Genomic DNA, 120,189 nt, shown 5'->3' with positions numbered 1-120,189 from the left:
TCGTTCTGTAACGAGTTATGAGTTATGATATATGAGTTAATGAGGCTTTTCGAAAATTACAGATAAACACGTGCCAAGAGATGACAAAACGTTATGGATGATCAACGTACTGCCTGCCAACTACGTCATCCGTAAATTAATCACAAGTAATGAATCATATGATATATGTTTATGGGATGTGTCGACATAGATTACCTGACAGAAATGCAATCACATTAGAATGTTAAGTGCTGAAATAGTGATGTCGACAGGGACACAAATTAGAAAATATTTTTTGACAGTTTTGTTTAAAATGTTCATCTTGCTTTAAGACGAACCGAAACTTAAACTAGGTTAATGTAGGCATTACGTTAGAAAATCATGACATAATACAAGGAAGCATTGTCAATGACGTCATTGGTGGTTTACCTGACGTTTATAGATCAGTGGCTACATTGTTGTGCTGAAAGATATCATTATATTTAGCTGATACCGCTGAACCATCAACAAATATACCAAATCGATACAGGAACGGCATATTGCCTATCTGGAGAATTCAATTCACTCGCGATGGAAAATCGGAGACTCTGAGATTCCTAATATATAGATTGGGTGAGTTAACTAGTATGGAGGGTACCATTATACATCATTTCAGTTAATTCATGGTGTGTCAGTTCAGTGTGTCATGAAAGTCAGAGCTGAAGTAGTTCTTAGACTTAATAAAAAATTCATTACCGAGATTCGAACCCACGATCTGTGCATAACGCAAAACTAGTTCTTTGGACTCTCGGTGAACGGAATTTCAAAAATGGAGGACCCATTTAAAAGAGGAATTTCATTAAAATGTTTAGAATATGTCTGTGGAAACTGTTCAAGAATTCAATGTGTTGTAATACATGTATGTGGAAAATAACTTACTGTAATAACGTAAGAAATAAGCTCATCCATTATCCATATTAACCCCTTATGTTTAGAATATATCTGTTGAAACATAACTGTTCAAGAATTCAGTGTTATAAGATACATGTAAGTAGAAGATAAGGTAATGTAAGGAACAAGCTCATTCATCATCCATATCAATTCCTTTTCTGGAACAGAAGAACGTGTAGAACCAATACTTATGAATCATAACTCGTGCCACGCAAATGGATCATATCTCTCTCAGCAGGAAATGCTGACCCAAAATGATCTGAAGTTATTTGTCGCTCAGCGCGTGGAGTGCTCTCAAGCGCGGGACTTAGCGCGAGAGTTGGGCACGTGCACACACACTCAATAACTCAAGATAGTCCCTGTGCAGCCATTCAGATGTCAGTGTCTTTTGAGAGGGTGTCTATTTCGCTATTTTCCTAACTGAAGAGTAGCTCGATCCAAACATAATGTACGTTTCGTCGTAATTTGATAGAATCATCTATCAAACAAACGCAAAATGGGAAAGGGCCCATCTCTAACATCAAAACACCATTTCCTACATTTTTCATTTGGGTATGATTACTATGTTCGACACCGTCCTTAACAAAATTACTTTGAATTATATCAATCATATATTGTTTTTAATCACTGATGCGTCCGCCCAGACAGGTGGTCATTTATCAGTGACACATAGAAACAATTTGTCAGAATTGCAGTCAGTACCATCTGATGATATCTGTTTTATTAATAAATGCAAGTCCTTGCTATGTTGGTTTAAAAGGTGGACACTGTTATGAAAAAACATATAATTTGCCAGAGAAATCATTAAAACGATCATGTATTGTACAGAGTAAATACTAGTATTCCAAGTTTGTGTAACCTCCACTAAAAATCTTCCCTAAACTTTTATCAATTTTGTTAAGCACCTGGTAAGGTTTTAATGATACTAACGTGTTTTGAAAGAAAACGTGAATTACTTCAGCAGCATCAGTGATGTTGGTAGGTGGGTGAGTGTGGTTTTACGCCGCTTTTAATATTATTCAGCAATATCAGGACACCAGAAATGGGTTTCATCCATAGTCCCCATTTGGGGAATCGAACACGGGTTTTCGGCGTAACGAGCGAAAACTCTAACCACATGGCTAACCTAGCGCCACCTTAGTGGGTTATTGGAACCTGCATGCAGTTATGATGTATAATTATGAATGTTGGAAATGTACATGTTTGAAAAGACCTTCGCTTTTACATTTTAACTACGTTAGTTATTTGCTACAAAACAAATTTTCAGCTTCAGTATACCTACATCACAGAATATGTCATCACATTTATTTCAGATTGAAAGTACAATAATCAATAAAACAATGGTGATTTTTGTCAATTTCCCAAAGCGTCACTGCTGGGTGAACAGAGGCAATTTTGTAATAAACTCACTTGCCTATGGTGAGACCAGGTGTCATATGTTCTTTGTTGCGGGGCAGGACTCTTTGGAGTCAAGCTGCCAAACACGGTCCTCCTTCCAAAGACTCACTGCGACCAACGTTACTAATCTTCAGCTGATTTGTGACCTATGTTCTTTGCACAAGGGGTGGTGGGATAGCCTAGAGGTTAAAGCGTCCGCTCGTCACACCGAGAACCCGGGTTTGATTCCCCACATGGGTACTCGTCAAGCAGGAGTCCCGGGTTCCAATCCACAAGTGGATATAGTGTGTGAGGCCCATTTAGGGTATACTCGCCAGGCCCAGGCTGAATCTCCCTTATCCTTTGGGCTCCTTTTCAATTTAAAAGGAATTGTTATTTTCCATCAAAATTATGGACAGTCAGAGACGACTAATCGCTGTATTGTAAAATCGGTGTAAGTAAATATACAGTCTTACTCTGTTCAGTTTCTTTCCGCTAACAATTGCATGACAATGTATCTTGTACGTGAAGAACGTGGTAGTGCCAATATTGCCCATAAATGTCACAGTGGTAGAAACAAGACCGCTGGTGTACAATGTCAACGTCAAACAGGTCTAAGAAAACAATATTTATTGTGAAATGAAAGTAACTGAAGTAACTAAGGTTTTCATTCCTTCATCAACCTTTTGCTTTCGTGCTTAGTCTTTACATTCTATCCCACAATTTCAGTCTTGATGAACATGTCATAAACTAGTGCCCAGTTAGAACTTGGATACCATTCGAGGACCATGTATTGATTGAGTCAAAGTACGGGTTATAGTGTTTGGATTCACAGGACTTTTCGAGAATACGGCCATTAGGATAAGGACAGCGAACGCCAGCTGTCAATGTGCACCACGTGTCATCGAGTTGTAGATGTATGAGGTCTGACATGTCCTGCTGGCCCTGTGTGTGTAACTATGCTCCATGGAACCGTTGATTGCGTTAATGGATTCTTGGACACGTACGAACGTCGTGGTGTATGTAAGAATACGAAAGTATATGTTTTTTTGTGATTTGAGTAGTGGAAAGCACAGTAATAAGATTTAAGGGTGTTGATCACATATTACTGTTTGGAAGGAAATTGAGTGAGTGATTGTTTCTTTGTGGTAGCTGATTTCTATTCTTTCTATGTTAGTGTGTGTATTGAGTAAGTGAGAGGCTTTGAAAAGCAAGATTGTATGGATGTCAACTTCTTTATTGTGAATAACACGACGTTTCGGAGTGTATGCTTGCTCCTTCATCAGGTGAATGGTAGGGAGTATAAGGGGGATATATATATATATATATATATATATATATATATATATATATATATACAATATATATAATATATATAACAAGTTTAACAATGCACTTACAAAGAAAAACATGTAACAAGTTTAACAATGTTGAGGAAAGAATATGTAATAACAACATGAGGCCAGTGATACATTAAAACAACATGATAAGAACCAAGCCAGCATTGACGTCACATTCTCTAGCAGCAAGACCCTCAAGAATCTTCTCAGGGCCAACGGCAGAGGATCCAGCACTGCAAGCCTCAACCCAAGAGGGTGCATCTACCAAATTCCATGTAGTTGTGGACAACTGTACATCGGGGAAACGCTGCGACCTGTCAACACAAGACTCAAGGAACACCAATTATCCTTCAACAAGCTGGACCAGAAGTCTGCCATATCAGAACATATACTAAAGAACAAGGACCACACCATCAAATGGGAAGCCACCAAAATCCTGTCGACAAACAACAACAACTGGCGCCAAAGGAAGCTTCAGGAAGCCATAGACATACGGAGATGTCAGCCAGCAATCAACCATGACCAAGGAATCTACCTACCATGTGCTTGGGACTCCCTCATCTAATTACATCACTATTGCTTATCACTACCTCATCAGCCCACTGGCCTCTTGTCTGTAGTGCTCACTGCCCTCCCTTACCTCGTGTTTGTACGGTATCACTGGCTTCCCTGTGTTATTCTACCCCCTATCAATTACCATGTTGTTTTCACCGGCCTCTTAGTGTTTGTATTACATCCAATCAATCTATTATCATGTTGTTTTAATGTATCACTGGCCTCATGTTGTTATTACATATTCTTTCCTCAACATTGTTAAACTTGTTATACATGTTTTCTTTGTAAGTGCCCATGTATGTATGTATATATATATATATATATATATATATATATATATATATATATATATATATAGCCCCCTTATACTCCCTACCATTCACCTGATGAAGGAGCAAGCATACACTCCGAAACGTCGTGTTATTCACAATAAGAAGTTGACATCCATAAAATCATGCTTTTCCTATGTATTCCACTTCTAAATGCCCTTCAAAGATTTAAGTGAGTGGGTTTTTTCGTGGTAGCTAACTCTGATCTCTATTCTCTCTCTGTTGGTGTGTGTGTTGAGTAAGTGAGTGGGTTTTTTCGTGGTAGCTAACTCTGATCTCTATTCTCTCTCTGTTGGTGTGTGTGTTGAGTAAGTGAGTGGGTTTTTTTCGTGGTAGCTAACTCTGATCTCTATTCTCTCGCTGTTAGTGTGTGTGTTGAGTAAGTGAGAGGGGTTTTTCGTGGTGTTTTCGTGGTAGCTAACTCTGATCTCTATTCTCTCTGTGTAAGTGTGTGTGTTGAGGGAGAGTGGGTGGGTTTTTCGTGGTAGCTAACTCTGATCTCTATTCTCTCTCTGTTGTTGTGTGTGTGTTGAGTAAGTGAGAGGGTTGTTTTTCGTGGTAGCTAACTCTGATCTCTATTCTCTCTCTGTTGGTGTGTGTGTTGAGTAAGTGAGAGGGTTGTTTTCGTGGTAGCTAACTCTGGTCTCTATTTCTCTCTGTAGTATGTGTGTGTTGAGTAAGTGAGAGGGTTGTTTTCGTGGTAGCTAACTCTGATCTCTATTTCTCTCTGTTAGTGTGTGTGTTGAGTAAGTGAGAGGGTTGTTTTTTCGTGGTAGCTAACTCTGGTCTCTATTCTCTCTCTGTTAGTGTGTGTGTTGAGTAAGTGAGAGGGTTGTTTTTCGTGGTAGCTAACTCTGGTCTCTATTCTCTCTCTGTCAGTGTGTGTGTTGAGTAAGTGAGAGGGTTGTTTTTCGTGGTAGCTAACTCTGATCTCTATTTTCTCTCTGTTAGTGTGTGTGTTGAGTAAGTGAGAGTTGTTGTTTTCGTGGTAGCTAACTCTGGTCTCTATTCTCTCTCTGTAAGTGTGTGTGTTGAGCAAAGTGAGGGAGGGTTTTTTCGTGGTAGCTAACTCTGATCTCTATTCTCTCTCTGTTGGTGTGTGTGTTGAGTAAGTGAGAGGGTTTTTTCGTGGTAGCTAACTCTGATCTCTATTCTCTCTCTGTTAGTGTGTGTGTTGAGTAAGTGAGAGGGTTGTTTTTCGTGGTAGCTAACTCTGATGTCTATTCTCTCTCTGTTAGTGTGTGTGTTGAGTAAGTGAGAGGGGGTTTTTTTCGTGGTAGCTAACTCTGATCTCTATTCTCTCTCTGTAAGTGTGTGTGTCTTGAGTAAGTGAGAGGTTGTTTTTTTCGTGGTAGCTAACTCTGATCTCTATTCTCTCTCTGTTAGTGTGTGTGTTGAGTAAGTGAGAGGGTTGTTTTTTCGTGGTAGCTAACTCTGATGTCTATTCTCTCTCTGTTAGTGTGTGTGTTGAGTAAGTGAGAGGGTTGTTTTTCGTGGTAGCTAACTCTGGTCTCTATTCTCTCTCTGTTAGTGTGTGTATTGAGTAAGTGAGAGGTGTTAGTTTGTGTGTTGAGTAAGTGAGAGGGTTGTTTTTCGTGGTAGCTAACTCTGGTCTCTATTCTCTCTCTGTAAGTGTGTGTGTTGAGTAAGTGAGAGGGTTGTTTTTCGTGGTAGCTAACTCTGATCTCTATTCTCTCTGTTGGTGTGTGTGTTGAGTAAGTGAGAGGGTTCTTTTTTCGTGGTAGCTAACTCTGATCTCTATTCTCTCTGTTGTTAGTGTGTGTGTTGGAGTAAGTGAGAGGGTTGTTTTTCGTGGTAGCTAACTCTGGTCTCTATTCTCTCTCTGTTAGTGTGTGTGTTGAGTAAGTGAGAGGGGTTTTTTCGTGGTAGCTAACTCTGATCTCTATTCTCTCTCTGTTAGTGTGTGTGTTGAGTAAGTGAGAGGGTTGTTTTTCGTGGTAGCTAACTCTGATCTCTATTCTCTCTCTGTTAGTGTGTGTGTTGAGTAAGTGAGAGGGTTGTTTTTTTCGTGGTAGCTAACTCTGATCTCTATTCTCTCTCTGTAAGTGTGTGTGTTGAGTAAGTGAGAGGGTTGTTTTTTTCGTGGTAGCTAACTCTGATCTCTATTCTCTCTCTGTTGGTGTGTGTGTTGAGTAAGTGAGAGGGTTGTTTTTCGTGGTAGCTAACTCTGATCTCTATTCTCTCTCTGTTAGTGTGTGTGTTGAGTAAGTGAGAGGGTTGTTTTTCGTGGTAGCTAACTCTGATCTCTATTCTCTCTCTCTTTAAGTGTGTGTGTTGAGTAAGTGAGTAAGTGAGAGGGTTGTTTTTCGTGGTAGCTAACTCTGATCTCTATTCTCTCTGTTAGTTGGTGTGTGTGTTGAGTAAGTGAGAGGGTTTTTCGTGGTAGCTAACTCTGATCTCTATTCTCTCTCTGTTAGTGTGTGTGTTGAGTAAGTGAGAGGGTTGTTTTTTTCGTGGTAGCTAACTCTGGTCTCTATTCTCTCTCTGTTAGTGTGTGTGTTGAGTAAGTGAGAGGGTTGTTTTCGTGGTAGCTAACTCTGGTCTCTATTCTCTGTTAGTGTGTGTGTTGAGTAAGTGAGAGGGTTGTTTTTCGTGGTAGCTAACTCTGATCTCTATTCTCTCTCTGTTAGTGTGTGTGTTGAGTAAGTGAGAGGGTTTTTTTCGTGGTAGCTAACTCTGATCTCTATTCTCTCTCTGTTAGTGTGTGTGTTGAGTAAGTGAGAGGGTTGATTTTCGTGGTAGCTAACTCTGATCTCTATTCTCTCTCTGTTAGTGTGTGTGTTGAGTAAGTGAGAGGGTTGTTTTTCGTGGTAGCTAACTCTGATCTCTATTCTCTCTCTGTTAGTGTGTGTGTTGAGTAAGTGAGAGGGTTGTTTTTTTCGTGGTAGCTAACTCTGATGTCTATTCTCTCTCTTTTAATGTGTGTCTTGAGTAAGTGAGAGGTTGTTTTCATGGTAGCTAACTCTGGTCTCTATTCTCTCTCTTTTAATGTGTGTGTTGAGTAAGTGAGAGTGTGGGTTGTTTTTTCGTGGTAGCTAACTCTGATGTCTATTCTCTCTCTTTTAGTGTGTGTGTTGAGTAAGTGAGAGGGTTGTTTTTCGTGGTAGCTAACTCTGGTCTCTATTCTCTCTCTGTTAGTATGTGTGTTGAGTAAGTGAGAGGGTTGTTTTTCGTGGTAGCTAACTCTGATGTCTATTTTCTCTCTGTTAGTGTGTGTGTTGAGTAAGTGAGAGGGTTGTTTTTCGTGGTAGCTAACTCTGGTCTCTATTCTCTCTCTGTTAGTGTGTGTGTTGAGTAAGTGAGAGGGTTGTTTTTCGTGGTAGCTAACTCTGGTCTCTATTCTCTCCCTGTTAGTGTGTGTGTTGAGTAAGTGAGAGGGTTGTTTTTCGTGGTAGCTAACTCTGATGTCTATTCTCTCTCTGTTAGTGTGTGTGTTGAGTAAGTGAGTGGGGTATTTTCGTGGTAGCTAACTCTGATGTCTATTCTCTCTCTGTTAGTGTGTGTGTTGAGTAAGTGAGAGGGTTGATTTTCGTGGTAGCTAACTCTGATGTCTATTCTCTCTCTGTTAGTGTGTGTGTTGAGTAAGTGAGTGGGTTTTTTTCGTGGTAGTTAACTCTGATCTCTATTCTCTCTCTGTTAGTGTGTGTGTTGAGTAGGTAAGAGGGTTTTTCTTCGCGGTAGCTCTTTCTCTCTCTCTCGTTTACTCTGTGAGTGTGTGTATGTTTGCGTGCGCGCGTGTGTGTGACGCTTACAGTAAGCCTTCAGCTGTTTATTTTAGAAAATCAAATCGGCGCCTGGTACGACTCCTTTAGACAATAATTCTATTTAATGCAGATCCGGAATTCGAGCCCACAGTTTCGCAATTATCTTCAAAACAATAATTATGATGATGCAATAATAATGATGATGATGATAACAACGACGACGACCACGACGACTACGGCGGCTATACTTCTATTGAAAACATTAAGCTCTGGCGCATCTGGTTTTTTTGTCATTATATGCAGTGCATCTATCATGTCAAACGCATTTGGTCCGTATGAGGAACAACCCCACACTATCTCATGGTTCGGGAATAAATAGTATTCCATTTATTTATTCTCGCAGGGTACTCTGATGTACAATAACCTCATAATTGACTGGTCAGATTTATCACAAAGATCAGGATATCCGCTACCAACGCCGACAAATCCATCTACGAGACAAATCAAACTGGAAATCATATTTCAATAACTGTATTATCGGAAAGTCTTGACAGCACTCACCGGTGCTATTAGCGTGGTACTCTCACGGGGATACCGGGTCAAAATAGGTCTCTAGTGGCCCATCCTTGTCACATGAGCAGACTGAAATGAGAATCGGATGGTCAAAATTGATTACCTGGATGACTGTGTGTCATTGCTGGGGTGGATCGTTCATTTGTGCTGTCGAGTGAGTGAGTTTTACGCCGCACTCAGCTATATTGCGGCGGTCTGTGAATAATCGAGTCTGGACCAGACAATCCAGTGATCAACAGCATGAGCATCGATCTACGCAATTGGGATACGATGACATGTGTTAATCAAGCCAGTGAGCCTGACCACCCAGTCCCGTTAGTCGCCTCTTACGACAAGCATGGGTTACTGAAGGTCAGTTCTTCTTCAAGGGTTGTGCTGTCAAACATTTATTCGCTTGGGTGAGACCACAGGGCTATAAATAGCATATTGTGAATGCTTCGTAAAAATAGTCTCATATCAATATTATTATGTGCTGACGTTGCTGGTGTTATCAACGTTTATGAAAATGGGCAAGAAATGAATGACCATTTGTAAAAGTGAGTGAGTAATATGGTTTTACGCCGCTTATATTCTTTAGCAATATTTCAGCAATATCACGGCAGGGGACACCAGAAATGGGCTTCACACATTGTACCCATGTGTGGAATCGAACCCGGGCTTTCGGCATGACGACGAATGCTTTAACCGCGAGGCTACCCCTCCGTTGTCTAGTGTAATAAAGAGGAAGGGTGTGAGTGAGTATATGGGATATTAAGGATCCTGAAGGATATTCGACTTTGAAACAATGTAGATCCTACGTATGTTGATTTACTGTTACGTTAACACTTAGCCCTGTGTGATATTACTGTGCTTAACAAACCGAAACTGTTCTGTTTATGACATTTTGAAATCCGAAAGTGCTTGTCGAGTGCAGAAAGGCATCTTAAATAGATATGTCAACTTCCATTAATAGTATAAAAGTCAGTGACTGAAAGAAATAATATAAAATTGGCGTTAAACTCACCCATGTTGTGCCATTTGAGGCCTCACTCACTCATCCACTCACTCACTTACAGTACATTATTCAGAGAGTAATAGTCTGACATAGTGACATACCAGAGCATGCATATCCTTTGATAACGTGACTTCGACAATGTTTTTGTGAAAATGAGTAAAGTTGCATACCATTATGCATTGAGTGTTCAAATCAGCGAAATCACTGCTGTAGGTTGATTAGGCCAAACGATGTTACTTCACAATAATCGAGAACACTTATAAATGGCTTGTCGGAACCCTTCAGGTGCCCTTACGTAGTCAAGGGCATTGATTCCTGCTGAACTGACCCAGGAAGCATTGCAAAGCAAACACTCTGAAACACTCCGGAAAAATAATATTAATGTGTTTTTTAAAATGACTGCAGCCGACATTCTCCACAAGCCGACGCCGATAATCCCTACAGTTTACATTTAATACGGGCAGTAGGGTGGCATAGTGGTTAATGCGTTCGCTTGTCATGCTGAAGATCCTGGTTCGATTCCCCACATGGGTAAAATATGTGAAACCCATTTCTGATCTCCCCCGCCGTGATATTACTGTAATATTGCTAAAAGCGGCGTAAAACCACACTCACTCACATTTAATAAGTTGCTTTGATGTCCAAGTGGTAAGTTTTATTACCTGAGGACCCTTCGAGGTGACGCTAGCAAGTATGTCTATTAAAAAGAGTTTATGTGTCGTATTTTTCTCTCTACAGATTAACATGCATCAACAAACCATGCGGGTTGTGCCCACTTGGGTGATTGCTAAATAAATTAACATCAGTGAATAGGTAGTCTGGAAAGGGCCAACTATCTACTTTCGCTTTGGTGTTTTACGTTCTCCGTCAAATGCGCATAGAATACACTCAATGAGAATGTCTTCGCTTTTAAGGTTTTGCTTTGTTTGTTTGTTGTTTAACGCCGCACTCAGCAATGTTCCAGCTTTTGGTGGCGGTCTGTAAATAATCGAGTCTTGACCAAACAATCCAGTGATCAACATCATGAGCATCGATATGCGTTACTGGGATGCGATGACAGCGCATGGAAGGTAAAAATTATTAATGATTATTGCAAGAAAAGTTGTTGTACCATCTAAAACGTTCTATGAGTTTATGAACTCAATGTACCAGGAGCCCAAATGTACCTTTGATGTTTATTTTAGTTATAGGACACTAGATCATGGCAGACTTTCCAATTGCCAGAATTGTAGAATCACATTGTCGTTTGCCGTCTTCAAGTCCGTTTTTCCCATACTACCAACATTTATGTGTTTTGTTTGTTGTTAAGTTTTCTTGTTGTTTAACGCTGCACTGTTGCGGACTATATATTCCAGCTATATTGCGGCGGTCTGTAAATAGTCGAGTCTGAACTAGACAATCCAGTGATCAACAGCATGAGCATCGATCTGCGCAATTGGGATACGATGTGTCAACCACGTCAGCGAGTCTGACCACCCGATCCCGTTAGTCGCCTCTTACGACAAGCATGGGTTGCTGAAGACCAATTCTAACCCCCATTAACGCCCATTATTTGTTCAACCTTTCCTGCTTTATTTTGTGATCACTCACTCACCAAACACGGCGCATCCTTTCGTCAGGTTGTTGGCACAAGCTCTGACGTTTTCGACAGCAAAGCTGCAGGCAGACACGCTTACACAGGCAACAGAATTAACCCGTATTAAACTTCAAAAGGCCAAATTCCAGGAGAGATCTATCAGAAAAGAGCAGAAAATTGACTCTGTATTGGTAGAAAATATCCTTAAATTTCCCCAGATTAGCCAAAATGCTTGTAAACATGAACCCCAACGAAACGGAGTATATCAGCTGACCAGGTCTTTTGTTGGAAGTTATTATACTCCAGACGTTGACGCTGAGAATACCCTCAAAGATTACCCTTGTCTGCCACTTCCACAAAACTTCGGTCTGTGCCAGTGCCTGTCATTACGAGGATATTTGTGTAAATCCACAGTATGGTGCTGTAGACCGGAATCAGCTTGGATACAGAGAACCGTGGTGATGATAATGTCCTGAAGAGAACTAAACGATTCAGAATGAAGGAAAAATGAAAGGAGGCACCCAATCCGAAATCGGATGAAGATCGCATGGCTAGAATTGTAAACGTATTACTGAGGTCTAGTGTCCTGACTGAAACACAGTCACCATAGGCATACGAAAGATAAGAAGGCAACATTGTCTGAAATCCTTGTTTTTAAAGAAGAGCCTGAACTTCCTTCAGTGATAACGGTTGCATCTGAACTCAATTCTTCTGTACAGTGGACTGTTCCACAGGTTGATGACTGTAGCTGACCTCCCTCCGTCTGCATAATCGACTCTTCCACGTGATGATAATTCAATATGTACCCCTTCGCTTTATAATCGACTGTTCCACATGATTACAAGTGCCTCTTGACCGCCTTCGCCTGTATAATCGTGATAAAAATTGCATCTGATCCCCTTCGACTTATAATCGACTGGTCCACATAATGGAAAGTGCGTCTGATCCCGCTTCGTCTTATAATCGACTGTTCCACATGATGAAAACTGCATATGAACTGCGTTTGCCTGTATAATCGACTGTTCCACATGATGGAAAGTGAACCTTACCCCTCTTTGTCTTGTGGTGGACTGACGATGACAATTCCACCTGACTGTTCAACAAGATGATAGTATAATGACGCTTCATAAGAGACCAGTAAATTAAGCGATTCCAAAGCATTTTGCTTTCATGCCTTGGGAGTGTCCAGTAAAAACATGCTCAAGATCCTTGCAGTAAGGCCACACAAAAAATATTCTTGATTCTCATCACTTTAAAAAAAAAAGATGGGGCGGGCGGGTTTATTTTTACAACTTTGTGGTATGTAAAAAAACCCCTTGATTTCTGTGGAAATTTACAACTCTTCTCCAATAGAAAATCAAAACTTAGAAGTATGAAAAATTGATGTACATTTTGAGTCAAGTCAAGTCATTTTGAGTCATTTTCTCTAGTGTAAAAAGTAAAACAAATCTTAGGGTCGGGTCGACATTTTGGGTTGGGCGGTAATGAGAAACAAGAATATTTGTATATTTGGCCTAACGTTCAATAGCCTGGATTTTCCGTACCATCTAGCCCCTCTCTGATCACACACACACACACTGCATACATAGGCGCCTGTGTAGCAGTCAGTTGGCATGTCGGGGGATGAGGGCTGTGATGACAAGTATAAATATTTACCTAACATGACGAGGGAAAGGAAGTATCGACCTCGAGACCTGGTCTCTTGCAGGATGGGCGTTTCGTGAGTGAGTGAGTGTTGTTTAACGCCGTAGTCAGCAATATTCAAACGGTATTATAGCAATACTATATACTTGTAACCAACCAGGGGTTGATACAGCCTTTTGAGAAATGGGGTGGGGGGGGGTGAACAGTTCATTTTCACCCTTTTTCAAAGGTCATTTATCCAACTACCAGGAAAAAGGAGAACACAGGGGTGCGCACCCCTCCCCCACACACACCGCACACACACACACTGGATCCGCCTATGCCAACTGTTGATTAGGCAAATCATTGACCGAAAGCATGATTTGTCTACCCCCATAGAGAGCCAGGCACTGACTGTGATGCTAGATGTATGAATGAATTAAAGAGCCTTTCCTTGAAAATTCCCTGGCAAGTCCTTGGCAAGTTCGACAAGGCAGCGCTTCCCGGTCTGACTTGAAATACTGAACCTGTGCCGATTTGATATTGAATTTCGTCTTTACTTCTTGTTACTATCATTACAAGGATCGGCGTCACTTCAGTCCATTGCATTGGGCTGTTACTATATGATCAGTATGTTTTCCATTTCATGAGGACATTCTTTTCAGGCAACGAGAATTGTAACACTCAACCCTTCTCACAAACATGTCCCAAAATACAACATGATGGAACTTCTTATGAGAATCTCGTATCACACAATCATGCCTAAAAATTCAATTCAATGAGGTCAGACTGATTTTGAAAAATGTAAAGATGTAACCTATACCATGTAGCTTGGAAGGTCGCCAGTGTCTTGTAATAAATCAGTCAAATGAAATAACTGTTGTCGGAGTTACGGGCCCGAAACTAAAAGCTGTTTTATGAGGTAATGAATACCTTGTATCGACCCTCGAAGAGCATTACTCGGACAGGCTTCCAGAAATTCAGAGGAGTCACAAACGTCTTCGAGAACTGTTTCAAACCAAGTAATGACCATATATCGCTTAGAAGTCCATTCAGCATGCCAAGTTAGTACAGCCTTGCCTTGGGGGCGAAAACCGGTTGACAAAAATAACTACATTATATTTTAGGGTCTTGTTGAAATGAGACAGATAATAACGCCACGTGAATCCACAATAACCCGGCCCCCATCTATTACAGTTTTATTGTTACACCTAAAGAGGCCAAGGAAAAGCTTCCGTGGCTGTTGGACACTGACTTTCGGTTACTTCGAACAGTAAATGTTGCATCTTATTGTTATTTTCATGGAACCCTTGTTAACTCGAGATAAGACGTTTGAAACCATGTGATGGTATAATCATCTGTATCCGCACTGTTGTCAAATTGTGAAACTCCGCCTATCACGAACTACTGATAACTCGATACATAACTTTTTTATCATGGTTATGAGTATTTTTTTGTTGTTGCTTTTTAAATATTTTATTCATTTCAGCCATTTTACAATATTGCACATTTTCCACAATATTTGATGTTAGTAGGGGTAGATTCTTTTTCACAATAGGTATGGTAATTTATTGTAGCAGTTCTCTCGGCCATTTGCTTTTAATTTATGGATACTGTTGGTGTATTTGGAGATGTACTCTTCAACAGATATAGTTTCCTTGAGGATTTTCACAAATCAATATCCAACAGTATCTCAAAAACTGAAAAGTTTACATCGATATTACATGTTCCGTGTATGTACTGTTTCAGGTTATTCCACAACTCTTTCACACATGTTCACGCAACAAAGACATGCATTATACTCTCAGATTCAGACTTACAAAAAGTGCAAACATTGTTATCTACCAAATTCATTCTTAACAATTCTTTTTTATTGTAAACACCCAGTTATAAATGATCTATATTAAAATTCTAGAAGCTTTGTGTCCTTGGTACATTTTCTGTAGATTGTGAAAATATTTTTCCAAGGGATATCTATTATGATTTTCCCATGAAAAACATTAGCTCGAGATAAGACGTTTAAGTCCATGTGATATAATCATCTGTATCCTTACTGTTGTCAAATTGTGAAACTGCTGATAACTCGATACATGACTTTTTTATCAGGGTTTCGAGTTAACGTGATGTTCCCGTTACTATGATATATACAGTGACGTGTTGCTGTTTTGAAATGTTTTGGGTTTTGAGAGCATCGTTCTCGTTTAATGTCAATCCAGTATGTTTTAGATATTATTGGGATTATTATAATGAATATTCCCGTTTGTATCAAACCCTGGTTGACCGTAATCCGTCTTCCTTTACTGCGTAAACAATACGTACAGGAGTTAATACATACACATCTTAAAGACGATCTTAGGTACAATTGTACATTTTCTACGTAGGACATGTTTGTTTGTTTGTTTGTTTGTTCGCTTGCTGTTTAACGCCTCACTCAGCAATATTCCAGCTGTATGGCGGCGGTCTGTAAATAATCGAGCCAGGACCAGACAATCCAATGATAAATATCATCAGCATCGATCTACGCAGTTGAGAATCGATGCCATGTATCACCCAAGTCAGCGAACCTGAACATCCGATCCCGTTAGTCGCCTCTTACGATAAGAATGGATTGCTGAAAACTAATTCTAACCGGTATCTTCACGGGTCATTAGAACGATAAGCACAGGAGTTTCATCACATACAATTCTAAGAAGTCGAAGAGGTTCAATCATGCATGTGTTTTCGAAAAACAAGTCAAAGGACACTTGTTCCGAGGGTGTTCGATCAATATTATAACATTCAAGGCAGTTGCAGCAAAGCTCTCTAAAGTTTCATAATGGATGAATGGAGGACATTTCCAAATATGGCATACGAGTAATAAAAGTGATGTCCGACGCTATTCCGTATTTGTTTTGTACCATATATTTCCGTGTTATTCAGATGAATAATTGACTTGTATTTGCATGTGTTTGTGATGGATGCTGCAGATCCAGCTAGATACGCTCACTATTTCGGAAGAAAACTTAATAATATGACCAATGCGGCATTTATAACGCGCCTTTTCCACACACTTGTGCTTGCTCAAAGCGCTAACACATTATTACCTAGCTGCCTGTGAGGAGCTAGAAGGTTATTAGTCACATGACCTGTCCCACCGGTACCCACTTTCTGCTGGGTGAACAGAGGCAATTTTGAACAAACTCACTTGCCTAAGGTGAGACCACATGAGTCACATGTGCTTCGTTGTGAAGTCCTAGAAACTCTCAGGAGTCAAGTTGCCAAACACGGTCACCCATCCAAGGACCCTCCGAGCTCAATGTTGCTTAACTTCAACTGATTTGTGACTTGAGCTCCATGCACTATTTCATAATGGTTCACAAACATACGCTTATGATACTCTGCTTTCAGAAAAAACTTTTTGTTGCTATATTTAGATTTGACAAAATATTTTGACGGATGTGAGGAGGTTTGTTTTTAGCATGAGTAATATGATATATTATTCAATAGCAATGTTTTGGGTGTTACTTCACTATTTGTATATTCGGTTAACACATAGCTTCACTTAAGTGAATACAACTTCTGCAACAGCCATTGCTGTTTCGGGACGCTTTTCAGGGTAGCCTAGTGGTTCAAGCGTTCGCTCGTCACGCCGAATACTCACCACGTGGGTACCATGTGTGAAGCCAATTTCTGGTGTCGTCCGCAATGATATTGCTGGAATATTGCCAAAAGCAGCGTTAGCCAAACTCACACAGTCACTCACTGCAATAAGATATGATGCTCAACAGCGATTTATTGTCGACATTTCTCATAGCATGGTCAACAACTATGCGAACTGGTTTGATTTCATTCGTAAACAAATTTACTTCTTCTTCTGGGTGGTAATTTCGTAAAAAATGTCCCTAAATCTCGAAAGGTGCAGCAAAAAGCATTAATCAAAAGCATAGATGTCACCATAGTGACGTTCTTTTACGGCATTGTAATCGCTGTCTTTGACGTAAATATTCATAGACGTTTCATTAACGTTTTACGCTAAAACGAATCTTTTACTCGCTATCACTGTCACTTCTCACACATGATATATCATTAACGTTCGCATTTGTTATATTTTCCTTACATCAAAGACGATTTAAGAGGTTCAAAATTACAACACAAACATATTATGTACTTTACCGTCACAAATAGTTCTTGGCACGTTTAAATCTGTTGTTATGGACACAGTGTCATGGCCTCAGTGTAGACATGCCATGAAGTCATAGAGGTAATGAAAAGAATTCGAGTCAACTGAGCAGATATTTGAAGTAGAGGTGTGTGACCTTTTGAAACAGGCAAACTTGAGGAGCGTGCAGTGTCCAAGTGAGAGTGTATATTTGGACAGGTATTTGTTTCAATATAATATGTATTTGTTTCAATAAACTAATAATATGATATAATATTAATATGATGTACATGAGCATTAATTGAGCACAGTTAATTGGCCCAAACAGGCGATCATACCCTGGCATACCGGAATGCACATCCAAAACAAATGCTTCCCACGGTGTCTCAAAAACTATGTGCCACATGTTCACGTACTGCGAAGGTGCCAAGCTCAATGGAGGTATGAATACCATATTTAAGCATGTGCACTACAGTTTTCTGAACTGATTTATCAAACAAGATCACTTATAAATATAAGAATGAAACACAGAGATTCGTCAATGTTCTATGGCAATCATATCCGTCTGTCTGTAACAGGCAAGGGTCATAGTCAAACAAAATGGTGTGTCTGTGCGTGTGTGCGTGTGCCTGTGCGTGTGTGCATTGCAAATTCAGGACCAACACAGTCATGAATCGATGGGAGGCAACAGGTGCTGTCCCAATGCCGTGCACGAGTGTGAGCCTTCGCTCAACCGGTACTCCTGCCGTCTTGACATTCCCGAGTGTGGAAGAAGTGGTCCGTGACGTCACGGCCAGCGTTAAGACCGTTGCTTATGTAAACCCTTCGTGGATAATGAGAATAATCCTTTTTGTAGGACACTGAAACATGCAGTACAGCAAAGAAAGGACCTTGTGGTTTACGGTCTCATCTCTCACATTCACAGGTAATAAACCTGTTCAATATTTTTTAATACACATCAGTGTAATTTCCCCTTCCAATGTCATGAAGCTAACAGTTTCTGTCACTTCAGTTATTTTGCACCGATGTTTACACAGTGTCTATATTCCTTTAAACAAAGCCACGATTAAGATCAAGAATGGTTACAGGAAGTACAATTACGTGCTGCAAACTGGTCTCTCATCAATTTTCTGAACATAATACGAAGAAACTCAAGACATGTTAACACATTTGTATATCGACAACAACACTAAAGCACATTTTGTATATGTGGACATGACATAAGGACAAACATATTGAACCTCTAGGAATCCAAGGCAGTGGTAATAATTCCTGTATTTTAGATTATCTCTTACTCTTCTGCAGTCCTTCAAGACACGCTCTGCCAGCCAATGGCCAATAAGCAGCCATCATAGAGCTCAGTACTGCTATGGGCTAGCACTGTTAGGAAACAGGCTCGTTTGTCACTTTCTAATTGTCTGCCCGCAAGGAGGTCAAGGAAAGTGAGTTAAGACAGCCAACACTGCCATTTGGACGTAACACTACGCCCTGTTTTGTTCTTTTGTATACTTCCAGATGTATTGATAAATGCTAAAACAAACGTCAAATGGTACATGCAGATCAATGCTTTCATCAATAACATTACATGTACGTGATAAAAGATTTCCTTTAGAGACGTACGCAAGGTCGGGTCTGACTGGAGATGGAAACAGCTTGGGTATTATCATGGCACCAAATCATGACATGTTACTTTAGATGAGGAAACATTAATTATTTGTGTTATGCTCAACCTACACCAAGCGCGTGGTGCAACGTAATGTGACCTCCGATTGAGCGAACGCAGTAAGTCATAAGGGCGGTGATCGATCGGCTTTTGTCGTTGCTGTCCGTTATTTTTCGTCAAGAGTCAATGTTGTGAGACGGTGTTAAAGATTCTAACACGTGTTTTCAAATCAGTTTACTCGTGATTTGTTGTATTTATTTTCCGTCAAAACAGGATCTATCTTAACCTAATTATATCAAAGATTATTTCGTTTAAATCGAAGTTCGTAATTCACGTGGAATTTAGAACGTCAAAACCAGAAAATAGTCATCCTTGAGTATCTGCGACATTTTTTTTTTAATCCACAGGACAATAAACCGACATAGTGATGAAAATTACATTAATATTTATGCAACAGTTATTAACAAAACTATGGTTGTATAATTTCGTTATTACCTTCTCTGTTCGATATATCTAACTTTGAGGTATGGTTGGGTTCGTTACGGTTGCCAGGTGTTTAAAGTCTCTACTCGTCACGCTGAAGACCCGGTTTCGATGCCCTACATGAGTGCAAAATGTGAAGTTATTCCTGGTGTCTCTCGCCGTTGAAGTTACCGGTATATTCATGAAAACAGTATAAACCATACGCACTCTTCATACCCCTTCAGCTGCGAACAACAGTTAGAACATTAGGGCATCATTTCTTTATTGTGTTTCACGTAGCCACCAAATTCTGAACATGGGTCGGTCGGTCGGGGAAAAAACTAAAAGAAGAAAAAATTAATAAAGACAAAATTATCCGAATAATGTTCTTAATTCTCATGTATTGTAATTCTTATTACAATTTCTCGCGTTTTTAGACTTGTGGCAGCAATTGATTAAAACATTTTAGATAGATAAACATTTTATATGAAATAAAATTAGAAGGGTCGGTCGGGCGATGAGAAACACAAGAAATACAGATGCTGCCCTAATCCAAATTCCTAGCATGATATGCAAGGCTGAACAGAGTACTATACTGAAGGCCCTATATGGACATTTTAGCCAACCCCAGCGTTCTCCATCTTCAAAATACAATGTTTACACTTTTGTTGATTTTCATATAGAATTATTGCAAGGGACCATATTGTACTGCCTACATCTGTGTTTTGCACGTTGGTTTTCGTGATTAACTTTTGTTGTGATTGCAATTTCTTTCTTGGTGATTTTATGGAGACAGGCGGACATATTAAAACATTTGTAACTAGAGCTGTCGATTCCTACAGTATAAAATGATGAAACAAGGTATTGTTTTATACACAAGCAGCTAAAGTTATTTGAGTTTAATGACGTACTGATACGACTTCGTACATACTGCAACACCAACCCATTTGAAATATCTATTTCAACATGAATCCTTTGTTGTGATGCACAAATACACTCGGTGTACGGAAGAATACACACTAACCAATGTTTCAATCTAGACGAGTCAAATAAGCATCAGTTGTCATCATGTATGGAGTCATTTTGGTGTCATTATCTCCCAGCACGGAAAAGACAGGCTCAGAAATTACATCAAACTACAATCTGGAACATGTTACAAGCTGAGGACACTGGCGCCTGTCAACCCCGTTTCAATGTTCCAGTCAGACAAGTGTTACAGCGTAATTTTCAATCCTTGTATTGACCATCTCGTCTAACGGTGAATGTTCCAGTTTTCAATGTTTCAGCTTTATTGCAGTCGACTGTTTTTTTCTTCTTTTCTTCCAGCAAAATGTCCAACAACTAAATACTCTAAGACGTGAGTTGTGTGGATCCTAACAATTAGAGGTAGGATTCCTGGCATTTTTTTTTATCTTGCAAACGTGTTTTTTCTGTATAAAATCAACACGACAGAGTAATCGGCCACGAGTACCTGCGGAAACAGTGACCACTGGACGTAAAGGGTTAAATCGTTAAATATTAAATTTAAAATAATATGCCAATGGATTACTCGAAATCAGTGTGAAAGTGAAGTCGTCGCTAAAGGGTAACCGTGCCCTGGGTAACCTGATGAATATTATCACAGGTCCTACGTGCAGCTATAATGTACGATGATATCCTAACGTTTCACTGTCAAGTGGTCCTACGTGCACCTACAATGTACCATGATATCCTCACAGGTTTAACTATCAAGTGGTCCTACGTGCAGCTACAATGTACCATGATATCCTCACAGGTTTAACTATCAAGTGGTCCTACGTGCAGTTATAATGTACCATGATATCAACACAGGTTTCACTGTCAAGTGGTCCAACGAGCAGATACAATGTACCATGATATCCTCACAGGTTTCACTATCAAGTGGTCCTACGAGCAGAAACAATGTACCATGATATCCTCACAGGTGTCACTATCAAGTGGTCCTACGTGCAGCTACAATGTACCATGATATCCTAACAGGTTTCACAATCAAGTGGTCCTACGAGCAGAAACAATGCATCATGATATCCTCACAGGTTTCACTATCAAGTCATCCTACGTGCAGCTACAATGTACCATGATATCCTCACAGGTTTCACAATCAAGTGGTCCTACGAGCAGAAACAATGCATCATGATATCCTCACTGGTTACGTCAAGTGGTCATGATACGTGCAGCTACAATGTATCATGATATCCTCACAGGTTTCACTGTCAAGTAGTCCTTTGTGCAGCTACAATGTACCATGATATCCTCACAGGTTTCACTATCAAGTTGTCCTACGTGCAGCTACAATGTACCATGATATCCTCACAGGTTTCACTATCAAGTGGTCCTACGTGCAGCTACAATGTACCATGATATCCTCACAGGTTTCACAATCAAGTGGTCCTACGAGCAGAAACAATGCATCATGATATCCTCACAGGTTTCACTATCAAGTCATCCTACGTGCAGCTACAATGTACCATGATATCCTCACAGGTTTCACAATCAAGTGGTCATACGAGCAGAAACAATGCATCATGATGATATCCTATAATGTACGATGATATCCTGGTTTCACCATCAAGTGGTCCTACGTGCAGCTACAATGTACCATGATATCCTCACAGGTTTCACAATCAAGTGGTCCTACGTGCAGCAACAATGCATCATGATATCCTCACAGGTTTCACTATCAAGTGGTCCTACGTGCAGCTATAATGTACCATGATATCCACACAGGTTTCACTGTCAAGTGGTCCTACGTGCAGCAACAATGTACCATGATATCCTCACAGGTTTCACAATCAAGTGGTCCTACGAGCAGAAACAATGCATCATGATATCCTCACTGGTTTCACTATCAAGTGGTCCTACGTGCAGCTACAATGTACCATGATATCCTCACAGGTTTCACAATCAAGTGGTCCTACGTGCAGCTACAATGCATCATGATATCCTCACAGGTTTCACTATCAAGTCATCCTACGTGCAGCTACAATGTACCATGATATCCTCACAGGTTTCACAATCAAGTGGTCCTACGAGCAGAAACAATATACCATGATATCCTCACTGGTTTCACTATCAAGTGGTCCTACGAGCAGCAACAATGCATCATGATATCCTCACAGGTTTCACTATCAAGTGGTCCTACGTGCAGCTATAATGTACGATGATATCCTAACGTTTCACTGTCAAGTGGTCCTACGTGCACCTACAATGTACCATGATATCCTCACAGGTTTAACTATCAAGTCATCCTACGTGCAGCAACAGTGTATCATGATATCCTCACAGGTTTCACTATCAAGTGGTCCTACGTGCAGTTATAATGTACCATGATATCCTCACAGGTTTCACTATCAAGTGGTCCTACGTGCAGCTACAATGTACCATGATATCCTCACAGGTTTCACAATCAAGTGGTCCTACGAGCAGCAACAATGTATCATGATATCCTCACTGGTTTCACTATCAAGTGGTCCTACGTGCAGCTATAATGTACCATGATATCCACAAAGGTTTCACTATCAAGTGGTCCAAAGAGCGCTTGCATCGTACCATGATATCCTCACAGGTTTCACTGTCAAGTGGTCCTACGTGCACCTTCAATGTACCATGATATCCTCAAAGGTTTAACTATCAAGTCATCCTACGAGCAGCAACAGTGTATCATGATATCCTCACAGGTTTAACTATCAAGTGGTTTTACGTGCAGCTATAATGTATCATGATATCCACACAGGTACACTATCAAGTGGTCCAACGAGCGGCTGCATCGTACCATGATATCCTCACAGGTTTCACTGTCAGGTTGTCCTACGTGCAGCTGCAATGTACCATGATATACTCTCAGGTTTCACTATCAAGTCATCCTACGTGCAGCTGCAATGTACAATGATATCCTCACAGGTTTCACTGTCAAGTGGTCCTACGTGCAGCTACAATGTATCGTGATATCCTCACAGGTTTCACTATCAAGTGGTCCTGCCTGCAGCTGCAATGTACCATGATATCCTCACAGGTTTCACTAACAAGTGGTCCTACGTGCAGCTACAATGTACCATGATATCCTCACAGGTTTCTCTGTCAAGTGGTCCTTCGTGCAGCTGCAATGTACCATGATATCCTCACAGGTTTCACTGTCAAGTGGTCCTACGTGCAGCTATTATGTACCATGATATCCCAACGTTTCACTGTCAAGTGGTCCTTCGTGCAGCTGCAGTGTATCGTGATATTCTCTTGTTTTACTGTCAAGTGGTCCTAGGTGCAGCTGAAATGTACCAGGATATCGTCACAGGTTTCACTATTACTTGGCTCTACTTGAGAGCCAAAGCCTGGCATAAACCTAAATGACTATTTACTTAAATACTGTATTTCAATCGGCGCTGATCTGACCGACTCCCGCCAAGTGATTACCACACCAGTCTACATGGCGATACGACCTACCCTGTTTGAGGTTAATGTGGCGTGAACCCGTGAAGGTCCGGGTTAGAATATTGATCTTCAGTAACCCATGCTTGTCGTAAGAGGCAACTAACGGGATCGGGTGGTCATGCTCGATGACATGGTTGACACATGCCAACTATGCCTGTTCTCAATTGCGCAGATCGATGCTCATGCTGTTGATCACTGGATTGTCTGGCCCAGTCTCGATTATGCACAGACCGCCGCCATATAGCTGGAATATTGCTGTGTGCGGCGTAAAACTAAACTCACTCATTCACTAATGTGGCGTGTGAACAACCAACATGTCACCCCTGGGCGTTGACCAGTCTGGTGTAATACACTGCCACAAGTCTGGTGCCAACAAGCAGGTTTTATCCGAGATGATAAAATCATGTTATCTCTAAGGGACGTAATATGATAACGTTTACAAACGAATGTTTCCGCTGTGTCAGTACTGACTGACCTTGGCATCGACATGTGTGGTGTGTCGAGAAGAAGGGAATCCTGCTGTGTCCTTCGCTTTGATGAAGTTGGCTGGACTGAAATGTGAAACAGAGTGCTTTCTGTTTGCAGCTCAGGGCCTGTCACTTCGCACTCGAAACCGTCAATATGTGTCAAAATGAATTTAATACAACTGCCCAACACCTTGTCAGTGGATGCCCAGCGTTAACATACTATTTCATGCGACAAGATGACGTGACGGGACCCTCTCATAATATGCGCGTTATTTACTCGGAGGTCCACCCATTGTACGACCAAGAATATGTTGAGGGCGTCTTACAAATCAGCGTTTTAGTCCCATATACTGTCTCAGACGCATCGAGGCCAATATCCCTGACCGTCATTGAAACTTTTGGCCCTTTTGACAGTAATGTGATTGACACGATCTTGGAAAAATATGGCAAATGTGCGGACCTCGCATACGAACTGTCACGCTTATATACCAAGTTGTCTCAGTCCCCATTGTTGTTGGTGCCTTTGGTTTGATACCTTCCAATCTGTTCACTGGCGTTGGGAGAGGACCCTTAGTGTGCTGCCAGGAACATGGCCCTTCTGACACGCAGGGTAATGCAGAAGGCTGTAGTTTTGAGGATGCTTCACATTCTCTGAAAAGTCCTTGGTGGGTTGGACAAGGCAGCGCTTCCCATTCGCTGTCTGGGCTGAGCTGATGATGAGCCTAACCTGTCTGACTGTGCCAGGATCACCCGAACCTTCTTTGCTGCATTTATTGATTGCATTTTGTAAAGAATGAATGTAAGAGGATGCAGACTGGGAGATAGTGTTCTAGAATTTTGATTCCATTAGGAATTGGTCTTTTAAAACGTTAACGTCTCAATCCCTCCCCAACCTTGACTGTAACCAGTTCTTAGAAGGCACAAACAGTTTGTTGGGTACTTATTGACGAAACTAACATGCAAATTGGCTCTCTGTTTTCACACCATGCATCAATTGCATATTAATTTTCAGTCTTTCTATTCTATCATTGTTTTGCATTTCATAATGTTGAAGTATTCGTGTCAGAGGATTATGTGGAAATCTTCAGAGATAGATAGAGGTGTGGGGTGGGGGTGGTGGGTGGGGAAGAAGGCAAAGTGCAACAACAGACCTTAAACCCCGTTTCCCCTCACCTCAAACATTCATCTGTGCACATACTTATTTTATTGAATTATTTGATTATCCTACTGCAAGGGGCAAGAAAGGTTATTAATTCAGAACGTCAAAGTCAGAGAATAATGTGTCTCGTTTGTCTGTCGGAATTCTATTGGGGGTAAAAGGAGAATAGAGATTCATATAAATTGATCACTACAAATCAGTGATGACACCAGCTGGTCCAATTAAACGGTAAGACCTGGGTTCGATTCCCCAACTGCATACAATGTGTGATGTGGACTTCTGTTGTTCCCCGCCCGGTTGCTGTGAGAGGCGCGGGTTCGATTCAATACCTTGAAGCCAATTTTAGTGCTCCCAGCATTGATATTGCGAAATAATTTTCACTACGGTGTGAAACCTAATTCATTCGTCGCACTGAATCAAGTACATTAATAATAATCCTCCTCAATAATCATAATAGCATAATTTGATCGTTTCGCGGATCAGAAGAGTAGATACATACTAACCATCAAAAGAAATGAGTGAGTATGGATCAAATGCAGCTTGGAACAGTATTCTAGTATTCTGTGTGTCAACTTAACTTGGGGAAAATCCCGTAGTAATGTCGATTTCAGGCGTTTACAGTTTGCTGAAGCCCGAGAGCAGGTATGGTGCAGTTAAACCTTGAAACTCCATCTGGACGAACCGGGATTCGAACTCACAACCATAGGTTTCTTACTCCCGATTTCAAGTGAAACCCATTTCTGATGTCCCCCACTGAGACATTGCTGAAATATTTTTAAAACGGCGCAAACCAAACTCACTCACTCTCTCAAAGGACTCAACTATGCACAGATAACTGTACTGCCTTGCGGCCTCCTTGTCTCGTTATAAGATATGTATTTGACACGCCTATTAACTCAGCGCAGGTTCCCTTGCAACAGTAAATAATCATAGATTTGGTCAACCTTAAAAGTAACATATTTAACTAATGATCGCCCAAGGTATATTGTTATGTGATGTGATTGTTGGCTGATGGAGAGCGAGTCCCATCAGAGGTTGTCTAAAAGATCCAACGGTACCATTCTATTTCCCCAGAACGCTGCCATTACTCGGTGGTCTTCAGAGCTTCCTGATTTTGCCAGGGCTCAAGCCGTAGAACTGATACCTGATGATCACCCAAAGACAATCTCACCGTCGCTAATAAGGTTGTTCTTCCTCTGGGTGTTTTCACGAAGCCAAATTGGTTTTTGTGTCGACGGGTTACAATCGAGAGCTGTGTGTCCACTAAATTTAGAGGTCAGATAGAACCAGTTTAAGACGACGTTCTGTCTATATGTTGTGCGAGATGAAGATTTAAATGCTTTGATCTTCTTACCAGGGGACGAGGTGATTAGAATAGTACGTCATTTTGTACAAACATAACCCTTCGGCTTTCAGAAAATGTTTCGGTTGAAATTCATGAACAGGTTATTGAGCACCTTATATGTATAGTTGTGTGAAAGTATTCCTGAAATGAGGCCTGTTTAAAATATATTTTTTGAAAATACATATTGTAATAAGAATTATGAGGTTATTCACTCCCATACACGTAATGCTAAAGTAAGTTCATTTAATGTAAGTTCATTATTTGTAACAAGAATTAATTCTTTCAGCACACGGCCGTCACTGCATATTGTACGAACTCTAAATATCAAGTACCCTAAAAACGAGTTTTGACCAGACAATCCAATGATCAGTATGATGATCAATGATCAACGTTATTGAATGGGAATGATGCCGCCAACAGTCCTCAAGACAGACCACCCGTCTACGTATGTGCTATAGAGAAGAAACATGAAGATCCATGCTTGTCGAAAGAAGCGACTAACGGGATTACGTGGTCAGACTCGCTGACTAGGCTGACGTATCACAGTTGCGTAGATCGATGCTCATGCTGTTGATCAATGGATTGTCTGGTCCAGACTCGATTATTTACAGACGGACGCCATATGGATGGAATATTGTGCGGTGTTATACAACCAACCAAAGAAACAACCATATATAAATGATAAAACGAAAACTGAAAGACTATGGACAACGGAGGAACCTGGAAACACTAGACAAACAAAGCAGCACAGTGACCCGGAGCAAGGACAATATGATTGCACGAGGCGTTACCATGTTTTCACAGTACCAGGTCGACTAAATACATATGCATGGTCATTGCCAAGGAATGAATGTGATTTTTTTACGAGATAATTGCACTAAAGCAATATATTTTATTAATGGAAAGAAATATATTTTATTACGAAGGTCATGCACGTGTATGTTTTGTTTGTTTTGAGTGCGAAACGCCGCACGAAAATCCCACTATATGACTGCTATCTGAGTGAGTCTACACCAGACAATCCAATGACTGAAATCCTGAAAATCGATCTGCGTCATTGGCAAACGCTGACATGTATCAACCAAGTCAGTGAGATTTACTCGCTGATCCTGTTATCCCATCTGAGAGACAAGCACTGGAAAACATTATAAGTTATCCCATCTGAGAGACAAGCACTGGAAAACATTATAAGTTATCCCATCTGAGAGACAAGCACTGGAAAACATTAACTCAGATCATCGCGGGGCGTACGTGTATGCCAAGTGACTTTACAGCATAATAGAAAAGTTCAGGCACCTAAGCTGTATGTTCTTTTCTGGGGTTACACAGTTATAACTGTTGGGATATCCAACGATATAAGTCATACCAAAAGACGTTAAAATATGGTACTTGTTGGTCCCTGCCTGGCGCTCGGCATTAATGGGTACAACAAGGACTGGTCGGCTCGGAGTCAGTATAATGTGTCTGAGTGGGGTATTCATGCTTCACTGCGGCATGGTATCTCAGTGGGCTAGCACTATAAAACCAGCTTCAGTCTGGGTTAGTACAAGCAGCCGCACATACACATACACACGCATGCACGTCGTCATATGACTATTGCAACATACTATTGTGATAGAGATAGTCTAATGCAACATACTATTGTGATAGAGATAGTCTATTGCAACATACTATTGTGATAGAGATAGTCTATTGCAACATACTATTGTGATAGAGATAGTCTAATGCGACATACTATTGTGATAGAGATAGTCTATTGCAACATACTATTGTGATAGAGATAGTCTACTGCGACATACTATTGTGATAGAGATAGTCTATTGCAACATACTATTGTGATAGAGATAGTCTATTGCAACATACTATTGTGATAGAGATAGTCTATTGCAACATACTATTGTGATAGAGATAGTCTATTGCGACATACTATTGTGATAGAGATAGTCTATTGCAACATACTATTGTGATAGAGATAGTCTACTATTGTGATAGAGACCAACTATTGTGATAGATATAGTCTACTGCGACATACTATTGTGATAGAGATAGTCTATTGCAACATACTATTGTGATAGAGATAGTCTATTGCAACATACTATTGTGATAGAGATAGTCTATTGCAACATACTATTGTGATAGAGATAGTAGAGATAGTCTGCGACATACTATTGTGATAGAGATAGTCTATTGCAACATACTATTGTGATAGAGATAGTCTATTGCAACATACTATTGTGATAGAGATAGTCTATTGCAACATACTATTGTGATAGAGATAGTCTATTGCAACATACTATTGTGATAGAGATAGTCTACTGCAACATACTATTGTGATAGAGATAGTCTATTGCAACATACTATTGTGATAGAGATAGTCTATTGCAACATACTATTGTGATAGAGATAGTCTATTGCAACATACTATTGTGATAGAGATAGTCTATTGCAACATACTATTGTGATAGAGATAGTCTATTGCAACATACTATTGTGATAGAGATAGTCTACTGCAACATACTATTGTGATAGAGATAGTCTATTGCAACATACTATTGTGATAGAGATAGTCTATTGCAACATACTATTGTGATAGAGATAGTCTATTGCAACATACTATTGTGATAGAGATAGTCTATTGCAACATACTATTGTGATAGAGATAGTCTATCTATTGCAACATACTATTGTGATAGAGATAGTCTATTGCAACATACTATTGTGATAGAGATAGTCTATTGCAACATACTATTGTGATAGAGATAGTCTATTGCAACATACTATTGTGATAGAGATAGTCTACTGCAACATACTATTGTGATAGAGATAGTCTATTGCAACATACTATTTGTGATAGATATAGATCTAGATAGTCTATTGCAACATACTATTGTGATAGAGATAGTCTATTGCAACATACTATTGTGATAGAGATAGTCTATTGCAACATACTATTGTGATAGAGATAGTCTACTGCAACATACTATTGTGATAGAGATAGTCTATTGCAACATACTATTGTGATAGAGATAGTCTATTGCAACATACTGTTGTGATAGAGATAGTCTACTGCGACCAACTATTGCAATAGTATTTTTCTCTCCTTGAATTGCCTCATTTGAAGTCATTTTCCAAATCAATGTGCAGTTTATATGAAATAAAAACAAGCTGAAGTAGTTTTAGTCTCTTTTAATAACTGATAAGAAACTTGAAACCCAGATAAAGTTTGTTTAAGAGATAACAGGCGCGGATAACTGTAAATCAAAGTAACCAATCTGGTACTTCGTGCATTTTTCGCTGCGCATTTATCAACGGAAGTCAAATACTAAAACTATCGATAGTCACACATACTATTGATGCATCGATAGTTTTTCGTTTGGAGACTCAAAAATTCCAATCCATCGATAGTTCGATGCATCGTTACAGCCCTATCCATTTATGGTGTCCCCCGCCGTGATGATTGCTTCAATATTGCTAAAAGCGGCGTAAAGCCATACTCACTCACTCACTCTAAATCCAACGTTTGTCTCTAACTCAAGTCTTCAAGTAACCTATTTCAGTCGAGACAACTTAACATTTCTATCCCCTAAATATATACGCTTTGGCAAATGAAATACTCATAGAGAAAAAAATCGATGTTCTAAAGCAAACGATTTTCATTACTTAACACTCTCTTCTGTCCAACTGGAAAGTCCTCTTGATCCATCAAGCACCACCGATCACTGTTTACACAAACCTTGCCATTTATAGTTATTTATGTCCAGATCGGATTTCTCATAACTATTTATCACAATAACTGACTGCGACCTAGATTAACCTATATGGTGCATCACTAATAATCTACCATAAACCGATGTCACATTCCCAGGCGATCTCTCACTCTGAACCAGCCCAGACAAATGGTTGATGTGTCAATACTAAATCCCCACAGGATCTCATATACGATTTAGAGGATAAGATATGTTAAATGCAAATATTAGACGTGTTATTCTCAAGGGAGCCTTCTTATTAACCTTACAGCCCAACGTTCTGGATGCTGAAGGCGACTGCAGACGCCGCTTGTAACTCCAGACGAAGTATTGTGCAGCTTCGGCTAACAATCTTTACGTCGGTGTCTCATTGGCCGTGTAGAACATGATGAAGTTTGACAGATGTCACAGGGCCTCCTATGTCAGCACTCCAAACACATGAGGATCTGTCTTTGTTTTACGTCGACTTACAAAATAATGTCTATTTTATTTAGAAAATGAATTGCCGCGATCATAATATTGATACATTAGGAACTTGGTTTAGTTAAACGTCGTCATGGGAATCTAAAAATGATAACGGTAAATGATTGCAGAGACAACAAACAAATAAGGACAAACTTTATGGATTAACAACTTCTTTATTCAGGTGATCCAACGTTTCGATACAGATTCTTGTATCGTTGTCAAACAGTATGATACAGGTAGAAAACAGGGTTATATGTATACAGTATATAATTAACAAAAACAGCAAGAAGATAATTGAGAAGTTCAGCAATGTGATGACAAGGGATTACATCTAGAAGCCAGTGGGATGTACAGAGCAGGAGAAGTAGAACACCAACAGTTAAGGTTGATTGATGCTTCCGTAAACATGTTCTACTTCGCCTGATCCGTAGATCAGTTCAATTATGTATACAATGTAGATTTAATATAAATATCTTATAATTACATCCTTCGAAATCTGCCATTTTCGGATTGATATTTTCATATGAAAAGTGGAAAGTTTGAAAATGAAAAGAATTGGAACATGAATGAAAAATTAAGGGGTAACATATTTCATCATTGCTTCTATATTATTAAACAAAATGTACCACCCACACGAATATGTTTTGTCGTCCATCGGGTAATTCAAGGCCTTGTCAGCCCATCTTAACGAGAGTCGTGTCCAATTAGGTGTTTACTGTGCGTGTAACCCCTTTGACCTGGCTGTTAGCATCGCTGATGCAGATTAAGAGCAGGTCAGACACACGGATACAGAACGGAATGTGTTATCATATCACGATACATACAGGAGAGGAAGTTCATATCGCATTAATGTTCTGTATTCCATGGAAGCGTGCCCGGGCCACTGTCAAAACAACTTTTCATCATCTACGTACATGATACTTATATTTCCATATATGGTAGAATAATCGTGTGAGTTGTTGTTTCAGACTGTGATATTGTCTTGTGAAGTTACAAACCTAGTTAGATATAGGTTATAAAAATACATATATGAGGTCAGGCCCGCTGATTTGGTTGACAAACGTCATTGTATCCCTTATGCGTACACCGCTGCTCACGATGTTGATCACTGGATTGCCTGGTCCAGATTGCCTATATATGCTGGAATATTGTGCGGTGTTACACAACTAACCAAACAAACAACTATATATAAATGATAAATGAGCGCGGCGTAAAACTAAACTCACTTATTCACTCACTCACATATGTGAGGTATATAACTGTTTGCTGACATGTTTGTCGTTCATATCCATTTCCTTTACTGTATTTCCAAAACTGTCAAACTATCAGTGCTTAACCTAAATTAAATTCATTTAAGAAAACTTCGACACATCTAAATAAAGGGGGCGGTGGGGTAGCCTAGTGGTTAAAGCGTTCGCTCATCACGCCGAAGACCCGGATTCGATCCCCACAATGTGTGAAGCCCATTTCTGGTGTCCCCGTCGTGATATTGCTTGAATATTGCTAAAAGCGGCGTAAAATTCAACTCACTCACTCACTCACTACTTCTAACACAATCCAAATATATCTGTGTTTCACATAGAGATGAAAATATTATCCACGGATGTGAAAGTGACATCCTCGGAAATGTACAACATTTGCTTTTCATACAATAATGAGAAATTAACGCAAATATGGAAATAGGAAGAAAAGACAGAAGACGGAGGGAAAAGTAAATGGCATGGGAGGGAAGAAGATGGGGGAGGGGGCGTGTCGGTGGAAGCGTAGTTACATTTGTTAAGCTGTACATGTACATCAATGTTGACCATTTGTTTTTTAGTGTGGTATCGTAAATATATTTTTCAATGGCCAATGGTCATATAGCTGGAATATTGCTAACTGCGGCGTAAAACTAAACTCACTCACTCACTACACACCAAGCATCTCACTCTACATTCATCTGTCATTGTCACAGAAACACTTCAGAAACTTGGAGCATGTCCTGTTATGAGATCAGTCGCACGTCAGAATAACATCCCTTCTCTTTTGCTTTCTCATTATTCGAGGAAATTATACTCAAAGTGATCTCTCGTGCTCAATTAGGGACCTGTTCGAGGCAATTACGGACCGAACAACCGTCCAATCAGAATTTCAATTTTGAAATCGAGGCTGACAGACATGGCTGGGCTTTGATAGACGCCATTTTCACTATAACCTGTGTTCATAAAAACATTTAAGCCTGTGCATATTGAAATCGTTACACATTTTTTTAAAGAACTGTGCAAAGTAATATTTCTGTGTATGTCAAATGAGGGAGTTGGGTTTTGCGCAAAAGCGGGGAAAGAAATGTCCGGTTTCACACGTTGTTTCATACAAGAAATCGACCCCTGTTCGTTTGTGTACAGCCAACACTTTAACCACTTGGCCACCCTGGCCTTCCTGGTGACATAATGCGAAGAGGAGGTGAGAAAAATGATACATCCAGGTAAGAGCGAGGGAAATTGATTATTGTCACATTGTGCTAAAGTGTAAAGCGAGAATCGAACCCGGACCTTGTTCATGACGGGCAAACACACAACCTTATACGTTAATGCGTGAGTGAATGTTGTTTTACGCAACAGGTTATGGTTCAACAGCATGTTTATCCCGTTACCATGTTGCCTGTTGAGCGCTGGACCAATGGTTGATAGCATGAGCGACGACTGCAGCCGGGCACGATAACAGACAAACATCCATTCTCTCATTTCAATTTCCCAATGCTCGTTAGAGCGGTGGGGTAGCCTAGTGGTTAAAGCGTTCGCTCGCCACACCAAAGACCAGGGTTCGATTCCCCACATGGGTACAATGTGTTTCTGGTGTCGCCCGCCATGATATTGCTGGGATATTGCTACAAGCGGCGTACAGCTAAATTCATTCACCCGTGATACCAGAAATGGGCTTCACACATTGTACCCATGTGGTGAATCGAACCCGGGTTGTTTGTATGACGAGCGAACAACTCTAAATACTAGGCTACCAAAGTCCCCACTCACAAACTCAATCCTCCTGTGGCCGTATGCACATGTTGGGCGTAGCTAACGTCAGGCGTAACACACTACGTCGGGCTTAGCAGCGCCCTCCTCTTACACGTCATGCACAACGTCGGTTAAGCCTAGGCGTTGCTACGCCCTGCTTAACGGATTTACGTCGAGGAGCAGTGAGCTATTTTTAGATTTTCGAACGTTTTTTAAACCACCGGTAAAAGGCGCGAAACAACTTCGCGGTACATCCCTTTCAGCCGTAATCATGGAAAGCCAAAGAAAACCGAGAAAACCCAACTTTACCGATGGATCCTGATGGAGAAATAACCTGGACTTTCAAAATGGGCTTCACAATAAATGTCGCCATTTTTCACACATTACGAAATCACGATTCACAGCGTTATTTGGTGTATGTTTTCAAATGTTCAAATCGGATAATTACTACTCAGAAGTATTGAATTTCAAAAAAAGCATATTACTGATCACTGATATCAGGTTTTCATGAAATCACTAATGATAATTCTGAAAATACACTTACACGAACGCCGAAGTGCGCTTTCCGTCATATTGGATAGTGTTTACAAAATCACGTTTCGCGAAGGCCTGTATTGAGACGCCAATTACATCACGTATATATCATATTCAGCTGGGACAAATGCATCACTGAATTCCCCATACATTTTAGAATCAAATTACAAATGGGCTTTGTCACCAATATCAACTGTCTTGATAAAATGAAACGAAAGATATTGGGTGTGAAAAGTCCAAACGAACGCTGTGCTCGAAAGGCTGTGCTTGTAAAGAAAGAAAAATTCCGATTTTACACTACGTAGCATTTTCTGAAATTTTCCGACATTCAGCCGTCTATTCATTGCTTGCAATGGCTCAATAGCTTTAGAATATGCATGGAAAGAGTATCGTAGCAAGAAATGGGAAATTAAAAACAGATACAATGCAATCATTTGAAATTGTCGAAGTTTCCGTGCAGCGTGACACAATCGCCCTATCCTTCCGATTACACTTTCAGTATTATGATGTATGTTTTGCGTATCATTCAGATATTTTGTCATCAAACTAATTTCTGTATATACATTTAGCCTTGTTCAATACCATATTATACGTGAATATAGGGTAGGCGGTTTTTTTTATTCTTTGAAAGTTTTTGATTGTTTGAATAATATTTACATAAGAAATTGACACATTTAGTGTAGTATACAATATTTTAAACCTTTACACAAGTATTAGAAGATCACACGTAGCCATAACTGCAAAATATTTGGGTGTTGTGAAATATTATTTTTCATTTACGTTAAATTGATGCCAAACAGGTGCGCGTGCTGCTCACAATAAGATACGCAGTCAAACCGTCTAATTGTTGATATATTCGGGACACTATTTAATTGGTAAAATCATACATTTTATGTTTTCTCTAAAGAGTGTTAAATTCTGACATAGAAGCCGAGACCTTTTATACAATTAATGGAAATTAGGTAAGATATATACTAATCAGCAAACCAATGTCGTCTTTTTCCGACGTCGCAAAATGCATAAAACAAGCAATGACGTCAACTAAAATGTTGTATTATTATCAGTAATTTCATTACATTTGAAGATACGGCTAGTACTCCGTTAATAATGATGCAAAATTAGTCAGAATACATCTACACAAACAGGAGAACATGGGAATCTAAGAACTAACTTACATATCGGATAAGGTCATCCAAATCGCTATTACCTGCTTTCTCAAGTAGTACATTGCCATCTTTTCTTATAAATTGTGAAACTACCAAAACGTATCCGCTCACATTGTTGAACTTTGAATTGGAATAGTTTTGTTTACCGTGAACACAGCATAACGAAAATAAAGCGTCCGTATCCTCAACAACTTTTCTCCAAGTGATCTGAGTTACATTGACCTAGTGTTAAGCATAGCGGAGTTATGCCCCGTTATTTTACTTACGCCCGGACTAGAATTTACGCCCGACATATGCATACGGCCACTGAGGTTTACTATATGCATATGCATATGTTTTAGAGTGTCTTCTTCCCATGGTATGGTACAGAGTGAAGGTTGATGAATCAGATGTGTCATGAAGTTTGTTGGCAAAGACAAGGTAATAGCTTTATGTCGGAATTCGCTCCTGAGAGTTCAGTGATCCGCTGGCCTGGGTTCGAATCTTACTTTTCATGATCCATGGCCTGCCTCGACTTCACCATGCCGACCACTGTTTCACGTAGGCAGACATCAGTGGAAATGTTGATCGGATGTGCTAAATGTAGACGTACAGCCCACTTGGTGATGTACATTCAACAAACCAAACTCTTTTCTTCCAAGAGCGGCGGGGTAGCCACGTGGTTAAAGCGTTCACACATGATGAGATTTTCTGTTCGATTCCCGCCTTGGTACCATTTCTAGTTATATCATTGCTGGTGTCGCCCGTCACATTGCTGGACAATTGCTAAAACCATGTTCATTCACTCACTCCTTTCTCGAGAACATATCAGAACATATCCGCGCTTAATGATAATCATCATGATGTCGACAACGACGATGACGACGACGAGCACGACGGTGATGACGACCCTGATGATGATAATGATGATGTGGTGGTGGTGGGTGATGATGATGCTGGATGATGACTCCTTCGCTTGGTATGACTCCTAGAGACAATAATTCCATTTGATGCAGATCCAGAATTCGATCCCACAGTCCCTCTAACGGTTTACGTTATGTTTTCATCGCAATTATCTAGACTGACTGACTGAGTTTGGTTATACGCCGCTTTTAGCAATATACCAGCAACATCACGGCGGGGGACACCAGAAATGGGCTTCACACATTGTACCCATGTGGGGATTCGAACCCGGGGCTTCGGTGTGACGAGCCAACGCTTTAACCACTAGGCTACCCCACCGCCCCGCAATTATCTAAATAACAATGATGATGATGATGGTGAAGATGAAGAACCGTGCATCAATACAACTCATGCAACAGAAATTCTCTCGATCTCTTGTAGTTGAGGTAATCATATGTTTGTAACGCCTGATCAGATTCAGATTGTACTGAGCACGCAATGTAAATTCTCACACATGAACATGGCTGGTGAATAGTGATAATGAGTTATTCTAATCGATAACACGACTACCCAGGATTTCTGCTGCAGCGTTTAAAGCTTTTACAGGTCAATTCTGCACAAAAAAACTAGATATAATTACCCAAACAATTGATTTCAGACACGGTGTTCATTTAATGTGATGTAATGATGTATGATTCACGCAATCTGCAACAGTTCCATGTTTTCGAGCCAAGCCAAATCTCGTCTAAAGGTAAAGGGAGGTAACTATAACCAGCCATGTAGTGAATCATACTGAATGAAGCGTCTATAAATCTACGCTCACCGTCAAACGTGTGAAGTTTATTAAAAATAGAAAAGAAATTTCGACGCAATAGCTTGAAAACAGCGAGGAATGGAATTAAAACCATGATTGGCAACGACAGTAGATGTAAAGTCCAGAACGCTCAAAACGATGTCTTATTTGCGAGAGATCTCAATCAGTTCTACTCAAGATTTGATGTATATAACTTCTCTCAAACAATAAATGCCTTTATTCAAAGCCTACACGAAGATGATAATTTAGTAATCACCGACCTTGATGTGATGCTAACATTTAGGAAGATTAATATTCGGAAATCAATCGGCCCCGATGGAATACCTGGTATTGCACTACGAGAATGTTGTGAACAGTTGAGCGGGATATACAGATTGATGTTTCAGATGTCTATCGACGCCCATCATATACCAACAATATGGAAAACCTCGCATATAATCCCATTCATGAACAACTCGTGTGAATAGCGACTCGTGCCCCTCTGGAAGGATTTCATATTGGCGTATGAACACCAGAACTACTTCAAACAGGAACGATAACTCTATCCCTGTTTGATTCCAATGGTACTTAATTTCACCGAAGTACTCATACATTGTATTGCTGTTTTTATTTTTGCTTTTTCATTTTAAAGAATTAAACCTCCTTGATACAACTAATATTATATTTCTGAAAAGGGTTTAATAATCACAAATGGGATTTGTTTTATTGAATATGCAAACAAAATTTATAAAAAAACCCAGCTACATTAAATCCCAAAGCAGAAACTCAAAAATGACTTTAAATATTTCTCGAACTGAACATTCGTGTAACCTTGCTGTCATCCCGCAAGTGGAATTTCAAATGAATTCGCTAAAAAATATATGAATGTCCAAAAAAAGTCAGACTAAAATATTCCCATAGATATGAAATATATGCCCAATGTTAAAGATTAAAGTTTATTAGTTGCATACAGATATAATATCATTGTTTTGAAACTCGTAGTGATTATAATTACATTTCCTAAAGCTGATGGAAGCGCACGTACAATCACCACAACAAGCCCACAAGATCGTCAGAAATACACTCAGTTGGACCAGTGAGAGCCGTTATGTCAACAAACGCACGTTCGTGTATTTGAATCTCTCACCGTCAATCGCATGATTCTTATCAAAAACTTCACTTTAGACTATGGAATCCTGGAACGGACATTGTCGCGTTGTTGCCCTCTCAAATACAAGCAAAATGAGGCAAAATTAACCAAAGCGCGACAATGCGACAACGCGACATTTCGCCCTTTTGTCGCATTGTCGCGATGTCGCATGTCGCGTTTTGAATAATAGTTTTCTATTCCTCCAAAGGGCGACATAGCGACAATTTTCAAGGTCGCATTGTCGCCCTATCTAAGATGTGTTAACAAAGCCTAAACAGTGACTAAAACGCGACACGCGACAACGCGACAACGCGACATTAAGGTTGAAATGTCGCGTTGTCGCGTGTGGCGCTTTGTTAAAATGTTGAGTTTAGTATGTATTATAACATATTGACTAAAACGCGACAATGCGACAAAATATATGTCGCATTGTCGCATTGTCGCGTTGTCGCCCTTTTCTATTACCGGTGCGCATGTGTAGAAAGTCAATTAGTCTACGCATGCGCAGAAAATGTTATACTCTATTTCACGCTTCACTGGTCTTTTGTTACCTCCAATTGTTTTGGCAATGGGGGGTGCTTTTCTTGAACTTAATGTAAATCTTTCATTGTTGCTTTATTATTATATATATTGTAAATATATTTAGCCAATCAAGTGTGTTTTAGCAGCAAGACAAATTATTAGCGCTACTATTCATTGTAATCACGGCACACGGTGGCCCTGTCATTCAAGGCGGGGCAATTTGCTGTGCAGAGTTATGTCTCTTAGTCACACCAGGAAACTAAGATCGTAGGTTCGAATCCCAGCACCATGCACATTCATCACTTTGGACATTTCACCGATATCAAGCTGACAGGTTGTGAAACAACTGAAATATTGTTCAAATTCAGGCCACATCGGCATAAACATCAGGTGAAGTCCTCGAATGGGTCACTTTGTTAGATGGTTAAGTGATATTATCTCATTCTACCTGGTATCCATCCACTGCTGGCTGAACAGAGGCAGATCTCGGCCAAATTCATCAGCGTCGGACAGGACTGTACCAAGAAACTCTGTCAGGAGCCAAACTGTCGAACATAGTGACCCATTCGAGGGTTTAAATGTCAAGGCCATCTATGGCCGACAAGTAAGTATGATTGCCGATGGTTTTGGATAAAATGCCTGCTTACTGTAGAGGAAATGATTTGTAGACCCATGGAATGTCGCTGCCGATCGAATCTAGCCCTAAATAGGTGCTGTCAACGTGGCTGAAATTAATAAACGAATTTAAAAGGTGAGTTTTCGCTGTCTTGGGTGATCCATGATTTTGGCTTGGAATTGCGGAGGTAGCTGTTTTCGGTGAGTCGTGGCGTATAACTTTTGAAATAATAATCCGATTGTGATCATTTATAGCTCATTTTGTAGGGAAATCATCTCGCTTTTGATCCGTAGGCCTCGACGGGGCCTTACAAATAGTTTACGTGGTGAAATCTAACTTAGATTGAGGAGGGGGTGGTTCCGTCGTTACATCCCTTTCCTTTTATATAGTACTACGGTAGGGTCTATATACCTATATGTCTTTCTAACGCTGTTTCTAAGCGTGACACGCCCCTGTGGACGGGGACGAGTCTTCTTGGGGGTTACGGAAAGGGGCGAGTGGTGACGAATGTTATAATCCCCGTTCCCCAAAAGTCAAAACCTTCAATAATTAATGACTACCGCCCAGTGGCTCTTACTCCAATAATCATGAGATGCTTTGAACGAATTATCTTTATCTTAATTAAGCAAAATACTGGACATCTAATGGATCCTTTACAATTTGCGTACAGTGCCCGGCACTGGGTAGAGGATTCACTCATTTCACTGTTGCATAAGATCTATATTCATCTAGAGAATTCTAAATCTTATGTAAGAATCCTCTTTGCGGACTTCTCCGCTTTCAACACAATCCAGCTACATTTGATGACAAGGATATTATTCAACATGGAAGTAAATAGTAACATGATCAAGTGGGTAGAGGCCTTCTTCAGTAACCTACCTCAGCGTGTTCGGGTCAATTCAACGCTTTCTGACATTAATCTTGTGAGTACCGGTGCTCCTCAAGGCTGTGTCCTGTCCCCTGTCCTCTTCACACTCTATACAAATGACTGTATATCTCATTTATCCACCGTTTGAAATTCACAGTTGCTGATGATGCCGCTTTGGTTGGGTTTATTCGTCAATCGGAGTTCGAGTATAAGAAAAACATTGATGCGTTTACTTTATGGTGCAAAGAGAATATCCTCTCCCTGATCATAAACAAAAGAAAAGAAATGATAATTGACTTCCGAAGCAAAAAGGACAAATTGGAACCTGTTTGTATTGACGGACAGGAAGTAGGAACAACAGAAGAGTATAAAAATCTGGGTACTATCATTGATTATAAACTTTCATGGAAATCAAATTCACATCGTGTGCATAGGAAAACAAAACAGAGGCATTTCTTTCTGCGAAAATTGCGATCATTTAATGTAGACACTACTATCTGGAACTTATTTTACCAAACGTTCATCAATAGTATTTAACACGTCACAATTTAATTCTGGACTCACAAAAGTCCAGAAACTCTCCGCACTGTAAGCACTTTCTGACAAGGGATTTGACCAAATTAAACATGCAGTTGTTATGAATATATGCCAAGGATGAAAAAATGAAAAAAATCTTTTTCGAAAACTTTAAATTTAAACTCGCTCTTCCATGGGCCTGCCCATGGGCGAGAATGTTTAATTTCGATCAGAATTCATGTTTTGGAGGTTGTAAATGAATGAGTGTATGTTTATAAGCATCATGACACAAATTTCAACTCATTTTGACTTAATTCGACTAACTTAGAACGATATGGGCGTAAAAAATCTCGCCCATGGGCGAGAATGTTTAATTTCGATCAGAATTCATGTTTTGGAGGTTGTAAATGAATGAGTATATGTGTATAAGCATCATGTCACAAATTTCAACTCATTTTGACTTAATTCGACTAACTTAGAACGATATTAAAAATCTTGCCCATGGGCGAAAAATATGTTGGCCCATGGGCGAGAATATTTACTTTTACTCAAAATACATGTTTTTCCATGTTTTGGAGGTTGTAAATGAATGAGTGTATACTTATGAGTATCATGACACAACATTCAACTCATTTTGACTTAATTCGGCTAATTTAGGGCGATATTAAAAACCTCGAGCATGGGCAAGACTATTAAATAATTTAAACTTTCTGCTTTCATTCATGGTATGGCCATCTTCCTCTTACACAGAACAACAAACTTTGTAAAAATTGTAAACACTTCCAGCAATATTTGCGGCTTCTCTTTCGACTGACTGACTGAGTTTGGTTTTACACCGCTTTTAGCAATATTCCAGCAACATCACGGTGGGGGACACCAGAAATGGGCTGCACATATTGTGCCCATGTGGGGATTCGAACCCGGATCTTCGGCTTGACGAGCCAACGCTTTAACCATTAGGCTACCCCACCGCCCCCTTCTCTTTCGAACCTCTTCCTTTTCAGTATGAGTCAAGATTTAAAAAAGAAAGCTCTGGCCATTCAATCGGATCCATCACACTTTTTATATGAATGTTATGAATTCCTGCCTTCTGGCCGCCGTTTCAAAATCATGTATTACAAAACCAATAGAACTTCAAAGTCGGTTGTACTATACAGCGTAAAACTTCTAAATCTTCCTCCAAATTTGTAATAGTGAAATCAATGATGCGGCACGAGAGATTAATATATTATTTACTTTGATTATGATTATTTGTTGTTATATGCATTGTGTTGGCTCTTTGAATGTACGACAAATTCCCCTTGCGGGACAATCAAGTTTATCGTATCTGTCATGGTCGTTCACTTCGTTGATACCACATGACGTTCACAAACTTTGGCCACAGCTGGGCTTTGGAGAGAAGTGTAAAGAAGCGTTGTTTGTTCAGTGAAAACACAAGCAGACAAATGTTTTGCACTTTGCAAACACTGTTATCAAATAAAGTGTAGTATTTACGTGCTTGAGTGTGTGTCTGCGTATATGACATGAAATCAGCAAGTCATTCAATTATTATATCAGCAAGTAAATCAGTAAGGAAAGAAGCAAGAAAACCGACAAATAACTCAGTAAGAAAACAACTGTTAAATTAGTCAAAAGTCAAAGTGTGTAAATCAGAAAGTAAGCAAGTTTTAATTAGTTAAATATTGAGATAAATAGCAAGTAAACAACTGTTAAATCACTTAAATCTTAAGACAAATCAGCAAGTAAAATAACTATTAAATCATTTAATATTGAAATAACTTTGCAAGCAGGTAAAACAGCAAGTGCGCCGTTAAGTACAACGGCTGCTACACAAGGCACTTAAACAGCTGCTACACACGCCAGTAAAAAGGCTACAATACAAGCCAGTAAAACAGCTGCTACACAAGCCAGTAAAACAGCTGCTACTGCTAATAGCTGCCAGTAAACTGGGGCTACAATACAAGCCAGTAAAACAGCTCGTATATCGGCAAAAAAAACGTTATTTGTTGCCAGTAAAAGGGCTAAAAACGACGCTTTACAAGCGCCCAAGCCAGTATGGGGCTACAAACAGCTGTGACCTGTAAACAATCGGGTCTGGGCAAGATAATGAGCCTTAGTCTGCGTCGTTGAGATATTTCACATTCAAACACTGTTGTGTGTACCTCGAGTTATCTGAGATTCGACATAACCACAACATGGTGACTAAACAATGATGAAGGGTTGACTTCGAGACAATCGAAGTTCGACACAATAGTATTTGTTTGTGTAAGATTTCCGGAGGGATATATAGAGTTTGTTGTTGTAGACTTATACTAGACTGAGCCTTCTGTGCCCATTGCTCCCTAACGTTTCCCTCGACTTGTTATTTTATACTACCTGTATACAGTCACTATACAGCGAGTGTGTTGTTGTAGTGTTGTAATGTAAATGTCATCTTACCAGTTGAGGAAATAGACACTGTCCTATTGTTTGAATACTTGTATTCATTTACAGCTAGTGTTACAATAGTTACAGTGCACAGACCTAACTGCCGGATGTCACTATCCACCTTTTGTTGTGTACTTGAGTCTCATGGACAGTGAGTGAGTGAATTGAGTTAAACGCTTTTGAACAGGATTATCATGGTCTGTTACCCTGTGGGAGTTTAATCCAAAGTGCGGTGAATTCGCAGTAACCCACGAGTGCAGGTAACATGCCCACAAATGAAGGTTCATAATTAGCGCGGAATTAGGATTCACATGCATAATCATCGGATCCTGGCAAACCTAAGGTGTGCAACTCAGTACAATTAATACAACAGCAAAGATCTGGATGTCGTTCAACGATTTTATAATGAAAACTACGAGTACACAATATAATTTTAATGATTCGGAATGCCACCACAGTGTTAAGGTCCATTTTCCATGCTTGTATTCTGATGTGACTAATTTCAGACAAAATCCCGATTATGACAGGTCGTTTTGACATGACACGAAAACAAAAGTGACAACACGTCCCAGTATTTCAGTGAGTGCCATTGCACTTGGTGCGGGAGACCTTTGTAATCCGACCCGATAAACCCCGAGGCTTGCTTCAGTTTAAATCTAACCACTTAATTATACCAGATAATGTCATTACGGCCCCTTCAGGATGAACTTGTAGGGGGTACGTCTTATTGATGAATCAGTAGTGATTGATGATGTTGTGAGCCTCGCATAAAAAAGACTGGACCAAAATACAATTAGAATTGTTAACATAATCACTTCCTTTATAAACACTTTATCAACTACAATGTTCCATTTTCAGTTCCAATGTCAGGTGCAAAAAGATACAAAAACCAAAGTTAAAACACTCGAATGTGATGGCGGCAGAACCATGATCACATCACAGACCACATCAAATCCCAAATGCGAAGATCGATGATCGTCATGGATTGTCTGGTCCAGACCGCCGCCATATAGCAGAAATATTGCTGTGTGTGTGGCGTTAATAATAATACACAAAAAAAACAGCACAGATGAATACGAGATTTGAACCCTCCTACGCTTAAGCTATCGAGGTACGTCAAAGGGACGCAAAGCTGTATAGCTAGTTATTGCCTCTGGCTACCTCCCATGTCCTTGTCATGCTCGCCACTCGCCCCTTTCCGTAACCTCCAAGCTATTCGGCTTGTTCCGGAATAACGTCACGAATGTGTTACACGGGCTATTTAATATCGACAGAATTTCTGCCATTCTTACAGAAGACGAGATGTGTAGAAGACGAGAAACATATCGCGAACTCAACCGATATTTGAAGTTTTTAATGTAGAATGAAAGTATTGATATATTCATTGATACAAAATATCTTCAAAGTATTAAATCCCTGTACTCGCATGAATAGATCAGGGTCCTCCAACGATCTATATTCTGTTTATGGCATTCCAGCAATAGTCTTATCAAGCCGCATGTAATTGATATCATTTGATCACTTAGAGTTTAGTAATCTGTCAACTATATCGCTTGTGGCAAGTACTGGTTTGTAATCTATGTCTCTATTAGTCAGTACACGATTGAGATGACCTCAGGAATGGGTCACGTTGATTGCTATATATATAATATTATATATTTACAGTCATGAGGAATTCCTTCACCGAGTACGTTTACGTTTCAGTGACGTGGCAACTGAACCTTTTGGTGTGAGATGATATTGTTTTATAATAGTAAAAACTCAGTGCAGCAGAACAACAAAAACGACTGAATTTGAAGAGACAGAAACACCTAATACCCACAAAAGTATTACAATAAAAAAAGTCTTATTTTCTGATTTCAGACAACGACAAGTACTTTCTGAATCTATGGCTCTTATTCTGCTCTAACTGTAGTTTGTGCTTGACTTCCTGTTTTGCCTACGCTTTTCAACTCGTTTCTCGGGGAGTTTAGGTTGCTTTCGCACTTGGCCTCTCATTGTGCCTTGACCGCATATTAAGCTTATGCTGTTTTGCTCCTGTTTTATTGTGTTTATTACTGCTTACTTTTATATTGTGCTTATGACTTCTTACTGTGCGTACGAATGCTCATTATGATCATGATTGCTTTTGAGCTTAAGAGTGCTGCTCCCTTATATCTTATATATTGTACCTATAACTGCTTATGGTACTTATGACTGTTTATGGTACTTAAGAATGCGTATTGTGCTCATGACTGCTTATTGAGCTAATGACTGCTTATTGTACTTATTACTGCTTATAGTACCCATGACTGCTTATGGTACTTATGACTGTTTATTGTGTTCATGACTGCTTATTAAGCTTATGACTGTTTATTGTACTTATGACTGCTTATTGTGCTCATGACTGCTTATTGAGCTTATGACTGTTTATTGTACTTATGACTGCTTATTGTGCTTATGACTGCTTATTGTGCTTGTGCCAGCTTTTTGTGCCTGGTCCGCTTATGATACTTAGGCTCATGATTGGTTATTGAGCTCACGAGTATTGCTCCCTTATATCTTATATATTGTACTTATGACTGCTTATTGTAATTACTGCTTATGGTACTTATGGCTGCTTATCGTGCTCATGACTGCCTATTGTACCTATGACTGCTTATTGTGCCTATGACTGCTTATTGTACTTATGACTTCTTATTGAGCTTATGACTGCTTATTGTACTTATGACTGCCTATTGTACTTATTACTTCTTATTGTACTTATGACTGCTTATGGTAATTATGACTGCTTATTGTACTTATGACTGCTTATTGTACTTATGACTGCTTATTGTACTTATGACTGCTTATTGTACTTATGACTGCTTATTGTACTTATGACTGCTTATTGTACTTATGACCGTTATAAGAGCAATTGTCTCAAAAAGCACAATAAGCAGTCATAAGTACAAAAGGCAGTCATATGTACAACACACGGTTTACGTTTCTTGTTATCCTGGCATATTCATGTTCGATCTCTGCTTATTCGAAGCGACGTAGAGTAATATTTATTTATTCATTACCAACCTCTATTAATTATAGTCGCGAATAATAATTATATATTGTCCTGGTGACAAGGTTGAACAAATACGCATGAGGCTACATGGGAGTTTTGCCAAAGACTTCCATTTGTGTCTCAATGTGCAACATTAATGTCAAAAACAGAGTAGCGACCAACACACACATATAAATCAGCAGCAGTGCATTTACTTGCAACAAGACGTAAAAACCCTCGTAAATCAAAGCGAACGTCAAGTTTTAAGAGCTAATAAAATGCAAGCAGTTAAATACCCTGAATAACGTCGACTGTCTGTGTGACAAATAAGACAAAAACTGTTGTCAGTCACGTTGTAGCTTTGTCATAGCAACATGTTGCCCAAACCAGTGGTCGATAATATGAGCACTGACTGAGACCGAACAACCATGGATTTCACAATATCCCAACTCTTTAACCTTAATAAGTTACCGACTAATATCGAGGTTGTGTGTCTCCAACCCAGCTGACTGTCTCTATCTGCAACCTATTGGAGGGGATCGTTCATCAAACTTTCAGTCACTGGTTTGGCTGAACTTTACTCAATCCTTTCCAGACGGTAGTGATATAGTTGAAACAATGCTCACTGCGGCGTTTAACAGCAAGGTTCACTCATAGCTCAGAGTTGGAAGTCCAAGGTGGTCACTAAGTGAGTGAGTTTGGTTTTACGCCGCCTTTACCAACATTCCAGCAATATCATGGCGGGGGACACCAGTAATGGGCTCCACAAGGCGGTCAGTGATTCAAACCGACAAGCATTTTGACCACACGATCCCCTACCTGCTCTTATAAGCACGGGTTACCAAAGCATATTCTTCATTGAAATTTTGAGAAGTTCGTTGCAAAAATCCCACGACCGTCTGTTGATCCAGGACCACGCGAGCGCAAATCTCGCACAACGTTCACTTTTCAAACCTTATGAAAATGTGCGCCTGAAAACTCGGCGTCAAAAAGGGGTTAAGACAGGTAGGTAGCAGTCTCAGGATTTAAGACAAAAAATGATCTCAGTCTTAAGTTTTACGACTAAAACAATGTACGTGATCCCCGATTTAAGACAAGTTTTGGACTTCAGATCAAAATGACAGATTTAAGCAATTTGTAGACTTAAGTCCCTTTCATGACCCCGGGGCCAGATGATTTTCTATTTGGTTTGTTTCTTTGCTGTCTATTTTCGACAGCTGCACTCAGCAATTTCACAGTTCTGTGACGACGGTCCCGTCTAGGCCAGGCAATCCAGGGATTGATATCATGAGCATCGATCTACAAAACAATAATTATTACGATGTCATTGACATTCATCAACCGTGTGAGAGAGCATGCCCCCGTCCCGTTAGTCATCCCTAACGTTAAGGATGGGTTGCTGAAGACTAGATCTAACCCGGATCTGCATGATGCTGTATTTCAAGTTGATTAATGGCTGAAGTCTCGACCGTGACTATATCCACGTACGTTTAGAAAGAAAACTTGTAATGCCACCTTCACGGAATAAACAAAAACAACAACTTGAACACTGTATTTGAAGTGTGTTGATGAAGACCAAATCTTTTTCATGATGTCATCGTTCAAGTTGAGGGTTGGCTTTTACTGAACTCTCGACCATAAGCACAACTACACTGAATATAAAAAGTTGAATTATCTTGACATCTCTTTTTAAAATCACACATTAGAAATACAACAACCAACATATAAGCATGCATATAATAAGTAGATAAAGGGAAAACATCTAAAAAATGAAAGTCATGCTAATACGATCATGACTGTTCAAGATTTCACCGTCATATCAGCATCTCGAGACATGAAGATACAGGATATTGAACACTTCCTTGCATTCTGCGGTATATCAATATGAAGAATAATCCTGGTTTATTTCATAACTGCTTCTTGTAAGGCCTCGTCACACGTCCATGTGGTTGGCGCGCATCCAGGAGGAAACGACGTCGTGTGATGATCCGTACGTCGTCGACGACGTGAGATTAATGTGGTTTCCCACCTGAGTGGCACTCGCCGGTTTCCGATGCGTGTATGTGGAATTGTAAGACTGTTTGAAATTCTTTTCAGCTGGGAGGAGTATGGACTTTACAACAAGGAAGGGGTGGGATTCGGTTTCCTGTTGTTAAAATTAGACACGTATATAAAGGGTTTGATAGAGCTTTGTGTTTTTGGAGAATGTGGTACGTGAACACAATGCACTAGCAACACGATCCTGTCAACACGATCTATTCAGTGAAGCAGATTGGGTGATCGGGAGATTGGGTGGTTAAAATGGAGGCGGTGGAGTTAGTTCGGGGGTCTCGTGGTTAAACCATCATTCTAATGGCTTGTTTTGTGGTTGGATGCTCACGTTTACAACAAAGGGAATTCCAGCTCCATGGCAGCTGCCATGGTATACCTCTAAATTTGACTTAATGATGTACTTACTCTATATATCTCTGCTCTGTCTGTCAGTCTAACTAGCGAGACATCTCACACATAATATATCCCTGTGATTTCACACACACACCATATATATATATATAATCTCACTCTCGCCCCTCCCTTATCCACTCTCTCTCTCCTCTATCTCTCTCTCTCTCTCTCTCTCTTGCCAACGAGAGACACGTGTGTGATCTGTTGTGTGTGTGAGAGAGAGACAGAAGGGGGGGGGATCCCAGAGAGAAAGAGAGAGAGTCTCAGAGAGAGAGAGAGAGAATGAATTTGAATATGAGAGACCATACAATCCTCAGTATATTATATTGAGCCGACCGTTTGGGTTCGTCGCCAGCTCAGTACGGGACGGCATCCCATGCAACAGAGTTGACAAGCAACATGTCATATTCGTTACATCCTCCGAATGTCTGTTGTTAAATGTCGGGAAGAACCTGGCCAGCGCCCACTTGCCCAAAGCCACCTCAGCGCTATCTATGTCTATTAGTATGGAATAATGCCCATCGTAGAGCTTAGTTCGCTTTGAGCAAGTGGGCCCATCCCTTTGATGGTTAATCCTTGATTACAACGTGTTTGGATCCCTTCCCATAACAAACTCCCGCAATCAGTAGATCACTAATCGCAGCGCTATAGCGGGGACGTCATGGTTCGATGATTTGACTTATGTTCGACAATAACCTACCAACTGACAGGTACCTATCAGCAATCTAATACTTCTATCTGTACGATGCCCTCTAATTATTGTTAACGCTGTCTCAAAAGGCCCCGGGCGTCATTCTGACCTCTGAACTCCCGACATGGGAATTTCCGTTGTATTGCTGCAGTTGGGTATAGACTTTCAAGGTGGGTTTAGGATAATCCACTTTAACTACGTCTTTAACGGTTCGCAGTGTCACATCGGTTTGAGATGTAGTTTGAACTTGGAGTGGTTATCTTACGTTATGGGTACTTTACCTTCTTTGAGAGGCATTTTGAAGTTGGAATGAGTGAGTGAGTATGGTTTTACGCCGCTTTTAGCAATATTCCAGCCATATCACGGCGGGGACACCAGAAATGGGCTTCACACATTGTACCCATGAGGGGAATCGAACCCGTGTATTCGGCGTGACGAGCGAACGCTTTAACCACTAGGCTATCCCAATGCCCCTTTTGATGTTGGATCACTAAGGAAGGATAAAAATAAACATGGATGGATGAACAACTTCTTTATACAGTGAGAGCGACGTTTTGGAGTGGGTACTAACACCGCTATCAAGCAGTTGACAAAGGTGTTAGAACCTACACCGAAACGTCGCTGTCACTGTATAAATAAGTTGCTCCTCCATTTAATGTTATCCTTCCTTTCCTTTACGTTGTTTTACGTTTTAATACTATATTAACTCAGTTCTCGCTGAGTCCTCGATGATTTCTCGTCCCTTACGAGGTCTCGCAGAATCTCGCGAGAAAGTTTCTGAATGGTTTAACAGAGGTAACGAATGGTGTTTAAGTGAATGTGTCAAAGCTTCAATAGAACTGCTGACAGCCAACCGTAGCCGTGTTTTTGTTTGTATTGCGCATTGAAATCACGCATGACTGCATGCTACTGTACATTTGTTGAAGCAAGCCAAGGAGTGGAAATCCGCTTCTTACAGATCAGCTACACACAAATGATTCAACACTTTGGGACTATACATTCTGGTTTGAAGAAGACACTCCACAGCATACCTGTACGATGATAGGGGAGACGGGTTTGGCTGCTCCTTACAGTGTCAAACGCCGTTACTGAAACAACGCATTATTGGTGACTGGGTCTTTTCCCCACACATATGTCACTTTTTAAGAAGGACATTGCAATACACATTCATACGTAAAATATATGATTCGGGAAGAAAATGGCTTATGAAATATCTATTTGCACCCCAAGTTGCTCGACTCTCCATTATTCTTGGAGTCTCGGATTTGGTACCTCCCAATCTTTTGACTGGCAAGGGGGCGAGAGCCCAAAGTTCATGATGAGCCTCACCAGCCTGACTGTGTCAGGATGACCTGAACCATCTTTACTGCATTCATAATATTTTAATGTGTTAATAACAATAAAGATTATGATAATAATTCAGAAAAGTCGTTCACATACATTATATTATTTTAATCGGAAAATAACAATTAAGATAATAAAAACATAAAATCAGGAACATTGTTCCATTTCATATGTACATATTGTGGCACATCCATTCTTGGATACTTTAATCTGTAAATAACAATAATGATAATAATAACAATTCAGGAACGTTGTTCCATTTTATATGTACAGATTGTGGCACATAAATTCTTAAATATGTTAATGTGCAAATAACAATAATCATAATAATAATACATACATACATACACACACACACACACACACACACACACACACACACACACACACACACATACATACATACATACATACATACATACATACATACATTCTTTCCATCTTTACGCCCTACTAATCCCTATGAAATGCGTTACGACAGATACCGAGAGAGATGACTCCCGAGTGTTGATGATATTGTAGTTATTTAATGTGTAAAAACCACAAACAAAATAGGGTGGTGGTTAGGTTTTGATCGTGATTTCTAATGGGTACAAGAATTTGTTGAAAACTGAACGATGTGTTTCACAAGCCCGGGCCTACCTCGACGTGAGAGAAACAATGAAGACAGTTCCAATTCGTGATTCCCTCCCTGAACAGGTGAAACGTTCACCACATGAAAAATTAACCCGTCACGACCAGTAATTCTTTCTGTCAGGTTCTAAGGGATTGCACGGAGAGATTCCTTGAACGACCCTTGCCATAGGTGAATAACAAAACATCTAACCATTTCAATCAAATGGGACGACCGATGTAGGTTTTCCACGCCCCTTTGAAAAACTTATGTTAGATGATCCATAGGCAGATCCAGAGAGGGGGTGGGGTGGGGTGTGCAGGGGTGCGCAAATAGTAAAAATATAGTCAATTTAGCCACTTAATTCACCACTTCCAAACGAATTCCAAATTTCTAATCTATTTCTTGAGAAGGGGAAGGTTTTGTTCATTATTTTGTTTTTCAGATATAACCTGCTGAGATCAGCGATTAATGTTATAACATTATGTAAAAAAGGCTACAGAGAGAAACAAAAAGAATCAAGCTCTCTTCACATAAACCTATGCGGTCATGTTATTGTAGCCTCTTGGTTAAAGCGTTCGCTCGTCGCGCCGAAGACCCGGATTCGATTCCCCACATGGGTACAATGTGTGAAGCCCATTGCTGGTGTACCCCGCCGTGATATTGCTGGAATATTGCTAAAAGCGGTGTAAAACTAAACTCACTCCCTCATTAAACGAACGACAAGTTTGTCAAGCATAACTACCCCTTCGGCTTATCAGTGTATAGCGTGTTGGTAATTCAGTGTGAAAATAAAGGAGTACTTAATTGCTCTACAAATTATTCTCATTTGACATGCGCAGTCGCCACATACTTTCATGCGGTAGAACAGTGCCTGAGGCAACGTCTTGTAATGTCATGTTAAAGGCAGATCTCCGAATGATGTGTGTTACTGAATACGCCCGGACTCGCTAGACCATTAAGAACGCAAGGTTTCTGGTTCGTTCAGTCGGCCTGTGACAAAGACAGGGTCATGGCGAATGCAAAGGGATCTTACGATCTTTGGGGAAATCGGGAGACGAAACATTGAAAAGGGTGAGTATTTTTATTATGATGTTTACCATTAGTTATGACTGATACACTACATGGTCATAACGATTTCTCACAACGTGGGAACTGTTTTCAAACTTCTCATACATTCACACGCAGGCTGAGTTTTGAAAAACAACTTTCAAAACTTTGAAATGTTCATCCATCGAACTGTGATCGCAGAAGTTTGTTTCTAGGGACAAATTATTCTCCAACACTTTTAGTTGAAATTATGTATAGTTGGAACGTGTGATTTCTGCTGATGTTTAAGGGCTGCACAACTGTCATACTATATAACGCTCTGTTGACGTGATTGCTGAAAATTACATCTTAATGTATAAACCTACAGCACCAAAACAAGCGAACTCGATGCTTGATCTGATACCATGCAAGATGGGAACTGTAGATTCGTTGTTGTTTCTTAGATTTAATGTTTATAGACCCCTTGCTGAGAAACAAATTGTATCTTCCGCGCAACCTTAACCACAAAACGACGCATTATTCACTGCATATTCAAATTCCCTCCCCTCCTCTCTCTCTCTCTCACACACACACACACACACAAACACAGTTGACATATTCAGGCATAAATTAGCACGGTTCGCCATTATGAAGAATCATTCAAGCTTGAAGTTCTGACTTTCTCCCCCTTGTGTGCGACCTGACCCTTCATCAACACACTTGGTTCCCACAGCTGAACTATCCATACTTGGACACTCTTGACAGAGTGACATAACCTGTTTCCCCATTCACGAGGCTCACACGATTCATCGATGTATCGCGACATTCACTCCGATTGTACCCGATCTTTCTTGTCTGTCATTTACATTCACATTTACAGTTCGTCATGTCACCAAAAGTAAGGTTATCATTAATTTGGTTTCTCGTTATTATTGCTGGTATGTTTGACAGTAGCAGGAAAGGAAAGATGAGGCTACGACAATGAATACGACCTTTGAATACCTCGCATGAATCACTTTCTTAAAAAGATTACGACACGTAAATAGCGTCTTATTTCGTTGTATTGTATATAACAGGGGACGCCAGTCATCATCACCATCATCATCAATATTATTGTGACAATAATCATAAGAGAATCGACTTAATCCACAATATTAACCTCGTAGGATTTATGCATATAATCATTTCTATATTAAACAATGCACAAAGTATTCGAGTGTGTATGGTTCATGTGCATGCCTTTCACAGATTCACGTTACCTCTTATTAGAATCCGGAATAAGAGCTCGTATCGGAAACTGGGTGCAATATGTATTGCAGGAATATTGGTAAAACCTGCGTAAAACGTCACTCACTCACTCTTTCGTATCGGAAACGTCAAGAAAAGAGGAACTGAGTCGCGTTGAGCCTGGTTGGCGTGTTAAACTGACAAACTGGTGCACAATTATTGTACCTGTGCGTCTCAAACATTTCTTAAAAGTTGGATAACCATGTCAAACATAATGTGTTGTGTTGGTGAACATCATATTCACTCTACATGGGTACAATGTTTAAATCCTATTTCTGGTGTCGCCCCGCTTTGTTATTGCTGGCATATTGCTACAGACGGCGTTAAACTCACTCACTCACTCACACTCATCTATTATATATATCATATAAAACATTAACGCTAGAGAATAGCCAGGCTGAATTATCGCCGAATCAAAATCTATTGGGCACAAAATGCAATAAGAAATTCTGTGTAGCCTACTCTGGAGAAACAGGTCTTCACTGACACATCTATGGGATATTTCTGGTCTTTCTGACAAGCCTCCGTCTCAAACTATGACAATACATCAAACAAGGGCCATGAGCTGTTATGATGTATCGTTTCTTGAGACTACAATAAAGAACACCAAACACACCATTATTACCCATCGTTATCTCTCCCCGAATCTCGTGGGAAGACATTTACAACGAGACTAACGTAAATCCACGTCACGTGACGTTGTTTCATGTCGCGCTACACGAGGAAGACCGGTTAGGCGTATAAAGACGAGTTACTGTTGGATCTTAAATTTAATACATGCCATGATGCCTTCATATTTTAGAAGTTTCAGGCCCTGACTAAAGTGTTCAGGCTTTTTTAAATACAATCGCAACTTATTTTGATGGATAAATCGACACTTTAAGCAACTGCAGGAAATTAGGACCTTGATAACGGTGTTAAAACCTACCCCGAAACGTCGCTCTCACTGTAATAATGTTCATCATATATTGTCAGCGTTCCAAATTAGGACCTGTGGAATTTTGACACGACGGGACCGAAACGAAATCTACCTGTCACGGGCCTTCGGGCAAGCGCATATTTCGAATACTGGTTAATGACCTCGGCCAGGTGTATAAATATGTATATAAGGGATCGATCTCGAGCAAGGGTATACTATTGATCTGTGTTGACTCCATTTAACCTTTGTAACCTTTACGGGTGACCTGCTAGCATTTGATATGACTATCACCAGGAATGTACCAATTGGGAGAACTGAACCAGGGTCCAGGTTATGACCAGCGAAAGCTTTAACCGCTGGGCCATCCCGCCCGATCATATATAATATAATGACAGGCAAAAGAAAATACACAGTAATATTTAAAGGTGGCTTATAATGTATCAATGAAATAAACAGCTATTCGATGGTGGTGTATTTCACAAAGGTGTAAGAGTTGTGTTTCGACCATCAGTTTATAATGTTTTCGGCCACTGTTTACAGCCTCGTAACATTTTGACGAGCTTGTAACCTTTTGTTCATACCAAATTATCAAGGGTGTGATTTCTTTTGTCTGACAGGGTAGCTAGTGGTAAAATGAGCTCACTCCTTCTGTTGAGTCGCAGCATAAGTTCAAGAAGGTCCAATATCTGTGACATCCATTTCTTGACTGCGCCTTCATTGATCAACATGACAATTGGATAAAGGCATGACGCGAAACATATAGTTAACAGGTTGTGGCCTATCATTATGTGTAGGACATACCCACAACACACGCCAACCAATGTAGCGTACATTATAATACATACACCATCCACAACGTATGAGTCACTGAGTAAGAAGGAGCTCGCAATTGTTATGTATATTTTCAATGTCAACACTTGTCATTTGTGACGTCAATTTGATGGATATGTCATCAAAGTTGTTACGTTTTGTTTGTCTCAAGGTCAATACGCGCTTGCATAGCAGCACGAACCAAACAGTCTGGTACAGGTATTCGTGTCACCTGAATGCAACACCGTTGACAATAGCAAGTGTTGTCGTTAACACCTCAGAGAGTCTTGGAAGTGTTGGCGACCAATCAGGACAGGTCTACTTGTCCCCGCAGGTTACGGAAACAAGCGATTTCTGTCGGACGTGATGTAGTGGGTTTTTGTTACATTGTGTAGTACACTGTCTCGTGGTTGTACTTAACCGGCTCACCTTTGTTAGGCAGCCAACGGTGCTTCGTTTCACAAGTGGATCGTTGAATTCGTCTTAAATACTTGGCTAATATTAGTATTCCAGCTCTGTTGTGTATAATACGGTTGGGCTGGGGTGAACAGGGTTCCCCCACTGTTCGCATGTTTGAGGTGGAAACAGTAAATACTTTTAAGTGAGCTGAATCAACAATGTACGTATATAACTTTATATACAACTATAACGTATTGAAGTAGGTTACTGAACGCACTCTTGCATGTGCATAGTCAGGTGGCGGCAGCTGTCGTGTTCTGAGGTGAAGGACAGGTATCTCTGAATTTAAAAATGCACTTGTATCGGGTTCAAATACTTTAATGGCAATGTGGATTGTATTTCAAGTTTAGTTTGCCATGCTAAAACTGTCTGAAATACTGATCTGGACTAAACTTGGCATATTTCTAATTTACTGATTGAGACCAAACGTGGTGTTTACTTCTGGTATACACACCTGGATCAAATGTGATGTTTACTTCTGGTATACCCACCTGGATCAAATGTGATGTTTACTTCTGGTATACTCACCTGGATCAAATGTGATGTTTACTTCTGGTATACTCACCTGGATCAAAGATGATGTTTATTTCTGGCATAACCACAGGTCTGGAACAAAGATGATATTTATTTCCTGTATACTCACTTGCATCAGACATGATGTCTATTTCTAGTGCCCACACCCGAATCAAACGTAATGTTTATTTCTGGTATGCTCACCTGGACTAAAGGTGATGTGTATTTCTGGTATACTCACCTCGACCATAGACGATGTTTACTTCTGGTATACTCACCTCGACCATAGACGATGTTTACTTCTGGTATACTCACCTCGACCATAGACGATGTTTACTTCTGGTATACTCACCTGGACCATAGACGATGTTTACTTTTGGTATACTCACCTCGACCATAGACGATGTTTACTTCCTGGTATACCCACCTGGATCGAAGATGATGTTTACTTCTGGTATACTCACCTGGATCAAAGACGATGTTTACTTCTGGTATACTCACCTGGACCAAAGATGATGTTAACTTCTGGCATAACCACAGGTCTGGAACAAAGATGGTATTTATTTCCTGTATACTCACTTGCATCAGACATGATGTCTATTTCTAGTGCCCACACCCGAACCAAACGTAATGTTTATTTCTGGTATGCTCACCTGGACTAAAGGTGATGTGTATTTCTGGTATACTCACCTCGACCATAGACGATGTTTACTTCTGGTATACTCACCTCGACCATAGACGATGTTTACTTCTGGTATACTCACCTCGACCATAGACGATGTTTACTTCTGGTATACTCACCTCGACCATAGACGATGTTTACTTCTGGTATACTCACCTGGACCATGGACGATGTTTACTTCTGGTATACTCACCTGGACCATAGACGATGTTTACTTCTGGTATACTCACCTGGATCAAAGATGATGTTTACTTCTGGTATACTCACCTGGATCAAAGACGATGTTTATTTCTGGACCTGATCAAAGATGATGTTTACTTCTGGTATACACACCTGGACCAAAGACGATGTTTACTTCTGGTATCTATTTCACCTGGATCGAAAAACGTGATGTTTATTTCTGGTATACTCACCTGGATCAAAGGTGATGTATTTCTGGTATACTCACCTCGACCATAGACGATGTTTTCTGGTATACTCACCCGACCATAGACGATGTTTTCTTCTGGTATACTCACCTGGACCATAGACGATGTTTACTTCTGGTATACTCACCTCGACCATAGACGATGTTTACTTCTGGTATACTCACCTGGACCAAAGACGATGTTTACTTCTGGTATACTCACCTCGACCATAGACGATGTTTACTTCTGGTATACTCACCTGGACCATAGACGATGTTTACTTCTGGTATACTCACCTGGACCATAGACGATGTTTGCTTCTGGTATACTCACCTGGATCAAAGATGATGTTTACTTCTGTATATCACCTCGACCAAAGACTGTTTACTACTTGGTATACTCACCTGGACCAAAGACGATGTTTACTTCTGGTATACTAACCTGGATCAAAGACGATGTTTACTTCTGGTATACTCACCTGGATCAAAGATGATGTTTACTTCTGGTATACTCACCTGGACCATAGACGATGTTTTCTTCTGGTATACTCACCTGGACCAAAGACGATGTTTACTTCTGGTATACTCACCTCGACCATAGACGATGTTTACTTCTGGTATACTCACCTGGACCAAAGACGATGTTTACTTCTGGTATACTCACCTGGACCAAAGACGATGTTTACTTCTGGTATACTCACCTGGACCAAAGACGATGTTTACTTCTGGTATACTCACCTGGATCAAAGACGATGTTTACTTCTGGTATACTCACCTGGATCAAAGATGATGTTTACTTCTGGTATACCACCTGGACCAAAGACGATGTTTACTTCTGGTATACTCACCTGGATCAAAGATGATGTTTACTTCTGGTATATACTCACCATAGACGATGTTTGCTTCTGGTATACTCACCTGGATCAAAGACGATGTTTACTTCTGGTATACTCACCTGGATCAAAGACGATGTTTACTTCTGGTATACTCACCTGGACCAAAGATGATGTTTACTTCTGGTATACTCACCTGGATCGAAGATGATGTTTACTTCTGGTATACTCACCTGGATCGAAGATGATGTTTACTTCTGGTATACTCACCTGGACCAAAGATGATGTTTACTTCTGGTTTACTCACCTGGACCAAAGATGATGTTTACTTCTGGTATACTCACCTGGACCATAGACGATGTTTACTTCTGGTATACCCACCTGGATCGAAGATGATGTTTACTTCTGGTATACTCACCTGGATCAAAGATGGTGTTTACTTCTGGTATACTCACCTGGACCAAAGATGATGTTTACTTCTGGTATACTCATCTGGACCAAAGATGATGTTTACTTCTGGTATACTCACCTGGATCGAAGATGATGTTTACTTCTGGTATACTCACCTGGATCAAAGATGGTGTTTACTTCTGGTATACTCACCTGGACCAAAGATGGTGTTTACTTCTGGTATACTCATCTGGACCAAAGATGATGTTTACTTCTGGTATACTCACCTGGACCAAAGATGATGTTTGCTTCTGGTATACTCACCTGGATCGAAGATGATGTTTGTTTCTAGTATACTCACCTGGACCAAAGATGGTCTTTATTTCTGATATACTCACCTGGACCAAAGATGGTGTTTACTTCTGATATGCTCATCTGGATCAAAGATGATGTTTGCTTCTGGCACGCCCATCCGGGCGAACGGTGATGTTTACTTCCGGTATACTCACCTGGATCAAAGATAATCGATTTCTTGAGTATTACATTCATCATTAGTGAATGCGTTTTCAAAATGATACCTGGCAAACTTTGCAGTGGATACACATGTGAACTGCACGTGTTGTTTTTGCCGTTGCATTAACGAGGCAAGGATCAGATATGTGCGCTCTAACCCTGGATTTCACTTGAATGGTATGTAAGCAAAGTACCACCATACCAATTGACCGTGGGTTTCACCAGGGCAGGGCATCAAACATGTATGGCTCCCAAACCTTTCTTGACAAGGTCCACGGTGTCTGTATGAGCACAAGGGGCAGTGGGGCTAGCCTAGTGGTTAAAGCGTTCGCTCGTCACGCTGAAGACCCGGTTCGATTCCCTACATGGGCACAATGTGTGAAGCCCATTTCAGGTGTCCCCCTCGATATTGCTCGATGTCACTCACTGTATGGGCATAACAATGACTGCAACCTTCCCAAATTCAACATTCCCTTTATAATACAACCCATCCAGCCTCTAAAGTCTACCACCTGTAAGCTGCAATCGTACATGCTTCAACTCACAGAATTTAGACATATTACTCTTGCTCAAAAGCTCAGCATTACAATATTCAGTGGCTTTAAGAGGATATCCCCAGATTCAACGTGTCACTGATAAAAATACGATTCTCTGTGGTGGCTTCTTGAAAACGATCCTGTTTGCTAGGTGAATAATTTCCTTAGCTTTGCATGTGTTTGTGATGGGTGCCCTCTGTGTGGAAGGATGCGCTCATCTGGTATCATCACTACACGGAACTTGTTAGAGATTCATAAATAGATGTTATAGTCGAAATTGTACAACGGAGTCTGTTTTCTTTGACAATTTTCTTTAACTCACGAGTATGCAAAGTGTTGCTCGTCCCTATATGATGTTCAGGGGCGGTGGGGAAGCCCAGTGGTTAAAGCGATCGCTCGTCTCGCTGAAGACTCGGGTTCGATTCCCCACATGGGTACAATGTGTAAAGCCCATTTCCGGTGTGACCAACCTTGATATTGCTGGAATATTGCTAAAAGCGGCGTAAAACCAAACTCACTCACTCACTATATGATGTTTACGTGAACAAAGTTCATGAAGATATCTAAAAGTCTACCATCGTTTGAACATCTAAAACCTCCATCTCTTAAAATTGAACACGGATCCGAGCATAGTTAGAATCACCTAATACTTTGCGGTCTTGTGTTAATATATATGTAAGGGCTGACTAGAATTATAAAGATTCATTCACTCATTCACTCATTCACTCATCCACTCACTTTACGCAGGAAAGGAAACAACATGAAGATGTCGGAGGGACACTTTATCCACTGATATAAACACATGCATCAGCTGATGACACGTACATCAATCACTCGAAGTACCGCCTGTGTTATGTGACACAAGCCTTGGGCTATGCTTTGAATACTTCAACTAACAGGAAATTTAATTCAGGGATGGTGTATACAAACTGCTTTTAAGGCTGAAATCACAAGAATCATGTGCTTTTTCCGTCTTTGCAGTCACAGTATAATGACGTCATCGTTCGTAAATGCTCATTTATGACATAGAGGTTCCTTTATCGGTATTGAAATATACAAGCAAAACTGCAGGTGTTGACAATCGTTAAGTGGGATTGACATTAAGCAGAACGAACAAAAGCAAACAATCCTACTCTAACGAATAAATAGATTTAAAACTATCGTATCCATAACAAACTATTTAAATAACTGCAGCGCTGTTTGATATCTGCACGTCACAATATTGTCACAAGAGCTATAGAATATAAAGAATTCTTTTATTACGTACCTGGACATTATATGCAGGTATGTGTGATTGTGAAGTACTCTTTCTTAAATGGTTATGTTTATAATTATTAAAGATGGATTTTTAAAAATATAATCAGACTGTCGGCGTCCCTAGGCAAAGGTTCACGTTAGCATGCGATATGATGCGTAAGCGTTGAAATATCGATCGATAAATCTAAATATCGATTATTGATGTTCCATGATGACGTCATGTTTCCCCATCATTGAGAACACTATACACATAATGTCGCCCATTGGAACAATTACGTCATAAAATCAATAACGAAACGTCACTTAGTTGATTTAATAGCACAGACTCATTATGTTTCTCTTAGTTTTCTTTCTTCAACACTCAGCAAACCCTTAAAAAACTGGATTCGACCCAAAAAACAAACACCTTAATATCGTTATCGTTATCAGTCGCTTCTGTGATCCCAGTATCAAGTATATCAGTGAGTGAGTGAGTTTAGTTTTACGCCGCTTTTAGCAACATTCCAGCAATATCATGGCGGGGGACACCAGAAATGGGCTTCACACATTGTACCCATGTGGGGTATCGAACCCGGGTCTTCGGCGTGACGAGCGAACGCTTTAACCACTAGACTACCCCACCGCCCCACCACCCCACCACTGCCATTTTTAGTTCATTTGACCCTTAATCTACCATTATATTCTCGTGTCAGTAGCATTTCACGGCGCCCATAACGGTCGTGGTGTACTACACGCATGGTTGGAATGTGAAGACAACACCCATGACCTTGACCTAGTCTGGGACCGAAGGTGGTCACGGGCTGTTGCACATATGATTCAGCAAAATGTCGTCTTTAAGGCTTCAGAGGGCAAAGTTGGGGTGAAGGCAGTTTAACGTTCAACGTTCATGACAGTTACCCTCATATGACAACGTGTGGGTCTGTTAAGCATATAGTTCACAAAGAGTCGTTTTTAAAAGCTTCAGAGGCCAAGGGGGTGAAGGGAGTTTAACGTTTAACGTCCATGAGAGGTACCCTCCCGTGACAACGTGCTCACAAGTGTGTGGGTCTGTTTAACATATAGTTCGGCAGAGTCGTATTAAGGCCACCAGAGGGCAAAGTCGGGGTGAAGGGAGTTTAACATTCGTGATAGTTACCCTCATATGACAACGTGCTCACAAGTGTGCTGGGTTGTTAAGCATATATACTACCCATCAAAAGTTTAGACGCACTTAAAGCACTCACTATATATTATGTTATGGTTACATCGAAGATGAATTTCTCCACTAACTTGGGGGAACCAACAGCAAACCTTATGGAGATGAATTGCACAAGGTTCATGCAACAAATTGCTGAAAAGCATGTGCAAATATCTTGCATGTGAACAGCTGCGTTGGGGTGTAAAAAATTGTTAGGAATTTGAGTTTCTCATGACAATACTTTTTTCAACATTACGAATTTGTTTTACAATATATCAGTTCATGTGCAAACAGTACCTTTAAACAGAATGGAATATTTTGCAAAATCAAGTTTAGAACAGTTGACTGAAGTAGTGGCTATATTTACACTAGTGAGTCTAAACTTTTGATGGGTAGTATAGTTCGGCAGAGTCGTGTTTAGGCTTCAGAGGGCAAGATGGGGTGAAAGGAGTTGAACGTTTAATATTCATGACAGGTACCCTCGTATAACAACGTGCACACAAGTGTGCGGGGCATTTCTTAAGTCTGGTGGTATACTGTTTTAATAGCGCTACTTCAGTGACTTACGAGTACCATGTCACTTAGACACACTAAACAGATTCCGCGTCCACAGTCCTTGTTTCATACAACTAATGCCAAACTCCAGGCAGGGAAACAGCAAGTATCAACCTGTCCTGTTGTGGAGGTGCTCTCAGTTTGTAAGTGTTTGGTTCGAACCATTGACATGTGAGTGAGTGAGGTTTTACGCCGCTTTCAGCAACATTCCAGCAACATCACGGCGGGGGACACCAGCAATGGGCTTCTCACATTGCACCCATTGTGGGGAATCGAATCCGGGTCTTCGGCGTGACGAGCCAACGCTTTAACCACTAGGCTACCCCACACCCTCCCCCTATTGACATGTAGACTGTGAAGATCGTTTTAACAGTATACAGTATATCTGGTTAAGCGGGTAGAGGCGGGTAACTAAGTCTTCGTTACCTGTTTTTTCAGTGTCATTGGCAATGCTAGTCTAAAACTCGAATATCCGGAAAATTGATATTAAAACCCAGTTATTTCACTCTACTGTCCATCTTCGAAACAGTTGTGTTAGCGGTCATGGTTCCATTTGTCTTGATACAGATATTGCCTTTACTTAAATACCATTTACTGAACGCGAAAGACTGATTGACGGAGTGAGTTTAGTTTTACGCCGCACACAGCAGTATTCCAGCTATATGGCGGCGGTCTGTAAATATTCGAGTCTGGACCAGACAATCCAGTGACCAACATCATGAGCATCGATCTACATCATCGTATCTTGGGATACGATGACATGTGTCAACTAAGTCAGCGAGCCTGACCACTTGATCCCGTTAGTCGACTCTTACAGGTATGGGCTACTGAAGATTAATTCTAACCCGGATCTTAATGGATTTAACGTGAAAGACGTAAGTGAACCCATACTATATGATTGGATATTCGTGTTTTAAAAGCTAAATAATTTTGTTTTTAAAATCAACAAAACCTTTTCCATAATGATAAATAACCTCTGCTTCAAGCATTGTACGAAGTCAACCATTTCATACGCTGTGTTTATCAATCATCACCACAGAGTGATGATACCACGTGATCGCGAAAGGACAGCGTATCCTGCCGCACCGGTAGCCCCCGTCACAACGACACAGAGCGGTAACACGAACTCTGTGGTATGTAGCTGTTAGGCTTTTTGACATGTAGTGACCTATTAACGCTGCAGCGTGCCTTGTCCGTTTGGATTAGGTATTGCCGTTAACAAGGCGCTCGACATGGGTAGATCATGTCACCGTTACGACATGCCTTGTGTCACTGTGTTGTACTGGCCAGTCCGGACCACGTGGCGAGTACTGGACATCTCCACACGTGACAGTCCAGGGTGTCGTGTGTGTGTAAAATATCCCCTGTGTGTAACTGAGGGGGACGCTGGGAGCGACGTTGACAAGTACATACAGATTAGTATACGAGCAAGGAATATCATGTTGATCTTATAAAACGAGTCTCAGAATTTTTGTATTAGATGTAGTAATTCATGGATTCTTCCATGACGTAAAACCGTATGATATATAATATACAGGTGTAATAATTTCTATATATACCAACTCTTTCTCCTTTCTTTTAATCATCCCTTCAGAAATATACACTTGTAGGAACTGCTGTTTAAGAAAACCACAATGGTTGAATGACGTCACCAATCCTCATTCATACCCTCCGTCACAAGATTCGAAAGACGTCAAAATGCCATGTTTTTGATAGTGTGAAGCACAGGAGACAACCTTTAAAAACTACATCCTTATTATAATAAACAATGTACACATTCAATGCTGAACTTGCCATTACTCTATATCTTAATTGTTGTTATTTCATTTTAGGAATCAATGTACATTCAAGCATAATTCTAACGCTCTTGGTGGTGTTCACAACAATAGAAACTGAAGATATTTGTTGTCATCATTTTAGGTCAATAATCCCTCAATAGGGAAGATGCTACCATAATAATGATAATAATCCAAGATCGTGAGATAGAGGAGAAAGATAGAAATGCATATTCTAAATCCTTAACTTTAGTGAAACTGGTTCCACTCAAAGATGGCGACCTTAGATGTATACACTGACGATTGTATTTCCATAATAAAGAGACATTACGGTAATAATAAATAATTTGAAAATTCTTACAGTGATACGACAGTAATAACATGGCGTCCAAATGGCTAACAAGTTTAGAATGGATCCGTCACAGGGTCAGAAAACAAGTGAGAGAATCAACGTAAACAAACTAGTCCAGTGACCTACAAATACTGAAAGCAACACCATGTATTTAAACAACGTTGTTAATCGCGTCTTGTACACACGTTTAAACGCTCAATGTTTAGTTAAGGATAAACAGTTCAAGACGGGTGTACTCACACCGCCGTACGGACACCAGTTAGACTATTCCCGTCAGTTTACAAGTTTGGTTTTAGTAATTGTGTGTTTAAATTGTGTAACCTTTAATCGTAAACGTCTATATTTCGAGTCTAAAAGAGTCCCATTGTGTCAAAAATACAGTTTGTTCTTAAGATTTAAATTAGAAGGTGTTATTTATTGCAAGATATGTTGCTTTGCCTGTTTGAACATGACCCGAAACATACTGTGCAGCGTTTCCGAAAATGAAGTTATTGAAAGGTATTTAGAAGTTGGACGAGCATGAATACAAGACACGTTTTTATGGACAACAACTTCTTCATCAGGTTAGGGGTTACACAATTCAACACACAGTTACTCATTCACCTAATGAAGGAGCAATGTCGTATGAAGAATAAAAAAAGTTGTTATCAGTAAAAACGTGTCGTGTATTCACGTTTCCGAAAATGCTACAACGAAAATTGTGATGTATTTCTTTACGGCCGGCCGTTGCATGGGTTCGGCTTTAGGGTGCCAGGCCAAATACACAAAGTTACTTTTACATGCAAATTGTGTGAGTGCCGACTGCTACTGTTAGGGTATGGTTTCCTTTTTCTTGAACACCTGGTGTCATCACTGTTCTTGAGTGATCCATTCATACAATTTACAAAACTTTCCCTGTTGTGCCCGATTGAATCTTCCAGTGTATAATCGAGACTAGGCATTCTATGGTGCTGATACACGTGCAGGTCCGGGTTAGAATGTACCTTCAGTAGACCATGCTTGTCGTAAGAGGCGACTAACGGGATCGGGTGGTCAGGCTCGCTGGCTTGGTTGACACATGTAATCGGTTCCCAATTGCGCAGATCGATGCTCATGCTGTTGATCACTGGATTGTCTGAGACAGACTCGAATATTTACAGACCGCCGCCATATAGCTGGAATATTGCTGAGTGCGGCGTAAAACTCAACTCACTCCCTCACTCTCTCTTTATGGTGATGACGTGTCAGAATGTCTATATCTGAAACGAAAATACATATGTAAATAGCATGGCCTATGTAGCGTGTTCATGCTCAATATGGAGGCTATATGACCAAGAACTCGAGAGTTTAACATACAAAGAGGTAACACGATCTGCTGCTCTGATTAGATCTCATGTGTATTTGCACCGCTTCACATTCTGCGTTTTTTATGAGCTTGTAATAACTGTAAAACTTCCTTCTTGTGACACCCTTTGCGCGAGTGTAATACATTTAAGGGGAGCCAAGCGTTCTCTCGTCACGCCAAAGACCGTGTTCTGTTCTACTCAAAGACATGATTTGTGTGTCTGAGAATACGTTCAGTGTTTATAAACTAAACTAAGTCGGGTTTTAATTCTCCTTGAAATTTAAAAATGCTTTGACTGTTGAGGTAACAATGATTATTATCTAAGATCGTGAGGTAGGGAGAGAGTAGTCTGTCATAGACACCCTGGAACAAATATATCCAAGAAGTCCATGCAAGTCTAGATTACGTGGCAAGTCTAGATTTCTGAAAATGAAGAAAGTCTCTTGGCTCCTTTCCATTTTATTTTATTATTGTAATTTAGGAACTGTTTTTTTCTGCAAAACATGTCCATTTCAGAGACTAGATGTTAGTCTAGGGAAAGAGGTGGGGATGTAGATTCTAAATCCTTAACTTCAGTGAGACTGGTTCCACTCAAAGATGTTCCATGTTCTGTTCCGCTGATGGAGTTGGTGTTTGAAGGCCATTGGTATTCCAGAATATATAATCATATCCACAAGGTCATTCATTTTGGGAAAGCTGGTTTAGGGTTTACAAACAGAGCAGGTTGTGTTGAGCTTCAGGTTGAACTCTGGTCATAAGTCGGTGATAAACGAGACGGTAAAATTCAAAATGGCTACTACACATTGTTGACGATATCATGATGACATCTCAACCAGTATGTGGCGAACAGATGACAACTATCAGAATGGGAGTCAAGACGAGCAGACGAGCTGACGAGCAGACGAGTTGCAAGATTAGTAGATGAGCGCAGACGACAATTAATTTCCTTCCAAGTTATCTACAGTGACAGGAGAGTCCAGTGTAATTAATATCACTCGTCGGCTGTTCTCCTAAAGCATACTAACAAACCAGAAACCTGACTCTCAAGCTGCAAAATATCCGCCTAGATGCACCATCACAATTTCGCTGTGTTCATTGAAACAATGATCACCGGAAGTTTCGAACCAAAATACACAAAACAGCCTTGAACTTGGGGTCAATACCGTGTGCAGATTGTGGGTAAACAAAGTACAGTGTTTGATCTTTCATGTGAGATATCACAAGTCAATCTATACATCTTATCACAGACTGAACAGAGCATTTAGACAGGGGAATTCATTCTCCTATTTTTCTTCCTGGTCAAAACACGGGAGGTAACTGTGGTCTGACGTCATGTAAAATGGTGGCCGTTTTGTAACATGGGCTGAAATGATGTTTCACACTGCGTTAGATGTAGCACTTATGGATCCACGCGGTGTGTGTGTGTGTGTGTGTGCGTGCGTGCGCGCGCGCACGCATGTGTATTTGTCTTCTTCTCCTAATCGGATTTTTAGTGCAAGCCTCTGCGACACGAGCCCGCTGGTTAACACGGATGCCAACCTCAGGCACGGTGTACTGACACCACGCCAATCAGTCCTAGTTTTATACTAGCACTGGGCATGGTAACAAGTTCCCTCTGCCTTTTGGTATGACGCGACCAGGGTTCGAACCACCATGTACAGCTCTCTGGTCGATGCTCCCCACTAGGCCACGGAGACTGCACATTATGTAAGAATAGTGTGTCATGCATGACGTAATTAACATACACTTAAACTCGAGGGAGATATCGCTGGTTGGATTTCTGTATAGGCTATTTCTATCAATGTACAACAACACATTACAACATCTTTTGTATTTTCTCAGCGTTTACCTCGACTTGCGTACGAAAATGTTCATGTATGGGGTTTGAATAGACTAAGAAAAATACTTCAATCAAATTGCACTTTACAAAACGACCGGTTCACATTACGTGTGTCCTCAAAGGAAAGTGATGAGTCATATATTAAATGCAAAACGCATAATCCAAAACGTACAGACGCATTGTTGATGTTATTGACTAAGAAAAGCTTAAACCATGTAGCAATAACATTTATTGTGAAGTGTTTAAAGTAGCAACCGTAAACTGTGAGACAGGGTGACCTCTTTTCGTCTCTAATGTTTTTCCAGAATCTTGTCATTCTTTTTTGTGTCAAAATGGACAAGAAATTCGATGGTATATATGATTTCACTGATTTATCAATATGACAAGGTCAGGTTTCTTGGTAAGGATACGCCTGAGGCTAAACCTAGGTCTGTTCCAAAGAATTCTATAATTATCATTTTCTGGGTCGCAAACTTGGCGAGAAACGCAATAAAAGGATCCAGCCAAACCAGAATGTCGCCTGTGGAGATCTGAGATGCCACGTCACTTGACTGACACTTATTTCTGTACCGTTTAAGAGGACTGAACCATCAACATTCAACAATGACATAGAGATTATGTCCTTATACTTGGCTCTGGCATGCCTTTATTTCATCATGACCTTTGACTCGTTTCCCGAGGGAATCATTAGACAAATATACGAGTAAGAGAATTTTATGGATGTCAACTTCTTTATCATGAGGAACGTGACGTTTCGGAGTCTATAATCCTTCATCAAATGCCATTCAAAGACCAAATACATGAGTGCAAAAGTGCTCAGTATTCTGTCATAAAGGGCCTCCGCGTTGATCACTCCCTCATCATCATCAGCGGCAGGACAACCACCACCAGCATTATCCTCATCCTCCCCCCATCCCCATCTTCACCCCCACCCCACCCCATCCCCATCCCCATCCCACCCATCCCCATCCCTCACCCCAATCCCCATCCTCACCCCATCTCCATCCTCACCCCATCTCCATCCTAATCCCCAACACTATCTCCATCCTCACCCCAATCCCCATCCTCTTCCCCACCCATCCCCATCCCCATCCTTACTCCCCATCCCCAACCCATCACCATCCTCACCCCATCTCCATCTTCATCCCCCATCATGCCCATCCCCATCCCCATCCCAATCCCATCCCCATCCCACCCCATCCTCATCCCCATCCCCATCCCATCCCCAACCCATCTCCATCCTCACCATCATCTGCCCATCCTCATCCCCATCCCATCATCCCCATCCCATCCCCATCCCACCCACGTCCTCATCCCCATCCCATCCCATCCCCATCCCCAACCCATCACCATCCTCACCCCATCTCCATCCTCATCCCCATCATCATGCCCATCCCCATCCCCATCCCCCATCCCCATCCCCCCCATCCCCATCCCAATCCTCATTCCCATCCCCATCCCCGTCCCTATCACCATCATCACCTATATAAACCAGGCAAACCAGTGATGTCAAAGATCCATCAGGGCGTGGAGACAAGCAGTTAGTGAAGTAACCAGGCAAGGTAACCTAGTCTCAGTGACCTGGAATATTCAGGTTATTAAAATTATTGTAAACACTATAACACGTACAGGTTATGCTAAAATAGGACAGTATACATTTTGATATAACTTTGATATGCGTTTCACTCTGGTAAATATTATAATTCAACTTTGATCCGCGATTGGTAGCTTCTTCAGACACGAGAGCTGTGGGGTAACCCTAGTGGTTAAAGCATTCGTTCGTCACGCCGAAGACCTGGGTTTGATTCCCCTCATGGGTACAGTGTGTGAAGCCTATTTCTGGTGTCCCCCGTCGTGATATTGTTGGAATATTGCTAATAGCGGCGTAAAACTCACTCACTCACTCTACAGCCACGAGTGACATATATATTGTCACTATTGGAACAATGTAAATGAAGAGACTGTAATCCACACAAATTATTGATGTAACACATGTAAGTTTCATATCCTCTTGTATCAAACAGACCTGGTCCTTTATCAGATATCATATGCCAGCCCCTGGCGTTCCAGTAATATTCTAACGTTCAAACTGCGATAAATGTTAAATGTTATAAAATTCAAATATCTTATCTTCATCCCATGTTGTGATGCCCGGGCAGAGGTGACATTCACTCCTGTTTAGATCATCACAAAGTCTCTAATGTGTGTGCGATAGTCACCCACCCGAGGCTGGATGCTTGCAGAGCCAGAATATGTCGGGGCCAGTGGACTGTGACGAATGTGTATTATTCACAGAGTTGTTGAACACCACTTCGAGTCGTCTCTATATAACATAGTTGGCTCTCGGCATGAGCTTTCAAATAACAATAATTTGACGTAGTAACCCTAGTAAGACGATAGCTGTTGTCTTTAAGGATGTAAACTAAGGATTCTTTTCAGATATGAGATAAAAAGATATGAGATATTTAGTATGGTCTTAACCCAAATGAGAGTGTCATCTGATCATTATTTCTGTGTCATCTTATAAGTAGGTGCATTTGTCAAAACATTGTAATAAATCGGAAGATCAGGCTAAAATGATATTGTTATATTTCTATCTCGAAGTCACTTGGGATGTACGAGCATATTCCTTTAACTCTTTACATGCAAAGGTTGTTCCCATTTTGTATGTGTTGGTGTCGGATAATATTAAAGACCTACACAAACCCTTGCTGTAAGAGTCTCAGAGGTCAAATCTTCCACGCCAGGTGATGTCTGTTACATATTGGGTGAATGATGTTACCCCTTGATATCCACTTCAAGTCTTGGCGGTTAATCGTTTCAAATATTGGTGACAATTGTTAAGAAACCAGACCCCTCCTGGTACCTTAAAAAGTAAAGAAATTTTATATCAGGCATATATCAATTGAAATACCAATGGGCATCAAAGATAAGCCTCTTCTTTACACATGTTTTTTTAGGGTTTATTAGGTCAACCAGGGAGTCATAAATCTTTATATCAATATGTATTTGTAGAGCAAACGTAACCCTCAACATGATTTGCCTGTAATAATATGTAGTGGTGATATGTTTCTTTATGCATTGTTGAAGAAACATATTTCCGTAAAGCCTTATTTAAAATAATAAATATTGAATTCAGGTAATATTGTGTTGGATGGTTTCCCTGTAGCTCACAGAACTTATAATTATCTACTAATTGGTTGGATGGTTGGTTGGTTGGATGGCTGGTTGTTACTGTTGCTGTATGGTTGGTTGGTTGGTTTTTTGGTTAGTTGTCTGACTCTCAGCGGTGTCTTGTAAATAAACTAGTCTGGACCAGACAATCCAGTGATCGACACCATGAACATCGATCGACACAACTGGGATTCCAGAATTATGTATCGAGATAACGCACCTCGGTTTATAATATTAATTCAGACTGAATTTAACCTCATTGTAAAGGCAGCTTGTAAGAGAAACTGTTCAGAGAAAAATGACCATATCGAAAGTGGTTTGTCTCCTAGCCAACCCGAGCCTTCACTAAGGAGTTCAGATAAACCGCCACTGTCCGTCACTTACCGACACATTGTACATACGTACATTGGCAATTAAGGAAACGGATATAAGTTCACCACATCTGATGTGATGTGTTATATTACCTTCAACTGGAAATGACACCACTGCACTGTCATTCAACATGGCTAACGCTCTGTGAATACTGTAAACTAGGTTATAACGAACTCAAAGTGACCTTCCATTCAGTTCGTTATACTCATTTCGACTAAAGTATGCATAAGGTGACATTGACCGAATGTTTTCGTACATCCGTCGTTATTGGTTATAAGCGTGTTTGTTAAGACATATTATAGGATATTTATATAGCGCACATATCCACGCACTAGTGCATGCTCAAGGAAATTTTGGAAATGTCATCCCAACCTGTTTAGATTTATGTCCTTACTACACAAAAGATCCGCATCTCCAATTTTGCTGCTTTTCGCAGGACATATTTTAGCGACTTGTGTTTATTATATTCATATTTATCATTAATAAAGCTCCCGAATCTATAAATACCCGTATGATTCCTGAGTTGTCATGCCGTATAACGGGACACCTTGGGCATAATCCCCGAAAAGAGCAACATTCCAGTTGAGCGTGCATAACCCAAAAGTACTCGTCAAAATATATAATGACGGCTGCGGCTGAAATTATCGGTAAATCGAGTTAGCTTTTTATGGATGTGACCAGGCACTCTTCACGTGGGCACGAATTGAATAGAACCGACAGAGCGTGCAGGGCTGTTCCTGCATGTTTGTGCCGCATTGAAAATGAAATCGAAATATTCATATGAATTGATAATGTGCGTATCTCATGCAGTGTTTAATGCAACAATACAATGTCGGGTGGGTCGGATCAGCTTGCATATTTATTTGTCAATGAGCTAACATTCAGCATGCTTCACACAACACACACAACAACAAGTACATGCATAGTGTACACTCTTCTGAATAGAGAGAGAGTGAGTTTAGTTTTACGCCGCCTTCAGCAATATTCCAGCAGTATCACGGCGGGGGACGACAGAAATGGGGTTCACACGTTGTACCCATGTGGGGAATCGAACCCGGGTCTTCTGCGTGACGAGCGAACGCTTTAACCACTAGGCTACCTCACCGCTCCTGCTCCAAATGAAGCATTCAAAAGAAATATAGTTACCTTTATTTGTCTTGTAATCCATATCAAGGAAGTTATATTATTATGAACTTCACTGGTACACAGTGGTATAATGTACAAATGGACTCCGGGGTATACTGTACCAGCTAATGTACCATGGGCGTACAGTGGAGTACATAAAAAAATTAATTTAATTTTATTAAGTTAATTTAAGTTAATTTAAGTTAATTTAATTTATGCCATGGACAAGTTGAGTTCATGAGAATGTCTCCGGTACCCCGTGCTTGTGAGAGGTCGACTTAGGAGATACGGATGGACCGGCTCAGTTTTTTGGTTGACTGGGTGCTATCTTACCACGACGAAATATATAATATGATTTGTTTGCTTGTTTGTATGTTAAATATACAAAGTCATCGCCAGAGAATGTCCAGTCTCGATTATCCTCCAAAAGAGACTCCAGTGGGCGTTTAAATCAAAACTATCGCTAAATATAACACTGAAAACCAGTGATCACTCCAATTGTTCACAAAAGCGGTTAGCATATCCACTGAAGCATCGTCATTCACACAAGCTGCACACATTATATCATGGGTTTGTTGCGTGACGCCGCCAACAGTCCTCCGCCATGGTTGCCTGCAAACTAACCAGGGAATCAAGCCATGGACCTAAAACTTCAGTGACCCGACAGTGAAATCAACATGAAACCCTTAACACCGGGGCAATTCTATTCGTGTCCTTGGAAACGTGGATACAACCTAAAATATAACTGCTATTTTACCAACATGTTCACCAAGATGCAGTCAGTTATGCTGTATAGTCAGCTATCATTTGGTCATTGTGTTCAAAATATATACCACCAATTGAGTTCCAGTGGTGGAATAGTGAGTGAGTTGGGTTTTACGTCGCTTGTAGTGTACACTCTTCTGAATAGATAGAGAGTGAGTTTAGTTTTACGCCGCCTTCAGCAATATTCCAGCAATATCACGGCAAGGGACACCAGAAATGGGCTTCACACATTGTACCCATGTGGAGATTCGAACCGGGTCTTCTGCGTGACGAGAAAACGCTTTAACCACTAGGCTACCTCACCGCTCCTGCTCCAAATGAAGCATTCAAAAGAAATATAGTTACCTTTATTTGTCTTGTAATCCATATCAAGGAAGTTATATTATTATGAACTTCACTGGTACACAGTGGTATAATGTACAAATGGACTCCGGGGTATACTGTACCAGATAATGTACCATGGGCGTACAGTGGAGTACATAAAAAAATTAATTTAATTTTATTAAGTTAATTTAAGTTAATTTAAGTTAATTTAATTTATGCCATGGACAAGTTGAGTTCATGAGAATGTCTCCGGTACCCCGTGCTTGTGAGAGGTCGACTTAGGAGATACGGATGGACCGGCTCAGTTTTTTGGTTGACTGGGTGCTATCTTACCACGACGAAATATATAATATGATTTGTTTGCTTGTTTGTATGTTAAATATACAAAGTCATCGCCAGAGAATGTCCAGTCTCGATTATCCTCCAAAAGAGACTCCAGTGGGCGTTTAAATCAAAACTATCGCTAAATATAACACTGAAAACCAGTGATCACTCCAATTGTTCACAAAAGCGGTTAGCATATCCACTGAAGCATCGTCATTCACACAAGCTGCACACATTATATCATGGGTTTGTTGCGTGACGCCGCCAACAGTCCTCCCGCCATGGTTGCCTGCAAACTAACCAGGGAATCAAGCCATGGACCTAAAACTTCAGTGACCCGACAGTGAAATCAACATGAAACCCTTAACACCGGGGCAATTCTATTCGTGTCCTTGGAAACGTGGATACAACCTAAAATATAACTGCTATTTTACCAACATGTTCACCAAGATGCAGTCAGTTATGCTGTATAGTCAGCTATCATTTGGTCATTGTGTTCAAAATATATACCACCAATTGAGTTCCAGTGGTGGAATAGTGAGTGAGTTGGGTTTTACGTCGCTTGTAGTGTACACTCTTCTGAATAGATAGAGAGTGAGTTTAGTTTTACGCCGCCTTCAGCAATATTCCAGCAATATCACGGCAAGGGACACCAGAAATGGGCTTCACACATTGTACCCATGTGGAGATTCGAACCGGGTCTTCGGCGTGACGAGAAAACGCGTTAACCACTAGGCTACCCCTCTTTTGGTGGAATAAGTAATACTATATTTTGTAGCAGTGAGCGAGTGTATATTGCTTAACGCCACATCTCCAATTTTGCTGCTTTTCGCAGGACATATTTTAGCGACTCGTGTTTATTATATTCATATTTATCATTGATAAAGCTCCCGAATCTATAAATACCCGGTATGATTCCTGAGTTGTCATGCCGTTTAACGGACACCTTGGGCATAATCCCCGAAAAGCGCAACATTCCAGTTGAGCGTGCACAACCCAAAAGTACTCGTCAAAATATATAATGACGGTTGCGGCTGAAATTATCGGTAAAAAAAAATCGACCTAGCTTTTTATGGATGTGACCAGGCACTCTTCACGTGGGCACGAATTGAATAGAACCGACAGAGCGTGCAGGGCTGCCCCGGAAAAACTGGGGGACGAGATCAGTGACCTAAACGGGTTCTTTTTGTATCCGCGAGGCGGTGAGGCGCGGTTCCAGCTGTTTTTCATCCGAGAGGGTTTCCGTTTTGATGTGGAAAAATGAAGGTAAAACATTTCATGCATTTATAAATAATGTTTCCAATGTTGTTTTTAATATATCCTGGCATTAATGGGCATAATGAAGGATTATTTTCATTTTTAATAGTTTGAATGTGATGCTTTTGAAGCAAAAATGGGTTCAATCTTACGAGCTAAATTTTTCAACTATAATGAATGTAAAACACGCTCTATGAATGCAAACATTTGCAAATTGTTTTTGCAAAAACAGACGTTATTCTAAAAAAGGATTTAGGTTTTGTTTTATGCGTTTCGAAAAGAAAATGTTGCACTTGTGCCTATCTCCGGCATTTGATGATTATTGTTAAGATAGAAATGTTTAGACGTTTTGACGTCACCGGTGCCTGTATATCAGTAATTACCTTCACATGTAAGTTTTAGGATATTCCTTTATCTACTCATTACATACTTAACAATTATATCCCAAAGTATTGGTTTAGTATCAGACTTAAAACAATAAAACTAACTTCATTTCAACAAAATGTCGTTTTTAAACGATTTATGGCCTAGAAACGTTCAATATCAGCGTTATGGTTGACCTTGATATGTATTCTCTGCTCGTCAACTACGGATTGGACGAAGTACTCTCAATAGCGTACCACTTTATTAGCTTTAAAAACTTGCTCATTATCCTGCTCTTTTAATTAGTGATTGAACAATGACGTAATAGCATCGGTAACCATGTGTTGCCAGCACAAAATGCTCTTTAAACTTTAAATGTCCACACAGGAAAATACCCAAGCTCGAATATTCTTCGAAATGAAATGTCTTGCTGATTGAATATTACTTAAGGGCTTGTACGTCACTCCGTCATTCACTCGTGAAGATCTATATCGTCTAAGGGAATGTCGAATATGTTTAAAAAACGATTTCGCCACCATTCCTTTCTCGATCGAAGCAAGATATGTGTTATGAAGGTGACAATATGTTTTGAGCAGAGAGCAAGGTTAACGAGGGGTAGGTTCACTCGAATGTCTGTCCCTATCTTTTATTACTTTGCCACTGTAGTGAAATATCTTTGTGACAATAACATTCTTCCAGTGGTCACATTCCCCATTGGATTCGTGTCAGATGTTCTACACAACTCGCGTCCGTGTGCCTCTCAAGATGACAATAAAAGCCATGAAACTCTTTTCCACAAGCATAAGAAATCTCCCCTAAAGGCGAAGAGTGCTTTGTACGCCTTCATTCAACCATTCTGACATTATGTTATTAGCGACCCTGCAGGGGAAGGTGGTGGTGATGGGTTGGGGTCGGCGGTAACGGATTAGAGGACTTGGGGTAATGGTGGGACAGAGGTGAGATGTGGGTGGCATCGTCCCAGAGAATGGGGGTGGATTGAGGGTGGGGGCAGAGATGAAGTCTGGTTGTGTGTTGTTAAGGTTGGCGGGTGAGTGACGTGAAGTTTGGTGGGTACGCAGGGATGGGGAGAGGTGGGGTATTGGGAGCTACGCAGGGGTAGGTAGAGGGGGAGTGGATGGGGATGTGGGTGGTCCTTAGCTCATCGGAGTCAATTCATCATTCAGGTCATGGAAGGAAACCACTGTTGGGATTCGAACCAGGAATCACAATGGAGTCGTAATCGACCGCACTAATCACTTATACACTATAAACGATCATGTACTTGTGCATCTAGTCAAACAAATGTTATTGGAATTACGATTCAGATAGGCTGTTATGTCACCTCACTTTATCCTATCTTTCTGATGGTCATGACTCTGCTTTTAAACCTTTAAGTATTAAATCCTCCCAATGATTGGACCGCCTCCGTGGTGTAGTGGTTACAGCGTCCGCCCAGAGAGCTGCAGGTCGCGGGTTCGTTAAAATGTGGTACTTATTGGTCCCTGCCTGGCGCTCGTCATAAATGGGAACAACAAGGACTGGTCGGTTCGGAGTCAGTATAATGTGTCTGAGTGGAGTATTCATGCTTCACTGCGGCATGGTATCTCACTGATCTAGCACTATAAAACCAGCTTAAGTCACGGCTAGTACAAGCAGCCACACATACACACGCATGCACGTCGTCATATAAGCGAAATCTTCTCACGCGGACATTAATACATTAACGTTAAACCCAAATTCACCTCACCTTCACCTCACAATGATATGGGATTATGCACGTGGGATAACACCAGCATCATATCATTAGTATACAAATTGAACCTATAACCCACGAGTCTATCAAAGACAGTTTTATAGTTACATGCAGTTTGTAAGATCCTAGTATGAAACCAAATATACAGACAGGGGATCAACCTCCGTGCGTCGATGACCTCAGCAGACAGCCATTGGGCAATCCTGAGCTTGATGGAGGACTGTATTCAAACGACACAGTAAATTATATACATTTAACAGCAAATACACCGTACACATGTGTCGCAAATATAGGGTGTTTCCGGCTATCGCTGACTCATAGTACTATCTTACTCAGGTTTTACACGTTTTAAGTCTAATGCGTACAAACAAACACAATGAACGAAGGAAAAATGTATACTGGGATGAGTATAATAATCTTTGTACTTCATTCTTGACAGGAACCATAAGGCCCCTGAAATTAAAATAGTTACTAAATTGTAGGATTCAGCGCACTATACCCGCATATTTCTTGTAAGGACCCTTGAAGTTAGTAACTGAGGGTTGTCGGGATCCCTGTTTTTGTAGGTCAAGGTTAATCCCTGATTATTGTGGTGGGAGTCGAGAAATGGCTGCTGTGTTCAGGAACAACCCTTTACTCAGTGATTCACGTGAAGTGAGTGGGGGTGCCACCAGTTGGCAGGGGTGGTGGGGTAGCATTGTGGTTGAAGCGTTCGCTCGTCACGCCGAAGACCCGGGTTCGATTCCCCACATGGGTACAATGTGTGAAGCCCATTTCTGGTGTCCCCCGCCGTGATATTGCTGGAATATTGCTGAAGGCGTAAAAGTAAACTCACTCACTCACCAGTGGACATTGCAGCCCTGAGGCTTATTGTTATCACCTCGGACCCGTGAAGATCATGGTTAGATTTGGTCTTCAGCAACCCATGCTTGTAAGAGCGGATGAACGGGATCGGGTAGTCAGACTTCGTTGACACATGTCACCGGTTCCCAATTGCTTAGAGCGATGCTCATGCTGTTCATGGCGGAGGACACCAGAAATGGGCTTCACACGTTGTACCCATGTGGGGAACTGAACCCGGGTCTTCGGCGTGACGAGCGAACGCTTTATCGACGAGGTTCCCCCACCACCCTCTCACCTTGACGTTCTGTCACTTGACAGTATCAGACGCCGAGCGACAATATAACATGAAGGAGACTGTGGTTGCATGGGCGTAGTGGAGTTACAATGGGACCGCTGGTTTAACATATCTGTTGCCATGGGTATCCACGTGACCCGTTGGGCGTGAAGGACACCCCATTTGATATTCCGACTTTTGTGTGATGATTAAATAGCTTCAAGCTCCAGTTTCAAAACCAGATTTGTAACTATTTCTTTCTACTTCTAAGTCTAGACATGTTGCAACAAAGTAGTTTTGCAACTTTGATATAATTCTTTTGCACGGTCTGCAGCTGTAAATGACCTTTTCAGAGCCTTTACACCAACATATACTCCCCATCAAAATTTTAGACTCACTGGTGTAAATGCAGCCACTTACTTAAGTCAACTCTTCTAAACTGGATTTTGCAAAATTGTCCATACTGTTTAAAGGTACTGTTTACACATGAACTGATGCATTGTAAAACAAATTCGTAACGTTGAAAAGATTATTGTCGTGGGTTAAAAAAATGATGAAACTGAGTGAAAATTGGTGAATTTGTAGCAAAATTTTACACCACAACACAGCTGTTCACATGCACGATATTTGCACATAATTTTTAGCAATTTAATGCAATATTCCTCGTGTGATTCATCTGCATAAAGTTTGCAGTTGGTTCCCCCAAGTTAGTGGAGAAATTCATCTTCGATGTAACCACACATATATGCATAACATATAGTGAGTGCTATAAGTGAGTCTAAACATTTGATGGGTAGGTAGTATATATATCGTCTCATATACGTACACGTTTCAATATAACATATAGAACCTGTTCTCTGTGGATAGTGTACGTACAGCGTATAGACATGCATCAGTATATGTAAAAAACAAGTTTAATCAAAGATCGTTCAGTTGATGGATGCGGTAATCAAGAGATAGAGAGAGTGAGTGAGGGTTTACGCTTGTTAGCACTGATTCAGCCGCACCATAACGAATCATCCCTAAACCCCAGAGTACCTATCTTCCCATTAATACTAAATTCCTATCAGTAAGTACTCCATCTTTTGCCCTACACAGAGACAATGTAGTTTAGATCAGCAATGGTCTATGTTGCTTTCGGGGCGGTAGGGTAGCCTAATGGTTAAAGCGTTCGCTCGTGACGCCGAAGGCCCGGGTTCGATTCCCCACTTGGGCACAACGTGTGAAGCCCATTTGTGGTGTCCCCCGCGGTGATATTGCTGGAATATTGCTACAAGCAACGTAATACTAAACTCACTATGCTGCTTTCTCGTAGATAGAACGTCTGACCATTAGTTAAGCCCCGGAAAGGTGAAATATGAAAGGGGGCGATGGGACAGCCTAGTGGTTAAAGCGTTCGCTCGTCACGCTGAAGGCCCGAGGTCAATTTCCCACATGGTTACAATGTGCACAGCCCATTTCACGTGTCCCCGCCGTGATATTGCTGTACCAAAAGAAAGTACACACCTGGTGCTTTGAAACAAAACAACGTAAATGTTTTTAAAAAGTGTCTTGATTGTGACTTAAATGTTTTAAACACAAAAACAGCCTTGAACTTGGGGTCAATACCATGTGGATAAATGATGTACAGTGTTTGATCTTTCATGTGAGCTATCACAAGTCACTCTACACATCTTGCCACAGCCTGAACAGCCCATTTGGACAAGGCAATTCATGCACTTATTGTTCTTCCTGGTCCAACCACGGGGAGGTAACTGTGGTCTTCAAAATGGTGGCCGATTTGTTACATGGTCTATGATGTTGACGTTCCTGGTCAAATCCACGGAACTTGCGTGCTACGTGTGTGCGTGTGTTTGCCATTTTATATACTACCGGGAAAATGAAATCATTCGCCCATGCCTGATGGTGCAAAAATGAAATATGTGGCAAACAGTTTTCAAACGTGAGGAACTTCATAGGGATCGTGGTTTGGATCATATTTGTCGTTATTTCAGCGACTAGTAACGTACTTAACGTTTTCAGGCTAGTAACGTACTTAAAACGCATGTAAACGAATCAAAATCCAGTTTTAAAGTGTATACATTTTTAGCTTTTGAAGTGAATATATTTTTGAATTTCAGCTTTTTTGTTAAGGATAATTTCTAAAATTTTCTTTTTTAAAAAACCCAAAATAACCCAACTGTACTCGTTAATTTTATAATGAAGCAGCGATTAACGTTCCGTGCCTGCAAATTCTATCATCAGTTCGAAAACCGACCTCTTAACATACATCTCAAAGCTGAACCCAAAATTAAACGTCCCAAGCCCTCGCTAAATACAAAACACTACACTGGGTCAATCGCTAAACAAAGACTACAAAAGTAAACTAAAATAAACATAAATTTGCATAGAACACGGAAGATGACGTACCGAGAACGCCAGTCGGGAACAGGCACAGGAATTAATGGTATGTCAGTCCTAACACTGACTACGAGTTGTCAAACACATGTTTGTCACTGTGGGGATTGTCCGTGAAGTCTGTCCCCAGTTTACTATCCGCTACTCCCTGACTAATGTATGACGCCGTCACGATGAGACAGAAGATGACGATGGTATGTTATCCAATCTTTTTGTTGTATATATTTTCACTCACTTGTTCATATTTTACAATTACTGATTTTTTCATTGGTGCATCATGCAATAGTGTCCGATGAATATTCTGTTTCAAAATCCCAGCCACTTATGGCAATCTTCCATATTTATTCGTGAAACACAGAAATATCTCAACGTCAGACCCAATTCAGTAGTGAACTCTTAAACTCCTAATAAAATGGTCCACGAGTAAATGGACCTTTTTGTTAAATATATCAATATATGTTAATTGTTAGGTGCGGAGCTGTTGAAGAGGCTCGTCCAATAAAAGATTGGAATTTGATCACGTGTTGTAAACTGATGGCGCGAGACATGTTCTGCAGACAATTATCGAAGGAATACATGCTGAACGTGCATTCCATGCAATGCGTTATGTTAGGATGTACACATGACATTATATTCATTATCAGGGTGTATCAGAATGGCTGCTCTTTTGACTGCAAAGGTCACCTTTTCGTTGATTTGATTTGATTTGAACATATTTTATTTATTGAAAAAAAGGATTGGGCACAAGTTATCCAACTTAATGAAGCCCTCTCACTTTTTTCTTTTCTAAGAGTTATGCGTATCAATGCTCAGCAATATGTGAGAAAGATTTGGATACTCTGTGACCCGGTTCCACAAGCTTCACAACTGATTAACGAATTTGGAAGACTGAATAAGTGAGTTGGAATTTCCTCCCCTTAGCTAAAGTCCTACCATAACAAGGTCAGTGGGGTAGCCTAGTGGTAACAATGTTCGCCCGTCACGCCGAAGACCCGGGTTCGATTCCCCATATGGGTTCAATGTGTGAAGCTCATTTCTGGTGTCCCCCGCCGGTATATTGCTAAAAGCGGCGTAAACATAAACTCACTCATTTATCGTAACACGGGCGGATACCAGAGAGGTGACTTCACAAATTGTACTAATATAGGAATCGAACCCTTGTCTTTAAACCTTGCGCGAGGCTACTCCACTTGCTATTGTGCTGTGTGGAGGTTGTATAATGACGGCGATCTTCGTGTTGAGATAGCTTTGTGAGTGCAGTCCCGAGGAATAACGTACAAATGTACTTCATGAAGACTACAATTCAACTTTGACATGAAAGAAGCATGACTGAAAGCTCAACAATCCCGCATTCAAATTATGACAAGTGTGACGATTTATGCAACATCGATGAAACAGTGATGATTTATACAATATCTATTAAACAGTATGACGATTTATACAATATCTATTAAACAGTGCGACGATTTATACACTATGAAACAGTGTGACGATTTATACAACATATATGAAACATTGTGACGATTTATACAACATATATGGAACAGCGTGACGATTTATACTATATGTATGAAACAGTATATGAAACTTTTACGTTGGTGCAAGCGATACAACCCATTCCCTATTCATAAGAGATCTGTAAAAAAATGCTAAAAGGGGGCTCTTCAGTAGGATTACGAGGCCGCCATAAGCAGGTGCGACAGCCCAACAGTGAGCAGGCAACATAGTACACATGTACTGTCTGGACACGGACCATGCGCACAACCACTTGTCATTGTGTATACCATGTTTGTGTCAACACGAGGAAGCCCTGTGGTTAAACTATTAGAAACCAACCGGAGTGACTCTTATTACTCCTTCACATAGATTCAGTATGTGACGTCTTTCTTCAAAGGGGCGGAGAAGAATTTGAACGTGGGTTGAAATGTATGGTTGAACAATCGTCAAAATGGCGTACCACCCAGGAATCCAGTCACTTGTAAACTTGCTATATTCTACAGAAATGTTGTCACAAATAACGTAAATGTTGTCCAATGAGCAATCCATTCTTAAAGATACAAAACGAATGTGATATGTTGTGCTAACACCCGGTGTCATGACTGATTTTCATTGAGACATTCATACAATGTTAATTGCTTTTTTATCTTTAACGCCCGCCCACAGGAATCCGTTTAAGTAAATAATCTGAACTGAATATCTTCTGACAGTGACTTTATATTAAGTCGAGCTGAATGTGGCTTAACTGTTCTTTAAGAACGAAATATACGTCTATTAGATTTAACCGATGGTGATACATGATCACATGGAGACGTGGAGATCGCTTCACAGTGGAGGTTTCTTCACGGCATTCAACTCTCGTTAATCCGGTTGACAACGATTCCACAGATTATCCTATGTGGTTAAAGAACTAATATTGCATAGGTTTTTTTTTTGTGTGTGTGTGTGCAGGGGTGCGTACCCCTTTTGTCCTGAAAGTATATTTAATGACCCACGAAAACGGGTGGAAATGTAGTGTGCGCACCCCTTTCTCAAGAGTGTGCACACACACACCCTTTCTCAAAAGGCTGTATCCGCCCCTGGATAACAGTGACGTCATTGTGGTGGACGGTACCGCTCCAGTAAGCGTCGATTTTAAGTTTTCTCCTATCTAATGTGTAATTAATCACACGGAAATCGCCACCAAACTACCCCGAATATGAAGATCATATCATCTTATCTGACTACGCTGATAACCTTCGTAATCGTTAGCTCGAGGCAATTCACAAACACCTGCGCCAAGCCGTTCATCACCGGTATATCAGGTTCATCATAGCTTCACTACCATCTTTGTTTAATCCGTGAGATCCGGGTTAGAACTGGTCTTCAGAAACCCATGCTTGTCGTAAGAGGTGACTAACGGCAGGGTCGCTGACTTGGTTGACACGTCTCATCGTATCCCAGTTAGGTAGATCGATGTTCATGTTGTTGATCACTGGAATGTCTGGTCCAGACTCGATTATTTACAGACCGGCGTCACATAGCTGGAATATTGCTGAGTGCGACGTTAAACAACAAACAAACAAAACACGTCTTTATGCGGTATGATAGACATATCGCTGAGTTCTGCTCCTCTGACGTCAACAACACAGACGCAGACACCCATGAACAATAAAACAGATGGCGACATTGCCAAGATTAGTAGATGTTTGGCGGGATGTACTTGACAACCTCATATGAATATGCCACCCCCACAATAAAAGGGCTGTCAAAGGGATTTGACTGCTTCCCACATGATCTGTCTTGGCGAAGCTGGGGACAATGTAGGCTTACGGATAAGACAACAGCGCTCATCTGCAGCTACCTCAGTGACATGTAACACCAATTAGTATAAAACTAGGCTCAGTATAATAAAGAGAGTACCGCAAGGCTCTATTTTAGGTCCTTCTCAATTCAATATATATATTCGCTGGATGAGTCCTCATTGTAAAATTACGCTGATGGTAACACATTGTCTCATTTGTATATGGGAACAGATAACGACGTATCTGCCCTAAACACACTGAAGCTGAAATAAAAGATGGTTTGAGGACATTAAAATGGCCTACACAGAGACGTAGGACAATAGGTCGTACCGCTCTGAAAAACTTTACTGTTTCAGAAATATATAGCCTGTGATGACTAATCCTGCTTGGTGTGACCACATGCTGGCGTTTGATAGTCCCCTTGTTGATATATGCAGTCAGGCTACAAAACAACTAGCAAAAGGGAAAGGGGACGATAGTTATTCACAAGACCCTCATCTCATCATATTCCCCTTATGTGGCATTTCTGCAACAAAGATATCACAGCAAATGTCTGTAGCAAGCCCGTAACCTAATATGATGATTTTAACACCTCACTTCCCACATGGCACTAATGCACTAATTTTCTTCATTTACTTCCCTTAAAGGACATGGCTTTGAAGTATTCAAAATTGTTAACGTAATTATTTCAAAGTACAGTAAGAATTTAATAACCACACACCTAATCCCTGTGTGAGTAAATAACTACTGAGATACAAGTTTAAATCATCAAGGGTCGGGTTAAGTCATTTACAAATGAGACTACTCGAATGTGGAATTATCTGCTTAATGAGCTGTGTGAGTCGGAATCATGTAAACAATCCTGCCGGCTGTCCCAGGTCTGCAGGGGCCCCGGATGTTACTGCTCTGTTTGAAAATGCAGTACAATATCTCCAGTGGTCCTCTCCTCTTTAATTTGCTATACATACATGTACTCTGCCTATACTAGTGTATTCTTTATGTCGGCAAAATAGCTCTTGAGGGTTCTTTTTGGCATCTTCTATTTAGTAATCATCCAGTTTGTGCAGTGTCCGGAATAACCGAGGGTTTATGTTGATCGAGTGGCACACATGGTGTCATAGTGCCTGGGTGGTATTGGTCGTTGCTTACGTTTTCAACCACTGGTTCGCGTGGCCAAGATGCGATTATCAACAGCTATGATATAACTGAAATGATTGTGCCTGCAGTGTTATACAACATTCACTCGCGCTAACCCGCCCATTCGGCAGCTGTAATTCATAGATTCCTTCCTTTTCAGGAGGTGAGCACCCGATCAGCTGACGCCTATCAGAGTCAAAATGATGAACGGAACCAAACGCCGTCTGACCAGGAGGAGAGGGGGCAGTGGGGGAACAAGGCGGAGTTCGTCCTGTCCTGCATCGGTCTGTCCGTGGGGCTGGGCAATGTCTGGAGGTTCCCCTACCTGGCTTACAAAAATGGAGGGGGTGAGTCCCACTGATATTTTCTCGGTCGTCTTTACAACTCCACCACCCCTTATCGTTATCGTGGACATTCCGACTCACCTGTGCGTTTGGCAAATGGCATTTAATTGAGAGGTTTGGTGTGGTGCATGTGGAGATCAAGCTAGGTGACCTGGGCCTCTTTACACAAAGCACTAAGGTGATCGTAAGTCAATAAGGTAACCTTAGTGCAATGTTAAAGAATGGGAGTTAAGGTTAACCTTAGTAAAGGTTGCTTCGTGAAAGGAGCCCCAGGCCATCAAGCAGATCTTGCTAAAAACGGCGTAAACCATACTCACTCACTCACTCACTCATTCATAACTTTGATCATTCCTCCAACATTATGCTATCAAATGCTGCCAAAAGAAGCGACAAGAACACAAATAACTCACTAACTCGTTGTTTGTTGTAGCCGCCTTCCTGATCGCTTACCTGGTCCTGCAGCTGTTGATCGGGAAGCCTATGTACTTCATGGAACTGGTGATGGGCCAGTTCTCGGGGAAAGGTCCAACAGGTGTCTGGGAGATGAACCCCAGTGCCAAGGGTGAGAAAATCTTTGTAAACAGGCGTCTAGGAAATAGCTTAAGATTACTTGGTTTTAGAAACCCTTTCGATCTACAAGTGAAAATACTATGCCTCTCCCATTCTAAAAATGTCAAGTCTTTTCAGCTTGTACGATGCGAACAATAATTAGGAACCAGACTCGAGTGCGCGAGGGAAGAGTAAAATGGGTCTTCTTTTCTTCTTATTTGTAGATCCCATTTTAAAATGTATGTTTAAAAAGATTCACACCACTGACAAAGATAATTACTTGTTTGCTTGATGGAATGCTAGATTGTCAAGGCCTTGCCCATCATCAACTACCTCTCCTGTACAATTGGTTTGTTTGTTGTTTAATGAGCATGAGCATCGATCTACACAATTGGGAACCGATGACTTGTATCAACCAAGACAGCGAGCCTGACCACCCGATCCCGTTAGTCGCCTCTTACAAGCATGGGTCACTGATGACCAGTTTTAACCCACGGGTCATTATTTACTAGAAAACCCATCTAAGGTCCAGTGTTATTGCAGGTATTGGTATCGCCATGGTGATCATCTCCCTTGACGTCGCCATCTACTACAACGTCATCATGGCCTACACACTCTACTACTTCTTCTCCTCTATGCAAGCCGTGCTGCCATGGACGAAGTGTAAAGAGGTGAGTGAAGATTGTCATCTTGATCTACAAATAACCGGATTAACGGATAGCTATATCGTAATGATATCCCTTAATAGGCCTTGTTTTCTGTCTCTTTTACATTTGCCCTACAGTTTCAGTCAAAAGAAAGATATAATTAAACATTCGAATTTTAAAAATATATGTTTGTTTCTTGATTCGTCATAATTCGTTTTGTTTTTACATTTACAGCATGCTTAATTATAGTTATGTAAATAATTGATTTAAATTGATAACGAATAATTATGTCGTTTTGGTAGCCAAAGGGACATGTTAGCATAGTGGCTGGAGTGCTCGCTCGTCACTAAGCAAATTAAAGGTGGTCACCGCTTTCATAAAGCGTTTATATTGGTTAAAGACTGGTTCCTCATTCACTTTGCGGGTCGTCAGCTTGCGCCAGAGCCCATAACGCTGTATGAGATATGGGTTCAGCGTATATTGGTTAAAGCGGCATACACGCTCATGCTCTCACTCACTGTAAATGGTTTCCAGGAATGGATCGAACTGGGATGCGTGGAGCAGAGAAGAAAGGCGCCGCCATTCTGTACAGAGAACGCCACGTTGAATGAGCTTTTGTCCGAGTGCGCCTGCACTAAGAATGAAACGATCGACCAGTTCTTGACCGTCAACTGCACGAACCTCACCTACACAGGTTTACCCAAGTCTTCAGCGGAGTTTTTCTTCAAGTAAGTAATAAGGATAATATAAGGACTACAAACTGAATATAAACGGAGATTGAGATACGAATGTTGCCATATTGCCACACACGACACAGTTTATGTTTAGTGAGTATGGTTTGACCGCGCTTTTAGCAATATTCCCGCAATATCACGGCGGGGGACACCAGATATGGGCTTCACACATTGTACCCATATGGGGAATCGAACCCATGTCTTCGGCGTGACGAGCGAACGCTTTAACCACTAGGCTACCCCCCCCTATATCTGGGAATCATGTACATCGATTAGAGGCAATGTTAATATACATTACCCATTCGTCGTTAGGAGCTGTTATTTCTGGACCCCGTTCCTCATAGCGATCGTAGCGCTAAGATGGTCGTAACTCCCATACTTTAACATAGACTTACGACAGTCGTAGCTCTACGATCGCTTTGAGGAACGGGGCCCTGGACGTTGGTTGGCACCTGGTGTTTCCGAAGGTCTTGACATCGTCATTATCCTCCAACAGCGCAGGACGTTGCTCCTATTATGATGCACTACTTTGTCGGGTACAGACCAGATTATCGTACAACTGGAATTGAGTTATACAACATGCAAACAAAGCGACATTAATGTCTCCAAAATGCAAAGCAATAAACAGAATGAATAATAGTTCTGGTTTATGTGAGGGGGATGGCGTAACCTAGTGGTTATTTATAGCGTTCGCTCGTCACGCCGAACACCTGGTTAGATTCCCCACATGGGTACAATGTGTAAAGCCCATTTCTGGTGTCCCCCGCCGTGATCTTGCTGGAATGTTGCTGGAATGCTGCTAAAAGCCGAGAAAACCAGTCTCACTCACATACTTCAAAATCTGCTACAGATGTCATTTTGAAGTCGATTATAAAAACAGACTGGTGTATTAATAAGAGGTTAGGTATATCACGTGGTTTTTAAGACGGACAAAGGAACAGTTACATAACTGACAGTATCATTGAGTCGTGTCATGCGAGCGAAACTTGTTACCGTTTTAGATTTAGATGTGGTATTGAGAAGAGCCACATGAAGAACAGGCCACCCAGAGTTGTGTCCCTTCCCTGTGACCTGGGGCTCCTCGTGAGCTTGTTTTCTCTTGCCGTCAGGCGTACATGTCTCTTGTCATCAGACCTACTTGTTTCTTGCCATCAGACGTACTTGATTCTGGCATCAGACCTACTTGTTTCTTGCCATCAGACCTACTTGTTTCTTGACATTATATGACCTTTTTCTCTCTACAGTGAGGAGGTTATTCAAAGGTCCGCTGGACTCGAACCCGAGAACATGGGCGCGCCGTTATGGAAGCTGTCACTGTGTCTCCTACTGTCGTGGATTGTTGTCGTGCTCTGTCTCATTAAAGGCGTTAAGTCTTCAGGCAAGGTAAGGTCAAGTCTGACATAAACATACCTTTAATTTGAAACAAAACTATTAAATGATCTCATTCGAGCTTCCAAACACACCTTTCTTGTCATAGTGGGAAGGGTATCGGGGCACCAGAATGGCCGCTGGCTTTGGTCAGTTATTTGGGGACAAGACATAACCAGGATCCGATGACATGTATCAAACAAGTCGGCGAGCCAGACCACCCGATCCCGTTAGTTGTGTGGTCAACTTAGTGACTGATGGCTTTGATCGATACTCATGCTTTCTATCACTAATTTTACAGATTGCTTTGATGTAGTCGGCCATATGCCGAGTCCGGCATAAATCAATATATTACTCATCAAATATGCCATTTTAATCAGTATTTGGTGTCACACAAGTGTATGCTCCAGGTAATACATGCATTACTAACTTTACTTTACCTGTGCCATTGATAGTACGACGTAATTCCACATTGGTTATCTTATTGTCGTACCTTGCATATTACCGTAATTTTCTCTGTCTGATGTGTAACACGTTGTATATATTTCAGGTTGTATACTTCACAGCCACCTTTCCTTACATAGTTTTACTCATACTGTTGGTGCGAGGAGCGATGCTTGATGGTGCCATTGACGGGGTCAAGTTCTTCATTATACCTGAGTGGTCAAAACTGCTTGATATAGAGGTGAGTACCATACCCTATCTCTCTCAGGTTAAAGATGACCTACAGCTTCCAAAATTATATACGTTGGCTAGTGGTCTGTAGTGTTGCGGAGTTACTTCGCTTCCTGGTACCAGGATCCGCTGATCATGGTTTCGAATCAGTCTTAAACTGAGTCGGAATGCGTTAAATAAATGGATGCGATAACAAAATGATCAACATCAAACACTCGCATCACTTTTTCCACCAATAACCTGAAACAATTGACACAACAGAAATATTCAGTATTTGGGCAAATTCCCTCACTCACTCTGTCCAGGTGTGGGTTGCCGCTGCGGGACAGATGTTCTTCTCGCTGTCGGTGTCGTTCGGTGGGATCCTCATGTTCGGCAGCTATAACAAGTTCAGTAACAACGTGTATGGGTGAGTAACACGCTGACATTTCTATTATCCACACCATGATACCATTCGTAACTACTCGTGACATTCCGGCAAGCCGGATGGCGTCTCGTACCCCTCTCGTGGCCATGTTTACGACTAGGACCTGTCTAAGCGCAAACGGGCAGGGAGATGAAAATAGTCTTGTACTTGTACCAAGGAAAGATAACTTTGAATTTCCAAACAAGGCTACTCCAAGAAAATCCTATAGCTATATCCCATGGACAATACAACTATACAGTCATTCTCTTTGGAAGTATGTTACAGTGTTGAAAGTTGCTGATCCTTTAGCTCAAAGTTTATGTTTAAATTGTGCTTTGCATAGTTAGCAAAGTTTCAAAGTTCAACGATGCCGCCATTTTCATGCTTCGAAATGCGTTTTACTACGCGCGATTTGATTGCTTTGCCACGATTCTTGGCAATAATGGCGTAGGATAGAGGTACGAGTCTTCTTGTAGGTCACGGAAATGACCATGGTACCTGTCTGCTTGCCAACATTGTCTCCCTTGTCAAATGACATCCCTCATGATGGGTACAACTGATCTTCAGTAGGTCATGCATGGCTTATCTCCCCTTGGTGAAGTTTCTATTGGTCTTCAGCACACCTTTCCAGTTAAGAGGCAGGGTGATTGAGTACGGTCTAAAGCCGCTTTTAGCAATATTCCAGCAATATAGCGGCTTAGAGACACCAGATTGTACCCATGTGGGGAATCGAACCCAGGTCTTCCACGTAGCGGGGGCGTTGGGGTAGCATAATGGTTAAAGCGTTGGCTCGTCACGCCGAAGACCCGGGTTCGATTCCCCACATGGGTACAATGTGTGAGGCCCATTTCTGGTGCCCCCGCCGTGATGTTGCTGGAATATTGCTAAAAGCGGCGTAAAACCAAACTCAGTCAGTCAGTCAGTCCACGTAGCGAGTTAACGTTAGTTGGTCAGGTTAATTGACTTGGATGATGCCAACCATTATCAACCATAGTTCAGCAGATCGATCCTCATGATGTAAATCTCTGGATTGTCTGGTTCAGACACGACCATTAATAAAACAAACAGACAACAATTATATCATGCCATTAATGCTGCTTCTAAAAGTGGTGACAATGGTGACACAGTGGATTAAGGCACCACAACCCACGCGGGGTGGTCGCGGGTTCGAATCGCAAATTTGCTCCTTTGTTGCTCTGTAAAAACATATTTTATTGAGACAGACAGCAACTGGTGTTTTATTTCTGAACACTCTAAACAATCAAATAACCACATGAGTCCCATAGGGTCGGTGTCAGAAATGTACACGTCATAAGTCATACAGTCACGAACTTTTTAAAACTGCAATATGTGTCTTTGTTCCATTATTAATGATTGTTGACAAAGATTTAATTTACTAACATTTAACGATTGCTGTTCGGTAATTATTCCCCTTATGTTGACTATAATACGAATTCTGAGTTGCTTCCCTTTCTTTCCAGCGACGCGTTACTCATTAGTGTTATGGACTTGGTGACGAGTATTATAGCAGGGTTTGTGATATTCACAACCTTTGGTGGAATGGCCAAAACCATCGGGGCCAACGTCACCGATGTTGCTGAAGCAGGTACGTCAACGTCGATATTTAATGCTAAGTCAACATCAACGTGATTCTAATTGCAACGAGAACAATAAACTTTTATATTATAATGATATTTTTAAAAGCAGTAAGAGTTTAAGTATTTTAAAATCTAAACAATGTACCCAGCTGAATATGACGTCATATTTGTGTCTAGGTTATGGACTGGCGTTCGTGGCCTACCCAGAAGCGTTGTCCAATTTCCCCTTACCTCAGCTGTGGTCAGTCATCTTCTTTTTCATGCTGTTTACCCTGGGGCTGGACAGTGAGGTGAGTGACCAGTCACCGTGTTCATGGTGAACAAAATGGCGTTTCGGTATGGATTTTATTCTCGGCTCACTGCGAATCGCGAACGTTATTGATGTAAGAATGATCACCGAATTCCCAGCCGATCCTTAAATTGTGAAAAGTGGGAACAGACGGGGCATACATCATCAACTAAGTGAATGGCAGCAACAAGGGTTTGCCTGATCCATATTTGATAGGTTGAAATTACAGATGAAACAATGCCACATATTCTTGAAATTCCCCCTTCATGAAATGTTTCTGACGCTTATGACATCCCGTCTTCCTGTTCGAACATTGATACTGGTGTGAGTGAGTGAGTGAGTGAGTACGCTTTTACGTCGCTTTCAGCAACATGGCAGCAATATCACGACGGTTGACACCAGGTTTTACACATTGTATCCATATGGGGAATAGAACCCCGATCTTCGTGACGAACACACGCTTTAACCGCTAGGCAATCCCTAGCCAATTAGCCAAGAAGGGGCAGTGGGACAGCCTAGTGGTTAAAGTGTTTGCTCGTCACGCTGAAGACCCGGGTTCGATTGTCCACATGGGTTCAGTGCGTGAAGCCCATTTCTGGTGTCCCCCGCCGTTATATTGCTGGAATATTGCTACAAGCGGCGTAAAACCAAACTCACTCACTCACTCATTAGCAAAGATGGCGAAGGTGCAAAAACTTTGCTGATGCATATATGCTTCACTAAGATCTGCTAATCGTTGGTTCGAATCCTTGAATGCTCTCGACTGTGATCCTTTGTTTGTACGTACCAGGATACCGTGGTAAAAGCATCCTCAGACCTTCATCCATGTTACTGTATGGGAATTACTATTGCCATATCCCTAAGATGGTCTCTGTACAACTGCTCCCATTCTGCGTATATTTAGGTGGTAGACACTTCAGGATTTCGACCCACATTAACCTGTAATTATGTACGAAGGGGGCTGAAAGCCCAGCCTACTCACTCACTGATCATACCTTCCTGACGCTATGTTTCAGTTCGGCCTGATGGAGACGGTGTTGACCTGCATCCAGGATGAGTTCCCTCATCTCCGGAAGTACAAGAGTTGGCTCTGCGTCGGTCTCGGAATCGGCTGCTACTTCCTGGCTCTGCCTTGTGTCTGTCCGGTAGGTGGCGCCCAAGTTGGAATTCACTGATGAATTCCAATGAAGTCGTAAAGGCCGTAACTGATACATCTTTTGTACACTTTTCTGATCATGAACAATGGCAGTGGATTGGTCAAGGGCACTCTTCAAAACAAGTTATAGACAACCTGAATCTTCATATTCCATAGTTATAGTATGAGAGATTAACTAGCAGTGTATGAAATGAGGTCGACCGCCCGAGACGGGCTAGATTTCTGACAGGTGGTCTAAATTTACAGCTAGCCAGCTCGATGGTAAAAATGTTATGTTCCATACATCTGAGTAAATTCACCACATCTTGGTGTCTGGTCTGGTTAAATCCATTTTGGGCTGGTAACATTTTGAGTGAGTGAGTTTAGTTTTACGCCGCGCTCAGCAATATTCCAGCTATATGGCGGCAGTCTGTAAATAATCGAGTCTGGACCAGACAATCCAGTGATCAACAGCATGAGCATCGATCTGCGCAATTGGGAACCGATCACATGCGTCAACCAAGTCAGCGAGCCTGACCACCCGATCCCTTTAGTCGCCTCTTACGACAAGCATGGGTTACTGAAGATCAATATTCTAACCCGGACCTTCACGGGTAGGTAGCCCTGATGTGGCCTGATTTTGGCTTATTTCGGATGTACCGGGTGGTCCTTGAGTAGTATATGATACAAGAATAGATACAATGTGGATCAATCAAAATTTGAAAAGGTTTTTCGTGACCTTGTCCTGACTTTAAGGTTTTATAACACACAAGTCGATCCGTTGGTCATTTATGTACGAAAACTTCTTGAAATTGAATTTGTCCTCCACATTATAAATGTTATCAGAGGGTTCCTTGATTAACATCTACCCCTCTAAAATTCAAGTTGTGTGTAAGTTCTCATGTGACATTGACGTCTTTAGGGGGGCGACTACGTGGTGACGCTGATGAACGACTTCGGCGCCGACTTCTCGGTCTTGGTGGTGGCGTGCTTCGAGTGTATTGCCGTCATGTGGGTTTATGGTAGGTGCTTATAAAAATATACATAATAATAACGATGATGATGATGATAATGATGATGTGAAAGTAGTAAATTTCATAAAATTCAGTTTTCCGGGGATTATTTCCAATGATTGTTTTGCAGGCGTGATGCGGTTCATGAAGGATATCGAATACATGCTGGGAAGTAAGCCCCACGTCTGGCCTTACTGGGTGTTCTGTTGGGCTGTAGCATCACCATTCCTTATCGGGGTAAGTACGGTAATCTGGTACTGTTGTATCAGGAGAATATGCTACTAATATGTGCGGTAATCTGCTACTGATGTGTACCGTAATCTGGTACTGATGTGTACGGTGATCTATTACAGATATGTACGGTAATCTGTTACTGATGTGTACGGTGATAGGTTACAGATGTGTACGGGAAACTGTTACTGATGCGTACGGTAATCAGTTAATGATGTGTACGGTGATCTGTTACTGATGGGTACGGTAATCTGTTACTGATGTCTCCAGTAATCTGTTACTGTTGTGTGTGGTAATAGGTTAGTGCTGTGTCCAGTAAGCTGCTACTGATGTGTCCGACAATCTGTTACTGCAGTATGCTGTAATCTAAGACTTTAACTTCTGCCCAATCTGTGTACGGTGATCTGATGTGTCCGACAATCTGTCACTGTTGTATACAGTATTTTGCTACCAAATATAAACACCTCACTGTTCTTGTCCTTCCAAGCGCTGTTGGCAGTGCAGGAAGGTAAAACGTTTGTCTGTCTATGGGAGAATTTGGGTTCTCTGAAACTCCCAGTCATAAATGATAATTGGATGGGTACAATGCTTGACGTTGTGTACTGTATGTCATGACACTCTGCCGTGACGGATCGTGGTTTATACTGTCAACCACTGGTTCCCTGGTTCAGTTCCAGTTATCAGTGGGTCATTAAATCCATTCACTCATTGATAACAGCTCGCCAAAATAAAAATGGAAAAGTGGAATATCATAAAAAACTCACACATTCCTTCAACTGGGGCGGTTGGATAGCTTAGTGGTTAAAGCGTTTGCTCGTCACGCTCAATCAATGTGCTGCCCATTTCTGTGCTCAAACCATCAACCATGTGATTCCTTTTCCTGCCTGTGCTCAAACCATCAACCGCTTGACGGGATTCTTTATATTGAACAAACGTAACTATTGCAATATTTACAAAAATGTTTCTTCTCAATAGGCTATGTTCATATACCGGATGGTGAAGTTTAAACCGCCTACCTACCCGAATGATATGGCCTACCCGGTGTTCGCCCAGATAATAGGCTGGGTACTCGCTGCTGTCGTCATCATCCCGATCCCTGGGTGGTTCCTCTATATATTACTGAAAACACCTGGCTCAATCACCGAGGTAAGACGCAAACACTTGTAGTTGGTCCCACTATGTGGCACTTCCTATGTCAGGTCAATCATATAATACCTGCAGTTATTTACAGGCCGCCGCCATATAGCTGAAATATTGCTGAGTGCGGCGTAAATCTAAACTGACTCACTCACGCACAAATACCTGCAGCGGTGGGGTAGCCTAGTGGTTAAAGCGTTCGCTCGTCACGCCGAACACCCGTGTTCGATTCTCCACATGGGTACAAATTTGTGAAGCCACTAAATAGTGTCCCCGCCATATTACTGCTGGAATATTGCTATAAGAGGCATAAACCTAACTCGCTCGCTAACTCACTCACTCACTCACTCACTCATGTAATACCTGTGAAGACCCGGGTTAGATTTGACTGATGCATATCATCGCATAACAATTGTGTAGATCGATGCTCATGATGTCAATCACTGGATTGTCTGGTCCAGAATCAGTTATTTACAGACGGCCGTGACGTAGCTGGAATATTGCTGAGTGAGGCATTAAACAGCAAACAAACAATAAACGGAAATTGCTTTTACAAAATCAGTTTTAGAGACTTTCCTAATGCAACACATAACCAGGGTGCTTGCCGTACATGCTTAATTGAATGGGAATCGGATGGACACAATGGCTGACTGGTTGAAAAACAGCGTGGACTTTAGCTTATCAAAAACTGCTTCACCCCACCCGGAAGTAGTTTTCAACAGTCATATTCGTGGAATATTAGTGGCTGTGAACAACATTCACTTGACGTCGAATGTAGCAGCCATGTGTAATGTTTTTCATCCTTGTAGCTGTAAATTGTCTAACACTTTTGAAATAACATTGTGAAAACATATGTGAGGTGAGGTGAAATGGGAGTCGTCTTGAGAATATTTGCTCATATGACGAGCCGTGTGTGTGTATGAACTTGTACTAGCCCAGACTGAAGCTGGTTTTAAGTGCTCACTTTTCACCCCCTTGTAGCTGACTAACCATTGTACCCATTAATGCCGAGCGCCAGACAGGGACCAACAAGTACCAGTCTTTTGTATGACGCGGTCGAGGTATCGAACCTGGGACCTTCCGCTCTCCGGGCGGACGCTCTAACCACTAAACGGATAAAACACATGTAGTTGTTGTGACATTACAGTGCGTGACATCAGGGCTGTGTAGTAGCCTAGTGGTTAAAGCGTTCGCTGATCACGCCAAAGACCCGGGTTCGATTCCCCACATGGGTGCAATGTGTGAAGCCCATTTCTGGTGTCCCCAGCCGTGATATTGCTAGAATATTGTTAAAAGCGGCGTAAAACCCAACTCACTCAGTCACCTTATAAGCACGTTCGTTGTGAACGAAGATTAATGTACCATGATATATTTTTCAGCGTCTTAGAAAAATATTTTCACCAACATCTAAATGGGGTCCAGCTGATAGAGGAGAGAACTACCGAGTCAGTCCACAAGACTATCCGATGAAAGGAAACCTCAATCCGGCCTTCACCAAGTAAACAACATCAACCATTGACTGTTTGATCTCTTTAGTTGACATTGTTTTAGTCCTCTCAGACCTGCAAGCCATTTCTGCATGGAAACGTCACACCAGCCATGTTTCTGGGGCAGGAAAGAATTCTTGCAGGAGTTAACCGAGGGTCTTTTACTCGAAAGTGATTCTGCGGTAGAGCGGTTTATGCAAGACACTTGGTATAAGACGTGTGTATCCTGTACTAATAAACGTCATAATGAATATATTGGACGCTTATCCCGAGTCTACATTGTACACTAACATTGAAAAATATTAAAAGAAATTCAAGTCGGTGATCAGTGACTCGTCCGAATACAAACACTCTTGTGCCGAAGTTTTATGTGTCGAACTTATATTATGGTTGTCTCGAAGTAAAAGCGGTCACTGCACAAGTGCGGTTTATCGAACCTGTTCAATGTTCAATTTCGACACGATGGTGTTTGACTATTTTTAGTTGTGAAACTCTTAGAAAATTTGATTTTTAAGTTGTAAATAAATGTGTTAATATTTTTGTTTTACACTTCCATATTACCAACAATAATTTGCAAATATATTTAGTTGCAAAATTATACTGAATTCATCACAATAAAAGGCCGTACCTCGGGTAGAAAAGGCCTTATATGAACAAAATGCCCATCAACATAATGGCGGATGAATATAGGTTAATCAGAACTTTTGCATCCTTTTGCGTCGAACCAATGAATTTCTGTCAGAGAATGAATGATAATGGCTTGAATGTGTTGCTTTGCTTCTTGTCATTTGATCAAATGTAGATTTGAAACATATAAATTTCATGTAAAACTGATGTTTCACGGCTTTTAAAATGTTACATTGTCTCGAACTGGTGGTGAAACCGGAAACCCTCTAATTCCCAGAAATGTTACCCCATTTCGCTGAAATCTTGCCCTCTATTCGAAGATCTATTACCCCTTACTCCGAAAGAAACACTACCTTGTAATTAGTTGAAATAACATCATTAAGGGTATGAACGTGTCAGTGATTTTTGTACAGTGTAAATAATATAGGGCCAGGTGCTGAGTTGCAGTTTAAGTTTTAAAAATACCTATACCAAGCTATATTTACTCCACTTGCACTGTAAAACCTTGCTAACCCGGATGCTTTCGTGTACAGTAAAATCATCCTGATTAATCAAATTTGGTCAGCCTTGGAACCAGGGTGCATCTGATCATACCTGGAGGCTCCCCACAATATCGTTTTCGAGGTAGTCCGGATTAAAAAGGTCCACATTATCGAGGTTCTCATTTATGTGACAGAGCACCCATATCAAGTAATGCTTATCTTAAGATACATACACTTAAAAAGGACTTGCACAGCGTCTTTAGCATCCGTACAATGAACATTGCTTTTAGCATAGATTTCTTACGATTATGAAAACGGTTTTGTGGGGTTATTGGTTATATGAATGTAACAGTTCACTCTATCCTCGTGAGTCAGGGGATGTTTTAATGTTCCTGGCAACGGCTGGGGGTATGGCTTCTTTAGTTGAGCGAGAATACAATTCATACACTGTGTATCTTAGATCATAGTTCGTTTTGAGGTTCAACGTAAAGTTTAACTTGTGATTAAGCATTATGTTTCTGACAGACATACTGATTGTTTCCTGTATCCGTCATTTTAATGGTGCCTTTTTCTGATGGAGACGCTCAAAGGCACTGGCGGTTTGGTGTCAGCATCCCCATAAACCTGGACACTTTATTCCAGATATAGTTTCAAATGGCACGTGTGTCCTGAATGCTTTTACTAATCTGCCGTCTTATGTTCTGAAAAAGAGCTTGCCTTATTTGAGAAGAGCGTTTTGATGTAATTAAATAATCTGTACCTTGAAACAAACGGGTATAAAAGGTTCAGTTATCCTTACATTCACCTGATATTGATATATTAGAAACGTGTGTGTTTTTAATCCAAGATTCCAATGTGTCACCCATGTCCTGCTTCATGTGAGTTTCAATAGGACCAGTAAGTTTCGCGAGGCGCTACTTCCGGTACTAAGCTGGTTCCTTTGCGCACGTCAACTTGCGATAAGCGAGACGGGGCCCAGGTTACTTCCGGTACCAGACTTCCGGTGGCAAGCGTATGTTCAAGAACCAGTTCTGGTTCCAAATTGCGCGACTGGGTTTATTAGACCGAACCAAGTGTACAACCACTACACGGGCGGTGTAAAACATTGTAAAACACATGTAGTTGTTGTGACATTACTGTGCGTGACATCAGGGCGATTGAGGTAGCCTAGTGGTTAAAGCGTTCGCTGGTCACGCCAAAGACCCGGGTTCGATTCCCCACATGGGTACAATGTGTGAAGCCCATTTCTGGTGTCCCCAGCCGTGATAGTGCTAGAATATTGCGGCGTAAAACCCAACTCACTCCAGTCACCTTATAAGCACGTTCGTTGTGAACGAAGATTAATGTACCATGATATATTTTTCAGCGTCTTAGAAAAATATTTTCACCAACATCTAAATGGGGTCCAGCTGATAGAAGAGAACTACCGAGTCAGTCCACAAGACTATCAGATGAAGGAAACCTCAATCCGGCCTTCACCAAGTAAACAACATCAACCATTGACTGCTGGATCTCTTTTTGCTGACATTGTTTTGAGTCCTCTTAGACCTGCAAACCATTTCTGCACGAAACGTCACACCAGCCATGTTTCTGGGGCAGGGAAGAATTCTTGCAGGAGTTAACCAAGGGTCTTTTACTCGAAAGTGATTCTGCGGTAGAGCGGTTTATGCAAGACACTTGGTATAAGACGTGTGTATCCTGTACTAATAAACGTCATAATGAATATATTGGACGCTTATCCCGAGTCTACATTGTACACTAACATCGAAAAATATTAAAAGAAATTCAAGTCGGTGATCAGTGACTCGTCCGAATACAAACACTCTTGTGCCGAAGTTTTATGTGTCGAACTTATATTATGGTTGTCTCGAAGTAAAAGCTCGAATTATGTTCAGTCACTGCACGATTTTAGTGCGGTTGTATCGAACCTGAAGCTCGAATTATGTTCAATTTCGACACGATGTTGTTTGACTATTTTTAGTTGTGAAACTCTTAGAAAATTTGATTTTTAAGTTGTAAATAAATGTGTTAATATTTTTGTTTTACACTTCCATATTACCAACAATAATTTGCAAATATATTTAGTTGCAAAATTATACTGAATTCATCACAATAAAGGCCGTACCTCGGGTAGAAAAGGCCTTATATGTACAAAATGCCCATCAACATAATGGCGGATGAATTTAGGTTAATCAGAACTTTTGCATCCTTTTGCGTCAGACCAATGAATTTCTGTCAGAGAATGAATGATAATGGCTTGAATGTGTTGCTTTGCTTCTTGTCATTTGATCAAATGTAGATTTGAAACATATAAATTTCATGTAAAACTGATGTTTCACGGCTTTTAAAATGTTACATTGTCTCGAACTGGTGGTGAATCCGGAAACCCTCTAATTCCCAGAAATGTTACCCCATTTCGCTGAAATCTTGCCCTCTATTCGAAGATCTATTACCCCTTACTCCGAAAGAAACACTACCTTGTAATTAGTTGAAATAACATCATTAAAGGGTATGAACGTGTCAGTGATCTTTGTACAGTGTAAATAATATAGGGCCAGGTGCTGAGTTGCAGTTTAAGTTTTAAAAATACCTATACCAAGCTATATTTACACCACTTGCACTGTAAAACCTTGCTAACCCGGATGCTTTCGTGTACAGTAAAATCATCCTGATTAATCAAATTTGGTCAGCCTTGGAACCAGGGTGCATCTGATCATACCTGGAGGCTCCCCACAATATCGTTTTCGAGGTAGTCCGGATTAAAAAGGTCCACATTATCGAGGTTCTCATTTATGTGACAGAGCACCCATATCAAGTAATGCTTATCTTAAGATACACATACACTTAAAAAGGACTTGCACAGCGTCTTTAGCATCCGTACAATGAACATTGCTTTTAGCATAGATTTCTTACGATTATGAAAACGGTTTTGTGGGGTTATTGGTTATACTGAATGTAACAGTTCACTCTATCCTCGTGAGTCAGGGGATGTTTTAATGTTCCTGGCAACTGGGGTATGGCTTCTTTAGTTGAGCGAGAATACAATTCATACACTGTGTATCTTAGATCATAGTTCGTTTTGAGGTTCAACGTAAAGTTTAACTTGTGATTAAGCATTATGTTTCTGACAGACATACTGATTGTTTCCTGTATCCGTCATTTTAATGGTGCCTTTTTCTGATGGAGACGCTCAAAGGCACTGGCGGTTTGGTGTCAGCATCCCCATAAACCTGGACACTTTATTCCAGATATAGTTTCAAATGGCACGTGTGTCCTGAATGCTTTTACTAATCTGCCGTCTTATGTTCTGAAAAAGAGCTTGCCTTATTTGAGAAGAGCGTTTTGATGTAATTAAATAATCTGTACCTTGAAACAAACGGGTATAAAAGGTTCAGTTATCCTTACATTCACCTGATATTGATATATTAGAAACGTGTGTGTTTTTAATCCAAGATTCCAATGTGTCACCCATGTCCTGCTTCATGTGAGTTTCAATAGGACCAGTAAGTTTCGCGAGGCGCTACTTCCGGTACTAAGCTGGTTCCTTTGCGCACGTCAACTTGCGATAAGCGAGACGGGGCCCAGGTTACTTCCGGTACCAGACTTCCGGTGGCAAGCGTATGTTCAAGAACCAGTTCTGGTTCCAAATTGCGCGACTGGATTTATTAGACCGAACCAAGTGTACAACCATGAGTTGCTGTCACAGCTGTTGACAGTCATAATAGTTGGCTTATTTGGGGATGGTTAGATCGGAAAGTTGTTATTCCAGTCAACTGACAACCTTTGGGACCATTCGAAAAGGTATGAAACGTTGTTTGTCACCGGAAGTACTAAGGTCTCGCGAAGTGCCGTGACCTACTTTCGGGCCCTATTCAGATCTATATGCACATACAGATGACCCTCGTTACTCCGGACGTTATCGTCCATCCGGATGATCTTGCCCGTAAGGCGGTTTTCGGATTAACGGGATTTTCATGTATTCACGTTTTAGCAATATCATATCAACGTCATTTTACAAGATTATCAGTTGCTGTATATGTATCTGTAAGTTTACCTATGTCAATGAAATGCTCAACATATATATGTAGATATATTTTATCAAGGAAATGTCACTATACCATACACCAATTTCATTTCGTGATTATATTATATTGTGTACTATATTTTTTATACCACAGTGTACAATAAATGTTTTCTGAAATGATCAATGTTGTTATGTCTTCGTGGTTTCGTTCCACGGAATTCTTCAGCGTGACTTACAGGAATATGTAAATGGTGAACTGGGCGGTACCAACACCAGAGACAGAAATACAGGAATATATGTATGGTAAATGGTTCTGATAGAAATTTGCATGGTAAACAGTGAGAGGGTGGAAGTGAGTGAGTGCATATGTGACAATGAGCGTGGCATAGAACATGTTTATATTGTCTAGTTGTCATAGATTCATGTCGAATTATATACCTTTGAATGATCATATTTAAAGATAAATAGCTGCGAGCTTGGGGCTTTTCAATATCTCATAAAAGCATAAACAGTCATATGAATGTCAGTTGAAGAATGGTCAGGCGCATTCACAATGAAGGCCTCCCAAAATCTGAACATCGCACTCCGCCATATAGCTCGGATGGTACTTACTACGGCGTTAAACAACAAACTGAACATCGTACAGAGGCCCTTTCAACTTAACAGCCGCCATTTAGCTGGAATATTGCCGAGTGCGGCGTTAAACAACAAACTGAACATCGTACAGAGGCCCTTTCAACTTAACAGCTGCCATTTAGCTGGAATATTCCCGAGTGCGGCGTTAAACAACAAACTGAACATCGTACAGAGGCCCTTTCAACTTAACAGCCGCCATTTAGCTGGAATATTGCCGAGTGCGGCGTTAAACAACAAACTGAACATCGTACAGAGGCCCTTTCAACTTAACAGCTGCCATTTAGCTGGAATATTGCCGAGTGCGGCGTTAAACAACAAGCTGAACATCGTACAGAGGCCCTTTAAACTTAACAGCCACCATTTAGCTGGAATATTCCCGAGTGCGGCGTTAAACAACCAACTGAACATCGTACAGAGGCCCGCTTTCAACTTAACAGCCGCCATTTAGCTGGATTATTGCCGAGGGTGCGGCGTTAAACAACAAACTGAACATCGTACAGAGGCCCTTTCAACTTAACAGCCACCATTTAGCTGGAATATTCCCGAGTGCGGCGTTAAACAACCAACTGAACATCATTACAGAGGCCCTTTCAACTTAACAGCCGCCATTTAGCTGGATTATTCCCGAGTGCGGCGTTAAACAACCAACTGAACATCGTACAGAGGCCCTTTCAACTTAACAGCCACCATTTAGTTGGAATATTCCCGAGTGCGGCGTTAAACAACCAACTGAACATCGTACAGAGGCCCTTTCAACTTAACAGCCGCCATTTAGCTGGACTATTGCCGAGTGCAGCGTTTAACAACAAACTGAACATCGTACAGAGGCCCTTTCAACTTAACAGCCGCCATTTTAGCTGGATTATTGCCGAGTGCGGCGTTAAACAACAAACTGAACATCGTACAGAGGCCCTTTCAACTTAACAGCCGCCATTTAGCTGGATTATTGCCGAGTGCGGCGTTAAACAACAAACTGAACATCGTACAGAGGCCCTTTCAACTTAACAGCCACCATTTAGCTGGAATATTCCCGAGTGCGGCGTTAAACAACCAACTGAACATCGTACAGAGGCCCTTTCAACTTAACAGCCGCCATTTTAGTTGGAATATTCCCGAGTGCGGCGTTAAACAACCAACTGAACATCGTACAGAGGCCCTTTCAACAACAGCCACCATTTAGTTGGAATATTCCCGAGTGCGGCGTTAAACAACCAACTGAACATCGTACAGAGGCCCTTTCAACTTAACAGCCGCCATTTAGCTGGACTATTGCCGAGTGCAGCGTTTAACAACAAACTGAACATCGTACAGAGGCCCTTTCAACTTAACAGCCGCCATTTAGCTGGATTATTGCCGAGTGCGGCGTTAAACAACAAACTGAACATCGTACAGAGGCCCTTTCAACTTAACAGCCGCCATTTAGCTGGAATATTGCCGAGTGCGGCGTTAAACAACAAACTGAACATCGTACAGAGGCCCTTTCAACTTAACAGCCGCCATTTAGCTGGAATATTGCCGAGTGCGGCGTTAAACAACAAACTGAACATCGTACAGAGGCCCTTTCAACTTAACAGCCGCCATTTAGCTGGAATATTGCCGAGTGCGGCGTTAAACAACAATCTGAACAACCTTTCAACTGAAGTTCAAACTCTTATCGGGCTAATTGTCCTGCAATAGATTTCTATTTCATAACCGTACGCAGAAAAGTATATTTTCTGAGAGGAAGCATTACGGTGCCTACGTTCTATTTGCGAGTGCAATTGTGAATACACATTACCTCGTAGACACTAGCTCTCGTGACACCTTTCAACAAAATTAACAAACAAAACAAAATGTTTAAAAAAAAATACTTTTCTGTATCTAAAGTACTGCGGAAATAGAAAAAACTGCTTTTAGGCTGTTTCTCTGTATCCCTAAAATTTACCTAATTGCAAATAGCATATATCGAAATAACCCACATCGGCCTAACTTGGCTTTCAGTGGGATGCGTAATAGGATATCCATAAAAAGCATGTTTACTCGTAAAATCGGGCAAAACTTATAGATCAGACTTTTGATGACAATTAGGTCGCGCAGCCTGGAATGGAATGCACGTGTTGTCTACAGGCACAAGGGGTCATCTCAAAGATACTTTATGCGTTTTCTAGTGTGTTGAGTTTGTCTCATATATTGATTAACATCTAACGTGTCTTTCTTTCATCAAGTTTATGTTGAGATGTGTAAAATAGTATGATACCCATAGAAAGGCTTAAATCAGCCATCGTATTAAATGTCTCAAAATATATAGGTGACATGACGACCTGAACATCGACAGGACTGGATATTATTTGTAAAGTTTTACTTCCCTAGTGTAATTCCCCAGTGTAATTCCCCTAAAGGATTATTTTATCTTAGCTGATATCGCTATCCCCCAGCCCGACCCCAACCACCGTCTGCTACATCCGTCCTGGTTTTGCTTTTGAGACGACCCCTTCTAGCTGTTTGTTTTTATGGTGATAGTGTAGTCCTTTGTACTACAATATAATCGCACACTAATTTGCATAAAGCCATGGTCTGTTCCAAATAAGTCGCTTTGGACTTTGGGGGAAAAACCGCATTGCTCATTGCTGCACTAATCTCTCCTCAGTAAAGTCCTTTTTTTCACGTTTCCTCTCTTCCTACCACTGAGACTGTAGTTAGGCCGAACTTAGTTTAACAGATGTTTCACACTTTCACATATTAACGACATCAATTGCAGATATTAATGTGGAAAAAACAGGGTTTTTATTTCCGACATTACTTTTGGCACGTCCATATCGTCTGGGTTTGGGTTTGTTTTTTTTTGCAATTTAGCGCGTATTTTGAATGGGGCTTTGTTTCAAGTTGGATGTGGTCCTCCAATTATTTCCAAGGTCGGTGACATCGTGCAGTCCGTGCAACCTCAGGTTCTTCTTGCTTCTGCTGTGAATTGGGACAACAATAGAGATAAACACTGAGATATTCTCTGCTGCGGAACGCACGTCGGTTCCTGTTGTTCAGTGTGTGCTTGTTGTGTTTTATGTACACGGGAATGGGGGCGACTAGGAGAATTCATGTATCATTAAGTAGTCTCACACTTTGATCATTACTGACCGACTGTCTGAGAAAAGACATATACAGCCATCTTGCATGTACAGCCATCTACAGGTCCGAAAGAGGTCAGCCCCCTAAGAAAAGAACCAGAACAACCACCAAACGTCTCCACGAACGCCTTGAAGGTCTGCGCAAGACCTACGCAGCGAAGGACAAGACACTCGGGGACTTTCTCCACGGCGTCGACCGTTGTGTGCGTTTTTGAAATGTGGCAAGATGTTTAGTCATAGATATGTTTGAATGTGTGAAAATATATGCTGTTGTCATAGTCATATATGTATTGATTCATGAATGAGTCTTAAATGTGAAAATGTGAAATTGCAATTGTCATATCTATATATGCAAAAATGTGCTTACAAAATGTGCTTACATATGTATTTTGGTTGTTTTTGTTATCGATTATGAATGACTGATATGAATAAAATTCATTTCTGTGACTAAACATGTCATTAGTTTGTTTTTTTCTTAGGGTGGATTTTATTAGGGGTGGATTTTAACCTAGGTTGCAATTTTCGGGTGGATTTTGTCCGGGTGGATTTTGTCCTGGATCACCCCCAACAGGCAGCAGTGGGTTACCTGGGATAAGAGGACACACATGAATGAGCGTGCAGGGCAGGTTGTTCCGTGTGTAATATGGTCCAGGGTATTTTGGCTGCCCATAAAATTGACGCTGTGACTTCATTCATTCATTTATTTCAATATACATATTATCATCATCATCAATCTCATCAACAGTATTATGAAATACAACTATTAGGCAATATTAGCACTACCATCATGATACAAACATACATTATTACAAAATATCACATTATACACAATATCACAAGCATACATCATTATTCATAGTCCCACAAGGTGAGACACACCGTAAGCAAGTGGAGTCTCGACACCATCTTGCAACAGTCTATCCTGGCGGTCTAGCCGTTCTTCAAGCTGGCGATATTTGTTTTTCTTAGGTCTCACACAACCACCACCCTGCAACTGCATCAATGTTATTTCTGTGTAGTTCTGGTGTGACCTTATCAGATTGATATGTCAACGAGATAAGTGATGTGTTCAGTTTAAACATAACATCAATCATTAATTTAATCACTCACTCGTATTCGTGTCAGTTCAGGTGAACTGTGTTCACGAGCTCAGCGCAGTGGTAAGGTGAACTGTGTTCACCAGCCCAGGGGTAACTAAAAAGTGTATCACCGGTTGTTCAAGAGATTAGCATGGTTCAGTGACCTGAAACCTTTAAACAATATCTGCTGGCAAACTGGGGACACCCCGTTTCGGCGGAGCTGCTAAAACCGCTGTCAAGCAAGTGATGTCTACTAGGTAGTCTCGTAAGTTTAGACCTTTGGGTCGAGGTAAAAATCCTTGGATGTTTGATGTTGTGACGACGGTGTTGAAGGGAATAGGACTCTAGCTTTCTACCAAATGTAAAATGTGTTAACTCAGCTCACCCAGGAAACGAAATAAGACACGTGTACCAGAATGTGAGTGAATTCGCCAGTTATGGCAAATGCACAATTAGACTTCAAAGTTTTCCCTATATTTCGTGGTGGAAGATACCTTTGTGTAAATGGTTATATGTTCATAGTGAAAAAGAGGAAAAGGGGAGAATGGATCTCGTGAAAATGCATGCAGAAAGACTGCATACAGATCAACACTCTCAACTGTCTTAAAGACATAGTTTCTAAAATACCAAGAGACCACAACCACGGACCTGTACATAACGAAGTCAAGGTAAATCTTTTCGGCTGTAGCAAAAATATTGACAATTTTTAAAAAGGTAAAAGCAAATCTTGAATAAATTGTGTATTCCTCACTGCCTAATGTAAAGACTACATATTAATACTATGGATATTTTAATGTATAGTTTAAACATGTTTTCTTCAAGTAATCATGGGGTCGGTGGGGTAGCCTAGTGGTTAAAGCGTTGGCTCGTCACGCCGAAGACCCGGGTTCGATTCCCCACATGGGCACAATGTGTTAAGCCCATTTCTGGTGTCCCTCGCCGTGATATTGCTGGAATATTGCTAAAAGCGGCGTAAAACTAAACTCAGTCAGTCAGTCAGTCAAGTAATCATGACGGGATTGGCAAACAAACATAAACATGCATGTCAATGCCGCTCCATAACAATAATACAATTACATAGATAGTGATGTACACTACGACTTCTGATCTCGTCTGTGGTAAAACAGGAATCGTCTTCTGGCGGTGGCGGTACAGGGCGCTGCACATGGATGGAAAGGATGGCATCGTGCGTGTCTCATCATTGGTCAGGTTGGTGAGCTCGTCGTTGTAGATGGTGCGCATATGTCTTGACTCCTCCCTGGCTCAACAAACTCAACATTACGCAGACCAGCCATGTTGATGCCATGTTAGTTTGTTGTCAACAGCTATATCCTATACCGAACTATCGCAATTTACTTTCTCGTCTCACCTTCTCATTTCCCTCCACTTCTCAATAATACTGTGTATCTTTTATCATGGCACTAAAACAACTTTTCAACACAATTTCAACATTTAACAACCTACACATTATCCAATTTATAAAATTGTTCTACTCGCTAAAGGTTTATCTTTCATCATGAAACTAAAACAACTTTTAGCTAATCCCAAATTTCCTTGACACAAAACACTAAAGAACAGTTTAATCCCTCCCTTGATCTCATCTGTATACTCTATGCACTATTCTCTCTTTGGGTCAGTTCATTATGCCAGACAGGTAAATGCCGTGTGTTGTTTTAACTAATTGTAGGGGTACTGGGCTGTAGGGGTAGTGGCATGTAGGGGTTATGAGATTCAACCGGCAAACAAACATAAACATGCATGTCAATGCCGCTCCATAACAATAATACAATTACATAGATAGTGATGTACACCGTGTGCAAAACGTAATGTGTGCAAATCATAATGGAAATCCACAAGGGCAATATTAAAAATATTGCATGCAACTTACTCTGTGGTGTCCTCCGGGTGTCCTCCCATTACGCAGACAGCCAGTTCGCAGACACCTTAAAACAACAACATTTACGGTTCAGTGAACAGATTATCTACTACCTGTTACCTACACATTATAATGGAATAGTCCAAATAAAAACACAGGAACAAACTGAAGCTATATTATTTATTTGAAAGATGGATGAAAAGACATAAACATTTCTAGTCTAACGGGAGTTGGCATCATCATATTGAAAACATTAGCTTATCTATTAGAAATTGCGACACTTTTGTATCATTTAAATCAAATAAAGCCAAATGTGAACCTAAATATTATTCATATGGAATAAAGAAGTTATACGTTTTGCACACAATATTAAGATATATGACGGGTGCACTTAATTACGATTTATTTAGAATACATATTTAAAAATATGACGCATCATGTCAATGTGTCCATGGATGTGAGAACGTTTTTCATTACTTCCTTGAATGTCCATTGTATACTACTCAAAGACATAAACTGTTACAATCTTTAGAGAGTATTGTTAAAATTAGAACACTGATTGGTATTAATCGTATCTTACATGGCAATGCAGGTCTCTCATTTACTGCAAATCAGAATGTTTTCAAATATGTACATATCTATATCTCTCCAACAAAACGTTTTCTCAATTAACTTCTGTTGTACATATGCTATTATTGGGAGGGGGGCTTTTCTATCAATAAACGCAATCAAACCTCTAAGTGACAAACCTGTTTTTATATTAGATAGTAATTGAAAGTAAAATCAATTTTGAGAAGAGATATCATTTATCATTTAATCAGAACAAAGTCCTATTTACCCACAATCAAACTTCTCAGTAACAAGCCTGCTTCAGGCTCACCCTGCTCTACTCACTGGACAGTGGACTGTTCCATTATACCCGTAGGTGTTACCCTAATTAACCTTCCAGTTCAGTGTCTGCCAATTGGGTGTCTGTCAAATGGGAGATAACCGTCCTCCGATCAGTTAGACGTCCCAGACTAGTTAAATCAACAAAGGTAATGGTTGGTTGCACTCAGGTACACTGCACTGTTACCTTTATTGGGTAATGGATTGATCCAAAGTTATGTGCATATAGGGCTGTAATGATGCATCAAACTATCGATGAATTGCAATTATTCCGAAAGCAATTAATCGATGGTAGAAATGAAAAACTATCGATGTGTTGTGTTGTTTTGTGTTGTTTTGATTTTTTTAATTGTTTAGGTGCAAACTTGCAGCTCCATTGAGTTTATTTTTTAACTGTTTACTCGATCTTGGTTTCAAGTTTCTTGTCAGTTATTCACAAGGGGAGCAGAGAAAGCCCAAAAGCCCGTCGTATCTACCTCTGTACCTCTGGGAGTAACTCAGTTAGTTACATAGGAAATCTATAATCCTGTTTTGATCAAAGTGAACATTATGAACACAAACTGTGAGAAGCCGAAGTCAATAAACATTAGTATTCTGATCAAAGTATTTCTGCACAAAAAGTAACAAACTCATAATTAGTGTTAAAATATACCACTAACCACTAATATGAAAAAACATCTCGTTAGTCTATGGGATAGGTCTATGACGTCAGTGGATAAAACTAGGTTTGTAATCAGTCACGCCTGATTGGTCCAAAGTTGTCTGATAATCGGCGTGTCTAACAAATGGGATGTCTAACTTATGAGAGCAAAAGCATACATGGAATTGGAGACCCCCTTCTTCATCTCGGTTAAATGTGTGTTTAGCAATAATAAATCCTCAATAAAAAAACCCAACTTGCTTATATATACAGGATGTACAGGAGGACTGCAGCTGTCACAATGGATTGACACGAGAGTGACGATGAGAGCTATCGGGATAGGTTTGTATGTTGAGGTACAATATCTTCTTATAAGTTTTCATCACTATCAATGCATCCCACTAATATATGATAACATTCATGATAACAGCACTCCATGTCCAGCTCGTTAAACAACACAATAAAAATACAATTATTATAACAGACTCACTCAGCGGGCCCCAGCCGTTAAAACACCAAAATAACCAAATAAATGAAATACTAAAACTCACCAAGATCTGCACGCCTCAGGTAAAAAAGTAGAGTGCAAAAGTGAGAACCGCCAAAATAGTGCCAATCTTACTCTGCTAAATAAATCAGAATGGTCTCAGTGTTAGCATTGCCATATCGTGTGTACTTTGCATGTTTATTTATGTGGAATTGCTTCATGTTTCTATTTAAATAGGGGTTTGAGGGAAGGGGTGGGTGGGGGGGTGTACTCCCCTAAAACCGAAGAATAGCCGTGACGGGCAGACGGGAATTACAAAATAATTGATCACAAAATATTAAAACGAAACGTGCGAACCTGGGTAGGTACACCTCGCAAGTGTGGGGTTGCCCACGATAGAATTTATTCAACAATGAATACTATGACTACATACCGAGTGTCACGTAGAATAAAAACACAGTTTTTATGCTTTTTTGTTCCTTTGTGAGAAGGTTTGAGAATGCCCTTAGCTCCTGAGTGGTGACGTGTGACGTCCTGGACAGGAAGTGACAGTGTATTGATTTCTTTCCTTAATTACCCAGTTGGGGCTCCCTAATTAACCTTTATTTGTTCTGAAGCAGCATGGACTATTTATTTTATTTGGAAGTGGTTATTGGCAAATGTCAATAGGATTGACAAGACATATTTCAATACAGTTAAAGCTCTCACAATACTGTTTATGTTACAAGAATTACAAATTAAAAGTAATATTTCATATTCAACAATTTCTTAATTTTGACTCTTCCGACGTGTATGTTTTGATATTATCTGTTCGTACACGCATACCATTGACGAGCCACATTTCCAATTGCACAGAGTTATTTCGCATGTTGTACGTTAACAAATTAATAAATAAGCTACTGTACTGGGGCTTATCTTGCTGTGATTTCTGTTCTGTTTCATGAATCAATGTATCATTGAAGCAGTATGTCAGATACAGTTTCCAACACAAGGTAGTACCTTTGTGTTGTTCTGTGAAGCCATATCACATAAAAATGATAGAACTCTGGATCATTCGCAGATTGTTGCGAAGCGGCATTTTTGACATTTTCAGTCATCACTCGATCCTGGACTGGGTCACTAGTGTTATGCCCTTGGTGGTAAAAACGATGCTTTTTCAGTGCTTCTGTATTCTATACTATACAATATCACGTCATACTGTAGTTAGATAACTTGTTCCATGGCATTACTTCTAATGTTTTAAGTGACTAGTGACTACATATGATGATGATTATGAGTTTAACGTGGGCTTCTGGCTGTAGCCAATAACGCCGACAGGGTAGGTGGGAGCTAAAGTAATAATTAATATGGTTATGATAAGGGATAAACCGCCATACCCCAAACATGTAAATGATGGGGTGTTAACTTAAGTGAATTTTGAATGAAAACGGCTACAAACATGATAATAAATATATGGTGTGAGAAGTGAGAAGGTTATCTTAGCCATTTTGTGTGTAGAAGGAGTAGGAGTATAGCTTATGAATTTGGTAGTACAGTTAAGCTGCAGCTGATAAAAAAACGGTCCTAATAACCAAATTAAATTGGGTTACACTTTTTAACTGTAAGCATAAACGTTGACCTATGGGGCTTAAAGAGTCGAGGTAGGACGGCTGGCGAGTTTGAGCACAGACACTCACTTTGGACTTATGGGTGGTCTCTGTTTTGTCATCACGTGGACTACTTTATATGCTGATAACGTACACGGAAGTATACAGGCTTGACACTCATGATACTTGACAGCCCTGGCAAACACACGACACATGCCAGCAGTGCATGATACAGAATGATAAGGGCATGTTGGAGTAGTTAACAGATATAATACAGTGAGACCTCGGATATCCGGACACATTCGTTTTTACGTAAATCGTCCGGATAATTGAATATCCGGATATCTGGATTTTTGGATTTCATACACCTCATGTTTATGATCATCAAGCGTTTATTGTACATGTATAGACATTCAAAAACAGCATCACAACATAACAATCATACCTTTACAATTATTCAGTTTAGAAAAAAGTCTTTCATTGAGGACTGCTTACACTGGGTGCCGCTCCTTTGCAACACGACGGACAAAATTTGGTCCAGGTTTTCACGGTCGCCATTGTTCTCAAAGTAGCTGAGCAGGCCTTCGTACTATTATTATAGCTTACTTTGGGATTTTGTTCTTTGTAAATACATATCTCTTCCTTTTCCTTGGCTGTCACTGCGTAGCGCTTGCGTTTAGTAGGTTGACTAGCCATTTGTGATCAATTGAAAGACCAACTGACTTGAATATCGACACACTGCACTTTTATTGCTTAGACTGAATAAACAACTTAACAGTTAGAACTCAATGGTTAACTCAGTGTCAGCTAGGCCTTCTAATCACCACCAATACCTTGATGATCATTAATCCGGATTAGCCGACCATGTCTCGTGTCAAAACACGTGGGACTCTCGCACTTCCCTTCACACGGTTAGCGGTAGATCAAAGCTTCGTGCGGATAGGTGAGTCAGTTTTGTGTTGATTTAGCCGGTTTGTACCGTCCGGAAACGGAAACCGAATACTAGTATCCGTTATAGACTTTTATAACGTAAGAGGTTGGTTTTTACTAAAAAATGACCGGAAGGCGAGGTTTCCGGATATCCGAGGTCTCACTGTATACAGTTAGAGATAAAATTATGTAATCTGCTTTGAATGTATCTGGACGTCTGTGGTGAGTCTATCGGTAGTGTCTGGTTCGTGCAACTTGATTACTTGCCTGTAAGATAGATAAAAGTACTTGCACTTTGTTCCTGTAACAATACGTTAAAATCTTGATAGTGTTCTGACACTCGTCCTCTATCTATTTTTTAATATCGTTCTAAGTTAGTTGAATTAAGTCAAAATGAGTTGAAATTTGTGTCATGATGCTTATAAACATACACTCATTCATTTACAACCTCCAAAACATAAATATTGAGTAAAAGTAAATATTATCGCCAATGGATTTTTAAATATCGCTCTAAGTTAGTCGAACTAAGTCAAAATGAGTTGAAATTTGTGTCATGATACTTATAAACATACACTCATTCATTTACAACCTCCAAAACATGAATTCTGATCGAAATTAAACATTCTCGTCCATGGGCCACTGTTTCAATAGCTAGTTTAAATTTCCAGTTTTCGAAAAAAAAAATTTTCATCCTTGGCATATATTCATAACAACTGCATGTTTCATTTGGTCAAATCTCTTGTCAGGAAGTGCCCACAGTGCGGAGAGTTTCTGGACCTTTGTGAGTCCAGAATTAAATTGTGACGTGTTATAATCGTTTGTTAAACAACTTTTTTATTCAGGTGGCCAAAATTATGAGACAAATCATCAGAGTTGTTCTGCCGATTTCACGTGACTGTGCAAAGTTTGATTTCGTTGCATGTATTAGATTTTGTGTTAGTGAGTAATTCATCGGTCTCAAATGAAGTCAAACGGACTGTAGTCTGTCTCTCAGCCCTTGAACACCATTGTGTTCCCTACTGCCTATAGTCTGTTTGCAGACACACTCCCAAAGATAAAAGTTGATCCATCATTTAACAGAATGTTGTTTGCTGTGTGATTAAACACAAACATTATGGTGATACAACAGGATCCGGTATGTACAGCGTTTGAGGAGATTCGGCTACATAATTATCCCAGTATATGCGATGATGGAACTATGCTGACATTTTTGTGAAAATGAAGTTAAGATGATAAAACCAGTCAAACACAAACGCAAAATAATTTATTCTGTCAAAATTACCTGGTCTTTCAGGGATAATATATTTATTCAATTATTTACAGTTTCCTTGCAGTGAAAACGTACCGATGAATTTCACTTTAAACAAAAAAGTAAATCACATAAAGTGAAATTTAGATTACGAATCCTCATAATTTTACCTTGCCAATATTGAACATTTGTATCTCAGAATTTTATTCAACTTAGGATAAAAGTTATTTAACAAAAGATCATAGATTCAAATCGCTATTATTGATTTGTATTACTAGGAGGTAAGCGCAGAAGTTGGAACAGTGAAACAAATGCACGCGCGGTACGCGATGAGCGTTAACTTCGACCAACCCTACTTGTTCTCGGTGTTTCATTTGAGGCGTATTATCTTACAGTCTTACTCCGGGCCCCGCTATTATGTATCTTCCATTGCATTACTCTGTACCCATGATTCTGAAAACCGGAACCTTGTTAATCCAGACAAGTCTAGCGAGACTGACTGACTGACTGAGTTTGGTTTTACGCCGCTTTTAGCAATATTCCAGCAATATCACGGCGGGGGACACCAGAAATGGGCTTCACTCATTGTACCCATGTGGGGATTCGAACCCGGGTCTTCAGCGTGACGAGCCAACGCTTTAACCACTAGACTACCCCACCGCCCCTCTAGCGAGAACGATACAGTCCGGTTTAAAGCTGATACATAGGTCGGTGGTTAGCCAAGTGGTAAAAGTGTTCGCTCGTCACACCGAATATCCTGGTTCGATTCCCCACACAGGTACTATGTGGGAAGCCCATTTCTGGTGTCCCCCGCAGTGATACTGCTGGAATATTGCTAATACGACGTAAAGATAAACTCACCCACTCACTCACTCACTGATACCTGCAGGTACTTGTATCTTATAAACTAACAAGCTAGTATTAACACATATATTATATAAGACATTGCAATCGGCTTTAGTCGTAACCTGCAATTAGTCCCTGTCAGTGTTGGATATTTGTGAGTGAGTGAGTGATTTTAGTTTTACGCCGCACTCAGCAATATTCCAGCTGTATGGCGGCGGTCTGTAAATAATCGAGTCTAGAGCAGACAATCCAGTGATCAACAGCATGAGCATCGATCTGCGCAATTGGGAACCGATGACATGTGTCAACCAAGTCAGCGAAACTGACCACCCGATCCCGTTAGTCGCCTCTTACGACAAGATAGTCGCCTTTTTATGGCAAGCACATGGGTTGCTGAAGACCTATTCTACCCCGGATCTTCACGGGTCGAGTAGTTGTGAAAATAACATGCTTTCGATACATGTAACAGAATATCGATACATGTGAATAAGGGTGTATGTTATATTATTGGTGCATGTTACAGAATAGTGGGGCATGTTTCTGATCATTGGTGCATATGTACTTACAATGATGCATTTATCAGAGTATTAGTGCACATGTGTTTAAAATGGTGCATTTATCAGAATATTGGTGCATATGTACTTAAAATGGTGCATTTATCAGAATATTGGTGCACAGTTTAAAAAATACTGATGTATATGTCCCAAAATAGGCAATTCAGAATGTAAAATATATGCTGTATATAATAATATATGGTATATTCTAACAAACATTGTGTCAGTTAAGAAAGCAGGAAATATTTCAAGCTTACCTTACAATTAATGTCGAAGGTTTTCTCAACACATAACGTAACATTCGAAGACAACTACATGAGAAACTGTTGGAGTGACCAGTACACTTATTACATACAAATGTGCTGTAGTTCTACCATATAATTCGGTAGAGGTCACGACAGGACAACACTGACGGATAAAAAAATGCCACAGATGTCTTTTAAGCATAAAGATGCAAATATGTAAGGTCACACAGGTGCTTCCTCCTTTTTTTACAAAAGGGTGTCGCCCATGTCAACTGCCGATCGAGTTGGAGATAGTTTTTAACACCAGAACACCATGATTACACAATGCCATTTAGAAAGTGGTCAAATGCAACATATGTTATATTTGGGATTACACTTTCTTAGTAAAGTACAAATGCTAGTACTTTTTGAGTTGAGCCCCCATCCGGTGCCTGACTCTGAGGGTGTGAGTTCGAATCCCGGATGGGGCTCAACTCAAAAAGTACTAGCATTTGTACTTTACTAAGAAAGTGTAATCCCAAATATAACATATGTTGCACCAGAACACCAGTCTATCACTCCTACGATTATATATTGTGATCATTTATTTATAATGTCTTATAATGTAACACAACCACGTGGCATTGTCCTACTCCAAGTAATATTATATATATATACAATAATGACGCTATACGGCTCTAGTATTCATTTGAGTATATAGTGTGTAACCGATATATTCAGTTAGGATAATAGAAATTTTATAAAACAATTGTAAACAATGGAAGCTATCTAAAATGAACTGGTGATGTGTAACTGTGTGTATTGAATGTATGTAACTAATTGAGTGAGTGAGTTTGACAAGTATAGATACTGGGTGATTGTGTACGGTTTTATGCCACTTTTAGCAATATTCCAGCAATATTCCAGCAGTATCACGGCGGGGAACCCAAGAAATGGGCTTCACACATTGTATCCATGTGATAAATCAAACCTGGGTCTTGGGCGTGACGAGCGAACGCTTTAACCATTAGGCTACCCCAAAGCCCTGTGACGCTTTATTCACCCACCCCATAAGCAAAAACTGTTGCCGAGGTGTATAGTTTCTGTCTGAACAGAACATTTTAGTTGGAACTATATTGCCTGTAACTTCTTTGAGTGGTATTACAGGCTGGTTTGATGAACAGGAACTACTTTTTATGGATCGTCACTTCCTTCTTAACGTTGCTAGCATCTACACAGCAACGTCGCATCACTGTTATGAAGAAGTTGTCGAGCCATAGATAATCGTTCTTGCTTATCAGTGAGCGAAATAGCCATTGGCCCGGCTGGCTAGTGAATTTTCATGGGGTCATTTTGTAAATATATCACTCTCTCGGACTTGTTAAGTTACAATGCACTCTTAAGTCAAGCAAGATTATGGCCTGATAAAAATGTTCATCATATTAGCAGCTTAATGATGGAACATGTGTCATGCTGACAAAATCTTATTCTCATCTATTTTTGTAATCTTTTGCTTAGTTTCTACATTCATATTTCGGGCTAGAGAATTATTGTGTGGGGCTAGTAACTCTCAAGCACAGCAAGCCCGATTGGCGAGCAAACTTTGGAAGCTATTTCTCACACTTCTGCTTGTAGCCACTGTCCGACATTTCGCTGGCCATCTCACTTAACATATACTCTTAAAAATAGTAGGGGATCTTCATTTTTAATTTACGATTGAAAAAACTTGGGAGATATATCGGTGTCAGTCAATTTTGATATGATAATAATGAATGTTATGAGAGAGCATCACCACTTGCACTTCCTTAGGACCATAGTTGTTTGTACAGTAATCGCTCTTGAAAGATGATCGGTGTATGGCGTGAAATTGGCATGTGTACGATTTGCCATTGTAAACCAAAAAACACGGTCAGACGCAAACACTAATAACTTTGTGATGCAATATGATTGTCAAAATTAATGGTCTACAATAATTTATGGACCTTCTTGAAAACCGTCAAAATCAAGAATGACACCCCATGCACGTGTATCGAGCTACTGCGTTGTGCACGTGCTTCCCATGCGTTGTGTTTAGGGGTGGTGAAAAAGAGAAATGGTGGTGCTTTCATAAGATGTCTGTCTTTGAAAAGTTTGTTAACGCTTATACTTCCTATCCAAATTGAAAGTTTTTTAAAAAAGTATATCAATCAGCATTGTTTGTAGTAAACTTTCAATGTGATGATGATTAGTGAGAATTAAATACCGGTCTTTAGGACAGAATGCAAGAATGACATTACACAGTAAAAGTTTATCAACCTGATATGTTTCGGATCGATGTATTAGAAATAAACAAAGTGTATTTAGCCCACTACATTTGTCTAATACAATGGCATTTGCAATACAAGAGGTTTACCTTTCCAAACCCCTCGCGTGATAACCTGAATTTGATGAGAGCTACAATGGTTGTTAATGGGAACAGAGAAACAGAAACAAATTAGAGGAATGTGCAGGCTTCTCGGATCTACTATTCACAATAACACAGGGGCAGTAGGGTAGCCTAGTGGTTAAAGCGTTCGCTCGTTACGCTGAAGGCCCGGGTTCGATTCCCCACATGAGTACAATGTGTGAAGCCCATTTCTGGTGTACCCCGAAGTGATATTGCTGGAATGTTGCTAAAAACGGCATAAAACTAAACCCACTCACTCACAGTAGCAGAATGTAGATTTCATAAATCTTCACAGATATGTTTTGAGGAAGGAACACGGATACAGCCTAAAATCGGAAATAAATAAATAAAAATATGTGAGAACCGTATATCATGGTTCTCTTGTCATACAGATAATTGGATCTGTCGTGCTGAATATCAAGATTGTAATCACCAGATTGTTTGCCTGTAATTAACAGAAGATGAACAGCGTAGTATAAATTTTGAAATAAAAGAAATACTGCAACAGATGCTCAATTGCTATTCACTCATCAACAACAACCCCCTGTCCCAGTCGAGGACACAGTTGAAGTAAACTCATCCACCAAGACCAACAGAAACACCACCAACAACCACAAAATCATTAACAACAACAACAACAACAACAACCCTTCCGATCACAACCACTTTCCCAATATCGGGCACAGTCCTTGTATAAACATCAATCCATAAACAACAAGCGATCAACCCAGTCCACTTTCCCAATATCGGACGCCATTCTTGTAAACCCATTCATCAACAACCAGAAGCGATCAACCCAGTCCACTTTCCCAATACCGGACACCATTCCTGTAAACCCATTCATCAACAACAACAACAACAAATTCTATCAACAACAACAAGTCAACCCAGTCCACTTTCCAATATCGCGATCAACCCAGTCCACTTTCCCAATATCGGACACCATTCTTGTAAACCCACCCATCTATCAACAACAAGCGATCAACCCAGTCCACTTTCCCAATATCGGACACCATTCTTGTGAACCCATCCATCTATCAACAACAACAAGCGATCAACCCAGTCCACTTTCCCAATATCGGACACCATTCTTGTAAACCCATCCATCTATCAACAACAAGAAGCGATCAACCCAGTCCACTTTCCCAATATCGGACACCATTCTTGTAAACCCAGTCCCATCTATCAACAACAAGCGATCAACCCAGTCCACTTTCCCAATATCGGACACCATTCTTGTAAACCCATCCATCTATCAACAACAACAAGCGATCAACCCAGTCCACTTTCCCAATATCGGACACCATTCTTGTAAACCCATCTATCAACAACAAGCGAAACCCAGTCCAATCGCCATTCTTGATCAACCCAGTCCACTTTTCCCAATATCGGACACCATTCTTGTAAACCC

At 40.7% G+C, this 120,189-nt stretch overlaps 2 protein-coding genes across 3 annotated transcripts; both read left to right on the top strand.

Annotated features, from left to right (window-relative positions):
* The first annotated feature begins 52,427 nt into the window (after positions 1–52,427).
* LOC124265875 (sodium- and chloride-dependent glycine transporter 2-like) lies at positions 52,428–102,441 on the top strand. Of its 2 annotated transcripts, none has more exons than XM_046700728.1 (15): positions 52,428–52,539; positions 85,672–85,858; positions 86,286–86,417; positions 86,948–87,075; positions 87,586–87,779; positions 89,030–89,168; positions 89,704–89,838; positions 90,134–90,237; positions 91,716–91,840; positions 92,010–92,122; positions 93,138–93,266; positions 94,179–94,278; positions 94,400–94,506; positions 95,476–95,646; positions 99,600–102,441. In XM_046700728.1, exons 3-15 carry the CDS (start codon positions 86,336–86,338, stop codon positions 99,717–99,719), a joined length of 1,647 nt encoding a protein of 548 aa, XP_046556684.1. In that variant the 5' UTR covers positions 52,428–52,539; positions 85,672–85,858; positions 86,286–86,335; the 3' UTR covers positions 99,720–102,441. The 2 variants fall into 2 exon arrangements, with proteins under 2 accessions (XP_046556684.1, XP_046556683.1); XM_046700727.1 differs by lacking the exon at positions 99,600–102,441 and adding an exon at positions 97,017–97,532.
* Positions 69,276–85,872, top strand: LOC124265900 (vegetative cell wall protein gp1-like). The gene is made up of 2 exons (XM_046700753.1): positions 69,276–69,617; positions 85,672–85,872. The coding sequence occupies exons 1-2, from the start codon at positions 69,276–69,278 to the stop codon at positions 85,870–85,872; spliced, it is 543 nt and encodes a 180-aa protein (XP_046556709.1).
* Positions 102,442–120,189: the final 17,748 nt, after the last annotated feature.

Source organism: Haliotis rubra, unplaced genomic scaffold (genome assembly GCF_003918875.1).
Source record: "Haliotis rubra isolate DU_JTF1 unplaced genomic scaffold, ASM391887v1 Scf122, whole genome shotgun sequence".
In the NCBI taxonomy this organism is placed as follows: Eukaryota; Metazoa; Mollusca; class Gastropoda; order Lepetellida; family Haliotidae; genus Haliotis; species Haliotis rubra.
Note: the sequence above shows the minus strand (reverse complement) of the source record. Positions and strands in the feature narration are given on the sequence as shown.

Coding starts and splice junctions, on each gene's coding strand:
- LOC124265875 (XM_046700727.1), top strand. CDS start 86,336: ATGTACTTCATGGAACTGGTGATGGGCCAGTTCTCGGGGAAAGGTCCA. Junction 87,780..89,029: donor TCAGCGGAGTTTTTCTTCAA/GTAAGTAATAAG, acceptor TTCTCTCTACAG/TGAGGAGGTTATTCAAAGGT. Junction 95,647..97,016: donor CACCTGGCTCAATCACCGAG/GTAAGACGCAAA, acceptor TATATTTTTCAG/CGTCTTAGAAAAATATTTTC.
- LOC124265900 (XM_046700753.1), top strand. CDS start 69,276: ATGCCCATCCCCATCCCCATCCCAATCCCATCCCCATCCCACCCCATC. Junction 69,618..85,671: donor TCATCACCTATATAAACCAG/GCAAACCAGTGA, acceptor CTTCCTTTTCAG/GAGGTGAGCACCCGATCAGC.